This window comes from Camelus dromedarius, chromosome 16 (genome assembly GCF_036321535.1).
Source record: "Camelus dromedarius isolate mCamDro1 chromosome 16, mCamDro1.pat, whole genome shotgun sequence".
NCBI classification, from domain to species: Eukaryota; Metazoa; Chordata; class Mammalia; order Artiodactyla; family Camelidae; genus Camelus; species Camelus dromedarius.
The window spans coordinates 52430739-52573720 of record NC_087451.1 but is presented as its reverse complement, the minus strand read 5'-3'; the positions used below and the strand labels follow the sequence as shown (position 1 = coordinate 52573720).

Here is a 142982-nt window from a genome sequence, read left to right as displayed (position 1 = left end):
TGTCCATACTGACAGGGGCCAGCCCTCTCCTGAGGGCTGCCAGGCTGGGGCTGGCTCCTCAGTTTGGGGCTTCCCCAGGGCCAGCCAGACGTAGCCACACCATGCCAGGAAACTGGGAGAGTTCCTAGAGCAGTTCAGACCATCATTACTGTTCTCCTTCAAGATAAGTATAAGCAGCACTAATAATGTGGGAAAACAAGCTCTTCTGTAAAGACTGGTTCCGTGTGCTTCAGTAGGATAAAGACTGAAATTCTTACCTGGCCTGCAGTGTCCCTCATGGTCTTCCCTCTAGTTAATTCTCCAGGCCATCCACAACCTCATTCTCTGTGCTGCAGCCTCACTGGCCTTTCTGCAATTCTCCAGAGTGCTCTGTTTCCTTCCACCTCAGGACCTTTGCACATACTCTTTACTCTGCCTGGAATGGTCTTTCCCCATACTCTTCTTCACCTATTTCCACTAATCCTTCAGATCTCAGGTCAAATGTCATTTCCTCAGAGAACTATTTCCCAAAGCTTCCCGACTAGACCAGGTCCCTCATTTCTATACTGTTATAGCACGCTGGTGTTTTCGTCATAGCATTTGTCTCAGTTTGTAATTATACATTTATTTGTGTGACTATTTGGATTCTTTAGATTCTACCCACCCCAACACCTACCCCAGACTGTAGGTTCTGAGGGAGCAGTGTCCATTTTACTCACCATTGCATTCTCAGCACCTAGCACAGTGCAGAGTGCTTAATAGGCAGGAACTATTGGATGTGTGAAAGAACGGCAATGGACCAACAAAAGAAGCTGGAAAACATGGTGTTAGTCTTGTACACACATTCATATAGCATTTATATTTGAAATATAGTGCCTAATTCTGGTCACTCAGTTCCTAAGGCAGATAGATCAGAATCCAAAGAAAGTTATCTAAATTGGTCAAGGACAAAGTGGAGGTTACCATATGAGGCAAAATTTAAAAGATTGTTGGAAAGTTGGAGGCTAAGGATATGATCCAGGCGTATGAAAATATAAAGAGGGTAGAGCAGATCTTTTACCCAGTCCCAAAAGTCAGTGCAAAGGAAAATCTTTTGAAAACTAGACTGTGGACTCCCCAGAGAAGAGACCATATGTTATTTACCTCTATATCCCCAGCACGCAGCATTATGCCTGGCACGTAGTAGGAATTCAAGAAAGGTATGTTGAACTATTTTGTTGTTGAAGCTTAAAATAGGTAGACTTGGGTCTGGGGATAAGGTAGTGTGCAGTTGTTCACTTGGCAAATCCCAGAAGCAGAAAAAGAAAAGTATGAATAGCATCGAGATGGGTTCCTTTACATGTGTGGACAATAGCTATACAATAGACTGTTTCAGGGACACTAGGGCTATTCAAGGCCCATCCCTTGACCTTTCGAGATCATCCTTATGAAGGGCAATTACCATGCACTCTCACAAAATGCATCTTCTCTCCACCAGCGGGGACCAAACTCTAAACTATATAAAGCACTGGTCTCCCCCTGTATCACATCATCTCCAGCGCCCTCCAGACCCTTGGGCACATGCCCTATTGGTTCCCTGGGCATATTCTACTCTGGTTTTCACCAGAAAAGGGGAAAATCCCAGAAGGTGGTGCCCTGCAATCAGAAGTAAAAGTGGCTGCATCTCTCAGGGCAACCAGAGCCTGAGCCTGGTATTCCTGAGCCCACAGCAGGGAGGCCATTAGCCTGGGTCCCAAGAATCCCTGCAACCAGCATCCCTGGCATTCAGCCTTCCATCCCTGGCACTTAACCCCCGGCCCTTGAAGCAGGGACATTTCAAATAGTTTTTCTTGGAGTCATGGAGGGTTCAAAAGAATTCTTGTACATTAAGAAAATAAATCCTCCAAAAACAGCTATTGAGCTGCTCAACCTCAGTTGTTCCTTCCTTCTCCCAGCAGCGCAGGGCTTAAAGTAAAGGCTGACGATTTGCTTGTATGTCCACTAGCCTCATTCCAGCCAGCCCTGGGTCTCATCCTACATGACACCAGAGTCCTGGGCCCCAGAAGTGGTAAGGGCTATATCTTGTCTCAAACATGGGCCTGAAGGCACAGGCATCAGGAAAATACTTTGACTCTTGTCAATGGTGTGCTGATGTGTCATGGAAACTAGTCCCGGGGGCTTCCCCTCTCTGGCTTCCCCCCTCCCCTTCCAGCAGCCTATAAATCACTGGGTATTAAATACTGTCTTGAGGACCCTTCCTTCCCCACCCCTACTTTGGGGCTCCCTGCCAGGCAGAAGGCTACAAGCTGAGCAGGGAGAAGAGAAGAGAATGGGCAGCAGACAGGGGTGTCCATCATTTATCAACCCAACTCAGCAGTCAGTGGCTCTTTCCAGCAGTGCTCTGGCAGGCAGTGCAGCCAGTGTTTTCTGCCAGTGGAGAACACAGTCCGGCAAAGTTCCCCTTATTTGGCTGCCCCACCTCAGAGGTGGGGAGTTGAGGGGTGAGTCCTTTGCTTTTTTTGCTTTTGGTGGTTTCAGAATTGAAACACACTTTGGTCCTGGATAGATTCTTACCCCCTTCCCACCCTGTTCTGCTAAGTCTCCCCTAGGGCCGCCTCTTGTAGCTTCTCTTCTGACCCCATGAAGAGCTTTCTCACTTTAATTGGCACATTACAGAAGTTTCTTAAGAGTTCCAGAGCTCTGGCAGGCTTTCTTAAAGGGCGGCACCACCCCTCTACCTCCTTTCATCGTCTCTGGTTTCTCCTTAATGGAAATCCCCCAGCTTCCCCATCTCCCTGTCCTCCCCCAAGGTAGGAAGCTTGGAGAAAGGAAATGGATTTGGTCCTAGCCTAGTCCACTGAAGAAGAGATGTACTTTTGCCAAGGAAAAGTTCCAAAAAATGTTCAACTTCCATACCAGGGACAGCTGGAACCTGCCAGACTCACCTCCATAATTCCTGAGCACTGCTTCCCTGCGATATATACAAAGAGTTCTAGAGTAGTTTAGGGCTCGGAGAGGGACAGGGAGGCAGGGGAGTAGGTCATGGAATGACTGGGTCTGGTCTGTAATCTGAACTCTGATTAGACGTGGACCTCTAGGTCTGCATCCCTCTGACCTAGTCCACTGAACCCCTCAGTCTTTGAAAAATGTACCCATCACCTCTAGCTATATAACCTTCAACACGTTTCCCAAGCTCTCTGAGCCTCGGTTTCCTCACCAGTGAACTGGGGATACGTATACCTACTGTATAGGATGTAATAACTATGACTGAGGGTTAACAAGATTATGTGTGCAAATAGCTTAGCCTAAAGGAAGCTCCCAGAAAGTAGAAATTTTCTTCTATGCTTGTAGCAGGGGTATATGGCCTGTAGCATCCTGATTATATTACTTCCTTCCTGGGGTCCTCATATTACTGTCTGTATAAGTGGCACAGGCTTCTTGGGCACTCTGAGAAATGCAGACCCATCCCTGGTTCAGAGATCCCAGGATTTCTTATCTACCTTGGGAAGAATTCAGAACTGGGTGTATAGGCCGAAAAATTGACAGAGTTGATATTTAAACCCTGGCTTGACATTCTGGGCAAACAGGAGGTCAAAGACTTGAATGGAGCTTCCAGGTGGGACTTCCAGGGAAGGTACCAACTTGTGTGATATTATCAGAGTGACATGGAAGAAGCAAGACCAAGCTGCTTCCTACCCTAGCAGGATACATGCTACTTTGTAGACTACTAGGCCTTTGCCCAAGTTGAATGGAAACAGGGGTCACAGAGGCCACTGGTGGAATGTAGTGGAACATTCCAGGCCCTCCTGCTATACAACAGCACAATTCCTCCAAGCTTCGAGCCATCAGGGACTTCCAGGAAGAACTGGGTGCAAAGTCCTCACCCTCCACCGTGCACAGCAAGAAACCACCTGCCCTGAAAGGAGCATTGCTCCAAGTGTCACCAAGTTACTAAGTGGGAGGATTGTCCGTTTAGCCCTTTAAGACTTTTCCATTAGGTAGACTTGGCTGCCAAGGCCATTTTGTTGACCTAGAGCCATGTTGTGGAATAGATGTGTTAGGTACAGGATATCCACAGGAAAAACCAGAAATAGGCACCTAATGCAGTCAGGGCTGACGAAAGGATGGGTTGTAATCAGGCTTCATTTTCTCAGTCAGCAGAAGATTTACAGTGAAGCTAATGAAACTTAAGAGTCAGAGCCCCTCACTTGCAGAGAATCCTTCAAGTCCTTGTACCAAACTCTATAATTGTTTTACTATTTAACTTAAAGAGGAACCCCCAAATGGTATAAGCATGAGGCCTCACAAAACCTGGAGCCTTCCCTACTTTCAGTCTGTGGGGCTTTTAGCCTCCACTTTCAGGAGTGATCAGAAATATCAGTTGGAAAAACAAATACTTAAATAACCACCATTGCGTCAACATTGCTGGATACGGTGCCTTGCGCTAGTTGCTGACAAGAAATACCAGAGCAGATGGGTCCCTTTGCTCAGAACTGGGGAGAAAGGACAAGTACATATAATGTGGTTCGGGAGGAATTATGAAGCTGCACATTAGCTGATACATGGGCTAAAAACGGGACACCTAAGTCCTGAGGGAATCATTTTAGTGTCTCACAGGCTCAGTTGAGGAACACTTGAAAGCAGTGAGGTCTCTCTGGAAGCTGAAGCAGATGATGATGAAGATGATACAATTGTGTGATGAGGAGGGGACATCATATACCAAAGGCACAGAAGATAAAACTGAGGGAGCATCTGTGGCGATATTTTGCAGTTACCTATTACAAAAGCCCTTTAGAGATAAGATTCTTGGCTCTGAAGATAAGTTCTGAGCCTATGCCCTAGGTCAGAAGGAAATCAAACTACAGACCAATTTTCACATCACGGGTCCCATCTGTTATAGTATCTTTGAATTGGATTTCATGGTACTTGATGCCTGATTTGGTGTGTGGTGTGAAGGGAAGGGAGAAGGATGGGATGTGCAATCAGATGGACAATGTTTCAAGTGTTGTAGCTTATTTGCCCCAGGGGTCATTGCATTGTTGAGGCCAACGTGGAGGAGGTAAATAGGAACAATAGTGGAGAGGAGAGAAGTCTAAAGGAGGTGAAATGAATAGGCCTTTTGGTTTATACAGAGTCTTCTGGGAACATACGCAACCAGCATCTCCTCTCCAGGGACTTGGATCTCTTAGGGAAAGTAATTTGGGGGGGATGCAAACTCTTCCCACTGAGGTGCTGCTCTAGAAACCACATGATCCCTCAAGGTATCTATAACCACACGACACAGCAGAACTAAAGTTTATGTTAATTTTTTTTTGGTGAAGCACCATCCACATGCTGATCACAGCACTCTAGGTGTAGTAATTAGAGTGAGGACCAAGAGGAGAGAGTGCCAAGACGGTGGAGCAGTGTGACTCATAGCTAGCTGGTGGTCTCCCACAAATACACCAAGCATTACATCTACAGACCCACTGAACTGCACAGAACACCTACTGAACTTTGGTAGAGTGTCTCTCACTTCAAAATACAAGAGGATTCCTCAAAAAAAAAATGGATAAATAGCAAGTTTATACTGTACAGCACAGGGTACTATATTCAATATCTTGTAGTAAGCTATAATGAAAAAGAATATGAAAAGGAATATATGTGTGTGTATGTATGACTGAACTACTATGCTGTATATCAGAAATTGATGCAACATTGTAAACTGGCTATATTTCAATTTAAAAAAGAGAGAGCGAGCGAGCTAGAATGAGGACCAAGACATGCCTGCTCTCCTTAGGAACCTTACAAATTTTAGTGAGGAGGATACTTTTTATTTAAAACGAAGAATGCCATCCTGGGTATTTCATAGGCCAAAGAACCAAATCTTAAGTCTTTCACAGTGACCTTTTAAGGGTATCATGGGGGTAGGTATTTTTTTTCATGAGATGTTCCCTTAAAAGATTAACAGGGTATGACACACATCATAAATCTCATCCATAAACATGTCTAAGTCCTTTTTTTAACAGTTTGTTTGAGGCATAAACTATATACTGTAAAAGTCACTTATATGTATATTATATGTATATAATTCTATGATTTTTAGTAAGTTTATAGAGTAGTGCAACCATCACCACATGCTCGTTTTAGATCATTTACATCACCCCAAAAAGTTGCATTGTGCCTGTTTGCAGATATAATCCCTGCTTCTACTCCCAGCCCTAGGCAACCACTGATCTGCTTTTTTTCCCTATAAGTTTGCCCTTTCTGGATATTTTATATAAATGGAATCATACAACATGTAGTCTTTTGCATGTGGCTTCTTTCAGTTAGTGTACGGTTTTTAAGGTCAGTTAGCATACAGTTTTTAAGGTCCATCCATGTTGTAGCATGTAACAGTAGTTTATTCCCTTTTATTGCTGAATAGTATTCCATGTAAATCCTTTTGGAAGTTATTCATGTTTTGAGGCAACGCTGAACAGTATGCAGGAGCCCTGGTCTCCTGCCCTGCCTCTGATTTGCCAAGTGGCCTCTGGCACATCCTTCCCTTGTCTGGGCATCCACTTCTCCATTTGTGAAACGAGGAGATTGGATCATATACAGTGCCTATTGTCTCTTCCAATTCTTAAAAAAAAAATCTACCTTGTATTTTTCATGGAGTGTCACTAGGTCTGGTATTCCAAATTTTGATGTCTCTGATCCCACATTTACCCTTTACCTGTTTTATAACATCCAGTGTATCTTTTATTGTTAAGGATGAGGAATCTTCAGCTTAAAAAGGCTGCAGTTTAGCAAGAAAATTTGATTCCCACCAAGAGGAAAAGAAGAGTTAAGGAGTGAATGTCACCCAGCCTGAAAGAAGGAAAATGAACAGTGAGATAACTAAGCAGAGGATGGAAAGTGGTGGGTCACAGCAAGGGACAAAGTGTGTCAGACAAGTACCAAGGTCAAAATCCAGGCCACGGTTACCTCGGGAGTAACAGGGAAGGGCTATAAGGAGGGGGAGGCCACCAGAGTGAGAGAGATGTTGACGCCTAGGACCCCTCCCTACTCTGTTCCCATAACCTCATTCATTCCCTCCACACTCATTCCCAGCCCCTCTCAGGCTGCTCTGCTCCTCCTTCAGTTCTGACCCCATTTCCTCAGGATCTCGTTCCCTGAGGAGCTGGGCCTGACATTTCAGACAGAGGCTGAGGGAAGGAGGTAGGTCAGAAAGAGACACTGTGTGTCTGCGTCATTTTATTTTCCATTTTTATTATTTTGGAACCTGGGGGCCAAAGACGTAAGCACTTAGACATTTACCAGGAAGTTCAGAGACAGTCCCCCAGGTACCAAAGACTATCAAGACTTCTCTATTCTCTGCTGAATGGTGGCTACTGAGTATCAGATTTTGGAGGGTAAAAACAGTCATTTGGAATTTCCATTCCTGTTGGATATTGTGGCCTAAAATATTGTGCAAAAGGTGAGGGTCAAGGTGCCCTGGGAGTAGGGCTGGACGGTGCCTTCAGAACTGGAAAGCTTCTCTTGGCTATGACAACACCAGCCTCCTCTTAATTCAGTAGCCAGCAGATAAGGCCTGAATCTGATCTTCCAGAATTCCCCAAAACCTCTCGTCAGACTTCTGCAGTTCTTAAGACCCTATGCCTTACAGGGACTGCTTGGGGAGGGGCTGCACCTCTGATTCAACACCAGTAGGAAAAATAACTCCAGTTCCTTGAGTCCTCACTTACTTGTGACAGCTGTGGACACCCTAAGAGCAGGCTGGGATCTAGGGACTGAGCATTTGCTGTTGGAGGCAAGTAATTCTCCTATAGATGAAAAACAATTTATTGAGATACTTGGTGTACATAATCTCCACTTTTGATGCTTTTGAGTGCCTACCTCTGACGTCCCTGAAAGCAGGGGCCAGGTCATGTCTTGATTGGAATAGCATCTAGCCCAGTGCCACTTCTGCTTACAGGCTTCAAGGCCTGCTGGGCTGTGAACTCCAGCGAAGGAATCATGTTTCTGAACATCATTGTCATTCCTTATTGCCTAGCTCTGTGTCTGGCACATAGGGGTCATTTCAACAAATTTGTGAGAAGTGAATTAGTGATAAAGATGGCAGGGGGACAGTAACCAAGGTTTCCATGCAAGCTAGAAGATGCTCTGTATGGCAAGACATCTCCCCTTAGCAGCATACAGCCTCCCCAAAGCCATGGCTTTTTTAATTGGAGGAAATAGACACGGGTTGATCTTCAGATGAGGTCTTTATCCTTTGATCATGCCCACGCCAGGAGAAGCTATCAGTGATAGAGAAGGGAATAAGAGACAGCTGGTTGGGTGTGATACCTGGGTGAAGAGAGGACAGAGATCGCCTATGCATGCCTGCCTTCACATTCCTCCAGCTGGGTCAGCTTAGTGTCTTTTGCCAGCTTATCAAGAAGGACCATGACTTTCTGGACTCAGAAGATCCAATTCTTCAGCTGTGCTACCTCCATCAACTCTTCTTCCACTGTCCAGGCTCTCAATTTCCGGTACTTTGGCTTTAGAACAAAATTTAAACCCCGTGTCCTTCTTGAGACTACCCACATTACCCTTCTCTCCAAGGGAAGAATGTGCATCTGTCCAATAACATGACATTTTCTCTTTAGAACATCTCTGTGAGGTTCATGGAGCTGAGTTGATTCCTTTTTCATGTTTTCCTGTAGAGTGTCCTGTTAAAGGAGAGAAAAATTTAATCTCAAGAGTTAAGCTTGGTTATTTTTCTCTAAAATAAACTTTTTTTTTTGCAATATCATTTTTATCAAGTACATGTCTGATCACAGATTGAATCCATCAAAGGTAAGTGCTGTTAGCATCATAACTTGCACCCACAACAAACTCTCTTCTCTCACAGGTTGGATCTGGCAATCTTTGAACATACTTGCATATGTTCAGTACAAATGTAGTCCCGTCTTTCCTAACGATGTATTTCTCAATTCCAAAATGTCATAAACCCATACATTTATTAAAAAGGCACAAAATTACAAGCAGGAATATTTTCTTTTGGTGGAATTTAACTTTCCTACACTAAATTGATCAAGTCTCATGCACGATAAGTGTACTTTCCTTTCTATTATGCAATCTGAATTGAACGTCTTTCAATAATCAAAAGAAACTTATGAAAAATGAAGAAGGAAGTGGACTTTTCTATCATGTAAGGAAATATGCTTTGATAATTTTGGACCAGATTAAATATATTCTTTTTATGGGGGTGGGTGGCTGGTTTTGTTTAAAGATTTAGGCTTCTTCTATAGTCAAACTTTTATTTTATTATTTATTTAGGAAGCCATTTGCTCAAAGTATTTCAAGATTCCTCATTCCAGGGCTTTTACCTCTAACACACACCGTATGGCTCAACCAGTAAAAATCACTCATCATCTCCAAAGATTGCCTGAGAATCTACATGTTGAGGGTCCTAAAATGGAAAAAGCTGTCAGGCAAGAACAGGTTTCAAGAAACCAACCAGCCCACACTTTGGCTCTCAGGCAGGCTAATGGTCTAGAAATTAAGTGTTTGTTGGGGAAGTACCTGAATCTGGAGTCAAAAGACCTAAGATGTTAGTCCTGGGTTTGCCATTTACTAAGTGAACAATCTTGGGCAAGTCATCTAGCCTCTGTGACATAGCCTTCTGTAAAATAAGGACGATAATATCTGCATTTTCTACCTATTGTACATGTAATATTCTACCTATTATATGCCTATAGTGAAAATTAAATTAGATGATGTATGTGAAAGCTATAAAGTACTAGAAAAGTGTTAATTTTAACATCTCAGTCAAATTTGCATCTCTGGAGGCTCTGTATGTAAAATACAAATAGCAATCCTGTATTCATAAGAAAGTTTCACATGGGGAGAGGGTATAGTGCAAGTGGTAAATAAATAAATAAGTAAACCTAATTAAATCCTCCTTCAAAAAATAAATAAATAAAAAAGAAGAAGGTTTTTACAAGAATAGAGATTAGGAGCTCATCTCTGGAGTCAGGCTGCCTGCATAACCTTGGGCAGTAAGTAATCTTACTCTTTTCTGAAGCCTCAGTGAAGAGGAGGTAATACCCATCCCATAGGTGTGGTCATGAGATGTATGCACAGTGCTTAACATGTACCTGGAACGGAGAATGGAACTCACTGAATGTTAGCAGCTACCATTACTGATTTTATTAATGAAGATGTGAAGCAGGGTGGTCCAATAAGATCTGATAGAGATCTGAGCTAGGAATCAAAAGGACTCAACTTTGGGGGCCTCAGTTACGCTACTTGCACTGCAATGAGAGTCCATAGTTTTTTCTTTCCAGATTGTCATGCAGATTAAAAAAAAAAAGTATGTGAAGACTTTCAACTAATTGTAATTAAGAAGCATTATAAATTGCAAGTTTAAAAAAATACTGAGTTAATTTTATAAAGACTGAATATTTATCAGTTCATCAGTTTGTGTTCATTCCCATATGCCTTTGTTAAAGTTGTCCTCTCCATGGAAAAAGAGAACAGCATCTCTGCTTCAGTAAAAAAGATTTCAAATGTCAGATCTTGAAGTAAATGCTTCAAAACTGCAACAGTACAATCTTTGCAAAGAAAACCTTTCTTCAGGATGTTCCATTGCCTCAATTTGTTCTCTGTATGTAGGCTGATCTTAATATTCATCCAACTCTTGTATTTCCAATTTGGGTATTATCTGCTTTCATAATATTTAATCCCAAGAATGACCTCTCCTTGCCTTGTAGCATGCTCCCAGATTACCTCCTTTTCTCTGATTAGTTAGTATGGCTTCAGGGAATACCTTCATTTTAACATTAAACTGGGCAAAAACAGAAATAGAAAGATAAATCTGTAGCACGATCAAAAATAGATATCATAGCTAAATATAAATCTGGAGGGAATTATCTAATTATTTGGATAGTCCCTTATCACAGACAATCCAGGGTTGATTGCCTTTCACTTTTTCCATATATAGAACAAAATAGTTAATGAATACCCAGAGTAATAATTTTTCTTTTGAAGAATAATAATTCTAATAGTAACTTAAATGCTCTTTTCTTTTCCGGATGTCTTCATATATATATATATTATAGCATGTGATTTTTCGCAGCCGCATGCATTCTCTGTGGGAACCATCCAGTCTCATTTTGACTTGTAGGTCAGAAATCATTGAACTGGGAAGACCAGGATTTGCTAATGGAGTCACACTGCAAATTTGGTCAATTTTCTCAGTCACTTTGTTCTCCCACTCTGCTGCGCTAGACTTGGAATGGACGACTCTGAAGGGAAATTCCCTGCTCCTTTTCAGTCTCAATTTAATTTACAGGCTAGCAGCTGGGTTTTTTTTGTTTTTGTTTTTTTTTCAGATTGGACCAACACCAAGTGGGGACTTGGAAACGTGAAGAGAGACAAATGTGGTGTCACATGAGGCACAGTAGCCATTAAGTGCGCGGATATAATGCAAATTGCATGCAAATATATGCAAACTTTATATTAATTTGTAGAATCTTGCTTTGGAGCTTGTAAAAGTAGTGTTTTTAGGTTAAACCAAAACTAATGCGTTTTGAAGTTACTGCTTTCTCGGTACTTACCAGGACTCAATTGCTGAAAGTTTGACACCTCCCTAATCCCCTCATAAGGATTTCACTAGTGCTTGATTCCATCTTACACCCGGCCCCGCCCCCGCCCCCGCCCCCGCCCTCGCCCCCGCCCCCGCGCTGCCTGACGTCACGTGACACCGTATTTGCATACTACCTGGGACTGGGTGTGACGCTCCCCTTTTCTGCGTCTTCTCATTGGCATCGCCAGAGAACCAGCCCCCTTCCGTACAGACCAATCAGCGGACCCTCGGACATAGGGCAGCAGGAGGGGGTGGAATCGGGGTGGGGTCTTGGGGTGGATCGCTAGGCATATCGACCAATCATCCTTTGGAAAGGGAAGCTCAAGTCAAGGGTTGGTTGGGAGGAGGGGTCTGGGGATTCGTAGGCCAATGAGAGCTCTGGGCTGAGGGGGCCGGTCTCCGCCCCGTAGGGCAGATAAGCAGCCGCAGCGGGGGTTGGGGGGCCGTGTGGGGCTCGCTGTGGGGCCGAGGCAGCGGGGCAGCAGCCGGGCAGTCGGGCGGGCGGGTGATGGCGGGGGCCGCAGCAGGCGGCAGAGGCGGAGGTGCCTGGGGGCCGGGGCGCGGAGGGACTGGGGGGCTCCGGCGGGGCTGCTCTCCCCCAGCTCCCGCCGGCTCCCCCCGGGCTGGGCTGCAGCCGCTCAGGGCCACCGTCCCCTTCCAGCTGCAGCAACCGCACCAGCGCCGGGACGGGGGTGGCCGCGCAGGTGAGCCGGGCCTGGAGCGGGTGCCGGGGAGGGAGCCGTTGGGGGAGGGGGGAACGCGTGATTGGGGGGAGGGATATAGGGAGAAGTGTGAGGGGGAAGTGGATGGGGTGAAGGAAGAGAAAGGGGGTCGCGCAAAGTCTGCGAGGACGGAGCGAGCGAGAGCCAGGAGCGGTGAACGCGGGGTGCATCGACGGGACAGAGTGTGCAGGGGAGTCCGGGCTGGGAGGTGAGGGGAGGGACCTGGCAGATGGAGGCTGGCTTTGGGGGCGTAACCGAAAAGTGGGTAGAGGTGTCGTATGGAGGTGAGTGGAGGATGCAAGGGTGGCAGCGAGGTGTGAGGAAGGAGTGAGTGGCGCGTGACGGGGGCGCCTTATGCAGGGCTGGCCCTGGAGCGAGGGACCGGTGGGCGCTGGACGTCTGCACGCGGAGGGGGAGGGGCATGGAGGAGAGTCCCGTGGAGCCATGTGTTACTTCTCCAACTTGAGTTTGGCCCCAGCATCCCGCTCTGTAGCCCTGACGTTCCTTTCCCCATCACTTCACCGTACGCTTCCCTTTATGCCACCTCCTGGAGCTGATTTCATCTGAATCGTTGGAGTAAGTTCGTTTAACGGCTTTTACTACTGTACAAACGCTCCGCTTCTATTCCCTACAATCCTCTTGATGTGGCTCAGAAGTTGTATATCCCCAGATCATTGACCTGCTTAATATGGCTGTCTCATTCCAACCATCGTGCGTGCGTGCGTGCGTGTGTGTGTGTGTGTGTGTGTGTGTGTGTGTAGGACCTGGGCAGTTTGCCCCTTGCCTTTCCCCCCTCCCCCCACCAAGGCTGTTTTGTTAGTCAACGTGGCAGTGGGGTGAGGGCTACAATCAAATATAGTGTGGCAAATACCCCACTTTATGAATAGCACCAAAAAGGTGTCTTAATAGCAGCTTGATGTGGTGGGTGTAGGGAAACCAGGGAGGAGCTGCTTAACCTTGTAATGGGTCCCCTACAAATACCGGCAGTTAAGAATGGGAGAAGGAACCTACTTGCATGAGGAGGTTGGCAATAAGTTGAAAATGAGGCTTGTATTTGATTCACACCAGATGTGAAAAGATCATTGCACACTTCTAAAGCCTCAGGGTCCACCAAATGTACAAAAGTCTTGGTCCCTGCCATCTGATGATTAATGACATTCTCTAAACCAGGGTTTCTTGACCTTTTTGTGATTGCCAAGCTTAGTTGCTGCACATCCCTCTCCTAAAAGTTTAGCTGTTACCTTGCCTTCCTAGGTAGAAATGCAATTAAGAGAGTCTCTGAAGTAAAAATTCCAAGTCTGTCTGGACTTCATTGTAAATGTTAGTATTGCACCTTTTAGTGCAGGAACAGTCAAATTTGGTAGCAAGATGGTAACCATCTAGTAAACAGATACCTAGAATCTGTCGGTGTAGAGCAAGGTAATGCCCAGACAAACTTATGCCTATCATGAGCTATAAAGCAAACCACAAGACTACAAACCTGTTGGTTTTGTTTGGGCTTCCTTGGAGTCCAGGGAAATTAGTAGAACAGTAAACGCCAGAACCTGAGTCACTTTTAGTAGAAATCAACAGAAAGCCTGCCTGTGTAGTAGCTGGAAATCTATTAGCAATCATATTTTAAGAGCAGGTATTTTGTGTCTACTATAAAACTAATATTAAAAAGATGAACACTGGTGGATGCTGTGGAAAGACGAGTATAGTTTTGGATTACTGGGTTCTTCACATGGCCTGTTCCTTTTTTAGGGCCAGGGGCCCTAAGATACTGGTAAAAACCTAGGAAGTTAGAACTCTGTATAATATGTTGACTGCTCTAGGGCAGATTGGTGGCCTGTTTATGGACTGGGCTGATGGATTGTTTCTCTACCTATTAGTATCCCAGAGGCACTAATAAGGCACTTACCTGATCTGTAGTGGGATTATTTGTAGGTTTTCAGTGAGGCAAGAGAGAGGAAAGAAAGGAGGAGGAAAGAGTGGCCTTAGCCTGTGGACTTCTTTGTGGCCAGACATTAAGGGCATGTCCCTGGCCTTTGGTTTGGGAGCACATCAGGTCTTCTACATGTTAACTTTTACCCTTTTGTGTGTCCAGATGGTTTCCATTCTTCGGTCTTAAGAAGTGGCAGAAGTGGTTTCCTCTGGGCCCGTAGGGTATATGTGATAGAAGAAAATGCCTTGCAGTCATAAACCCTTAAGAGAATGGCTTTGGATGCTAGCGTGCCTGGGTTTCAAATCCAGGTTCTACCTTTCACTGGCTGTGTGGTCTGGAGGAAGTTAACTTCTGTGCCTCAATTTCCTCATCTGTAAAATGTGAATAATAATATCTACGTCATACGAATCAAATGAGTTAATAGCTATAAAGTGCTTAGAACAGTACCTGGCAAACAGAAAGTGCTATGAAGTGTTTGCTGCTCTTGTATTATTATTCTCTCCACCCAGCCAAGGTGAGAGCACTGTTGGCCAGAGCCCATTGCCTTTTCAGGCTTCAAAGAGCAAACCCATATTGGTCTGAAACCAGTACTGCAGGTTTCAGAATTTCAGGGCCTCCCCTTTGCACTTTTATTTGCTCATCTTTTAAAAGGAGCTTTCTAAACAGGGCTCTGAAACCCAACTGTTTAAAAAAGCATGTGAGCTGGGACTGGGTTTCAGGAACAATTAAGTGTCATCACTGTTTCTGTTTCCCATCTCAAAGTGATGCAGTGCTCAGGGCTGTGCAGTTATCTCTCACCGCACACCCTGTTGTGTTCTTGACAAGATATATTAGATGTTGTTTTTTAAAAAATGGGGGAGGGTGATGGTCTAAAGAGCAGGATTTACTTCTGTGGCTATTCCTCCATAAGGGATGTCTTCCTAAACTGAGGACCAGCTTCATTTTTATGAGCCTCAGCTAGGGGTGTAGAAGGCAAAAGACAGTGGAGAGAAAAAGGAAGGTTAACTCTAAGAAGCGAAGAACCATGAACTGGTAATAGAAATCCAGGGTAAATTTCTCACTGCAATTCCCCCTTTAATTGAATTCTCATTTGTGTCTCATGTCAGCTGGAGGCTGCTAACTTTTATGTTCTTCCAGGACCTCTGATGAGGGACAAAATGGGGCCAGGAGGCGAAGTGTTCTGGGTTCCAGTCTTACCTATCCTGTTTAGTGTCTTTGTCTCCGTGTCCCTAGAATGAAGATAATGTTCGGTTCAGCTTTGCAAATTCTTCTCTAGTGGACCAGCCCCACTGGCCAGCTGGGTGCTAGGGGAGTACCTCCTCTACTCACCAGGCCCTTCTTAAACTAGGGGTTGGTAATTACAGCCTGCAAAACAAATCCAGGCCTCTGCCTGTTATTGTAAATAAAGTTTTATTGGAACACAGCCATGCTCCTTCACTTAGGTATTGTCTGGTTGCTTTTGCACTACAGTGACAGAGTTGAGTAGTTGCGATAGAGATACTGTAGCCCACAAAGGCTGGAATATTTACTACATGGCACTTTAGAGAAAAAGTTGGCCTAGCCTTGTCTTCAACAATGTTCCTGACCGGTATTCCTGTATAAAGATGAGTTTCAAATGTGTGTAGTATACACCTCAGAAAGTCCTCAGGGGCCAAAGAAAACTAACAAGCCTGTATCCCTACTCATATTTTAGGGGAAAAGAAAGGGGTGGGGGTCATAAGTTTCCAGTTAGTTCTCAATCTTTATGGAAGATCAACACGTGTGAATCCAGGCTGCCCACCCCCACCCTTGTCAGGTGACTTGCATTTGGTAGATATGAACTAATTTGGATTTACATAAAAGCTTAACTGTTAGGCAAATTTGCATCCCCTCCCCTCTTACCCTCCTTCCAAACCTAACAACCCGCAACTGCAGTGAACACATTTCAAAATCAGATGGAAATTATTTTAGGCTTATCTCTTGTTTTGAATTTTTCTCATTACCTTTTATTTTCCTGAACAGATCAGTGAGATCATGGCTGCCTTAAAAGAATGACTTCCCCACAGGGACATAGGAAAGGTTTTTCAAATGTCGATTAGGATAGCCTTCAGGATGGTCGTTTCAATGAATGTAAGGCAGCATCATTATTTGCAGTGCTTTGAAAACTTAGTCCTTGGGGGATGGATGTGTAGACAGGTGTGGAACCGCATAAAGGAGGTTGCTTATTAGAGACACTAAGAGAAAGCCCTCATTAAACCATGGTCCTGGATTTTGGTGCCCAAAACAGCCTGGAGATTGGAATAGAATGCCACTTTTCTATGCCAAGGAGCCATCTTGCTATAATGAAACTTGGGGTACAGTTAAATCCTTTAAGAGCTATAGTTGTTCTTCAAAAATCTGTGATTGAGGCAGTGTCTAACTTACTTCTGATAGCTTTGCTAACACCAGGCACATGGTCAGCAAAATGCATTACTGAAGTATCTGACTTTTAAATATTATCACCAGTGATGGCATCCTTGAAATTGAGGGCCACAGTGCCTGACTTCTTTATCCTTTGGTACCCAAAGATCCATGCGTTCTTCACTATTTTGGACAGCAAAGGATATGGGAAGCTGTCCACTTCCATAACATTGAGCAGAGATGTTTTAAACTATTTGAGGTCAGTGGAGGGGGCCTGAGAAGAGCAGTGGGGTGTGGTGGTAAGAGGACATCATTCTCTCCGGTTCCAGATATAGATAGATCAAGAAAATTTGAGGCAAGAATGCAAAATTTTCATAGTTATGGTGGCAATATGAGTGTTGCCGAAGTGGCTGGTGGACTTAAATAGCCAGAAAACACTTCACCTGCATGTTCTGCTAGTTTCTACTGAATGGTGTGATGGGTACCAGGCCACCTATTCCTTGATCTTCATGGAACTGTTAGAAATCAAGCATCCTCCTCCAGATTCTTAAATTCTCATGTAGCGCCTTTGTGCCAAAGGATCAGGCTTTAAGGTGTGACCTATTTTGGGGGCAGGTGTGGTTTTTGAGTTCTTATTGACACTATCATATATAGCAAGTGCTATATGACACTAGTGCAAATGCTGTACTAGACTTACCTGGGCGTACGTACACCTAATCCACAGGCAGCTCAGAAGGGAAAGCCCTGTTTCCTTCCCAGTTCCCAGCAAGTTAGTTTAGTGAGACTGGACTGTTTCTTCATGGATTGGTAAGTTAGACCCCCCTCTGAGATGGACAGAAGAGGAAACAGGGAAGAGTAGAAACAAAAGATGAGTGGGGCATCTGGTCAACTCTCCACCTCTGCCTAAGTGGAGGCTTCACAGAGGGCTCCATTATTTGGTTTGCAGGGTTATGAATTAACCAAACATTAGCCAGATCTATTCACATTGTTAGGTCCAAAGCAAGTCCTGATCTCAGAGAGAGAAGAGTTTTGGATTATTCTTGAAGTTATGAATGATCTGTGCTCCAGTTCCTCTCCAGTTGTGTGGAGCTGTGAAGGGCCAGTTGTTCTTGGGAACAGCTGTACAGTGGGAGGCTCTGGACAGCTGGCTGCTCTCACTCGCTCCCCACTGAACCTCCTGGTTTTGAAAACTCTTTCTGGCACTTGGCCTTCTCCTGCACACTTTTCCTCGGGGTCACTACAAAGCTGAATGCCCAACTTGAAGTCATTTAAATGTTTATCCTTAGGCTCGAATAAGCCTCAGTTGACTTTTACTGTGTGGGAGCAGCACAGCCAATCAAGGGTGGCTTTAATGAACTTAAAAGAATGCTATCAAAGTATTTCATAATAGGAAAACTTTTAACTCCAGCCCCTGGGGAACCTGGAATTGAAGTCTGGGCTGTGCACAGACACTTACCCTGCCCTGCCCTACCCATGAGCCTCAGACAGCTGACACTGGGGGTGGCAGAGCGCCTTGGGCTCAGCTCTGCCTGCACTTTATAAAAGGGGTGGAGGTTGGGGGAGGCCTGGGAAGACTCCCCCGAGGGCTTCAGTTGATCTGAGCAGTAGTAATAGGCTTCAAGGTGGGGGAGTTTCTCCCAGAAGCTGCCTGAGTGTGGCTTCTTAGAGTTGGGCAGTATTTGTCAGGCAGCGTGGGAAGTTTGGGGTGCTTCTTCTCTGACCCCGTTCTCCCTGTCTTGCAAATGGTTGGTGGCTCTTCGGGGCAACTACATTAACGAGCATAGGTCTAGTCTGCCACCAGCTCTGCTACCTGGATCCCTCATCATCTGATCCTAACTGAAAACATGCAGGAGAGCACTGAGGTCTAACCTCCTTAAGAGGCAAAGGTTCGAATTAAACATACAACTCCAAAAGCAAATTACTAACATGTGCACCAATGAATAAAATATAAATTCAAGCTGGAGGAGGTAAAGAATGAAGGAATATTCAATGTTAGGTAGGGTTAATTAGAGAATTACTGGGGTGTCTTGAATAGGCTTTTTTTTTTTTTAAATTGACCAGTCTATTCTCCCTAAGGTTAAATTAAATTTTTACTCTCTCCTCTCCCTTCCCTTTTGAAAGTGGCTTTGGTGTGTCCTTGTTTGGTCAGCTGTGTTCCTTAACTTTCTCAAATCTCTTTAGTCCCTTCTGCCCCATGCTGGAAATTGTGTGCCTGCCTTTTTAAAAGGTAGGCACCTCATGTTTCAAGTTCAAGTGCAATGGAACTCACCCTGCAGCTTGAACAGATTTGAGTGTTTTTGCAGAGGGAGGGCCAGGGCAGATGGGGAGTGTTGTGCTCAATAAATACTTGTTGGATGGAGTTGCTGGAAAGGCAGCAGGGGTGGGGAGAAGTAAGCCACGCTTCCCCAGGCTCACTTGAAATGGTTTTTCCCACTTCTGGTCCCCACACACGGTGCCCCCTTTAAAATACCTCTCTTACAAGGCACCCCCACCCTTCCCCCTGCAAGTGTTAGTGTTCTGTCTCTTCAAATCCCTGGTCTCCCATTCATCCTGGTCATTGGGCTGGAAGCCCAGCTGGTGGCAGAGACGTGGCATTTCCATGGATGTCTTTGCTAGGCCTGTAGGTTCTCTTCCCTGCACACTTGAAGCCAGAGGGTGAGCTTGGGCAGTTAGTTACCAGGTTGATCCATGGAAACAGCCAATGTTTAGGATTTTGTTATGATTTTGTAAAAAAGCCAGATGACCTGGCTTTAGGCTGAGACATGGATATGGGTGAGAGGCCAAGGAGACTGAGAGGAATGCTGGAAGTCCTTTCACTCCAGGTAGATTTGCACCAAATTCCTAGAAGTGCAATAATATTTAGCAGAGGAAAGCAGAAAAACAAAATCTGAACCAGCGACTTTTCTGGGCTAGGGAGCGGAATTATCTGTTGGCCCTAGGGTGGCTTCGAAGGTATGACCAGGCTGGAATCTCCCCCTCCCAAGCCAGGCACCATCCTTTACGTGAAGCACTGCTGTATCTGCTTCTCTTTTTACCACCAAATGGGGGAAATGCTGGAGATTCTCACTATCATTCCCCAAGCCCTCATCCTCATCCGTGGAGTCTGCCTCTAACCACCGGCTTCGTGACTTAGTCAAAATGATTTTGTAAACCAGCCTAGCTGGGGATAACTTGGAACAGAGTAGAAATGTGATTGGGAGGAAAGAAAGGCAGCTTCTCTTCCTCCTCCCGCTCTGTCCCCACCCACCACACCGCATTCCCTTTAAGAGTGCTTTGTGTTCTGCGCGTGCTTGATCGCCCACACGGCTTTGAGAACCGCCGCTGATAACACTTGCGCTCCCTGCCGCACACCTGCGAGCTGGCTGACAACCTGACGCCTGGCCCCTGTTTGGGGTTTGTCTTTGTCACTCGTGCCCATCAGATATGACACACAAACTGGAGTTGAGGGTGAAGTGGATCGCATTGGGCATGACAGAGGGGCTGCAACCAGGGAGTTTTCACAATAGTCCGTTGTCTGGATGGCTAGGTTGGGGAGAGAAGGCCAGTGAGAGGCATGGCCACATGGCCCGTGCACATCTTAACGCACCTGGACTCTTTCTCATTAGAACCATAATCCTGGGTAGTTTTGTGTTCACAGGAGACTAAAGCAGCTGCTTCTGTGGAAAGAAAGGGTCTGTGAATCCCAACTCAGGAAGGCCCCAAAACTCATCTGCGTTTCTCAGGGAAGCTGAGAGTGTCAACAGTGTTAGTTTTGACAGTGTGTTCCGCGTGTTTAGCTTTTTGTTGCTCCTAGTCAGTACCCTCGAGGTTTCTCATTCATCCTCGCAACAGTCCTGTACATGCAGGTGGCTTTTGCTTGTCTTTGCACATAAGGAAACTGAGGGTCCGTAAGGAAGTGGCTTGCCCAAGCCTGTGTGACTAATAAAGCCCTTTTTGCCCCTGATCCAGGGCTCTGCACGGTGAATTTCCTCCCAGGCTGGCATCCTCTGCAGTCTGCCCAGCGTACGCCCAGCCTGTTTCCCTTCTGCTTTTATACCTGTGTTCCAGGAGTGAAAATTCATTTGTTTAATTGACCAAAAGAGAGTTAAAAAGGAAAATGGGCTGCAAAGAAGTCCTTCAGTGCCCCTTAAGTAACTATCCACTTGGTGTGGCTGACTGGTTGGTGATGCTTATTATATTATATGTGTAATGTGGTGACTGACAGCTTTTGAGTTTTCCAGCTGGTTTGAGGTATGCAATTTCCATGTGGGAAGAACCCTCCCTGGTGGTCTAGTGGTTAGGATTCGGTGCTCTCTCTCCATGTGGAAAGAGAGGCTAACCAGGGACAGGTAGGGCCCAGGAGGTAGGTGGGGTTTTCCTGCCTCTGTGGGGTCACAGTCCTGATTACTGAGCTTGGGCTGATAGGAAAGGGTGTCTTTCTTATATGGAACCCCCCAAAAGCACCCAGTAATGAATGTGGGTGGTACATTTCTATGGTGGGGGTAGGTGCAGGTGGCATTGTGTCACAGATGACAACTTAGCTTCCATGTCAGGAACCCCTGGCTTCCCGACCCTCTACCGTGCTCTACCTGAGGATGTCTTCCTTGCAGGGACTTGAACTCAGGTGAAAACTCCATCTAGGGACTTGGTATCATGGAGAATTACCAGGCCTGCTTCGTAGAGAGGGATGTAAGCAGCTTTTACCTCCTCAGCTCTCTTGCAAAACCAGATTTCATATAGAATTCTTGAATGTTCTAGTAACCATATGCTTATGTGGAACCATCAAGTCCCATTATAAAAATGATTCTATATAATAAAGCTATTTCCATGGTTCATATAAATACTTTTGTTGTTGTCTTTTGTGGTTTTTCTTGTTTAAAGAAAATGAAAAGTGTAACCAACTATCTTATGTAACAAGTACTTTTTTCTGGTCCCTGTCCATGTGATAGTTCATCTCTAAACGAGAACACCTGAGTGCTTGCTGTATGCATTGGAAGCAGGGAGCGGGCAGCGGGGCTGTGGAACCATCACCCAATAACACATCCCCTTTGCTTTCTCTTCACCTTGAACCTCCCACCCTTCTGTCCCTCCTGGTTGTTTTCAGACAGACCACCACACAGAACCCAAAAAAGGACAGTACATGTATGTATCTGAATGTGAGCATGTACGTATGTGTGCGTCTTGAGTATGAACATGCGGATGCCAGGTGTGAGTGTGGGAGAGTGTGTGTATGAGTGCTTATGTGAGAAAAGGCGCATGTGAAAGGAAGTGAATGATAAACCCCCTGGGGCAAATGTTTAACGATAGGCGAGCCTGGGTCAAAGCGATAATGGGTGTTCTGTGTACTATTCTTGTTCTTGCATCTGTATATCTGAAATTATTTACAAATAAAAAGTTTAAAAAATGACTATATGCGAGACCAATTTGACTGTACCGGGAGTTCTTTAGAATGGAAGTTTTCTTCTGTCATCCTTATAGGATCTCTTATTGTCCCCATTTAACAGTCAGAACAACTGAAGCCCAGAGAAGTTGTGACTCGTCTTGAGTTCGTGTAGCACAGTGAGGTGGAGGCAGGCTTTGGGCACAGGTCTTGACCATTCTGTGGGAGACTGGAGCTTGTCCCTGCTACTCGAGCTGGACAAGGTTGGCATCATGTTCTGAGAACCAGTGGGTGCCGCTGCCGTGTGTCTAAGCCCAGACTGCGCCCCGCAGTGACCCAGCAGAGGGGTCGGCAGGGCAGCAGGAGGCTGCTGGCCCCCGCTGAGCACATTCGGGATGTTCAGGTACCTTCTAGGGAAAAGTGCTTCCTTATTCTGAGAAACGCTCTCACTCTGCTGTTCACTAAACTCTTGATTTCTTGAAATACATGAAATCGGAAGGCTCTCTTGTGCCAAGCCATGGAGTAATACAATTTGTATTTTTATAGCAGAGATCCGAGGGGCAGAGGAGTTGAGTTTTCTATTGAAAGCGATGCCAGTTTATGGGCCGGGCCAGACAGCTTTCTCGCTGTGAACCAGTCGGTGTGTTGTGCCCACTGCCTTGTGAATGTACAGGAGACTGAGGGAGGGCATGGGGCACGTCTCACCGAGAGGGCAGGAGTGACAACTTCATACACAAAGTGGGGGTTTCACTCTTAGTCCACAAAAGCCTTCCACTAACCGCAGGGCCCCAGGAGGGGTGCATCTGGTAATCACTACTGGACAGATTTAGAGGTTCCAACACTACTGTTTGTTCCCAGCCCCCTTTTCTCTCACACCAAACCATGTGCTATACATCTGTCTGCTCCTTGAAGGCACTTAAATTATTCCTGACATTGTTACTACTGACACTTACCCCCAGCTTCCAGACCTGGGGTAAATGAGTGAGTCTTACTTTACTTCTTAACATAGAAAAGACAAGTTTTTGAAAATCTTTAATTTTAGTATGTGTCCTTTATCTAAACTGTCTCCCCCAGCCGCCCCAGGGTGTGAGACTGTGGTTAAGTTGGCATCAAAGGATTTTTTTCATGGACTCCAGCCAGTTACATGAAATCAACCCAAGAGCATTTACTGTGTTATCATGCCAGTTTATATACTTTGATTGTTTGTCCTTAGGCAGTTATGAAGTTATAGAGGCTGTCCCCACTATTCTCTTGTCTCTGTCCTACCCTAAAATCATCTGCAGATGGATGGCATTCGGAATCAGGACAAGACACAGGAGGATGAGAAAAGGCTGCCCCCGAATTCCTGTTGGGTTGCCTGCAGCTTAGAGGTCTGCATTGGAGCTGCTGTGTAAATGGCCAGAGCCGTCTGCTCAGAGGGGACTGTGACCACTGAGCCTTTCCCTTCCAGTTCTTAGAGGCCTGGATAGGACGTCTTGGTAATTAACAAACCAGGCTGTTTCCTGGAATCAAATTCTCCTTTTGCTTCAGGAGGAGAATTTTTCTTTCTCTGATTTACAAAAGAAGGTGATACTGCTGTTAAGCAGCTCTTGATTTAAGAGTTGAGAGAAAGCCCATCATATGTGGGGAAGATGGTGTAACTTACCTTCCAGTGATATGTGTTGCAGTGTCCTCCTCTGCCGCTGGAAGCGCACGTGGAAAGGTGACCTGACAAGCATTCTTCTGCTATGAAGTCATCAGTGGTCTCAGTCATACACTGAGGGTAGGAAAAATCTTCCCAAGGTCATACCTTTCAAGACTCTTCCTGGAGGGGCCATTTAATCTTGCTTTTCAGACAAGGTTTACCCTGGAGGCACTATATAACCTTTGAGCCTCCCTTAGGAGACCTGGGCAACCAGCAAGACCAGGGCTTCAGAGCAGGGGCTGCCCTGGAATGTTGCTCAGCACACTTTGGGGTTTTTCCACCAGGCACAGCCTGGGAATTCGCCTAGGATTTTAAATCAGGCTGGATCAGTTCCAGACTGTCAGAGGCCAGGCAGGGAATCACTAGGTGGGACATAGTGGTCTTTGGAGTATTTCCTTTTTGAAGCTGGAGACACATAGTAGAACCTGAGTAAGGAGACAGAGCTAACCAGAGAAGACTTTCTACAAAGGGGACAAAATGGTCCACGCAGGTTTTCAAGGCTTTGAGGATTGGGCAGAGTAACCCTAATACGATTTTAGACCCTGAAGGCAAAGCAAGTTCTGTGACTTAATGGCCTTGACGAATTTAACTGAGCAATTGCTCTTTAGAAGCCCCCTCCCTGCCCACCAGCCCGAGCAAAATGACCCAGAGCAGAGGTCCGGACAGACCTACTGAGGTGTAGCAAGTGAGCAAACCTGCCCTCTGAGCTTCAGTCCCGCCCAGCTTACCCAGGCATGTGGCCAGCCCCAGGTACACTGAGCACTGTTTATACTCTCCTGCTTGGAGGAGGAGGTGAGAGAGATGATCTGGGGCCCATAGCACGGCTGTCTGATCAGCCTAGGTAAGGCACATCTCCCTTTGATTTTGTACCTTTTTCCCCCTTTAACTTATTTTGCCCCAGCTAACAGCATGAGCTCTGGGGCCTTCAATTTAGCTGAGTTGGTCAGTAACCGTCTCTTCCTTACCCTTTAACAGTTGGGGAATTCTAAAACTAGAGGAGGCTCAAACTCTTCTGGTACAAACCCCTGCCTTCTGTCAGGTGGGTATGGAGAACTCTGGGGGCATGAAATGATCTCTCCCTGGAGCTTTTTGGGGACGGACTCTACAGTCTCCCTCGTTCAATTCTGAGTTGAGGAAAAGAAGTCTTTTTCTGCCTGTCATTTTTGTACTCACACAGAAGAGGAGATTTCACCTTCCTCCTGGAATCTAGCTGCCTTCCCTTTAGCTATTTTCACCCATCCTCCCTGGGATCTCACTGGTTTCCCCATTCCTGGTGAAGAGCAAGAATGGCAAATAGCTAACTTGGCTGGGCTTCTCTGAGGTTCTGTCCGACTCCAACTGTGTTTCTGGACCTGTAGAAACCGCTTAATTCTGCCCGCAGTCTGGGTCTTACTCCTTAGGTGACATGCCACTTAATTTAAAGTCTCCTTTCCTTAGTATCTTTATTCTAACGCGTACTGGTTTACATCTGCCAATTCCTTGCCTCCTGTGAAGCCTCATTCACTGTTTCATTTCTTCTCGCCTACCTTCTCTGTCCCCAAATTAGAAGACCAGAGCAGTGACCTAACTGAATTTGACTTCAGCCTGCCAAGATTGAACTGCTAAGTGGTTTAGATCCTTGTTAAGGAGTGAATTTAATTTCTGTCTTCTCAAATTAAGCCAGTTTTTTTTTCCCCCTCACAGCTTTATTTTGGAAAAATTGTAGAGCTGCAGAAAGGTTATAAGCACAGTGCACACCCATTTACCTTTCACCTTAAACTCATTGATAACTTTTTGCCACAGTTGTCTAAACTCTCTTTTCTCTTTGTGTATATTATGTATGTGTGTCTGAGCCTCCACAGATGCTTTTTTGGTGAACTGTTTGAAAATAAGTTGCAAATATCATCATATTTCTCCAGTTAACTTCAGTGACATCTGAGAATAAGAACAATCTTCTACATAATCACAATGTCATTATCACATCTTAAGGAAACTATAATTCCATATTATCCAATATCCAGTTCATTTTCAGATTTCCCCTTTGATGGCTCTTTTGTTTGTATTATTGAACCAGGATCCAGTTTGGTTACATTTTTGAAAAAATCTCTCTATTTAAAATTCCCCTCCCACCTCTGTTTTTTTGTTTGTTTTTAGGTTTTTGGTATTTTAATGACTGACTTTTTGAAAGTGTGGACCAGTTGCCTTCTCGCTGTGCCACATTCTGGATTTTTCTGACTGTTCCCTCATGATGGCATTTAACTTGTTCCTCTGTCCTCTCCATTTCCTGCAGGTGGGAAGTTAGGTCTGGGGCCCAAATCGATTCAGGTAAAACATTTTTGGCAAGAGCATTTCATGGAGGAAGTTATGTACTTCGTGTTTATCACTTTTGGATGCAGGGGCAGGGGATGTCAGGATGACCATTCCTAGTGATGCTAAATTTGATCACTTGACCACCAAATTTCCCATTGTAAAGTACATTATTCTCTTGTAAGTGGTTTACAGGGAGGTACTTTGGAATTAAAAAAAAATTTTTTTTTACTCTGAACTCTACCTACTCATCCCTGCCTCCCTCCCAACCCCTGGAAACCACTGATACTTTAACTTTCTCCATAGTTTTGCCTTTTCCAGAATGTCATACAGTTGGACTCATACAGTTTATGGCCTTTTCAGACTGGCTTCTTTTACTTCACAATATATGTTTAAGTTTCCTCTATATCTTTTTGTGGCTTCATAGGTAATTTCTGTATCATATAGAACTCCTTAATCATAACAATTAGGGGCAAATGAGAAAAAAATTACCAGTTGTAAAAAACCCTCAAGAATAAAGTAAAAAATATTAATATCATAAAAGACAAGAAAAAAATTTTAATTTATTTTTTATTATTATTTGGGTGGTGGAGGGGAGGTATTTAGGCTTATTTGTTTTTTTAATAGAGGTACTGGGGATTGAACCCATGACCTTGTGCATTCTAAGCACAGTGCTCTACCACTTAGCTATACCCTCCCCTTGATACTTTGGCATTATTTAAATACTCTGTTCCCCACAATGTTTTGCTCAGAACTGTTGATATCCATTGATGACTCTTCCTGATTGAGCTGTTATTTTGGGAGTTGCATAAAGTTGGTTCTAAATTAACACTGATGGACGTGAATATTGCTGTGAGCTATTCTAAAGAGGAGTAAAAATTTTTCTTTTGGGTTTTGGAGTCGTTGAGGGGAAGGGGACAAAATGAGGCCATCAAATTCTGTCGAAGTCCAGATATTTTGTTTGTTTTGAGCTGATAGTAAACTGAGTATCAGCTGCTTACACATATGTTGCTGTCTGGTAGTTTTTCTTGAGGTCAGGGAGAAGGCAGGCTGGATGAAGCTAAAAATAAGTCATGGTTTGTTCACAAAGCAGAAATTATTTTGACTATTTGAACATTATCTGTAATTCTATTCTTATTTCGTTTTCTTTCTCTTACTTGCTTCTTACTTTCCTCATGGGAAAAGGGATTGCTCCTTTTAATTTTTTTACTTTTTACTTTTTCTGGCACTTTTTTTTTTGAAGTTTAATATTACAAAATTTATTTTAAAAATTATTAAAGTCACAGATGTACAATGTAGTGTTTCACAAGTTTTAAAGGGTATACTCCATTTATAATTATTATAAAGTATTTGCTATATTCCCCATGTTGTACAGTATATCTTTGTAGTTTATTTTGTACCTGATTATACTTCTTTTTTTTATTGAGTTATAGTCAGTTTATAATGTGTCAATTTCTGGTGTACAGCACAGTTTTTCAGTCATACATGAATATACATATATGCATTTTCATATTCTGTTTCACCATGAGCTACTACAAGATCTTGAGTATCTTTCCCTGTGCTATACATTATAAACTTGTTTATCTATGGGATCGCTCCTTTTAAAATTGTCTTCTTCCTCCTGCTGCCTGTCCTACATGCTCAGTGGGTAAAACAGTGTTCCTGAGACCCAGGTGTGAGTGAGCTGGCTCCTAGCAAGGGAAAGGAATAGAACTCTTCCAGTCCATGCGGGGGTTCCTGAACCCGGTGGCCGGGATTGTGACGGTTGAGTCTGACAATGAAACACAAGGGTGGGAAATGTCCTTTGAAAAGTCATCTGTGGGGGCAGAAGGCCTGAGTCTCAAGTTGCTCTGTGGCACTGGAGAAACCAATTCACCTCTCTACATGAGGGTGTTCACAGGCCCCACCTGGAACACATTGGAAGCTCTGCCCCCTCTTAATGTAGGAGACTCCCTGAGAGTGTGTGGGGCACACACATTCAGAACAAAAATCAGGGCAGAGTTGTCCTCTCATAGGATTTACTGTAGATGAACCTTCCCAGTCTCTGGTGCTTCCTCCACTTCATTTACGTTTAAAGAGCTGACTGGACATCACGATTTCTTCTCTGCTTGATAAGGATCAGATTGTTGTCTGAAGTGAAGATAGTGAAGGGCCTATTCCTGTCCTTGGAGTTTATAGCCATCCAGAAATCCATCCCCAAATAACCAGGGGGTGAGGATTGCTTTTAGGGGGAGAAGACTAGGCTATGGCTGCTTCTGCTGTTCTTGCAAAGGCCAGATAGATCCCGAAGGAAAGCATGCTCCAATCAGTAACTGCTCATATTTTGTCTTGTCCTATGAATGTTGAAATCCTTCAGAACTCCTCTTCAGAGAATTCAGATAAAAGGTGAAAAGTTCACACCACTTCCTTTTCTTCTAACTGCAGCTTCTTGGGGATTGAACAAATGTCTAAGTCACTGCTGTCTACCCTACACACACACACACAAACACATACACACACACAAACACATACACACACACACTTTAGGGTCACCTTTTTCCCTCCTTGCTGACACAAAGAGTTAGCGTCTTCCTGATTTTTTTGCCCATGGTGACATATCCAAATGGGTTTCTCCTGGCCCTTCTCTCCATCTGCTGATGGATGTGGTCTGCATCCTGGGGAGTCAGACACACAGCTGGAAATGCTTTCACTTGAGCTACACACTGAAATATGGAGTTAGTAATTAACTGAGGTCCTGGCTGAGAAGTTTAACGTGTGTACAAATAGCACTCTTTTTCTCTTTAGGTGAGCCTTGGTGGTAAGAGAAGTGTGCTGTTACTCTTTTTTTCTAGTTTAATCTAATTTTCTTTAGTTTCTTCTCTTTGTTATGGTTGAAATGAGCTACTGCTTGGTGTTGAAAGAAGTGTTTAAAGTCCCAGGTTTAATCTTCCCAGCCGGGATGGATGGGGTCTCCTTGGGCTTTCCAGCGAAGGCTTCTAACTTTTGTACAGTCATATTGGGGATTTCGGTTTGACCACAACTTCCCTCCAAAACCCACATGTCCCTGAGTTAAGCAGTTAAGCGGTGCCGGACCATAAGCAGCTAAGACGACCGCCTGTACCGTTTAATCCCAACACACGTACTGAAATGGAAAAGTAATCCCTGTGAAGCTGCAAGGAGGAACTTCCCCCACTTACTGCAAATCTGGTATTGGGGAAATGTTTAGAAATTCTGAATCTCTGTTTTACTTTGCTCCTGTCCAGATTAGCATCCTCCCTACTGCCCGTTCCCCATAAAAGTGCTGCATCACAGCCAGGAGACGGGACAGGACAGGACCTGCTCCCTCAGTGTCCAATCATCTGCCCTGCCTCAGCCTCCTGGGCAGCCCTGCCCCTGCCTGCTTCTCCTTCTGAGGGCAAGATCAGTGACTGAAAAAAGCATATGGTTAGAAAAACATGTGTAATAAGACCTCATTTTATTAAAAATATATATGCAAACATGTGCACAGAAAGGATGTGCATAGTGGTGATTTCTGAGTAGGGGCACGTGTAGTTTTTATTTTTCAGTTTTTGCTAATCTGCATTTTTGAAATTTCCTCTAACATGTACAGCTTCTGTTATAATGAGAGTTAGTTTGTCTTCAAGAGGGGAGGTGAGAAGATTAGTGCTCATAATGGTTCAAAGCCTGATGACATGAGAAAGTGACTAATAACTTATTTGTTGAACCTGCTAGTTGCTTAGTTTTGCCATGTGTGAAGTCTCGTTGGCTGGCTCTCTTTTCTTCCTTTTGGAGGCCTGGTTGGATATTTTGGGATCCCTAGACCTCATGCTAATAGAGACTGGTGGGTGGAAAGAAGCCTTGTCTTGTTTCTCAGATTTCTCTCCCCTGCATTGCCCTGAAGATAGTAAAATAAGCGAAGTAGCCCCTCTAGATGCCCAGCCAGGACGCTCTGGTCAAGGGCTGGACCCCACTTGTAAGCTGCTGAGTCTTCACCCGCTGGTCCATCTCCCGCCAAGTTGAGAAGGGCAGCTCAGTTCCTCACTTCCTGTGTCGTCTGCTGCCTTCCTTCTTCCCCTGACCCCTCCTTCTAAGAGCTGTCGCCCTCCTCCTTGGGGTTCCTGGGGTGGAGGTTTGCTGGTGTGGTGAGGCCTGAGGTGATCTCCAGCCAGGGATATGAGGGAAAAGCAGAGACAAACTGGTGGTCCTTCTGAAGAGGCTTCGGCTGTGGGAACCCCCAGAGCTTTTGCTGGAGCCTAGCACCGGGCTTGTGTCAGCCATCCCCACCACAACCTGGTCAACAGCTTCCTGTCTGACGTCCCCTGTATCCCCAGTGTTACTGGAGGGCTGGCTCGAGGTGGGCGCTCATGATCTGCCGCTGAAGGAATCAGCCTACTGTGATGTGCCAGGCCCCTTGGCCACCCTGGGTTGTGTCTTGTCAGCCCTATTTTGTGTGCTTCTCGCCCTGTTCCCTGTCCCCTAACATGCAAACGCTTGACCGCTGGTCCTCTGCACTCAGAGCCCCCTCTCTCTGAAGCCATGCAAATGCAGCAGTTGGGAGGTAGGGCCAAGTGGCTCTGGAAGATAGCGCCTAAAGCTTCTTATCTCCGGTGTGCGCTGCTTTGTTTTGTTTTTTCCATTTGCCGTTGCCCAAGAACCAAAGCATCCGCTGCTGCTGGGCTGCATGGTGACATGGCCTGGCCCGGTGCCAGGGTGCTTCGCCAGGTGGCCGGACTGTGGAGGCTGCTGCTTGCGATGGGCCGATAATACCCCACAGCACTGTAAACAGGACACTCCACCCTCCTGCAGCCACCCAGCCGGTGCCCAGGCAGCCCGCCGCTTTGTCACAGCCTGTCCTGACAGGGGCGTCTCCTCTCACACAGGACGGCCAGTTGTCCCGTTTCCCTCCGTCTGTTTCCCAAATCTGAGAGAGGTACTTTCCAGAAATGAAACCAGTTCATCTTCCAACCACAAGCAGCCGTTGTGACTTCTCAACACTTCTCCTTTAACCATAATCACACAGTTGCAGGGCAGAACCCCCATACCCAGATCTTTCCGGTGTGCACACGGCGGGGGGTAAGCGCAGGACCCCCTATCTCAACTACACTCACATGTGAGATTTCTAAGAACGTTGCAGGGAGGTCTCAGTGCCTGGCACAACTCGAGTGCTGACCGCAGCTGCAGATGCCCGCACCTACCAGTGACTTTATTATCCCTGCACCATTTACTCCGAGTGCTGTCTGTGCTGGATTAGACCATCACTAGGAAAGAAAGGGGCTCTGGCACTAAGCTGTGTGCCTTCCCAGGGGACTGTGGTGGCTGGAACTCACCCTGCACGTCTCCTCTTCCTAGGCTCCCTCACCCCCACCTTCTATCCTAAAAGATTGTGGCGGGGGAAGTGGTTAACTGACAGTAATTTGGTTTAACATAATTTACCTAATGAAGACATAAGAGTGTTTTTGCATCTCATCTTCTGTTCTGTACAGCGTCCCTAAGAGGGGACTTGGGCTGGGACTGAGCTCCTGCTGGCCAGATGGGAGAGCAGGCCCAGTGAGGGCACAGTGTGGAGTAGTCACACTGCATTGAGGGCAGACCCATGGTCAGAACTGAATCTCTCACATCTGAGCCCCTGCCAGATACCCGGGGACCACACTGCTCTGGCCTGCGGCCCCTTGGAGGATGACACAAGACATGTCAGTGTCTGATTTGGGCTTTGGTCGCGTTTTGAGGGGGAAACTGACACCTTGGTTTTGCCCTTAATCGGTTGTGGTGCCCAAGTTAGCAGGTGCTCACCAGACCATTTGGGATGTGGTTTTTAAAATAAGTGGTAGATTTGTTTTCCTGTAAAACCTAATCTTTTTTTTTTAAGTGCCCCCCTCCCTTATTTCCTGGGCGTGAAGGAAACAGAGCATGTTAGTCTCCTCAAAGGGACTAAGAATGTAGGGGTTTGGGAGGGGAGATGGGGCCTTGCTGAGGGCTTTGAGACAGACGGTGATTCTGTCACCTTGTGTCTGGTGAGGCGCGGGCCAGCCCCCTCACTACAATGTGGTTGCCGTAGAAATAAGGCTGAGGCCCAGCTGTCTCATTTAGGGAAAAGAAACTGAAGCAAGTCCTCCAGTTGGACTTAGATGCAGTGATATCCTTGCCAGCCTAGCACAGAGCGGGGGCTTGGTCAGAGGCTGTTGGTTCTGTATTGAGGTGCTTGGTTTCTCCCCAGACACCCTCCTTTCTTTTGTGTGTGTGTGTGTGTGTTAATTTTTTGTATATGTTGGAGCAAGTCAGAATCGATGAAGCCCTCAGAGTCCTGGAGAATAACTGTGGTCAGAGGTGGCCAGAGAGCACGTAGTGTTCACCAAAATGGGTGGTTGGAGTCTTACACCAAATTCCAGGATCCTGGGTCCTCCCTAGCCCTGGAAGAGAGTGCCATCTCTGCTTACTGCCCTTGAGACTGGACTCCTCCAACAGGATGGGACATGAAGGGTATCAATGGGAACGATGTAAAAGGGGTGTGGCTTCAATTGTCCTGAGGGGCTACTAGATTCTTCTCCCCTTGGTTTCAAAGACTTCTCCAGAAAACAGACCCACCGCCAAACAAAAAATCACTGTGGTCACCTGGCCTGCCTTCCATACTCCTCCCTCCCCACCCCCCACCACCCCAAAGGAGCTAAAGGGCAGTCCTTCATCCTGGTTATAGGCGGGCATCCCTGCACCCTCAAGGGGCATTCCCGATGCAGAAGGGCTGTGAGCCCTGTGAACTGATTCAGGAGGAAGGAGGCTTGGATTTAGATGTAGGACTGCTGCTGACTTACTGCACAGCCAAGTCCAATCTGAGACTGGACTTCTCTGTCCCTTGGTTTCCTTATCAGTCTTTCCTGAGCCCCTTTTAGGGCTATCAGGAGAGCAAAGGAGTATACACACACAAGGACTTTGTAGGGAGGGGGCAGAACTTGAAAGTATTATGTAAACTGAAGAGAGTACATAGGGTCTCAGGATGGAAAAATATCTAAAGATTTTTGCAGCAATTTCTGCCGAGGAGCTGAAAGAGGTGGCTCTGAGAAATCTTTCTCCCTGCCACTTCTTTCTCAGCCCGAGTCACAGCCCTCTTCCTTTCGACAGCGATGAAGCAGCTAAGAGCCACTATCTGGTAATAGAAACCCAGGATACATTTCTCACTGCAATTCCCCCTTAAATTAAGTTCTCATCTGTGTCTCATGTCAGTCGGAGTTTGCTTACTTTTATGTTCTTCCAGGACCTCTGATGAGGGACAAAACAGGGCCAGGAGGCGAATTGTGCTGGGTTCCAGTCTTACCTGTCCTGTTCAGTGGCTTTGTCTCCATGTCCCTAGAATGAAGATAATGGTATTCTGGTCTTTACGCCAGTCTCTTACTCATCTGCTTCCCATCTGCCTGTTATCTCCTCTGTCATGGAATCTTGTACACTTGCTTTCCGGGGCCCCTGCCTCAATGGTGGGCTCTTAGAGACAGTTTGGGAGAAACACAGGACAGCATTTTGGCATTTGGCCAGGCTGCCGCATGGGTCAGAAGTTCCCAGAAATATCTGGATTGCCACCTTTTGATCTTAAACCCAGGGCAGGACAGTGAGTGGTTGAAATGCCAGTGTAGGGCGATATGAAGTTGGAGCTTGAACCCAGCATGCCTGTCACTGCTTACTGGGTGACAGGTGCAAGGAGGGCAGCAAGGAGGTTGGGCCTTGCTGGGCCTCAGAGAGAGGAAAAGGGACCGGCCACTCAGGAGGCTTTACCCACAGGGAGCCAGGTGAGCATGGATGTGCGGGGCAGACAAACTTATAAACCAGGTTTAATTAGAGCAGGCTCACCTTGTAGTCACAGGTTTTTGATTTTATGCAAGTACTTAGGTGCCTGCACAGCTCCAGCGCTATGCTCTATGCGCTGTGGGGTACAGAGATAAATTAGACACAGCCCTTGGCTACAGGCTGTTTGTTATCTGGGAGTTACAAATGCTTGTAATCTGAGAGAAAGGCTGGGAAGTACTAAAAGAGTACAAAGTCTGGGGAAAATCAGAAAGTCCTGAGATACTCTCCAGGGGATCCAGGAGGCTCTGTGGAGGTGGAGATGGTTAGGCCGGCCCTGATGGGTGGATCAGAGTTCAGCCCTAGGCACGTGTGCAAAACCTCAGAAGGGGGAAGGCCTGAGAGGAGGGTGGGAAATGATGCGTAGTGTAGTTTGTCCAGGACAAAGAGATCTTGAAGAGGAGCGAAGTGTAAAGGAAAGGTTAAGTGGGACCAGAACATGAGGCCTTTGAGTACCATCTTTGAAAGAGAGCCTTTGAAGAGTTTTAAGGGTGTTAAGATTTAAAAGGATGTATTGTAGGTCAACATATATTGATTTGGAAAGGTGTTTATGATATAAGGTGAAAACTCATTGCAAAATGGTATGTACCGTATGATCCCACTTTTTAAATTTTAAAGCATACACATGCACACACGCAGAAGACGAGGCCCACCAGGATATCTCGCAGTATTACCGATGATTATCTCTGGGTGTTGAGATTTAAAGTTTCTTTTTGCTGTTGTTTTTGTATTTCTTGACTTTTCCACAATTCACACTTACTACTTTTGTAATTATGTCATTTTTAATTTGTATTATGTGAGCACATATTATGTGATGGCTGAGGGAAATGACTTACAGATATGTTAGGAACTAGATAAAAACCAAGACTAAAAGTTGTCCATGCAGTAAAATTTATGATACCAAACTGTGAGGGGAGAACCTCTCAAATGTCCAATAATATGGGAGTGGATAAGCAAACTCCTGTGTATCAACCTGGTGGAATATTATGTAGTCTGTAAAAATGACACATGTAGATTGTTGACACTTGGAAATGGGTAGAACAAAGCAGAACATCATGTACATTTCATGTTGATTACAATTATGTCAAAATTGTGTGTAAAAATTTAAATGAATTTGGAGAATGTAAGTCCATATTGTTGGTGTTTCTTTTTTGTTAATCATGGTAAATACACATAACGTAAAACTGACCATTTAACCATTTTAAGTTTATGATTCAGTGGCATTAAGTATATTGTCACGATGCTTTGTAGCCATCACCACCATCCATTTCCAGAACATTTTCCTCATCCCAAGCGGAAAGTCTGTGTCCATTAAATAGTAACTCCCCATTCCCTTCTCCCCCTAAGCTCCTAGTAACCTCTGCTCTACTTCTTGTCCCTATGAATTTGGCTATTCCAGGTACTTCATGTAAGTGGAATCATACAATATTTGTTCTTTTGTGTCAGTTTTATTTCACATAATGTTTTGAAGTTTCATCCATGTTGTAGCATGTATCAGAATTTCATTCCTTTTTGGGACTAATACTCCATTGTATGTATAGACCACATTTTCTTTATCCGTTTCATTCATCTATCGATGAACACTTGGATTGTTTCTACCTCTTGGCTATTGTGAATAGTGCTGCTGTGAACGTGGGTGTACGAATAATCCCTTTTCGAGACCCTCCTTTCACTTCTTTTGTACATATACCTAGAAGCGGAATTGCTGGATTGTATGGTCATTCTATATTTAACTTTTTGAGGAACTGCCAACCTGTTAGTGTCTTTTTAATATAAAGCTCTTCAAGTTTATTTATATCTACCGTCCTCAGTTCCTTTTGCTGTGCTTAATGCACCATGAATTATCAAGAGATTAGTACAGATGTGAAGGCGTTTTGCTGTGTTTAAAGGAACAAGCCTTATAGAGCTTAAGATAGTAGAGTGTTTTGAACGTGGCCGTGGAAAACATGGTCAACGCAGACGATTGAAACTTACAGATGATTCCAGAACCCTTACATTTTATCAGGGGTTTCAACTTTTACCTTCTCCCAGAAAGCTTTAACCAAAATAAAGACAAAATGAGTGGATTTATAATTGCTTTATTTTTGTCAGAGACAGAACCAAAGACTTGGGTGTTTTCCTCCATCTTGAATAGCTGAAATTAGTTCCATCATTCTTTCTGTCTCAGTCACCTTGGTTCCCTAAAGTTAACCTGTCTTGGAGGAAGTTTAAAGAGTCCTTCAGTTAGTTGGGTTGAATTTATGCAGTGCAGTGAATTTGTGTTCTGCTGGACAGAGGAAGAAGGGCAAGAGATAAAAGATGGAGGAAAAGTTGGTTTTTGTCCACTTCAAGTGACCTCTTTAATGATGGGAAACAGTCCTAGTCTCAGGAAACTTAATTCAGAGACCTAGGAGTTCACAGTTGGTCATCCATTAGGAACAAGACAAAGAGGACGTGTAAAGTCACTCTTGTCCAAAGTAAAATGGTGTAAATTGTTTCCCGTGACAAAGACCAGCTGGTTAAGTCACGGAAGCTTTCATCAGAGTGTATGTGCTTTCATGGGCTGCTTCCGATTCTTTTAGGAGAGAGGTAGATAGAAGTGAAGACGTGGCAGTCCGGCAAGACTTCTACGAGAGAAGGTTGGTTACCACATCTCCTTCCTCTGTGCTGATGTCCAGGTGTGCGGGCTGTGCTCTCTTCCAGCCAGCGTCCCATGTTCCGTGGCCCCAGAAAAGCCAGTGTGTAGGCCTCAGCCACCCCAGGTCCGACGTACATTCTCCCTGGACACCATCCTCAGCTCCTACCTTCTGGGCCAGTGGCCACGAGATGCTGATGGGACCTTCACCTGCTGTACCAATGACAAGGCCACCCAGGTAATGAAGCTCTCCGCTAATGGGATCAGGGGTAAGGCTGGGGCAGTGGGCTGGCTGAGGAGGCCTTTGGTCTACTCACCAACTCGCAGTCATGGACATGACTTTTCCGGGTTTTGGCTGTCCATACTCACCATGTAACTTTTCATCATCTCACGTTTACCAGCTTGGTTCTCTTTGTAAACTTCCCTGAAAATGAGTTTGCATTCCACCTGGGTTTGTCAGTTTGCCTTCAAGTAATATGTGTGGGTAAGCAAGAGTTGACTTTAGAATTTATTCTAGGTTTTAAAAATGAGATTTACCTTGCTAAAATTAAATGGGCCAACATTCAGTGGAGTTTGTATTGCCCCAGACAACTGGAAGAGGTGGCCAGAAAGTGTGTTGAGTCAGGATAGAGCCCACTGGAGCAATAGAGTGGAAGGTTCTAGATAATGGAGCATTGATCCCTGGTCAGCAGCCCAGTCAGGGATTTCAGTGAACCCGTCTGAGCCCCCTGGTGCCCAGGCTCCCTCTTTCAGTATTTTTCTTCACAGCAGTCTTTTCATTAAGAATCCTAAAGTTGCACAGAATCTCCGCAGATCATCCAGGCCATTGGTCAGTTTTGGAATGAGGTAGTGCTAGCCTGAGCAAGAAGTCATCTCCTATGTGAAATTATACAAAGATATTTCTTACTCTGATTCAGGACTTCAACATTAGTAGCAGTTAAGTTTTTAAGAGTCAAATCTTCTCCCTTTTGATGTAGTTTAAACCCATTCCTGTTCAACCTCAGAACAAATGAGTTGTTCTCAGGAAAGAGGAAACAGGGTGGGGAGAACACGGGCTCAGAGGCAGGCCTGCATCCTGGAGGATGCTGGGCCCTGCACTCTTCCTTTGCACGCCGCTGGAGCAAGCCCGCCCCGCCTGATGGGAGGGGGCCGGCCAAATAGGAATGGGTTTTGTGCGCTCACTTCCCCCACCTTCCTGTGCTGAGCACATCGCATCGGTCCCTTTCTTTTATTTATTTTAAAAATGAGATCCCTTTTCGAATGTTATTAGTGAATGTTTGAGTGCCCAGTACTGTTCTTGGCATGTTGGAGTGAAGAACCAGGAAATGAGAACAAGATTTGGCCTTGGTGAGTCTGGATGCCAGTTCTGTGAAGGCCAGCAAGCGGAGAGCCAAGGGATAAGATGGGGCCAAACGTCCGGCCCAGTTTCCAGGAGGGGAATTCTCAGAAGAATACACCACCTTGGACCAGCAGGAGTTTGCTGCAGTTAAAGCTGACAGCACTCTAGATCTATGAGCAGATGGTGAAGGGAGAGCAGAGTCCAGGGAGCAGAGTAGGCCTGCTTCCTGGGAGCCATGGACACTGTTGTTCCCTGTATCCTCTGCAAAGGGCAAGTAGGATAGGTTATGTTTCTCCCTCCCAGGCCTGGAGCACATACCCCTTTCTCTTTGGAAAGGAATATTTAGTTCAAATAATGTATCTAGTCACAGAGGGCTTCCTGGAGGAGTAGGACTTGAGGTTGCTTTGAGTGTGTAAGCTCATGATTGCACCCTCCTTTGTCAGACAGCTGGCTTCCATGCAGCCCACCTAGCCCCGTCTCTGTCATTTCCTGCTCCCAGCCTTCTAGGAAGCCTCCATCCCACTCCTCAGATAGCATTCTTTGTCAACTCAAGGCAGAGTTGGCCTCAGATGTTCCCTGGCCGGATTTAGAGGCACGGGCTCTAGGCTGTGTGTTTTTGCTCAGGCTCCAGCTGCAGGCCAGATCTTTTATATAACAAGTCTGGGCTTCTTGCCACAGCAAGACAGAGGTCAGCGATGCGCCTCTGTGGGTCTGGCAAGGCCGAGCTGTGCAGCTTTCCTCTTTTCCCTGGGATGGGCTCCAGCCCTCGAGGAACTCTTAGCAACCTGTCAATATTGTGGCCGCAGTCAGGAGGTGGGAGCATTCTGATCAACGTAGGCATCCAAACCCAAGTATGTACCCTGCCCATCTTTCATTCCTGGCCTCCTGGGAATTTTCTGCTTCTAGGTTTTGGGCTTCATTCAAATTCCTGCTTGAGCACCCTGGCCGGGCACAAGCAACCTTCTTCAGCACTGGGATTACGCCAGGAGGACCTGAGGCTCTCCTGACATTTCCCTAAGTAATTGGTGCTCCTTCCCTACTGAGCATGGCCACATCACCCAGAAAGGACTGGAGATGAGGGAGAGGTTTTACTGGGGAGATACCAAGAAGTGTGGAGAAGGTTAGAGGGAAGGTAGGGAGGTGGGATCTACCAGAGTCCTTGAAAGCTTTTAAGTTGCTAAAAATAGATGATGCCGGCACCTTTCCCTAATTCCTTTGAGCTTGAGGGAGCTGTTCTCATCCCTACCTTCCCTTTTGCGCTTTCTCTTCTAGCCACACCAGTGTAGTCAGTCTGTCCACCACATCTGGCAGGCCCTCACTCCCACTCTCTTAATTGTGCCCCCAGCCCCCAACCCCCACCCCAAGCCAGCACCAGAGTGTGTCTGGGGGCCTCATCAGCCCTGGCACTCCTGGGGACAGGACTTGCACTGAGGATGGCCACCAGAGTTATGATGTAGGCTGAGCAGCTCAGCTCCCCTCTCCGAACCCTGTAGAGCCAGCCAGAGCCTGGCAAGTTCATGTCAGAACATCTGCCTTTCAGACAGCCAGGCATGCTGCCTCCTTAAGACTTCTCACAAGGCAGAAGATGGAGGTTGAAGCTCTACATTCTTAAATATAGCAGGTTGCCAGCAGTCCCAGTATTCCCTCCCTGGGCTTAGCTGTGTCTCAAGCTCTTAGGTGGGCACAGAGGAGAGCACAGGTATTTCCTAGGCAACTGAAGCAGTCTGACGTGGAGAGCTGGCTCACCCAAATATTTGAGGCAGGTGAGGAAGAGAGGTGGATGGATCTTACTTGGGAAATAGGTTTTTCTGAGGGGGGTGTGTGTGAATGTGGTAACTGGGGAAGGGGTTCCTTGGAGCTGCTGCGTGTTCTGAGCCAGGATGCACAATGGGAGAGGGATGACCAGGTCTCCCAGGGGTCAGCTGGGTGGAGGTGAGGAAGGGTGTGGGTGCAGCGGGAGCTGGATGCCAAGGGGTCGGTCAGGGAGGACCAGGAGGGCTCTTGCGTGGAGTCTGCATCATCTAGGGGTTTCTTTGTGGGTCGGAGGACTTTGTCAGGACTGTATGGGTCAGTCGGAATGTGCTTTACCTTCTCTGGACTGCCTTCCCCCAAGGTCAGCTAGTCAGTCAGCTGGCCATCAAGTGCTTTGGGCTGGCCCCTCCTGGTGCTGGGCCTGGGCCTGGGCCAGGGCGGGTGATGGCAGCACACACAAGGGTGCGGTCACCCCCACCCCCCTTCTTGCTGGGAGTCTTCTCGCACTCTGCTGGAGGGAGGAAGTGGTCTCACCACATCTGGAATGACTGTTGGAGCCAAGATCCCCCGCTCATGTTCTCATCCTGCAGACAGATGGGACCCTGTGTACTGGCTCTGCCTGGGCCCCCAATCTGCTCATCTCTACCCCGGGTCCTCTATGTGCCCCAGGTGAGGTGGGGATGCTTTTATGATTGACTGTCTTTTGCTAGCTTACTCTTCAGAAAAAAAATTAGTTTAAATTCTTGACAAACCTTAGGGAGTACCCTGAAGGCCAGAGGCAGAGGTGGCATGGTTTTTTTGGGAAGATTTCCCTTTCTGTGACTTTCCCTGCCTGTACACCATCCTCCTCCTTTTCCCAGTCCAGTGTCTCCACATTTGGTGATGACACACGACTCAGTCTGCCCACCTTTCTTTGTAGGCATGGGGGCCTGGGCTCAGTGCCTATTTTCCAAATGGGTGAGCAGGGCTAGTTGTTCAGTATATGGTTTGACAACAGCACAGACTATTTAAAAATGGGTCCGTGATGGGAAATCTGAGGGTTGCACAGTCACCGTAGGGCCAGAGATGGTGGCCTTGGCCACCTGCAGCCAGAGTCCTCGGCGCTGGCCGGCAGACCACCCTCAGAGCCTTTCCTGCCTCTTTGTCTGGCTGGGTCCCAAGGGGCTGATTCCCTGATGAATTTCAGTTCAACACGTAGTTATTGGCCATCTGCACTAGGCCAGGCACCATGCTGCTCTGCATGTCTGTGTAGGTACACTGGGTTATGTTCCCAGGGCCCAGCCAAGGTCACTGGAGACAGCATGGACCAGGACTCTTCCCACCTCAGAATCCGGATAGAAACATAGTTGGGTGGAGGGAGTGGGGCAGAGAAGCAGGTTCCAGTTTGGAGGGGTTTTGGCTCTATCTCACCCCTGCCTTCTTCTATCAGGCTGCTCTTTGGAAAGCAGTCCTCTGCCCCCACCCAGTTATCCCACATGTTGCTCTGGGATTTCAGAATCCCAGGCAAAGCTTCCTTGGTCTAACCTACATCCAGTTTTGTATAATCCCAGCATCATCTGCTTAGTTGGCCGACACCACTCATGGCTAGTAAGTAGCCCTGCTTCTCCCTCAGCTACTCCCCCTGGTCCAGGGTGTTAAAATAAATCTGTTCCAGTATGTGGGTCCCTTTGACAAACATGACTGGCCCACAGAGCTCAAGCTTTATCCTGCTTCCAGGGGACCTTCTGGAACGACTACTTACGGTGCTGTCATGTGGCATGGCTTGACCTCTGTTATGCCATGAAGAATCACTCTTTGAAGAGTGGCCTTTCTTAGCTGTAACTTTTCTGTGCTCCAAGTAGACCTTGGTCCAGACCTCCAGGAGGAGGGACCTGCTACCCAGGGGCACTGGAAGTAAGGGGCAGTGCATGGTCCCCACCCTTGATGCTCCCAGTTCAGCTGGAGGGGCTAGAGCCCACACATGTGCACGTGCCTGCCTGAAGGATGCTCAAGGCCAGCATGGAAACAGGTGCAGACACAGGATAACCTACTGTATTAGGTTCCTGAGGCTGATACAACAAATTACCTCAAACTTAGTGGCTTAAAACAACAGAAATTTTTTCTGTCATAGTTCTGGAGGCCAGAAGTCTGAATTCCATTTCACTGGGCCAAGATCAAGGTGTTGGCAGGGCTGTCATCTCTCTGGAGGCTCTCTGGGAGACCCATTCCTTACAGCTTCCAGCTTCTCGTGGCTGCCAGCATTCCTTGGCTTGTGGCCACATCACCCCAATCTCCGCCTCTGTGGTCACACAGCCTTATCTTCTGTGAGTGTCTAATCTGTCCCTCTCTCATAAGGACACTTGTAATGACATTTAGGGTCTATCAGGATAATCCAGGATAATCTTCCCATCTCAAGATCCTTAACTTAATCTCATCTGCAAAAACTTTACCACATAAGGTAACATTGACAGGGTCCAGGGACTAGGACCTGATTTCTTTAGGGGGCCATTTTCAATCTATCACACCTACTGAGCTCTGCTCCTACTACTCTGCCTCTTGCTCACTCTGGCCCAGCAGCACTGGCCTCCTTATCCTCAGACACACCAGACTTGCTCCTGCCTCAGGGCCTTTGCACTTGCTATTCCTTCCATCTGGGTCACTCTTATTTCCAGTATCACCATGGCTCACTCTTCATCACCTTTGTGTTTTTATCAGAAGTTACCTTTTCTCTGAGGACTTCCCTGACATTCAAAATCATGTTCCCTGGTCCAGCATTCCTGTTCCCCTTTATGGCTGTATTTTTCTCTTAGTGCTTACCACTCTTTAAACTGTGTCTCCATTAGAATGTAAACTCCAAAGGGGATGAAGATTTTTGCCATTTTTATGCACTACTGTGTCCCCGCCACCTGAACAGTGCCTGACACCTAGCTTGCACTCAGTAACTCTCTGCTGAGCGCATAAATGATATATATATATCCTGAATCCCTCTGAACAGAGATGCAGAGTGAAGCAGCAGGCTGCCAGAGGTGGACTGGTTAGGAAGGGCTCCCTGATGGGAAGGGTGGGAAAAGCTGGTGGGGCAAGCCATCTTGGATGAGGAGACCAGGCTTTGAGGCCAAGGGATAAGGAAAGAAAAAGGAGAGGGCGCTAGATTTACCTGTAAGACTGAGAGCCAAGGATGGAGAGCCCAGGGGATGGGGGGAAAAATGGTGATGTCTGTGGCCAGGGCCAGGTGTTGAGGCACGGCCTTAGTAGCACAGTTTACAGAGTAGGCAGTAGCTGCTAGGAGGTGCCACCGAGCAGACTGAGGTGAGGTAAGTTGGCCTGAGAGAGGAGATGATTCTCGCTGCCATAAACTGTCACATCCTTCTAACCTCCAGCGCTAGCCTCCATTTCTCCTTCTGCTCCCTCACATATCTCAGAAGAAAGAAGGCAGTTGAAGAGTTTGCAAGAGATGTCAGTTGAAGCGGTGGCAGCTTGAATGTGGCTACTTCCCCCTAGCCACCTGTGAGTGTGGGGTCTTTCCAGAGGAGGGGAAGCGGGCATCAAGACCTTCGCCTTTATCATCCCTCCTCTGCAGCCTCTGCCACCTTTCCAGGGACAACAAGCTTGTGTGGGACTCAGAGCTTTGATGAGCAGACCCTAGAAATCTACAGGTTTGGCTTTGGAGCCCTGGGAGGAGAGGAGCGTTTGTGCATCTGCTGGGCTGGGGGAGCGATGGGAGAGGTAAACTTTCTCCTCTCTCTTCAGTAGCTGCAGCAGCCTTCTCGAAGGCTCGGTCTGCCAACACCCTGGTTTAGAGAGATGTGGACATTAGGAAGTAGACCAACTGCGTGGTTCCAAGGACTGTTAGAGCCAGCTCCACCTCGAGGGCTTTGAGGTGGGGGCCTGAGGATGTGTTGTCCGCCTTTTTCCTAAAGAAAGAATAGTAGGGGACACATCACTGGAGGGTCTCCCTTGGGGTGCTGGCCCTAGGGAAGAGGCCATTGTCTCACCCTGGCTGGTTGCACAGCCCAGTAGAAGGTCCTGATGGGTGGGCAGCTGGGAGAAGGAAGAGGCAGGGAGGCTCGGCCCCCGTAGCCTCTCTGCACAGCAGCTGTCACACAGGGCAGCCTGCTCCCACAGCCCCACTTGGACTGCCCCCACCACACTCTTCTTAACAGCTGTTGGGTGGTGAGTTGTTGGGCTTTTTCCCTCCTCTCCTCCCCCTTTTCTGTTTGCAACAACCTCTCGGGGGAGGTCAGCAGATTTGTTGGAGGAGATGGTTCCCAGGCCCTCATGGTTTTGGCAGCTTGTGCAGGGAAGTTAGAGGGGAACTGGTTCCACTGGAGCCTTCCCCCTTGGGCCCCTCCCTTGGAATGGAAGTAGGGAAGGTTGTTGGGGGAGCGGAATCTTGTCCTCCTCTGCCTCATGCCTAGAGCCAACAGCTTCCTCCGTCCAGTGGGGGCTCAGGAAGTGGGTCTACAACTCCCCCTGCCTCCATCTTGGATCGTTTGTCTTCTGTGCAGCAAGGGAGGGAGGTTGGCTGACCGAGAGGCTTATTCTCACAAGGGGTCAGAGCAGGGCCCAGGAGAAAGAGCTGCGATAAAGCCAAGAGGGGTCAGGAGTCAAGGCTGAGTTTAGAATTCTGGCTCCCTCCTTTCTGAAAATGTCCCCTCTCTATATTCAGGGGGACTTCAGGAGGCCCCCACACTTACATACAGAGGAAAATGGTGGAACAAGCTTGAGACACTGCCCCACACAGAAGCCTCCTGCTGTGGGGCAGGATGGAGAGCGGGGATCTCTGTGGAGCTTTTTCCTGTTTTATCAGTTAATGATTCCCGAAGGGAGTCCCGTCTGGTAACTTGCTTTTGTTAGGCTCCCAGGAACCTGGGCCTGTGCTGGGCATTTAGATGAGGAGAGAATCGAGGATGCAGCTGGTTCCCTGAGCCTGTGTTCTTTTGGAGCCAGTTGGTATAGGGAGGGACAATGACACTACTAATCCTCACTACTGGGGAGAAGCACTTGGAATAGCTGGGGCTGCAATCCGTGTGTGAAAGTCGGAAGAGAGGAAAGAGCAGGTCGGCCTGATTGGCTCATCAGGGAAAGTTCCCTGGAGGGTGTGGATTAGGACGGAGGCAGTGCAGGTAGAGAAGCCTGAAAGAATAAAGGATGCTGGCAGGGTCCGGGCAGTTGATGAGCAGGTGAGAGAAGACATCAGAGAGCCGCCACCTCTGTTCAGGAAATGGTGCGTCTGCTTCCCCACGGCCTTCCCGAGAAGCTTCTCTGTCTCACGGGGTTTCTCTCTCTGCAGACCCCCCTGTCCTGGCAAGAGCTTGAAGGCGAGCGGGCCAGCTCCGGTACACACAAGCGCTCAGCGTCCTGGGGCAGCACAGACCACCGAAAAGAGGTAACTGCCCCCTTTGACTCACTGGCCAGGGTAGCTGCCTCTTGTCTGCCCCCAGCACCATGGATGCGTCTACTCCAAAGTGGACTCATATCTCCAGTCTACCCGCCTCGATCTAGCCTCTTCCTAATGACATGGCACCTTCGTAGCTGCCTCCCAGCCTCCTGGTGCTCTGTCCTTAGGAGCCCAGACCCTCCTGCAGGCAGGGTTCAACTAGCGACTGCTGGTGCCCTCCAGCAGCCAAGCACAGGGTGGGAGCGGCCATTGTTCTCATGTCACTTTGAGGTTGGATCCAGATAAGCGGTTCAGAGACTGGAGAAGGACAGAGAGTGAGTTTCTGGGAATTGGAAGCCCCCAACCTCACTTACTACTTAAGTATTCATCCAGTCTTATTTTTTTGGGTGGTGGTGGTGGGGTAAGTAGGTTAATTTATTTATTTAAAAAAATTTTCTTTAAATGGAAGTACTGGGGATTGAACCCAGGACCTCGTGCACGCTCAGCACGTATTCTACCACTGAGCTATACCCTCCCCCCGCATCCAACCTTATTTTTAAAAGAAAAGAAAATAGTGATGTGTTCCCAAACACTTTTTTCCCAGCCCTCCCTCCCTCTCACGAGGGCTCCAGTGGTTGGGGGTGAGTAGAGAAAGCCATAGACTGGATTCCAGGGCTCCCAACCCTTCTTTGCCTGGCATGCTGTGTGGCAGCCCAGGGGAGGGCCAGCTCTCTGGGAGTTACCCTTTACAGGGGAGTAGCTCCTGCCCTCTTGGTTGCAAGAACAGAGAGAGAATGTGAAATAGTTAATGCTAGTGGTACATACAAAGTGTTTAAAATTTGTGATGATCAGAGTGAGCAAGTTATTTACACTAAGGGCATGTAGGTCCAGAATTCCAAATGTGACAGGGAGAACATTCACAATTGTTGATGATAATCCCTAATTGTTTCAGGATGTGAAGTTGGGACCAAATCTGATGTTCCTTCTCGAGAGGCTGCTCCCTGCCCACTGCCGTCTACTTTAAAATGGGGGGAAATCCTTCCATCCTTCCTGGTCCCAGGGCCTTTGAGATAGCTGTGAATGTGTTTTGAGGAGTGAACTCAAACACATCATTTCCCATTTCTATTAATAGAGGAGTAGTCCATGCCTTTGGAATCTGTGAAAGACAGAAATGATTTCAGTGTTGCGTATTTTTAATTTTTTGGAACCTGAGCCATCTGTGGACTACATGGTGATTCCAAAAAAAATCAAATCATCTAGCTAATATGGTATCCAGCTTGCCTGATGAACCTGTCATCACAGTTTTGAACACCACTGAGGCATTTTGAGGTGGAAGATGAACTTCCATCTAACTTTTATTTCTCATTTTTAAAATTTGTTTTGTTTTTTGTGGGGAGATAATTAGGTTTATTTATTTATTTATTTATTTATTTATTTATTTATTTATTTATTTATTTATTTATTTATTTAATTTATTATTTTCTTTTATTTTATTTAATGAAGGTGCTGGGGATGAACCCAGGACCTTGTGCATGCTAAGCATGCTCTCTACCACTAAGTTATTCCCTCCCCTACATCTTCCTTTTATGTATGGGCTTCTGGCTACGCCTGGGAGAGGAGACCCAGTGTCCTTCCTTTGCTTCACCCACCTGTCCTCTTCCCCTCTCCTGGCCACCAGATTACCAAGTTGAAGCAGCAGCTGCAGAGGACAAAGCTGAACCGCAGTGGGAAAGAGAAGGAGCGGGGCTCCCCAGTGCAAGGGGACCATGCTGTGCGGGGAGCACTGAGGGTACGTTTTCTCCCCCAGCCTTCTCCCCTTTGTCATCCTCCAGGGTGTGTCCTCTGAGCCCTACCACACTGCATGCCCAGTGGCCACGTGGTTCCAGGTGAAGTTTTAGTGCAAACTTGGACTTGCTGAGTGACATTGGGAAGGGCTCCTTGCTGTTCTGAAGTTCTCTCTCCTCCATCCCCACCCTCTGTATAATTCAGGCAGTGGTGCAGACTCTAAAAGCACACTGTAGGCCTCTCAAAGGTCTACCATATGGAGAAAACCCCATGAACGGACCTATTGCAATCGGTAACAGTCCCCAAATTCTCCTTTACTCACGTGGTTCTGCTGGGTAGACGTGACTGCTACCCACCTACTTCCTCCTGACCCCGTCAGAACTGGTAACTGTAGGGGAACTTGGGGGGTTCAGTGATGGCTTCATTTGCCTCCTCTTCAGGCATCCCCGCCCAGCTTCCCCTCAGGGTCCCCTGTCCTGCGACTTAGCCCCTGCCTGCACCGGAGCCTGGAAGGGCTCAACCAAGAGCTGGAGGAGGTGTTTGTGAAGGAGCAGGGTGAAGAGGAGCTGCTGCGGGTGAGTGGGGGCTGCACCCTGCATGCATGGACCGGCAGCATCCTGCTGAGTCTGGACACGGGGAGGTGGGACTCTGGCTGCCTGGGGGCTCATGGGCTGTGCAGACATCAACAGAGCAGCATGCGACCAGCACCCTGTGGGAGGAACACAACTTCAAACGGACTGAACCACAAGAACAGCAGAGATGGGGGCCTAGTTGGGGAAGGCTTTGCGGTGGTGAGAAGATGCAGAGGCCTGCAGAGAGGAGGGCTCCAGCTGGGAGGAAGGGACTGGCATCACGCTTCAGCCAGAGCACCAGCTCAGCCGTCCCAGTGTACTTGTCACTGTCACTGTCACCCAGCTGAGCCTGTGTCACCACTTCCTTTCCCATCTCTACCTGGTGACACTCGTTCACCCTTCACGCCCAGTTGCCTGTGTGCGGCCTTCTCCCCGACCCCACTCTCAGGCGGAATTATTCGTTCCCCTTTCTGCAGTCTCAGGCACATTGCCGTACTGACACAGGACAATCGGGGAATGCCATTTGGGCAGTATTAATATAATTCTAATGGACACACTCCTCAGTTTATGATTTACTTGCTAGTTGATTTTTGATATGTGTATATGTAGGATTTTACATGCGCACACAGGTTGGTGAGCTGTGGATACAAGTACCACTGAATGTTAAAAAGGAGAGGGGTGTGTTTAATACAGAATAAGAGTCTGCATGCCCATCCTGCAGGAGCCTGTAGCCGCTGCAGTGTCCTGGTGGTTTGCCCCCTCATGCCCCTATGTGTCACTCACCTTTGTGTTCCCAAAGCCTGACACACAGGAGGTCCCTGCACTTGTGGGGCCTAGAGCCTGGTGGGGGTGACACATTGATGAAACCATAAAATTAATATGTCATAAAGTCAAAAGAACGAAGTGCTCCAGGAGAAACAGGAGGAGGTGTCTCCAAGATTGAGGGTCGTGGGGGAAATCAGTGACGTGAGGAAATGGTGTCCTGCTGTCATGTGTGTTGTGAATAGAGGACCCTGAGGGTCACCACAGCCCTGCCGGCCTGAAGGGACAGGCTTGAGAGCTGAGACCCACATTCTTCCCCGGCAGATCCTTGAGATCCCAGACGGGCACCGCGCCCCAGCTCCCCCCCAGAGCAGCAGCTGTGATCACCCCCTCCTCCTCCTGGAGCCTGGAAACCTTGCCAGCTCTCCCTCCATGCCCCTGGCATCCCCCCAGCCTTCTGGCCAGACCAGCCATGAGGAGCAGCGGGGCACAGCTGAGGAACTGGCATCCATCCCCACCGACAAAGGTAAGCTGGGAGACTGAGGCACAGGGCCGTCTCCGGGCCCTTCTCTACCTCGCATCAGTTTCTGGCTGGGCATTTTTACTTACTAACCAACTAGAATATCTTTATGAGTCATCTTTATTCTATACATTATTCTAGTCCTTGATATAGATTCTGATTTATAATTTATAGAGTTTCTGCACTTAGAGTTTTATTTAATCCTCGCCATAATACAGAGAAGCAATCCCTCCCATCCCATTCTTCGGCTGTGGTTTAGCATGCCATAGTGTGGAGCCCATGTACCTGTTCAGGGGTCCACTGTCCCCATTACCAGCAGTACATTTCAAGGGGATTATATCTATCAATAAAAGAATGTGGTCCCTTGCCCAGGGTCACAGTCTGACCCAGATCAAAACCCAAACTTTCTGACTCCAAACCTTCACTTTTGACTGTGCCCTGGAGTAGACAGTCCCTTCTCCCAGTAATAATGATCCTTAGATTCTAATGCACTGTTGCCTGTGTCACCTAACTTGATCCCCATGGCAACCCCACGAGGTAGGCTGGTCAAGGGCATGATCTAACAATACAGAGGTAAACAGAGCTTAGAATAATAAAGAGTAAATGTGAGATAAATAACAGATAAAGTCAATATTTGCAGCCTAGGCAAAGTACATTCACTGTGTGGAAAGCAAGAGGAATTTTATCCCACAAGTGGGGCTGAGTAAAGATTGCTTCTCTGAGTCAGTACAAGAGCTCTTCCTGGAAGAAGGGATAGACTTTCAAGGCTGTGGAAAGGAAGAAGCTGTGGTATGTTGGCAGGCAGGGCGGTGCCTGTTGGAAGGAGGCAGAGACACAGACGTTAGGATTCCTTTAACTCTGAGACTAGGAGTTTCAATCGTAAACTACGTAAACTACGATTGAAACTGGGAAGATTGATTTTTTCCATCAGTTCAACTGTATTTTTTATCCTGAATGACAAGATCTGTATTTTTGAAAGCTACCTCAAAGATGTCTTCAGGTAAAGTGCAGACAAACAACCCAGATTAGCTTAACCGCTGCCCAGCACATCGCGTCCCCCGGTCTCACCCCTTTACACAAAGGCCTGAGCTGGGCAAGGCAGAGACCTTCCTTCAGCTCCGCTGGACTCAGCCTTGCTCTGTTTGCAGCTTCCTCTCCAGGCCACCCAACTTTCCTTGAAGATGGCAGTCCATCTCCAGTCCTTGCCTTTGCCGCCTCCCCTCGGCCCAATCACAGCTATGTCTTCAAACGGGAGCCCCCAGAAGGCTGTGAGAGAGTGCGTGTGTTTGAAGAGGCCACGTGAGTACCTCAGACGGACGGGGCATGCGACAGAGGGATAGGGATGCGGGCTGAGCCCTGTGTCGTCCCATCCAATGGGCCCCTCCGCAGTCTTGGACTCTCTCTTCCTGGAGATGTTGTCACCTGTAGATTATCGGTATTGCAGTCTTTCCATGATCAAACTTGTTGACATTACCTCCTCTGAGCACCTAAATCTCTGCTTATCATTATCTCCATAGAAACCTGCTCTCTGCCCACATGCCAGCCACAAACGCAGCAGCAGCTGGAAAGGAAAGAGATCTGAAACCTAAACCCTTTGTTTCTTCTATTTTTTCCAACCCCAGGGAAGGTGTGAGAATTTGCTAGACCATAATCAGAGAGAGAGAACATACCAGTGATTCTCTTCAGGCAGAGCTTAGGAGGGTCTCATGCCCACCGGAGTGGCCGGGGGAGCCTGAACAGCTTTCTCACTGCTTCTGAGACAGATCTCCTCACCCTGCAGCTGTAGTGGTTCAAATGTCATGAACTCCCAGACAGAAATTTCCAGTCCTTGCAAGTAGGGACTATGGAATATTCCCAAACCAGTCTGGACAATTCAGAAGTCATTGTGAAGTTGATATCTTTACTACAGTTGCCTCCCATTAGCAGGGAGAATTAAGAGCCAAAACTTTCCAAGTGCCCCACAGTCCCCTGAGCAGGAGCTGAGAATAGAGCACATTGGGTTCCCCCCACTAACTTCTTATTCGTTGGGGCAGATTCACAGTGGAAGCTGTGGTTTTGGTGGCAGTCAGAAGGTTTAGTTACGGAGTGTGAGTGGGGTTCTAGTTGGACAGGGTTTGGGGCCTTGCTGGCTCCACCTGTGTCTCAGGTAAGGGAGAGGACAACCCATGGTAGTAGCAGGAGGTACATCCATAGCCCAGAGAGGGACTTAGGAGAAAACCATGGGCGCTAGGGTGTTGCTCCCATCAGTGTTGCCTGGCAACTCTCCAGGAACCCTTGGTCCTCTGGGTGGTGTGGAGGGAAGAGGCCAGATCTGGTACCTTAAGCAGACTCTGGGCTCTTGTACCATCCCTAGTCCACATTATGGTTGAGTAATTACAACCTGGAATTGCTTGAAATTAGGCTGTTGCTTGTCTTGATTCTTTTGTAGACTCATCAGGCCAGAAGAGGTTTCAAGTCATCTCATCTAGCTTCCTGCCCCTATGTTAACCCTTTAAGAGAGGTGCTGAGCCATCAGTTACTTTCTAAGATATCCTAGGGTAGGAATTCTCAGCTCCTTGGGGTCTCTTCATTGTACGAACTTTCCTCCTGAGAAGTTCACGTGCTAAGTGGTTCTTCTGCCACATTTTCCCCTTACTGGCTGCCAATCCTGGAAGAGAGCCTGGATATGCCAGGGAGGGAATCAAGCCATTCAGGGTCATGCTGGTTGCCCTCATGTCCTTCGAGCGTTACTTGGTCTCCTCAGGGTCACCTTCCCCACACGTGCATGCACACACTGAGAGTGCTCCCTCTTCTGGCCATTCCCCACCCCTTCCTAAAGGCGGATGCTTTCAAGCCCTTCTCAGTCAGGGGCCACCTTGCCACTGCGGAGCCCTCTGGGACCCAGGCTACCAAGTACACCCACACATGGGCCCTCACCTTCCTCCCCCTCTTCTACGTCTCATGCTGTGCCAGGCTCAGCCCTCCTCTGCATGCCTCGCGCTTCTTCCTGGGTTTGGAATGATTAGAATTCTACAATTAAAATGCAATCGATTTATCAAGCTGTACACAAAGAGCATTCTTCTCTACGTACATCTGACCGTCTTCCTGCACGTGTGTCTTCTCACCCGCAATCCTCACAAGCAGCAGCTTCTCAGGACCGTTTCACCCCAAAGCACAGCCAGACAGTCTTCTTCCTTTTTTTTATCACAAGGATTCCTTACTCTAGAACACTCTGACCTGACCTCCTTTAATCCTTCCATTTTCCCTACATGATTGGAAAGGCAGGGATTCTTTCCACATTAAAGGTGAGGCAGGTCAGGCCAAGACCACATTGTGAGTTAGCACCCAGATCTCCTGATAAGGTCTAGCTGCTGTCCTTTCCTCTCACCAAGGGTTTTGAAAATCACACCTTTCAAATCTGCTCAAGAATTAGATTCTTGAGGCCAGTAGATTTCATTGGGGGACAGTTTCCCCCCAAGGGACATTTGGCAATGTCAGAAGACATCTTTGGTTTTCGCAACTTGAGAGGGTTTGTGCTACTGGCGTACAGTGGGTGGGGGTCAGGGATGCTGTTAAACATCCTACGTTGGACGGGATAGCCCCTGTGAGATAACCAAGAATTATCGAGCCCAAAATGCCAGTGGTGCTAAGGCTGAGACTCCCTGCTTTAAGCTATGCAACGTCTAAGAAAGTCACTTTTGCCTGGATCTCTGCTGTCAGGCAGGTGGTCTACCCCTCAAACACTGTTCACTGATAAAATCTCTCAAATTAAAAGATCTCTCAGTCTCCTCTTCTAGAATCACGTCAGGAAGTTCTTCTTCCTGTCTAGCTTTAATTCCTCCTGTTTCTAGCGAAAGTAGATTTCCTGTTGTTTAGCCATATTTCTGAAACATGGAGAGCTGAGGGGCCTAAACACTGGTTGTTGCTCAGCAGCCTGTCAGTTTTTGGTCAAGCGATCAGCTTGTTTGAACAGAGACCCAGCTGCCCTGCCCCCCTGACGCGGTGACACCTCTCGTTCCTCCTCACTAGCTGTTTCTCTCTGTGTGTATGTGCGTGTGCACATGTGTATGTCTCTGTTTCTCTCTCCATCCTCCAGGTCCCCAGGTCCTGACCGGGCCTTCCTGACTTCCTGTCCTGACAAGAACAAAGTCCATTTCAACCCGACCGGCTCGGCCTTCTGCCCCGTCAGCTTGATGAAGCCCCTCTTCCCCAGCATGGGCTTCATCTTCCGTAACTGCCCCTCAAGTCCGGGGTCCCCGCTCCCCCCGGCCAGCCCCAGGCCGCCGCCTCGGAAGGACCCAGAGGCCTCCAAGGCCTCCTCACTGCCATTCGAGCCCTGGCAGCGCACCCCGCCGTCAGAAGAGCCCGTGCTTTTCCAGAGCTCCCTGGTGGTCTGAGGGCCCCACCCCCACCACTTCACCACGGAGACCAGTGCCTTGGTGGCAGGCCCCTCCCTAGCTCCCCTGAGGTGGGGGATGAAGGAGCCCTTCCCTCTCGGCCTTCGAGCACTTTCATTTATTGTGTCAAAGCCCTGGGTCCTCTTTCTCATGGACACTGGCCCCTCCAAATGTGAGGGGACCCGCCTTCTCCACTAGCAGCTGGGCAGCTCACAAGCCACCCCTGTGTTCTTGCCACCTCCCTCACTTGGTGGAAAACTCACCCGGAAGGTCTGGGGTCCCCCACCCCTGGGTGTGAATCCAGAGGACTGGGTACAGGGCCCTTGGGTTTATCATGGAGCAAGCTGGCCGTGATTGAAGGAGAGGGGACACCGCAGATTGCCTTCCCTCTCCTCCGCATTCACAGAAGAAGAGACCCCCAACCCTCTCAGCCCCAGTCCCCGTGCCTCCCTCTCACTGGAGGAGCTGACCAAAGCAGCCCTGAAGGGCCATAACACTTGACCAATCCAGCTGCTGGCAGAGGGGGAACCAAGCGTTTTCCCAAGTGGCATTCTCATCTCGCTTTCACCCTAAGATTGTCTTAAGCAGCAACCCAGGCTGCCCAGCCCCAGGTGGGTAGTGGGGGAGAGGGAGAGCTGCCATTCCTCCAGGTGACAAATGGCAGCTTCTCACCCTCCACTTGCCCCAGGACTGGGTTGGATTAGAAAAATGCCTATTTTTCTTGTATCAGTGTAGAAACTCTATTTTCTCCCAAAGACACTATTTTTGCAGCTGTTTGAAGTTTGTATATTTTCCGTACTGCAGAGCTTACACAAAACTGAAGAAGAATGTTAATGTTCAAGTTTTATTATCCTGTGTTTAGAAGTTGTTTTTTTGGCAGATCTTGGTGTTAATAGGCCAAATAAATAAGTATTCCCAGCAGCTTCAGGTTCTGTTACATATTTTGTGGAGGGAGGGCCCAAGCTAGAGATTGAAGGGCTCACATTAGTCACTTCATCCTTGTCTTCAAGAGGAGCCTATACTTAACACCTAAGGTGGATGTGGGTGGATACAGAGGCTCTGTCCTCAGGCCACCACCAGGCTTGTATTCTTTACATGGGCATATAAACAGGATCCAGAGAAATGCTGTCCAGAGTGAAGAGTGTGGTGCAGGTGGGGTGAAGCAGTTGGTGGGGAAGTCATCCATTCTTAGGTGAGTCTGGAAAAGCGCCCTAGGGAGAGTAGTTTTCAGTGGGGAAATGAGGGTGACCAAGGGGAGACAGTTTGACATTGTGGGTGCTCCTTGCACCAACCAGCAAGGGGAAATAAGACTAGGGAATGGCATTCAGGTTGAATCTCTTGGCACAGTTTTAAGGAAGCTTTAGCTCCTTTTGAGTATTCCTTGCATATTAGTAGCCACAACACAGAGGGGAGAAGAAACTTCCTGTCCTTTTGTATCCTCTCAGCTTTACAGTGCCACACCAGTTAAGAGCTCTTAGGTTTTTGGGTAAATGAGAATAGCCATCCCAACATTCTGATGGTACTTTGCAATTTACAAAGCATTTTCACAAAAGAGGAGTTATCACCATTGTACGGGTGAATAGTGGACTACCCCAAGGGCAGTCATAATAACTACAACTGTATCTCATAAAATCTCAAACTCCTAAACCAGGCTCTCCCAACAGCCATTCATTGGTTAGGTAAGCACCAGATACACTGTAAAATGCTTTATATAAAATAACACAAATATCACAACAACCCAATGTGATAAATCCCACTGTACTAATGAGTGAAAGAAAAATATGGAATAACTACCAAAAAAACAGATACAAAGTTGGGGAGCTCGGATTGGGAACGAGATCATTTGAATCCAGTGCCCATGCTTCTAACTACAGTGCCCTCCTGCTTGTTATTCTATTTCCATTCATTTCAGATGAGGAAACTTGACTCAGAGGTCAAGTGAATTGTTTGAAGTCTCAGCGGGTAAAGAGGCAGAGCTGGGACTGGAAACCCAGCTCGGTGCCCTGGAATCTTGGGCTAATACAGTAGAGTAAGCCACTGGGCAAGGGAGCAGATGTGTGGGGGTCCCCCTCCCTAACTAATACAAAGAAGATAGGGGTTTGAGGCCAGACCCTATCTTCTACTTCTTACCCCTCCCCTGAAAGATGTTTGGCCTACCCCCAAAGTCTTAGTGAGTCAGGCCCAGAGCGATGGGTGTGGTGCTGCCCCGAGTTTCCTTCCCTTGCCTGAGGCTGTGCCAAAGGGGCAGGCTGCTAGAAGGGGAGAAGGAGCCTCTACCCAGATAGCTGCCCAGAGTCCAAGGATTAAGGTAGGGCGTGAGTGGTAGTGGAAAGCCCTGGGGTCAGTCTGGCCCTGTTTTTAGCGTCAGCAAGTGGAAGCCCAACACTTGGATCAGGGAGGAGTCCAACAAGGAGCTCATTAATGCCGGAGGGTTTGCTCCATTGTTGGTGAGCTGTAAGACCCTGCAGAAAAGACAATTCGGCAAGCTTCCATTTCCACCTCCAGGATGTGAGGAAATAAGATCAGAGCTGAGAAAGAGTAATGACTAATAAACACCTTAAACTTGCACGGCACAATTTACAGTTTACAAAACACTTTCACAAACCTCAGCTTATCTGATCCTCAGAAGAGTCAAGAGGCGACAAGATGGCTATTATTAATTATCCCTAAAGACTACCCACAGACTAGGAAAACTGTGGCCCAGAATTTAGGTGACAAGGGTAGGTTATCCTGCCTTTAAGTGACAGAGCTGAGAGAAGATCCCTGCCGCCCTTGGAAGGCTAGAGATATGCCGAGGAGGAGGACGGCTCCCCTAAACCAGGCCTTGAACTCTCTTCGGGTTGAGCGGGTAGAGTCGGGAACGCTGCGCAGCAGCTAGGGGGCGCTGGCGTTCCATTGAGAGTTTTCAGGCGTTAGGACCCAGCAGAGAAACCCGACAGCCGACCGGGAAAAAGACTATTCGATTTGCCCAGCCGGCGTACTCCTCCTTCCCGCCCACCTGTCTGTCCGAGTACGGCGCAGCCAATTGGCCACCTCCACATCCTCAAACGTCATCATTCCACGCCCGCGTATCTCCTAGGCCATCCCGCCTCGCTCAGGGTCGCAGTTGTCTTCGGAGTTGCCTGATCGGAAAGTCTCGACGGCAAGGCGTTACCTTCGGGGCTCCTAGCTCCCCTGGCCATCAGGGATGAAGGCAAGGCCCCGGGGCGGGTCTTCTTTCCTTGGAAGTGGGTACTCAGTTCTGAAGCGTTTCCCCCTCGGCGGCCCTGAGCTGGCAGTTCTGGCGGTGGCTGCTGGGCCCTGCGGTGCGCCGGTCGCATGCAGCTCCTATGAGGCCCCTGTCGCCAGTCGGCGATGTCCGGCTGGACCTGTCGCCGCCGCCGCCGCTGCCGGCTGTGAGCGGGTCTCCGGTCGTGTCGTCCGGGCGTCTCATGGCCGCTAGCAGCTCTCTGGTGCCTGACCGGCTGCGCCTGCCGCTCTGCTTCCTCGGCGTCTTTGTCTGCTATTTCTACTATGGGATCCTGCAGGAAAAGATGTGAGCGGATCTCCGGGGTCGAAATGCAGACACCTCCCGCACCCCAATCCCGCCTTGTCTCCGGGTTCGCGGTCCTCCCGCCCCTGGCCCCGGTGTTCCCCCTTGCGCCTCGCCCTCCCAGCACCCCGACACCTTTGCAGCCGCGGCTGAACCTCCCCAGATTTCCAAAACGTGAAAGCTAGTCTCTGGATTCTCGTGACCTGGTTATTTTTCTTCCCTTAATTGCTTTTTTTTTTTTTTTCCTTTCTCTTGTTGGTCCTAAGGGGCTGAGTTTTGCAGGCTGAGGTTTCCATGACCTGTGCCGGCCCCTCTTTGGAACTCCCAGATGCCTGCTGACAGTTGATTCTTTTGCCCTCGGCCCTGCTGATGTAGCCTAGATCCTTTCTTTTGCTGCGTGGGATACCTTGTTTCACCAACTAATTTTCCACGTTTCCTCTAGCTCCATCCTTTACGGATATACTTTCCCTAGGCTATGGCATCAGCGGCCTGCGATGTCTAGCTGATCCAATAAAATCAGCTCCTGTTGTAAATGAACCCAGTGATCCTTACCAAACTCTCCCTACATCTAGAGAAGCAAGATAATTTCAAGGCTTTCAGTGGCTCTGGATTACTAGATGATACGGAGGGAAATGAACTAATTCCTTCCCATTTTCTCATACATTTCATTCTTAGAACAAGAGGAAAGTATGGGGAGGGAGCCAAGCAGGAGACGTTCACTTTTGCCTTAACTTTGGTCTTCATCCAGTGTGTGATCAATGCTGTGTTTGCCAAGATCTGTGAGTACCTAGATAGTAATCTGTTGTGTCCTCTGCCCCTGCTTTTGTATCCTAGGCATTAGGCAGTGATCTAACCTTCAGGTCTAACTCTGAAGACCCCCAACCGTTTTAGCGCTTACAACAGCCTCTGTTCAATCTATAAAACTAATGGCTTTGGAAAAGGGTGAAATCCTATTTCCTTAAATTAGGTCAACTTCTTAGTCAGAAGGGTGCAAAGAATGGATCTTCTGTGTTCCAGATCCTCATGAGAATACTTCAGACTTTTTTCTTTGTCCTTTTGATTTTCCTTTATGTGTCAGTGTCGAGCATGTTTTGAGCTTTCTCTCTTTTTACCCTGGGGGCTAGCAGCAGGCCTGACTAGTCCCTTGAACTGAATGAGCAGCCCCCTACTCCAGCTCTGCATGTGGTCTGGGGTAGGCTTAGGTGGGATTGGAGAATTAGAGAATCTTGAGAGATTTTCCCAGTCTAAGAGGACAGAAATAGTTTGTGCTTCTCCTGTAATTTGACAGACAAGTTCCCTTCATGTGGCTTCGACTTTTGCTCAGTGGTCCGTCCTTGGCCCACCAGGATGTATGTTTCTTTTGTCTTCTCCCAGTGATCCAGTTTTTTGACACTGCCAGGGTGGATCGTACTCGGAGCTGGCTCTATGCTGCCTGTTCTGTCTCCTATTTGGGTGCCATGGTCTCCAGCAACTCAGCACTACAGTTTGTCAACTACCCAACCCAGGTGACACCTTAGAGTGGGATGAGGGTTGGCTCAGAAATTGTTTGAAAAGGATGAAGGAATCTCCCTTGGGTCTGTGACTTCAATAAAAAGAGAATGTGTCTGAGAAATTAAGAGTACGAAGAACCGTAGATCTGAGGTTTGGTGGTGGTGGGTTGGATGTGATAGGGCTGCTTTCTCTGGTGCAGGCCCCGCACTTACTCATCTTAACACAGCACCTAGCACAGTACCTGGCACATCACAGATGCTCACAAATTATTTACTGAATTTAATTTCAGGTCCTTGGTAAATCCTGCAAGCCAATCCCAGGTAAGCAGAAGAAAATGGTCCTCATCTTCCATCCTCACTCTTCCTACAGTAAACTCTCTCCTCCTCTGCTGGAGCTTTCTATTCCTCTGGACTTTGTCATCCCACCATAGCTATCTCTAGGGACTTCATTCCATCCCTTCCCCTTGCCCATCCTGTCAGCCGAATCACTTCCTGTGGTGTTGGGTGTGCGTAAGGTTGCATTCCTCATTGTGAGCTAGAGGCTGACCTAAGCTTCACATGGTGAGACATTTTGGTGTCCCATGTGTTTACATTGTCGTTAGATACCCTAAATCCCATGTGATGGTCAGTTTCTTTTTCTCAACCTCTCACTCCTCCCCACTGCCGCACCCTTGCCCTGTTCCTTCCCGGTCCCTTAACCTTTGTTCTCTACCTTTTCCCTGCCTTACACTATTTGTTCAACTTTGTTGCTCTATCTAGGTGCCAGCCTTGCCCTCTCCTTTGATCCTTTCTAGGCTTTCTCTCTCAGACATTCTTTTTTCCCATAGTCTTTGGCTCCTAGGAGGAGAGTGTTGGGCTCATCACTGCCTATGGGTGCCTGAATTTTCCATTCTCTTTCTTTCCTGTAGTCATGCTCCTTGGAGTGACCCTTTTGAGGAAGAAGTACCCAATGGCCAAGTACCTGTGTGTGTTGCTAATTGTGGCCGGAGTGGCCCTTTTCATGTACAAACCCAAGAAAGTAGTTGGGACAGAAGAACACACAGTTGGCCATGGAGAGCTGCTCCTGGTACGTGATCCTGGTGGGAAAGGAAGCCTTTTCCAGTGATCTTAACAAAGGAATCTCCCCACCTACTCAGGCAGAAGGCCAGTTCGATGTCTTGAAACAGGCTGTGATGTCTCTTGCCTCCCATTTCTGGTCTTTGTCTCTTACTGCATGGCCCCTGGCTCTGCTCAGGTGGTAGTGAGGAGCCTAAAATATTTCACTACTGTTTAGATCTCCTCCTGGGGAAGGGATGACTGTAAGGCCTGTGTCTAAATGCTGGTATGAGGTCCCAGAGACCTGAGAGCAAAAAGTCTTTCAGTGTGGCTTTCCAAGAAACCTGGAAGCCAGAGTTAAAAATAGTACTATAGTAGCTATTGCTTACTATGGAGTAGGCATTGTTCCAAGTGTTCTACATATTAATTCATCAATTTTTACAACAATAACAGTAATAGATAGCATTATCTCCATTTTACAGATAAAGAAACTGAGGCAAAGAAAAGTTAAATCACTTGCCTATGGTTGCATGGCTGTTAATTGGCAGAGTTAGTGGCTAACATAGCCCAGTATTCTAATCCAGGCAATGTGACCACAGAATCCAGTCTCGGGAGCACTGTGCTCCGAGCCAGGAGGCTAGCGTACTGGGACTAGGTTTCCTCTCTCCAGCTTCAGTGGAAGAATGTGTGTCATTATGTTGGGAAGTGGTAGGCTTCCTGCCCTACTCTGATTACATTACATCTGTGTGGCTCAGATAACCTGTCATTCCAGTGCCTGGGGGGAGGAGGGCAGCTGGCATGGTCTCTCCCCACCCTCTGCCTGTGACTGAATGGCAGCATTTTGTTCTGAGGACTCTGTCTTAGGCAGCAGCTTTCTGGGGCATCTCAGAAAGGTGAGTCCTGCATCCCATGTTAGGGAGGGGTCCGGTAGCCTTCTCACTGCAGGCCGCACTCTTTTTCAGCTCTTATCTCTCACCCTGGATGGACTGACAGGCGTTTCCCAGGACCACATGCGGGCTCACTACCAAACAGGCTCCAACCACATGATGTTGAACATCAACCTTTGGTCGACCTTGATGCTGGGAGCTGGTGAGGAGCAGTTCTGCCGTTCTCCCCATGCATCAGCAGAGGGCAGACTGCCTGCATCTGCTTAATCTCTAGCTCCCCTGCCAGATGCTAACTTTGCCCAGGCCGAAGGTCAGCCTCACTTCTCAGATGCCCTTATGTCCAAACCCCTGAGAAGCCTCCTTAGAGAAACCTTCACCAGCAGGCTCTGCTTGCTACTCGTTACTGGCACGTCAGGGGCAGACCTGTACCACAAGACGACACAGTAGTAAAACACTGGGGTGCCCTGGGAACTTGTCTTCTTCTGAGGGGGATGAGACACTGGTATGGGGTGAATACTGAATATAGTTCAAACATGAATGAGTTTGCTTTTAAATCAGTGCTTCCTAACTTTTTTCAAATCTGGGCACACATAGGAAGCATTTTTCATACAGAACACTGGGGTTAACAGAGGGGGCTGCTGCTGGCTAGAATCGACCGGGTTTGCGGGTACCTTGAGCTAGGGGTGTGTGGATCAGTATCGTCACAACTTCTGAGGATCGCTGCTTTCAATCACTTTGCCAGAAGTAATTCAACTTCCAGGCCTTTCTCGGAAGAGTCTAGCTTCTCTAATCAGAAAAACAGAAGGGAGATGCCTGATGAGATGATACAAACTATTCCATACATCTTCCCATGCCCCACGCTCCTTCAGAGTGCTTTAGCGGACCATAGGCAGGTGTACTCATGCGAGTGTGGGCACACAAGATGCACCATTCATCTTTTAACATTTCTTCCTAGGAATCCTATTCACTGGGGAGCTCTGGGAGTTCTTGAGCTTTGCCGAAAGGTACCCTACCGTCATCTATAACATCCTGCTCTTTGGCCTGACCAGTGCCCTGGGCCAGGTGAGTGCCTTGAGTACCAAGACAGACTGATCTGGCTGGGAGAAGAGGGGTGGCAAGGTTAGCCCTGATGTCCTGCTAACAGACTTTAGACATCTTAGCAGGTACCCAAGAACCAGCCTGACCTTGTCTTTCGCTGTCTTCCTCTAGAGCTTCATCTTCATGACAGTTGTGTATTTTGGTCCCCTGACCTGCTCCATCATCACCACAACTCGAAAGTTCTTCACCATTTTGGCCTCTGTGATCCTCTTCGCCAACCCTATCAGCCCCATGCAGTGGGTGGGCACTGTGCTCGTGTTCTTGGGTAAGTTCCATCCAGAGCAGACATCTCTGGGCCACACAAAGGGACAGTGACAGAGCTTTATCCCCCCCCCCTAAAATTTACTTGTATATTTATGAAATTTAGTTATTTTAGAGAAAACATCTTTACAATTCAAGTTTTGTTTTGTTTTGTTTTTTACTGTATTCACTATATATGCAACCATCGCTACAGTCAATTTTAGAACATTTTTGAGGGGAGGAGGTAATTAGATTTCTTTATTCTTTGATGGAGCTACTGGGGATTGAACGCAGGACCGCGTGCATGGTAGGCACGTGCTCTACCACTGAGCTACACCCTCCCCCTAGAGAAAACATTTTTAAAAGAAAAGGAAGCATTACCTCTAATCCCGTCTTCCTGAGGAGCGTTTCACCGTAGTGATTTCCTTCCAGTCATTCTGCTTTCCCCAGATACTGAGCAGGGTAAAATTATTACTTATTCCCCATCAATTTATGCTGCTGTGGATGAACTGAGAGAACTAGCTTAGAAGTTTGACTCTTAAGTTTCTTTCAGTCTTGGCTGTAGTTTATGTACATACGTAATTACCAGCATCTTGGTGATTTTGTTTATTTGATGCCAATCTCTTTTCTTGGAGGAGGTTTTATAAAATCAATGTTTAGAAACTAGTTACATTTATTTTGGAGAACCAAGGCTAACCACCTCCCCCTGCCACATCTTTTGTAGGTTTCATTTCTCTCTGGGAAGTTAAGCCCTTTTTCTCTCTTTCCATAGGTCTAGGTCTCGATGCCAAGTTTGGGAAAGGAGCCAAGAAGACATCCCACTAGGAAGAGGGACTACCTCCACTCCAAGGATATTTAAGTTATTATCGTGAACAGTGACATCTCTTGGGAACATGGACACGCTAGAGATACAGGACTAGGTTTCAGTCTGGGGTTTTTGTTTGTTTGTTTTTTGTTTTTTAAAGGAAACAGAATCCCATATTCTAAAAAAATGCATTTGGATTTTGATAAGACAGAGTTGGCAGCTTCTGTTCTTGATGACCTGGAGCACAGCCTGGGGCAAATAAAGAGAAAAAGGGAGAAGGAAGAGGCGGGGCTTGGTGCTCACTGCCCAGGCTGCTCCCCCGTGTGTGTGGTTAACCTGGCCGGGTGGCCAGTTCCCCCAGAAGCCTAAGCATAGGGAGGAACTTTTACAGATTGTATAGTTGTGCTTGTGGCCTCTGTTCCTGCAGACAAAGGTCTAAATATGCCCGGACAGGTAGCTGTCTGGTAGAGCCAGAGAATGTAAAAATCAGTTTATCTCTTAAAGCTCTGGTGGGCAGATACTTCTTTTAAAAACTACAGATACTTTCTGTCCTCAAGAAACTTCTCTTGAGGTTGGGATAAAATGAGCCCAGAGCCTCAGAGTCTGCTGCATCTCACATTTCTCCGCTGCCTTCCCTTCAGCCAAAGCTCAACCAAGACCAGAGCAGAGACCCAGTGTGTAGGCCATGAACAGCTTTGGAAGGTCTGATTCCCTTCCTCCATCTCCGCGTCTGTCCTGTGTCCTACCAGTCCCCTCCTGGGGCAGCTGGGTTAATCCTTCCTATTCCCTTGCCCCTTTCAGCTGCTAAAACATTGCAGACCGCCGCCATCCTGGCTGTGCCAAGGTGTCACCATGCCAGCTTCTGCCTGTTGAAAGGGATGCTGCTGGCGGAAGGCACAGTGGCTGAGTCCTGGCAGACAGTCGCTGTCGAGTTTTCTGGGTGGCAACGGGGGGAGAAGGCGGAGCATGGAGCTGAGCCACCTGCCCACTGCTGCCTTCAGAGCTGGAAATCACAATCCTCTATGGACCAAACTTTACACATGAAAGTGCATTTCCACCAGCTGCAACTTTCACTCCATCTGTTCAGCAGCCCCAGCCCCTTGGCTCTCCAGATGGGAGCCCAGCCTCCTTCCTGCGCGGCTGCCCTCCCACCCCCCGCCCATCCTTTCAAGCCCTGCCTCACTCGCACTCATCTCAGTCCCTAGGGGCCCGGGTGTCCCTGCAGCTCTGCCCCCGAAGGCCCCCCTCATTTTGAACTCCTCCTTGAGAGAAGAGGTTTGAACTACATCTGGCTGAACTTCCTTCCTTTCTCCACCTCTTTTCCCTCTCTGTTTTTCTCCTCCTGAAGGTTGTATCAGTTAGTCCTTCCCTACTGGACTGATAGTTCTTCCAAACTGTCTTCTGGGGATTGGTTAGGTGGTCAGAGCGTGTTACTGGGACCGGGGGTCCACAAGCAGTCCTCACCTGGACCAGTTGTTTTAACAAGAGACATTTCCCTGGCCAGTCCTCTCCCCCTCTCCCCTCTACCATTCCCAACGCGGAATCTCAGGCGTGCCTCATACTAATCCAGTGCAAGAAGGATTTCCAACAGCTCAGCATGGCTCTCACCTGACACCAGAGCAGGCCTGTCCTATCCTTGCTGAGCCAGGAGCCCCAGTTCTGGTATATTCACCCAGTCCCTTGTCCGTTCATCAAACACTTCCTTCTGTGTGCCACATCCTGTGAACACACTGGGAGTTTAGAATGGAGTAGGACCACCACTCACTCTCTCGGGGCTTCATAATCTAATAGGGAGATGGGGAGATAAATCATTGCATCTCAGAAATGCAGGGCTAACTACGAAGGAAGGTGTCTGGGCAAGGCGAGGCTTGAGCTGGGGAGTGTGGGGAGATGAAAGGAAGAGGAAATGGAGCTTTGGCTCCAGTGCCAAGTGGGAAGTGGGGTTTAAAACCGCCTGGCTTCTCCCTGTGCTCCTGCCTCTAATCAGTTCAAGTGAGAGCACAGGGGCAGGTGAGCGGCTCTGCAGTGAGGTGTCGTTCAGCTCAATTGGAAGATATTTTAAAACGTTGTGTAAGCTGCCAGCCCGTGCGGGGTGGCGTGCTTACCGACAGGATCACAGGAACTGAGAGAGCCAAGTTAGACTGAAGTCGGTAACACGCCGCTAGGTTATAATGGTACCGATAAACGTGAAATACCAGACAAGTTCAAGCAGAAGTCTTGTTGATCACTAACCCTGGGCGGCCTCAGGTTTCTCGCGATCAAAGGACTTTCATCTGCAGTTAATTCTCAGTTATGTGTGGAGGAGAGGGAACCAAGCACGGTGTTTTTAGTTTGGGGTGTATCATACTTAACATCTATTTTGGTCAGACTGTCAGGTTCAACTCCTGAGCTGTTTGTGCTCAGGCTCATGGTAAAAGTGGTTTTTCCCATTCCTGTACACCTCTTAGCCCAGGGCAAGGGGAGTGATGTACAAATGTGATCTGGGGTAAAACCATACGAAAAGCTGCTCTGGAATTAACCATTATAAGGAAGAAAAGTTATATGTCATTTTTCAAAGGATTTAAAGGGGCAGGAATTAAACATTCACTGTGGCTAGATCATCTTTCAAGTGAGTTACTTGGGATTGGGTGATGTGTTTTCTCCCAGCCCAGTGAGACCCTTGTGAAGAGGACTGAGTGGGCATCTGCACCTTTTAGAAACGGAAAAACAAGTTAGGGGAGGTGGGACAAGCTGCAGTAGGCCCCTGGGCATGTCCCTGAGAGATTAACTAGAACTCACGGTTCTCCGAGATCTGGTTGCATCTTGGACCTGTGCCCTCAGAGGGGGAGAAGCCAAGCTCCTCAGGAGGCCCATTGCGTCTCCCGTCTGGTCCCACTTGTCAGTGGAACAGTTTGCACACTTTATGAGTGGTGCCGGTCACTTTCCTCAGATGTCCTGGCAGAGAAATTGTCCTGGGTCTCTGCAGGATCGTTCAGCCCTTCCTGCTGGAAACATACCAGCTGTCTTTAGGAACAGCATCTCATATTTACTGAGCGCCTCCTTTCCCAAAGCTCTTTAGTTCATGACATTTTATCATTACAGCACTCCTGGGGAGAGCTGAGGCCAGAAACAAGTGTCCCCATATTTGGACTAGGAAGCCTGAAATCCACCTAAGCGCATCAGCTGAAGGTCACATGACTTCGTGGGAGGGCAGGGCCCAAGGTGAGTGACACCACATGTCACAGGTCAGCAAGCTAAGCCAGTGAATCCCAGCCTTTTGGATTTCACGATCCATTAGAATTTCCAAATAATTTGGGGGCTGACGTAGATACGCTGGCTTTTTATTTTTTAAAGTAAGGACATTTTAAAAAAATCTAATATTATGGCTTACAAAAGGAGATTTTAACTCCCAAAATTTTAGGAGAAGCTATCCACCTCAAAATAAAGAATCCTTTCAATGAAATGGTAGTTGGAAATCATACCACTATATAGGTCATAAAAAACTGATTAATTGCAGAAAATGTTCAACATAAAATGTTATCCTGTGGTAATACATTGCAGGTATATCATTACGATTGTTTGCCTGAAACCACTTGGTCAATCTGGGGCCTGCATTCCCTAAAGCAATCTGCTGGAGCTGAATGTCACATAAGCATGCTGACAAAGATGGCAGCAACATGCAATGAGGTTTGACACCATTTAGAACATCCTGAGAGAGTCTGAAAACAACATCCGCCTGACCTGGGCCGCTTCTGCCTTCCCTCTGCAGGGCCAGGAGGGGAGCAGGCTGTGGGGGCCAGAAGGCTTTCCATTAAGGGCTGTGGGAGGGAGACTCCACACCTCTGCTCCAAGGTCTGCTCCTGGGGTGTTCAGCCCTGGCTTTGGTCACCCAGCTCAGAGCGCCCAGAAACTGTTCCAGGAGATTTCCCCCTACTGGTGAAAGCTCATTTCTGACAGGCGCAGTCAGACTAGGAGCCAGGGGGCTATGCGGGCCACGGCAGGAAGGCTGGAAAGCAGAACAAAGGTCTTGGACTGAGGAGTGGTTTCATTCAGAGTCATCCACTCAGCTCAGGCACAAGTCCACGAAGGCCGGTGGGTTTTCTGTCCAAAGATGCTTGACTCCTATCATTTCTGGGAGAGGCGGAGGAAGGAAGCGGTTCAGGGCATTCTCCAAGGGGAGGGACAGGATAGTTCCTCCTGCCCACTTGTGTGTTTTGCCATGGTGTGTGGGTGGCCAGAGCTAGCAGAAGCATCAGGTTTCAGCTTAGGGGCTGGCTAGACACCATTTCCTCCTACTCAAGACCCTGGAACTGCACATTCAGACCAGAACCCTAGAGCGAACACTCAGAACTCCTGCAATATTATGTAAAAGTGTGTGTGTGTGTGTGTGTAACACAAGTGTTCACACGTATGTCAAGCTAGTAGGTTTATTTTTCTGTAAAAAGGGTCCAGGGATCTCTTTAGAGTCTCATAGGGGTCCATATACAGGATCACGATAGTCATGGGCTCATTTAATTAAAAGTGATTTCCCAAATAGAGCTGTTGTGTGACTAGGAACCTCTGAAAATATGATCATTTCCACTTATGTTTAGATAGAGAGATGACACTGAATTTGCAGAGAAACCCAAGAGGAGTAACACATCCAATTTCATTCCTAGTTGTCTCCTGGCCTCTCTAACACACTTTATCTAGGGTTGTCAGATTTAGCAAATAAAAATACAAGATGCCCAGCTAAATTGGAATTTCAGATAAACAGCACATACTTTTTTAGTATAAGTATGTCCCATGCAATATTTGAGACATAATTATACCAAACAATTAGTTCTTGTTTATCTGAAATTCAGGTTTAGCTGGTGTTCTGTATTTATCCGGCAGCACTGTTTGTGGAATTAGTCATTGTCACCCATTCTCATGGGCTCCTCTTTTCCTTGGAAAGGAAGGCACTCTCAGATACATCACCACTTGCAATTCTGTGCACAAGTTTTCCAGGTACTTTTGTTCAGGGCCAAACATTTTATAATTTCCCTTTCGGCCAAGCAGAGATGCAAGCCCAGACTTAGTCAGCAGGGGGCACCATTTTCTTAAAATAGATCCCCAGTGATGGTTCCAGGGGTAGAAAGGGGAAGGGAAACATTGAAGTTTGTACTTGCTGCTTCTGTCTTACTTCTGGAACGTCCCACTTCTCCCCACCCTACCACCCCGCCAGAATTCTCTCTGGGAAACAAGAATCTGATCCTGTGACTTCATTCCTTCAATCACTTCCAAGGTCCCATCGTCACTTTCTTAATTCGCTGTAAAAAAATCCTTCAGGATCCCACTGGAGTCTGTGTTCCCTTCTTCAGTCCCTGCCACTTCCACCCTACCTGACCCCACCCTCCTTGCCCTTCTGGCACTCCCTGTTCGCCACGAACTGTTTGCAGCTTCTCACTCCACTACTTACTGTCATGCCTTTGCTCCTGTAGTTCCCTTTGCTTGGAATTCCATCTTCCATCCGATGCTTCTAGCGACTCCATTTATTCAGTAAATTTCACAAGTATGCACTCAGCTGTGGGCTGGGGATGCTTGGAGGAGGCAGCTGCCGAAAGCCTTTCCCTGATGCATCTCACGGTGGGGGCAGGGAAGAAACAATAAACAAGTAATCAAATCAACAAGGTACTTGAACTCAGTTCAAGGGATAACTCTGATCTGACTCCCTTGAGCAGAATTGATCGTTCCCTCCTTTGGGTCCTCTGATGGCTTTTCACTGTAAAGATCCCAAATTCTAACACCTGCACAATCGTTGTAGAGAATATGGGGGAACTAAACGAGCAAGTTTAACTCAACAGGGAGAGGGGTGAGATTGGGGGTGTATGTAGCCTATGACAAACCAAGAGGGCATGTCCCATCTACAGGGGACAGAGACTTTTCACCTCCTTTGGACTGCTGCCAGATCTGTTAATTCAAAAAAAGATGGAAATATTGATTTTTACATGAACCCTGTCAATTTTAAAAATTCTTTACCAGCTAAGTTAAACATGTCTACAGGTCCGATTTGGCTCATAGTCACCGGTTTGCCACCTACCATATTGCAGCACTATATCACTGTCTTGTATCTGATTAGTATTTATACTTTCTCCCTGAAGACTGTCCTTGCGTCTTTAGCCCCTATAACACAGCAACTGGCACAGGGTAGGTGCCAGTCAAACATCAATAAATGTTTGTGGAAGGGTGGAAAGAAGGGAGGGAGAAGGATACAGCCTGGGAACAACAGTTTGTTGATGGAAGTTATTACTACTGCTTTGGGCGTGGGACAGATGGAACAAGAAAGCTCAAAACAATTTATTGCTGAGTGTACGTGTGCCCGTGAGTGTGAGTTCCCATGTTAGCAGGTGTGACAGCTGGAAAATGTGTCTAAGAACCATCGGCTCCTTTCTCAGTGAGCTCCCAAGCCATTCCTCCTCATTCTTGGTGGATGAGGGGGTGGAGAAGAATGCAGGGCTCAGGGTGGACTTCTGGCTTCCTTCCAGAACCTGGAGTCACTGGCACAGAGATCAGAAAGAGCTTATATAGGCTTTTGGCACCAACTGATACATCCTCGGGGGAAGGTGTCTGGCAGCTGCTGCCACCTACTGCCTACCCGCTAGAGTGCCCCCTGCATAGCAAGCAGTTGTGGGGGTCAAAGTAAAAGACTTTCTCTTCTCACTTGTCCAAAGTGAGATAATCAAAATGATCCTTCACCCTGCACTGGGGGAATCAAAACTCACAAGTTAAAGAGAAGAGTGGGGATGGCTTAGACTCTCCTCTCTATCACAGCCCCCCAGAGACAGAGCAGGAGACTGACCACTGGAGCAGTCTGCTGACTTCTGTTAATGGTATGCTGTCCTATTTATCAAGAGAGGATGCTACATCGCACCCACACGGAGCACCCCATATGAATTCTTGCTGCCCCAATGGATAAGGACGTATCTTTGGAAAATAGACGTCTGAGGCTCAGAAAGTATATTGTGTCTAATTTCCAAGGAGAAGAACTAGATCAATCAGGAGTCAGAACTTCCATCTTGGTCCTGAAATCTTTTCAGGCTTGGAAAATGTGATTCATGAATCAAAGAGGGTGGAGGGTGCCACGGCAGCCTGAACTACATTGGAGTGACTCTTTAAGCTGGACTATGGAAATTTCTGTCCCATGATTGTCTCTCTGGTGAGAGGTATCTTGAAAGCCAAAGATGCTGCCAGCCTCCAGCGTGCCTCTTCCTTCCTCCCAGTGCTCAGTCATCCAGAAGCTTTGAAGCAAGACTTTCCAGGAAGCAATCTCTCCTGCAGGCAGTGCTGACTCAGCCCAGACCTCAAGTGCCCAGTGTGGTCCCTGTCCAAGAGCAGCCAGCAGAGGCAGAGGCTCACAGGGGGCTGTGATCCTGGGCTGTGTGTGTGCTGCTGGGAAGGGGAAATTGGGGTGTGAGACAGTGGGGCATGGACCCTGAATTGTTTAGGTTTTTGCTAAGAGAACAGGGCTCAAATAGTTGCTTGAGTTCTTCCGGTCCCAGCATTCTTTGACAAAACCTATCTTTCCTACATTTCCAGAGGCAGGGATGGTGGTAAATTCGGTAACTTGAATCTGGGAGTGAGACTATTCCTTGACTTGGTCCCAGCTCTCACTTCTAATCTGCTGCGGCAGGCGTGACCATCTCTCTGGGGCCTCCACCTGACTCTCCAACATCCTCTTTTCCCAAATTACCCAACCCGGATTAAAGGGAAATTCATGCTCCCTCTCTCCTCTTTACATTCTCTACAAACTGCCTGTGATTCTTCCCGTCTCTGCTGCTTCCTGCTGCCTTGCTGCCCTCCTCCCTCCCTCCAGTCCATGTCATTTTCCTTTCTCCATACTCCTCCCTTCTCTCTCTCCCTCTCTCCCTCTCTCTCTCCCCCTCCTGTTCTGACAGTGAAATCTTTCCCTGGCACAGGCCCCCAACTTGCTTGCCAGCCCTGCTGGGTTACTCTCCTCATTTCTGTAGCTTCTGTCCAATTATCTCTCTGGCCAAGCTCATTGGGAGCCCTCTCCTCTGGCCATACTGCCTTGTTCCTTCCTGCTGCTAGCAATGCTATCACCCACGATTTCATTTCCATTTGGGGATGGGGATAGAAAGCTGGTTTGAATCAACTGGGAGGTGTTTGGCAATCCATTCTGTGTTATGCTCTGAGGGCCCCAGCAGAGTTAAGAGAATCTTAAGGAAGAGACACCATTTCCTAAACCATTAAGGGCTGCACGATCTAGTTGTAATGAATGTGGGATCAAAAAGCTTTTTAGAGTCAGCCAGTCCTTAAGAACAAGGGCCCAGTGACTGGGAGGACTGGAAGCCTTGCCACAGAAAACAAAGCTGTGACTCAAGGCATCACGTAGATGCTTTCTGGCTCATCCACGTTCCTGAGTTTAATGTCTTTGGCTTGGGAATTAACTTTGAGACTCTTCCAACATAGATAAAAATAGAGCTCATAAATGCCATCACAGGCACTTTCCGATAAGGTGGCCTTTTTAGGGAAGACTGGGCTCCCAGCGGATGGTGTGAGTCAAGGAGCCTCTCAGGCGGATGTTCACGGTTCTCACAGGCTGCTGACCAGCCTGTGGCCAAGCAGTGAATGCAGGAAGAGGAAGCTGCTGGTGGCTTCTGTGCCTGGAACTACAGGATCCAAGTTCCTGAAAGGAATGTTTGTTTCACGAATTCATTCACTTATTCAACACACGAACATTTATCTGAATACCTATTACATGCTAGGAATGCTGCTCTGTGCTGGAAACACAGTAGAGAGAAAAAAAAGGAACTCCCTTCCCCCAGGGATCTTACCATCCTAGTGAGGGACACAAAGAGGGAGTCAGGCAACCATGATACAGGGGGATAATGCGATGGCAGGAGAAACATGGGAAGACCTAACTCAGGGTTTGGGAATGTGCACAGCTTCCTGTAGGAACAGATGGATAAACTGAACCCCGGAGAATCAGCAGAGAATTAACCAGAGGGAGGTGGGGGAAGGAGAGGGAAAGATGGGGAGAAGACTGTTCTGGGAAGAGGTAACAGTATATGAAAAAAGAGAGAACTTGGTTTACTCAGGGAATTGAATGTGGCTCTTCATATGACAGGAAATGTTATTGCAAGGTGCAACGGGAAGTGTAAAAGATGCCCGGGGACAAAGGCACGGGTCACTGGTAAAGAGCCTTTCACCCCTATTAAGGAGTATGGTTTTCATATTGAGGGCAATGAAGGATGGAGTGCAAAGAAATGATTCAATCAGATTGACATTTTAGAAATCTTACTCTGGAGGCAGAGCAGAGAATGAGCTGGAAGGGGGAAGATCAGTGGCTGGGAGGCCGGGGGGCAGGCTGCTGTGATCTAGGGAAGGATCGGGGAAGTGTCAGTGAAGGTAGAAGGAAGAAGGCAGAATTGGGAGATAGCTACAGCATGGAATTGGCTTGAGAAGTCAAGGATACTTTTCAGTTCTCAGGCTTGAGCTGCTTAGTGAGCTAAGAGAATACTAGAGGAGAAGTAAGTTTTACATCTGCTCGGTATTACATGCCTGTGGTCCATCCAACTGAAGATACCAGGTTGATAGTTGGATGTGGAAGTCAGGAGCTCAAGAGAAAGGCCTGGCTCAAGATATATTTGGAATATTCTTTCGCAGATGGATGGCAGTGGAGCTGTGAGAGTAAAGGAACCATCTCAAGGCAAGTGAGGACAGCGTGAAGAGCAGAGGAACTGAACACAATCCAAGGAGAGCCAATATTCAAAGGATGGCCAAAGGAAGAGCCTGTAAAGGAGACTGAGGAGTGCCAGCAGTAATGAATGGTCTTCTGTTGTTGACCTCCAGCATTCATTTCCCCCTTCTGCCAAGAGGGCCCTGACTTTTGTTTCGGGAATTCACTCCTTTCCCGTTGTCAGTCCTGTGGTTTGGGTCACAGGAGAGAGATACTGGCTGGTTCTACCTAACCCTTCTGACCCACCTCCCACAGCCCTCACACTTGCTCTCTGTACTCCAGCCACACTGATTTTCCTTGAGCTTCTCAAAAACTCCATGCTCTCTCTGGCCTTAGGATCTTTATCTATCTGGCCGGCTTTCCTTTCCTCATTCCCCTTCTCCATACTCTTTACCTAACCTTCCTTTCACGCTTCCAAACTTCTTTAACATTCCAGACAAGTCCAGGGCTTTCTGTGATACATCCATTCATTCAGTATGTACTAAGCAACTTCTGTCCATGTATCAGCACTGTGCTGAATGCTGGAACATTATGGAGAGCAAAATAGACAGGTTGGAGCCAACAACTGATTAGGAGAGGCTAATAATACACAAGTAAACACACAGAACAATTACAAATTATTGTTAGTGTTGTAAAGGACGTAAACAGAGTACCATGATACCAAGAATGTCCTTATTTTGGATAAGGTGAGTGGTCAGAGGAGGTTCTCTGAGGATGTGAAAATTAAACTGAGACCTGAAATAGGAGGCAGAACCAGCCATGTGAAGAGCTAGAGGGGAAGTGTTCCAGGTGGGGGAATAGTAACCACAAACGCCTGTGAAGGGAAAGAGTGTGATGGGTCCTAGGAATTGATAGATGGCCAGTGTGGCTGAAATGAAGATGAGAAAAAAAAAAAAGTGACATGAGACATAGTTGAATGTGAGACTCTTCAAGGCAGAGGACAGAGTTTGGATTTTATTCTTGGTACAGTGGAAGCTATTCAAAGGTTTTAAGCAAGGGTGCAGCATGATCTGACTTAAGTTTTCATTAGATAGCCCTGGTTGCTGAGTGAAGACCGAATTGAGGGACAAGTGAAGAGTTAGACCAATTAGGACCGTCTCGGTGTGGTTCAGGCAAAAGGAGCTGTTGGCTAGAACTTGAATGGAACTGGAGAGATGGAGAGAAGGGGAAGGATTCAAGGGACATTTTGAAACTAGAATTTATGGGCATTCCTGATGGATTAGATGTGAGGTATCCAGGGGAAGACGACCCAAGGATGATGCCTAATTTCTGGTCTGAATGAGTGGAAGGAGAACCAGGCGGGCTTGGCTTGGACTGCCCCAGCCCCCTTTGCTGCTCTCCCCTTCCTTGGAGTCCCTGGGGCAGATCTTCAGAAGCCCAGAGCTTGAGAAGCAAGCACAGTTCAAAAACCACTGGTTTTGAAATTTAAAAATTCTAAGCTGAAAACTTTCTGTGAATAGGGATGATATTTCTATTTCTTCTTTCTAATTCTTTTGCCTTATCCTTTTCCCTACCTTTTTAGAGCTCTGTACCCAGCGAGCGTTCAGTAAGTGCTAGTTGACTATTCATTTGTGCACAGACCTTCCATAATTGCATTTTAGATTAAATTCTTTTTTAAAAGTAGGATTCTAATGTAGAATAAACTTTCAATTGCAATCAATTCACCTTCATAAAGCAGGGCCATGGCAAGGATAATCTAAAATTGTAAAATCCAAAGTAATTTCTGTTTGAGTTGAGGCAGAGGAAACAAATGTGGTTTTTGCTAAACAAATTATCTACATTTTGTAAATGTTATTTTAGGGCAAATACTAACAGGTAGTGGATCAAGTCCATTTAGAATAGAACCAAGAAACCACTGAAAATAATTCATAACAGTGAATATAATCCATATTTTGGTAATATATTCTTGTTGAAAGCAAATATTGACCCTCTAAAACTTATTTTGAAACAATGACTTCAAGTAATTCTTAGACCTGTCTTAAAGATGAATGAGATGGAGCTGTGTGGCCAGTCCAAGAAAAAAAATCAAACACAAGCTGGACTCAAACTTGCTGTTTTTCCTTTCCCTCTTTCCTATGCTTCTCTTCTGTCTGGTACTCCACTCGTCAAACATCATCTTTCCCAGCCATTTCTCCAGGTGAAAAGCTCAGAATTTCAAGATCTATAAGCACATTGATCAAATCCTCATATATGTACACCATTCCAAGCCTTTTGTTTCATAAAAAAGGGAAGTGAAGTAACAGAATGTCTTTCATATGCACTTTAAAAATTTATGTATTTATATCAAATTATAGTTGATTTACAATGTTGTGTTAGTTTCAGTTGTACAGCAAAGTGATTCAGCTATACATATATATATATATATGTTTTTTTTAGATTATTTTCCATTATAGGTTATTACAAGATATTGAATATAGTTCCCTGTGTTATACAGTAGGGCTTATTGTTTATCTTTTAAAAAATTCTTTGTGGTATTTTAATAACTTGAATCCTTATTTTCTATTTTAAAAAATTTTATTTTTTTATTGAAGTGTAGTTGATTTACAATGTTAGTTTCAGTTGATTTACAATGATAGTTTCAGGTATCAGCAAAGCGATTTGGTTATACATATAAATACATTTTTTTCAGATTCAAGAAACTGAATATAGTTCCCTGTGCTATACAGTAAGTCTTTGTTGTCTTTTTTTAACTTTTTTTTATTGAGTTACAGTCATTTTATAATGTTGTGTCAAATTCAGTAGGTCTTTGTCGTTTATCTATTTTATATATAGTAGTGTGTATACGTTAATCCCAGACTCCTAATTTATCCTTCCCCCTCATCTCCTTCCCCTTTGGTAACCATAGTTTGTTTTCTATGTCTGTGAGCCTATTGCAGTTTGTAAATAAGTTCATTTGTATCATTTCTTTTTAGGTTCCACATGTAAGTGATATCATATGATATTTGTCTTTCTCTCTATGACTTACTTCACTTGATAATAATCTCTAGGTTCATCTGTAATGCTGCAAATGGCATTATTTCATTCTTTTTTATGGCCGAGTAACATTCCATTATATATATATAATTCATTTGTCAATGGACATTTAGGTTGCTTCCATGTCTTGTATGCCAAGCACTTTTGAACAAATATGTCATTAAATGCTGCTTATTACTCTATGGTGAATGCCCCTTTTCACAATGGAAGTGTTTGCCATCCAGCATCTGATCTGCTTCCTGATTGGGATGAGTATTCTGCTGCAGATAGTGCCAGTGAGAGGAGTGCCGACCGTCACATGGTGGACACCATGGCAGTGAGACCTTTATTCATTGCCCCTGCCCCTTACACCACCCCTGCCTCCCATGATGGTCAGGGCCCAGGATGTAGTCTAGGATTGGTCAACAGGGTGCTGCTGCTTGGACTTTGGGTTTCCAGCATGAAGCACAAAGATGGGTGGAAGGTTAGATGTCCTTTGCATTGGCAGCAGCAGGGACCATGCATCTACTGGTAGTACTTCAAAGCGGTGCCCAGCAATTAGGCTTCCCAGCCAGAAGGTCCTGCTAAAGAAGATTGTCATTCTTCCTTCATTAGCTCTTGGTTTCTGCTGAATTTCCAAGTCTGATTCTTCAACTCCTGTCAATTCTAGGAACCAGAAATATTTCTTCAGTAAATTCCAGTTTGGGCTGATATAGCCAGCTTTGGGGCAGTTCTTGCAAACAGAAATCTGACCGATCTGTGGGGAAACAGACTCTGAGATCAGAGAGCTTGTTCAGGGACTCTGGCTAGCAAGTGTCAGTCTTCTGGCTGAGAAATCTGTGCTGTTGCCTTGATTCCATGCTTCTTGAAGAATTCTAAAGAAAGGCATAGAGCAAAGGAGCAAGGATGGCACACAGATTAGAGCAGGGCTTGAAGAGCAGCAGGAATATGAACACTTACCCCCAAATCCAAGTTCAGAAACACATCCACAAATAAGTGGAGTCTACTCTCCTCTATGTAGAGGGACTGTGCTATGTTCAAATACTATTTCAATTAATCCTCACAGTAATATGCTATGGTGGGCATTATTTTCTCCATTGCTTGTATGGAAAAACTGAGCCTGGGTGCGGTTGGCCCACGTTTATACTGTAGTTAAATGTTAGTGCTGGGTTTGAACTTGAGTCTCCAGACAAGGAGGCTGGAGCTCATTCATTAAGCCACAGCTGCTTCACTACGAAATTTAATCAGTCAATAAATATTCTTCACTGCCAATTTTCTATTAACCCCATCGCAGCCCTAGCATAACCTGAGCAGCATGTTCTTGTTGGCATGCTTCCTTGTGTATGGTCTTACACCTGTGTCCCAGGCTGTGTCATCTCTCCCCGTTCCTCTAGACAGGACTGTGCCCCTACTAAGGACCTTCCTTCTTGCATATCCATCTCCCATCCATATATCCATCATCTGTTTATTCCTGCCTGCCTCTACCTCCCCTACTCTTTCAAGGGAAACTATGCCTTTGCCCATCGGACTATAACATGGAGCTGAAGATCCTCGTTGGCAGAATAAATACCAGACGTCCAGGGGCCTTTTGGGACAGATTCCTTGCCCAGACCTGGCTCATGATGGCCAATGAACACTTAGTCATTTGTATTTTGGATTAAGAAAATGAGTTCTGAATGTTTCCTACCATCACAAAGAGCAGTGAATTGAATTGGTGCCATTGTAAGCTTGACTGTTGTTGCATAGATAAAAGCCTCATTAATTCTCTCATGAGGGGAGGGAAGAATTTTATTTTGAGGACAGAAGAATGAGGGGGGCTTCTTGCTTATTGTGATTAAAACAACAAAGCAGTAAATGGAGGAAATAATTAAATAACTGCACTTTTCCCCCCAAACCTCGTCAAGAGGCTGGGTGAGTTTTTAATTAGTGCTGCATTTTCAATAAATCCATATCTGTACATGGTGCTGATTCTTTCCTGGATAAGGGAAGGATAATAATGAGAATCCTATTTTTCAGGCCCACACTAAAGGGATGCCTAGTATATTTAATCATGCTGTAGAAATCCTGGCAGCTTTCGCTGAGCCTAGCCTCTGCTCTAATTACATTTCTAGATTTTAGTAAATTGAAAGGGAAAATGTAGGAACAAAATAATTAAAACCAAAGAGGAAGTGCATATTAAAAAGGAGAAGCTGTTTAAAATTCTTCCACACAGTGCTTCCAAGGACATCTACAGTCATTTAATCAGATCCACATCAAATCAAAGTCCTTTGTACAGAGGCTGGTGGGATCACATCTCAGGTGGGCGGTATGGTCCCCACAGTAGACCAGGCTATCTATCACACCAGGCTACAGATGGGGATAGAACTCTTATATCCTTCCAGATCTCTGGAGAGTCAGGGCCAGCATGGAGGAGCCGCTGGCACAGATTCAGTAGCTCCAAGGAGTCACTTCCTAGGTCGCAGTCAGAATCTGACTAAACTGTAATGATTAGTCCCGATTGTGAGGTTCCTAAAGTGTGTTGTTCATGCCTCTAATTTCCTCCTTCTGTTCCCCTTCCCCACCTCCATGCTCCTTCCTCCTAAGGGTACCCCTTTTCTTTCTTCCCTGCTATCCTGTGAAATCTGAAGTCAAGAGAATGGGAACTGAACAGCCTCAGTGACACTAACAATCAGTGACTTGTAACTGGTTACTGGGTTACCTGTGGGGCACTCTGAATTTCCCCAAGGACAAAAACCTTGCTGGCTGTAGCTAAAGGAATGAATGTTTGTTGATGATTTGAGTGAAATCTAATTGGAAAGTTTCAAGCATCAGCCCAATAGGTGACAAAAACACTTTTTGTTTCAAGTGGGGCAGGCACAGGAGCCACGATGCTGTTGAGTTTAGGATCTCCATTTCTTGATCATTTTGGCTGAAATATCGGCTGGGTAAGCTTTAGGAGCTTGGAGTGTTTTGTCTGTGATTCCTAGGACATTTAACGCTGTGAGATTATAGGGTCTGCATGTGTATTTGAAAGTGGAAGGCAGCCTGACACTGTCATAGCCTCCCCTATGGCTTTGCTCATGGGCTTCCAGACTTCCCTGCTGAACAGACTCACCAGCCACCTGGCGCCAGGACGCATGTGGCAGGAGACAGTGAGCACTGTCTCCTGGAGACAGTCCCACAGAAGCAGAGCTTCCGGTAGCTGTCCCCAAGGCAGGGTCCATACTTTGTCACCCCATGATCCACAGGTTCATCTGGTTGCCCTTTTGGATGCAACGCCTCCTCTCGGATTTGTGTGCGTGTCTACGTAACGATACAATCTCAGTGTGGAAAAGAGACAATGCCTGCTCGGGATTATTTTGCTTGGTTCAGTAAGAATCATTTTTTTTTTAAAGTCTAAGCCAAAGGAAAGAATTGTAGCAATAACAAATGTCCCATCACTGACGTTATTACTCCTATGTGGAGATGGCTTTTTTCTCCCAAGACGAAGATGCTCTGAGACATTTTTCTTTTACTCAACTCAGGAACCAGTGATAGCCCTTGGAAGCTAGGATGTGAGGCTGACTGGGAACCAGGTGTCCAAAACAAATTGTCGCTGAATCAGCTTCCTTTCAATTAAGCCGCCCATATCCTCGCCTTCCCTCAGGATGGTCCGTCTTGTCTTGTTTGTTTCCAAATGTTAAATTTTAAAAGTTTCTTAAGAGTCTCTAACATTATCGTAAGACGCCCAAGATATTTTACTGACAGAGTGGGTTAGAAAAATAAGGTAATATATATAAAAGTTGTTAGTAATCCATATACTGCTTGCAAATTTAAGTTGCTGTTGTTAAATGCCTTTATTGTTACGCCCACCAAGACTCCCCCAGCCCCTTGGCGTGTCTCTATTTGGTCCTCGCACCTCAACGCAGCCTATCGCGCCCTACACGCGACCCCCTCCGAGTTCCCGCCTCTTTCCTCTCAGGCCCCTCCTTCCACCCAAATCTCCGGGCCCAGGCTAGACGCCGGGACGCATGCGCACTAGGGGAGGTAGGCGGAGTCTTGAGGAAGAGGGAGGAGGGGCAGGAGAAACCAGAGAGGGGAGGGGAGGGGAGTAGAGGGGGGCGGAGGCCGCGCGGGGTGGAGCCCGACGGGTACGCGCTGGCTGCGTCGGCGTGCTGACGCCATGACGCCCCGGCCGGTGTGTTTCGGTGTGTGTGTGTATGTGTGAGTGTGCGCGCTCCGAGTGTGTGTGTGTATTTGTGTATCGGCGGTCCCGCAGGTCCCGGATGTTGCGGACAGTATGAGGCGAGCGCAGGGGGACGGGGACCAGCAGCTGTCGCCGCCGCTCTCAGGTGAGTGGGGGGAGGAGAGTCGAGGGAGAGGGTTGTCCTGTCGGAGTGGGGGAGCGTCTCCCTTAGAGGTGACTGACCCCCCCCAGTCCTCCCCTCCTCCCCTCCGCGCCACACATATACTCTTCTCTGCCCCATTTCCCACATCCCGGGTTACGTGGCCTGCGAATGCCAGAGCCTAATCAACCGTTCCTTCTCCTAATCCGAAGCATTCAGGAGACACAAACGCGCCCCCTGCCTTCCGCACCCCCATAATTTTCCCAGCCCCATCCCCCTTGCCAAATAGTGAGCTGTCGCCTGCGGCGAGATGGGTGACTGCGCATGCGCGAGTGTGAACGCGCTAGGGGTGCTTGTTCGCTGCCCTCGGGGCGCATGCGCATCGCTATGTTGCAGGGACCTGCGGGATAAAGAGCCCCTTGACCACGCGCCCTCCTTCTTCCTAGGCAGTAAGCTAGACTTGCTGCCATGTAGTGAGCCTGGTTCTCCTTCCCCAAAGGGAGAATTTAAGTTTTTGAGTGCGTTATTGACAAAGCACTGTTCGCATCTGATGTTGTCCTAGAGACTCCTAGGCTACAGACGCCTCCCAGAGCTTACATGCCCCATGCTGACCCTTCTTTTGAAACTGTCACTGCAACTTCTTGTTCTAGCATTACTTTTTTTTTTCCTCGAGTACTCCCACCGTCATGCTGTATCTTTAATGCAAACCTCCCTGATATAGGAGTAGGTGCCCCAACCCATTCAGTTATTCTGGCAGGGGATTTTGGTAGCCTTTCTAAAGAGAACTGGGGTCATAAAAAAGAAAGTAAGGGGAGTTTCCTATTAGTAAAATTATTAATGATCCTCACAGGACTAGCTAAGGTAAAGATAAAGAGCAAAGAGTATAAGACTTAGAGTAGTAACTGTAAATCAAGACATCAGAGTTCTCTCATCTCCAGCCCTCCTACTTTGTGACCTATTTGCCTCTTTTTTTTTTTTTTTTGTAAAAAGAACTTCCTTAGCACTTCTGTTTTAGCTGTACATTATATGCTCAGCACATGAAAACAGAAGCAGTCTGAAACTATTGGTGGACAGTAACTTACCCAGTGGAAGTTTTAATTTTAAGTAACAAGAGTGATGTTTGTTTCACATTTGCAAAGAGCAATTTTAAAAGAGGAACTTAAGGTACAGTGGTATTTCACTAATCTACAACCTGGGTTTTCAGTTGGCAGATTATATGTGGTCCCTTAGTTTGCTCCTGTGTTGCCACTCTTTTGGATACTTGCTGCTGCTTCTGCCATCAGAAAAGGGTGCAGAAATGATAAACTCTTACAAGCAAAAGGTTTGCTGAATAGCATTGAAATGAATAGCTGAATTGTTGGGGGTAGAGGCACATTTTCTGTTTTTCAGTTATGTTTGCCAACCTTGTCTCCTATCTGGATAATTAGGGATGGGAAACATTATTAGTAAGCCTTATTTTCTCTTCCCTTTCCTTTGTATTCTTTCTTTGATATTCTTCTCTCAATTTTTTTTTTTTTTTGGTCTCATTCTTAACTCTAGGACCTTATGTTCTTAGGCCTTAAAGTATATATATTTTTCACTTCCCCATTTTACTCTGGTCTTTGCATGGTTCAGCTGTCTTTTGTGCTGTTTTATGTTGCCATGGTTACAGTTGGAGCCAAGAGATGACACAGAGGAAGCACAGGAATTTGGAGGGCATATATCTTCTTGTATCTTGGAAAAGAGCTGGAGACTCATCTTTTTTTTCTTTTTTCCCTGTGTGAAGACTGAGTATAAGTTATTGTGACAACCCGACACTTAGGGTGGGAGTGATTGATGTCCATTTGGTACTCTGGGACCTCTCCTTGTAGAGGTCTTCAGAGTAGTTGCTTTGGTGCTTGGAGATGTTTAATGTTGCCTGTATCCACACTCCCATCAGGTTCTGATAAAACCTTGAAGTAAAACTATGGAGGTAATAAATGTCCGTTTCTCTTCTCAGTAGGCTTCTGTCATCTCAGATGCTTTTGTTTTTATCTGGAAACTTCATCTGGTTGAATTTACTGGTTTTATTTAAAATTTTTATGGTATGAAGGCATGAGATGCTTTTGGGATTAAGATAAGTATTCATTAAATAATTCGAGTTGATGTAGAGCCATGTTTAAAAAATAACTCTGGGTAACGCATGTACATACATATGAAATAAAATTAAAAAGTTACACAGAAAGGGAAAAATTTTTCTAATACTGTCCTCCTTTCGTCCATCTAGTTACCTCCCTCAAAGGAAACTATTGTTACCTGTATCTTGTTTACCTTTCCAGAGATAGTGCTTCAACAAGCATATACACTATGCTTTGGTATTTTTGTTTTTATTTGTTGTTTATACAAATGGTAAGATACTATATCTGTTATTCTGCACTTTGCTTTTTTCACTTAATATATCTTGGCTATCATTCCATATAGTATGTAGAGTACCTCTCCCTTTTTGAAAGATGGCAGGTATTCCACTGTATAGATGTGCTATCTTTCAACCAGCTCCTATTATTGGATATTTAGGTTGTTTCCAGTGCTACAATTAATTCCTTCTTTGTACTTTTTATGCACATGGGTGTCTGTTGGATAAATTCCTAGTGGAAGGATATATGCATTTTTTTGATATATGCATTTTTAATGTTGTTAGATACTGCTAAATTGCTTTCCTTGGAGGTTGTACTAATTTACATTCTTGCCAGCAGTGTATGAGTCTTCCTATTTCTTCACCAACATTGTATTATCAGATTTTTAAAATCTTTGTGCATTCTTTTATCTAAGATTTTAAAGTTCATTTTGTAGCTTATAAAGCTTCATTACACCCAGGGGTTATGGATAAATACTGTCACTGATTTTCAGATGAAGGTGGTGGTGGAAGATATTGTAGTACTGAAGAATAATATCATGAGAATAAAGTCGTATGCCTAGATAACTCGGCAAATCCATTAGCAGTGCTAGGAAGACATGTAAAACCTATTTTCTAATTTTTTCAACTCTTGATACTAATTTCTCTGTATGAAATTCTGTAAGCCCATAAGTGATGTTTGATGATATCCTTTTGATAGCTGTGACTCAGAATTGTTTATACAAGTGAACTGCCATTCTGTTGAGGAATTGAAAAGCTAATCCAGTTAGTTAAGGTGCTTACTGAGTGCCTGCACAGAATATTGCTACTGGTACTTTAAAAAAAAGTCTGCTAGTTGCAAAATGGATACTTCACTATAAGCTGTGAGAAAGTTGAAAAGAATTAAAAGATGTCTGTGCTGGAAGGAGCTTACAGTTTTGTTGGAAAACCAAGTCTATTGAATATATGAAATAATAAGAGAACAAATAGTAAACAGAATAAGAACAGTAATATACTGTGTTCTATGCTGAGAGGACTTTGTAAAGAGATGAATAATGTTAGAGGAGAGTTCATCTTGGAGGCCTTCCTGGAGGAAGTGCCTTTTGAGCCCTCCCACCCCCTTTTCTTAGAACTGTTTAAGTGAAAAATTTTAAACATACAGAAAAATTGAAAGAATAGTGCAGTTATCACCTTTATACCAGTTATCCCCTAGATTCAACAGTTGTTTTGCTATATTTGCTTTATATGTGTGTTTGTATATAATATATGTTTATGTTGTAGACATCATGACACCTTAATACTTTAATACTTTAAATATTTTAGATGCATCTTCTTTGTTTTAATTTTTTTATTTCAGTTTAGTTAATTTGGGGGTGTTCTAGCCCAGGTGTACTTAAATTTCCTTTTAGTTGCATCTTCCATGAGGTAGATGCATCTTCTTAAAATAAAGACATTGTTTTACTTAATTATTCTTACAATGCATTATCATAGCTAAGGCAATTAACAATACTTTACTAACCCTAATATCCAGTTCGGATTTTCCTAGTTGTCTCTAGGATAACACTTGTTAGCTATTGGTTTTGTTTGTTTTTTTTTTTTTTTCCCCTCCGAACGTGTCTCTTTAGTCTCTTTTTAAATCTAGAACACTTTATTTAGGAGCCACATGATAATTGCCTTTTTGAAGAGACCAGGCCATTTGTCTTGTAGAATATGCCACTTCTGGAATTTCTAACTGTTTCCTCACAGTTTCATTTAATTTGTTCCATATCCCTGTATTTCCTACAAACTGGCAGTGAAGTCTAAAGGCTTGGTTAGATTCAGGTTAAACATTTTTGGTAATAATACTTCATAGGTTATGCTCTGTATTCCAGGTCGCATCACAATAAGAGAAACGTAATGTCATAATGTAATGATGATGAGTTTGTTTGATCATTTGTTCAAAATGATAAATATCAGATCTCTCCACTTTAAAGACGTTTTTCCCTTTTGTAATTTGCAAGTAATCTGTAGAGTGGCTTGTTAAACTTCTCCAGCAGCCTTTCACCTGATGACCATCCTTGTGTGGATGGTTATTTCTTTGGTTATTACAAAATGGTAATTTTCTAATTCTGCTTTTTTTTTTTTTTACATTGATTAGCCTTTAATCTTCTGTTAAGGTTTTCCTCATCAATCAGGAATAAATTATAATTTCTTCCCAAAAGTTAAGGTAAATTCTTAATTTTCCCTTCAGTAATTTTTCTGAATAAGGATATGTAATAAACACCTCTAATGATAGGAAATGAATTGTTTCTTTTTCTTGCTCTCTTTGTTTTAGTAGCATTATAAAATCATGGATTTTAATTTAGTCTGTTTTTGGGTTGGTTTTTTTTTGCTAACAGTTACGGACCTTTTTGTTGATGCTCAAAATGTCCTATATTTGACCTGTGGGAGCCCTTTAAGCTTGGTGTATGAGTGCTTCTGGTACAAGAAGTCCCTGGATCACTTTGTATTTTTCTTGTCCCAGATGTCCCCTCATGTCTGTACCTTTATATATATCACATTTTCTTCCCTTTTAATAAATTATGTTGTTCATCTCCCTGCAGAGCTTCTGGAACCAAATTCTAAAAACTAAAGATGCCTTTCTTTGAACACAGTGCACCTAGTGTTTGACATTTCTGTGCCATTGCTGGATTCTGGATCTTAGATCTCACAGATTCCTTACCTTGAATACTCTTTGTGAAATACAGGTAGTATTTCTGAAGAGAGCATTGCTTCCCACACCCCCACCATGTCCAACCCCACACATCCCCGACGTCCAACCCCACACCCTTAGTGTAAGGTTAATTATAGAAGAGACTGGGGGATTTCTTCTCTCATGAGCAACCTTGCTTTTTTTCTGAGATGAAAGGTACAGAAAATAAAACTTAGAGACTGATAATTTGTATATATTATCTTGGAGATGTGAGGTTTTGATTGTTATGTAAAAACGTCTTTGTGTATATACGCACAAGGATGTGTTTGTCTTTCCTCCCTTTTCCTCATTTACACAAATTTCTCCAACAGATTTGGAGTGTTACATAAGATTATGCTGTAATAACATGTTTTTTTCATTATCACTAGATTTTCATCACAAAAAAGAGACAAATTGTTCTTAATTAGGGAAAAATTTCAGACAGGCCATGAACTCTGATATCTAGCTGTCTTAACACAGGGTCTCGAACAGTGCTGAATCTTGTGGATTTCTGTCATGTACTGTAGACTCAAAAATGTCGGTACATCCACAGTGTTTTTTGAAAATCCGTCACACTAATGAAGGTTAATATAAATGAAAGATACAGTGCAACTGCATTCTAAAGCTGTTTTAGGGACTGGACTAATTCCTACCTTAGCAGAAAATGTTTTCTAGGACTCTTACCATTGAGTGGTATTTTGAGTAATTTACTGATTTCAGGTTACTCAAAGCCTGACGGTAACAGTATTCTGATATTCATCTGAAATTCACTTTACTTTTTACCATCTTGTCAATATTTACATCCAGATTTTTATAAAAGTTATTCTCAACCTGATTTCATAACAATGCTGACTCCATATTAAATTCTGGTTGTGTATTCAGGGAAGCACACCTGTTTCTTGTGTTTGTTTTTAGTCACAGTGAATCACTCTGAAAGGCTATGCTGACACATTTGCTACTAAGATCCAGTAGCTTCTTTTACTTTTGTTTTTGACAAGCCCCCATTATAGGAAAAAAGATTCTAAAGTTTAGCTTTTTTAGGAAACACTGGGGCCTTCATTCTTACAACTATGGTCATGTTTTAATAGAACTGGCAGGAGTCATCTAGTTGCTCTGTGTGGCAGAGTTGGTCATGCTGCTTTGGGAGAGCTGGATGCAGACCTCAGAGTAAGAAACATTCAGACAGTAACTCTTACTTGACCGTGAAGACCTTTATTCCTCTCTTTATTCCAAAAGCATTTAATTGAATTTCTCAATGTTTTTCAAAATCAAAAAGATTCAAATCGGAGGTAAAAAAGAACATGAAAAATTTAACACAGATGGTGTCACAATCTTGGAAGGGGGTCATGCTCCAGGCATGGCAGAACCCAAGAAGGTGGAATACCCACTCTGGGCCCAGCTTAAACCTGCTGGCGTCCGCAACCTATTGACCATAGCCAGGGCTACACCTGTCAAACACCCCAGAAGTGGGAGCCTGAGCAGGTAAAAGGCAGACATGACCCTGATTTGGCCTCGGCCTGTCTGCTGGCCTTCAGTGCCACCCCACCTTTGGGCAAGGCAGGCTTAGCTAAGGGAGGCTAGGGGTCATAAGGCTGTGCAGCATGAGGCTGAGACCCCGGGCCACTTTGACAAGTGAGTTGCATGGCTTGGCCTGCAGGAACTAGAAGAACTTCTGGCACACCTGGGCCATGGTGGAGCCCGTGTGGTCTGAGTGATGGGGTCACTGTAAGACCTTTATTCTTTTTTTTTTTAAATTGAGTTATAGTCAGTTTACAATGTTGTGTCAATTTCTGGTGTACAGCACAATTCCTCAGTCACACATATATTCACTTTTTCACCATGAGCTACTATAAGATACTGAATCTTTTTCCTTGTGCCATACAGTATAAACTTGTTCATCTGTTTTATATATACCAGTCAGTATCTGCAGATCTCGAACTCCCAGTTTATCCCTTCCCACCCTCCTCCCCCCTGGCAGTCACAAGTCTGTATTCTATGTCTGTGAGTCTGTTTCTGTTTTATATGTAAGTTCACTTGTCTTTTTTTTTAGATTCCACATATGAGTGATATCATATGGTATTTTTCTTTCTCTTTCTGGCTTACTTCACTTAGAATGACATTCTCCAGGGACATCCATGTTGCTGGAAATGGCATTATTTTTATCATTTTTGTGGCTGAGTAGTATTCCATTGTATAAATATACCACAACTTCTTTATCCAGTCATCTGTCGATGGACATTTAGGTAAGACCTTTATTCTTGACTGTTGCTTTCTAAGAAGGTGTTGGCATAAATCTTCCTGCTGTGGCACCAGCAATGTCAAAGAAGGTCTTGCAATAGTTCTCTGAAAGCCTCTAATTCCTCCTATCAATCTACTTATTTGTAGGGGGAATAAAAGATATATATATGTAATCATTCATCTCCTTAATTTGATTTACATAATCTTTTTCTTGACATTTAGAAATAGGTAATTCTGTTTCTATGATTTTGACTACTTTAGATACCTCATTGAATGGAATCATGTAGTATTTATCCTTTTGTATCTGGCTTATTTCACTTAACATAATGTCCATGAGGTTCATCCAGATTGTAGCATGTCAGAATTTCTTTCCTTTCCAAGGCTGAATAATGCTCCATTGTATGTATATACAACATTTTGTTTATCAATTCATCCACTGATGGACACTTGGGTTACTTCCACATTTTGGCTATTGTGAATAATGCTGCTATGACCATGGGTAGACCATGGGTAGACAAATATCTATTTGAGACCCTGCTTTCAGTTTTTTGGGGTATATACCCAGAAGTGGAATTGCTGAATTATATGGTAATTCTATTTTTTTGAGGAACCTCCATACTGTTTAACATAGTAGCTGCACCAACAGTGAACAAAGGTTCCAGTTTTTCTACATCCTTACCAACATATGTTATTTACTGTTTTTTTTTTCAATAGTAGCCATCCTAATGGGTGTGTTTAAATTTGTTTTTTAACTTTGTCTTTTATTGAAACTAAGTTTTAAACTTTGACAGAGTAAGATTTATTATGTTTTTCCTTTATGGTGTATATTTTTTTTTGAGGTAGTAGTTACATCCTGAATTTTCTTCTACAAGTTTTACAGTTATGCTTTCCACGTTTAGGTCTCTAATCCACCTAGAATTTATTTGACGTTTGGTGTTAAGTAGGGATCTAATTTTTTTCATAAGTATAACCTCAAAGTAGGGATTGAATTTTCTTTCCATAAGGTTAGCTGGGTATCCCACCATCATTTATTGAAAAGTTAAGTCTGCCCCTTCCTACTTTATATTACCACTTACATGTTTGTAAATATATGAGGGTTTGTATCTGTATTCTCTATATTCTGTACCATCACTCTGTTTGCACATCTTGTGCTGGTACTGCACTGCCGTAATTATCATAGCTTTATAATAATTGTTCATACCTGGTAGGGCAGGTCTCACTACCTTGTTCTTTTTCAGTTCATCATCCTCCCTGAAAAACCCTGTCAGATTGGTATATTTTAATGAAGCCATTTGCTATCTAAATTATATTTACGTGATATATAATGGCCTTCTCCAAAAGTGAGTTAGAAAAAATCCAGCCTCCCTTATCTTAGCAGCTGGTCATTAGGTTTGTCTCTTGTTCTGAATAAGCCCACAGTTTCCATTCAGTTCTTAGTTTTGTTGGAGCGATACTTATTTTTATATAGGGATATGGTATTCAAATGGAAGAGAACCTTGTTGTATTTTGGTGTCTCAGATAAGGACATCAAATAAAATACTTTTGGTAATGGCATTGAGGTTTTATGGTGTCAAGGATTTCTGATCATAAGGAAAAGAAGCCTATTTAGAATAGCTCATATAAAAGATTTATATGTCATAGAATCTAAGGAAAAGCTGGACAACCAGGCTTCAGAAAGGGCTGGCACCAAAATAGTTCCAAGGGCTCCAGCAGTTAGAGTTAATAATGCACTCTAGTGTTCCACCTTCAGCGGACCTCAGTATCCATGAAGGTTAATTCAGATTCCTGAGCAATATCTGATTTGGTCAGTCTAAGGCTTGGTTTCCCCCGGACAAGATGTCTGCCCCAGTTTCAACTCTGGTTGAGGTTAGCAGAGGGAGGGTTTGGTACAAACCGCAATTGTGGGGGTGGCTGGAGCCAGAGGCAGATTCTCTTAAGCAGTGGTTCTCAAACTTTTTGGTCTCAGGACTGTTTACACTCTTAAAAAAATTACTGATCTTTTTTTTGTGTGGTGTATGTCTATCGATAGTTACCAAATTAGAAATTAAAACAGAAAACATTTTAAAAAATATTAGTTACTCTAAAAAAGATCTCATGTTAACATAAATAATATATTTATATGAAAAATAACTTTTCAGAAAATTAGTGAGAGGAGTGGCATTTTTTACGTTTTTGCAAATCTCTTAGGCATCCAGCTTAATAGAAGACAGCTAGATTCTCATATCTGCTTCCAAATTCAATCTGATGTGATAGATTTTTTTTTTTAACTTTTTATTTTGAAATAATTACAGATTCACAGGCAGTTGTAAAGACAGGTCAGAGAGATCTCGTGTACCCTTCACCCAGTTTCCCCCAGTGGTAAAATCTTACATAATTATAGAACAATATCAAAATGCAGAATTTAACATGGATGAAATGTGTACATACTCCTGTGTCCTTTTGGTGTGATAGATTGTTTTGATTGAAATGTATGAAGAAAATATGGCCTCTGTGGTCATGTAATTAGAAAAAGGAGTATTTTCAGACAATTGTGCATATTATTCTCTCATACTACACCAAAATTTGACAATTAGTAGTTTATAAGTTAGGTTGCAGTGTGGAATCTGAAATCATATTGATGTCACTGTTACATTAAAATCCTTCTGTCTTTCTTGTCCTTTAAATAGACCTTTTACCAATACATGATTTTATGTTATACATTGGTTGTTTGGGCAATGTTGGTTCATTCTTCCAAATGACACATTTCATAATGCACTATCAAAATAACCACATTAAGTTATTATCACCATCCTTATCAGAAAAATCTGTAAGTATTGGGAATCAAACAGCTACAAGATTTCCAAAATTTTAGTTTTTTATTAAAACCTCGGATTTTATCATTGGCAACAAACACTGTCACTTACTTTTCTTGAAGTGAGAGAAATCACTTCATTTTCAAGAAAATGTCTGCTGAATATTCATGTCTGAATAACCACAGTTTGCCCTTTGTTCCAAGTAAAAGTAGGATTCCATGAAAAAAGCAGTTAGTTTAGCTCGCAACTCAAATAGTCACAAGTGCTTTTCCTGCAGACAGCCATTGTAGTTGAGTGTCCTGTAGAAGTGCTTTTTACATACTTCCCATTTCATCACACAGAATACTTAAAAGACCTGTATGAGGGTTCAGATTTAATGAAATTAATAATTTTTATTGCTTCATCAAAAACATTAAGTGAAGTTGACTTAAAAAAAAATCGCCAGTACATAGTGGTGAAAGACGTGTAGCTCTAGCACAGTTTGATGCTTTTACCTTGATTTATGCTAAGGCAGCAACAGTTATACCTATTACTGATTTTGTACCACCAGTGCAAATGTCAACACAGCAAAAGAGGCAAACAATATCTTACTGTTATGAAAATAGTTTCAACTTAGACTCATTCAAAGGGACCTCCAGGGATCTGTGAACTACATTTTGGGAACCACAACCTTATAAGAGGATGTAGGTAGGGAAACAAAGGTCTGTTACTTGAGGTACGACAAGTGTTTCATGATGGAACTTTACTGGATTGCTGGTACCATTACTTAATATCACTTAACATGATGTAGATATGAATGGGATACTTAAAAGATCATAGAAAGTTTCAGATTTCTTGTTGAACAGAAGTATTTTCTTAGTATTGTTTTCAAACAACAGGATTTAAGGTATTCAGATTTTCAACGAGGTAGTCTTTCAAATATGTCATAATCTTAGGGGAACCCATTTTAAGATAGCTTATGGAATTTATGTCATCATAGTAGCACATGCAGCTTAACTTTTTTCTCCAAGCAGTTGAATTCATTAAAAAATCTGAGCTCCAAAAATTGTATTTGGGAAGGTCTTACCTTTTCAGAAAAGGCATAGAAGGGAAAGTTAAGGCTGGAAATCTGCTATTTCGGCTTTCATCTTTTGGTCATTAAAGAGTCTTGTTGAAGAGAATAGTGCCCCCAGCCCCCAATTTAAATATGTTTTATGACAGAGAAGGAAGTAGTGGTGTTAACCAACTTCATTTCAAGAAGTATCTATTGAGTGACTATAAACAAAAGGTTTTGTAAAAGTTGAGGAGGGGTATGTTCTGAAATGAGTGCGGAATTACACCAGTATTATATATTTTGGTGTTTAAAAGGGGAAGAGATCATTCAACTGGGAAAGTTAGAGTTGAGGGACTTTCTGTGAAGGTTACATTTGAGCTGGGTTTTGAAGAGTAGGTATTTTATAAAGACTGGAATTTTGATAGGCAGAAGTAGGAAGGAAAATCAGACAGAAAGAATGTCATGAGCAAAAATGTGGAGGTGGGGAAGTGCAGAGTTAGTATAGGGTGTGTACTGGAAATAATGAATAGTGTAGTGTAGTGTAGCTGATGCAGAAGACAAATGGGATAATGGGAGATAAGGCAGGAAAGTAAATTGGCCCAGAACAGGTCTTATACGAAGGCCAGGCAGGGTTTAATGTGTTAGGTGATGCAGAGACTTTGAAAGATTTGGACTGAAAAAATAACATCAGAGTGTGCTTTCAGAAAATTTATTTGACCTCATTCACTTATTAATTCATTCATCAACTGTTTTTTAAATAGTTGCTCTGTGCCACTTACGCATGAGGAATGCTGTATATAATGATGAGCCAAACAGAAAATCCCTATTCTCATGGAATTTACATTCTAGGAGAGGAGCTTCAATGAATAAGTGAAATATAGTTACAAGTTACTGTAAATATTATGAAGGAAAGGAATAAGTTACTATTGGGGGATAATGGGGAGCTTAAATTTAATTGGGGGAGTCTGGGAAGGCCTTGCTGAGAGTTAAATACTAATTAGGTGCCTACTTTGTGCCAGATGATATTCTAGGCGCTAGGGATATAGTTAACAAACAAAACCAGCAAAAATCCCTGCTTTCTTGAAGTGCATATTCAGGCAGTAAACAGGATAAATAAAATATATGGTATGGTAGAAAGTGATAAGTCCCAAGGAGAAAAACAAAGCTGGAGAAAGAGATACTGAGTGTTGGGGTGGAGGTGGGTGTTGCAATTTTAGATAGAATGGCCAGGGAATGTCTCACTAAATCACTACAAGGGTAGTATTTGAGTAAATATCTGTAGAAGTAGAAGGTGAAGGCATAAACCAGAACTCCAGACAGAGAGAGTAACAAGGGCAAAAGCTAGGAGGAATGTATGTGCCTGGCATGTTCAAGGAACCAGCAAGGAGGCCAAGGTGATTGGAGTTAGGTGAGCAAGGGAGAAAGTAGTAGAAATAAGCTCAGAGAGGTTCATAGGAGTCCAGGACCTTAGCCGCATGTTAGAATCACCTGGGGAGCTGGTAAAACAACGGACGCCTGGGCTGCATTTGTACCACTTAAATAAGAATCTTTGCAGGTGGGCCTCCGTGGCACAGGTGATGGAGAGAGGTAGATTATTTGAGAAGTATGTTAAAGAATCTAATTATAGATTGAATATGGGGGTTTAGGGAGAAGAAAGTGTCAGGGATGACTCCTAGATTTCTGGCTCAAGCAATTGGATGGGTAGAGGTGCCACCTACTGAGATGGGAATGGGAGATAGAAATGGGAGGAGTAAGTGTGGGATTGGGAGGGAAGATCAAATCAGAAGTTCAATTTTAGACATGTTAAATTTGAGGTATGCGTGAGGCTAAGTATAAATATGTTAAGGAGGCAGGTATATGAGTGGAGCTTGAAGTAAAGTTAGAACTTGAGATAATAAATTTGTATATTATCTGCTTATTGATGGTCTTAGAAGTATCTAAATGACATCATATAGGATACATTTGTTGGAGAAAGAACTGAAAGTCTGGGAACTGGTTAGTCTGTTCCAGTAATCTGAACAAGAATTGGTGCTAGTGTGAACTGGGATAGTGGCACTGGGACTAGGGAAAAAAGATAGGTTGAGATTTGAGGACCTGTGCAGATGAACAGTAGATAAGGAATGAAAGATAGCTTTGAGATGTGAAGCCTAGGTGAATGATCAGTCTGTTAGCAGAAATAAATTGGTCAGGAGGAGCTGGTTTGGGGAAAAGATAGTGTTTGGCTTTGTATGTATTGACATTTAGGAGAGGCTGCCTTGCAGGCAGGCAGTTAAATCTATTGCATTGGGTTTTGGAAGAGCAGGTGAGGTTTGAAACGTAGATCTAGGTTTTATTCATATAAAATTGATTCACCATGGGAGTGGAAAAATTTATGAAAATAACAACATTCAAAGTTGTTTGTTTGTTTTTTTTGGCAGGTGGGTGGGGAGATAATTAGGTTGATTTGTTTGTTTTTTAATTGGCAGAACTGGGAATTGAACCCAGCAAAGCATGCACTCTACCACTGAGCTATACCCTCCCCCAGCATCCAAAGTCTTTATCATGACCTGTTAGGCTCTCTGTGATGTGGTACCTGCCTATTTCTTGTACAGTGTTTTCCTTTGTGCACTATATTCGAGCTGCACTGGCTTTTCTTACGTACCTAGCTAGATCCTCCTTCAGGGCTTTTGCACTTTTTTTTCGTGTTTTCTCATCTTGAGTCTTCCCTTCCTCTTGGTAGAGGGAATAGAAGTTCAGAGAGAAAAACTCAGAAATTCACATCTGGGAAGTAAAGAGAATTCCAAGAGACCCTTACTAAGGTATGAGACCGTGGATCAGCATCTGAAGTAGAACGGCCATGGGAGCCATTGAAGTTGAAATCCTGTTAACAAAAAGATACAGTAGCATCTTGATCTTCATTTACTCAAATCTGTTGACCAGAGATAATAAATCAGTGGATTTCCCCTCTGCCTTGTTGGTTTGATGATGGGATGGTGGTGGTGGTCATGGTCGTTAATCTTTAGAATATAACTTGACTTGATGATGACTTGACTCATTTTTGCCATTCTGTCACCGCTTATGGAAATGTCCTACGAATAAGTGAAAATTTCCTTCAGTGAAAGTTATTGGTAAATTATTTCAGAAACTTCTGGCGTGAAGAAACAACATGACAACAACAGGGAAGTTGTACTTCTCTTCATGAGCTAGTGTGTCACTTCTTAAGTGATAAAGAGTGTATTATTTCAAATCTACACTAATTTTTCAGAAAAAATATTTGGTTTTTCTGATTATTAAATCATGGAGAAATGGAAAAATAGAAAAAACTTAAAGTTTTTCATGTCATTAAAAATAATCTTTTAAAGTAACTACATAGAACTATTGTATGGGTGTGTATTTTATTTGGCGAATTCTCTACTAATGAACTGCCTTTTTCTGTTTTTTCTTATACATTATGCTGTGATAAATATCTTTATACATAAATCTTTATACACTGATCAGATTGATTCCTTAGGATATAGAATTGCTGTCTTAAAGGGTATGCAATGTTCCATTTCTCCTAATTATTCTTTTAGTATCTTTATAGTTGAAAAGATATTTAAACAACATTAAAGGATATTTTAATAAAGAAAAAATCAATTTTATTCTTCTATCAGCCATTTTCCTCTTCTCATCTAAGTATTTTTGTTTTTGTTTTTAAAGTACCTATTCCTAGGTCTCACTGGACCTACCAAAAGAGAGTTTGAGGGGTAGGGAAAAACATATGCAGAGAACAATTACAATTCTGGGCATCCTATATTAATTACTAGGTAAGGAATTCTGAGTAACATTTATTAACTGCCAAGAAAGTGACAATAAGTATGATGGGAATTCAGAGTAGACTAGGGTGATTAGGAAACGCTTCAAGGCAAGGTGGAACTTGACCTGGATCCAGAAGAGTAGTATTCAAATAGGAGGTAGGAGAACGTCTATGGCCTTCAGAATGGTATGAACACATTTGAAGAAGGCACATGATCTGTGTGTATGAGCTGACAAATAGGTTAGAGTATGCGGCAAGACTAATTGGAAAGGAGAGTTCTTGTTGTGGTATAGTGGAGAGGCTTGTTATGGGAGTTAAGTTATGTTCCAGAGGACTGATTTTATTTTTGGTACATCTTAAGTTGTGCAGTAGGGAACTATAAGGTAAAGCAAATTTGTGGCCCAGTTTAAGCAAACAATACATTAAAGTCTCTTTTTTGTTGGAAATACAGGTTATTTATTGATATAAGTTAATTATTTAATAATGAACTTCCTGTAGATCTTAAAAGTTCTCATAAGAAAAAAAATTTTTTTAGTAACTGTGCATGATGATGGTTGTTAACTAAACTTATTGTGGTAATTATTTCACAATATATATGTATATCAACTCCTTGTGTTGTATGTCAGTTATATCTCAATGAAAATATTAAAAAATGAATTTCCTAACCCTTAGATATTCATTTTATTATATAAGTTAACTTATAAAAGCTGACATGTTGCAGCTTTTTTGGATCTCAGTTTCTTCTGTAAAATCAAAGGGTTTAGACAGGGTGGTTGCTGAAGTCCTTCCTGGCACTTGAGATTGTTACATAACCTTTCAAGATACCTTGATTTTATGAAATAAATTGGCCTGTGGTTAGTCTGATACCCACCTCTAGCTTCTTAGGCACCCCCGTATCTGTGGGAGCAAAAATCTCCAATTGGATGATTCATTGCTTCCCAGGTCTAGATTGATTCACTTTTGGAAACTCATTTGTACTCACCTTTTATTTCTAAATGACATTTAGAAATTTTCATTTGAAAGAATTTTGTGGCTAAGATTGAGCCTCACGAGGATACTGTGAGGTTGAGAGGAACTAGTACATAATAATAGTCAGTTTTAAATTATCCTCATATAAATTATCTGTAGGAATTCATCTCATGCTGGCTTCCTTCTTTTATTTTGAATTCACTCCCATGATGTCTTTTAATATATAGCCAGACTGTGTAAATATATGTTATTATTAGTTCAGCCCAGATATAATTTTGGATATAAATCTATAGGAAAAATTACATAATACATTCCAAAGTAAAATGTTTTCACCTCCTTTAGTATGGATAATTGAGAAATGACTAGTATTTTTTTAAACTCAGATTTTCTCTTTAAAGTACGCAATCATGTTCAAAGCTAATCTGTGGTATACTTGAAGTATCTCCCTCCTAGTATCACATTCTTTTCACCTAAAGTATACTACCTTTGACCAGTGTTACCTTTAGAGGGAACCAAGGTTGTAAGGTGACTGACTAGCTCTTATGACAGGCCTTCTCAGGATGCTGTTAACTTGTTGGGGTCTTCACTGTTTAGAGTCCATTCCTCAGTTTCGCCACTAAAGTTGTTTCTTTAGTGCACCAGAGTTGATTGGTCTCAGAGAAAAGTGGTTAGCCAAACTCATACTGGGCTGACAGATGAAAATCAGAATGCCATTTTACTAAGATACATTGAGGGACAATCTTTTCCATGACCTAGAAAACATGTACCTACTCAGTCCATTCCCCTCCTAGTGTCAGTATTATTAAAGAAATAATAGTAATGGCTAATGTTTACTGAGCACTTGCTATGTGTCAGGCTCTGCTCTAAGCATTATACATTTATTTAACTCATTTAATCTTCACAATAACCTATGAGAAAGGCATCCTTATCTGTATTTTACAGGTGAGGAGTCTGCGGCACAGAGTTTTTTTTAATAACTTGGCTGAGACAACTAGTAATTATTGTGTTGTACTAAGTAAAAGATCACTTGGTAAGCATGAATCTTAACAAAGGAAAGTAAAAGTATTTGAGGCCATTTTATCTGGATCATGATCTGTTCATTCATTCGTTTTTCAAACATTTGTTAAGCACCTACTATTTGCTAGGCATTTCCTAGACACTAGGCTTACCAAGGTGAATATAACACAGTTAAGTGCCCTCCTGGGACTCTCAGTCTAGTGGGAAAGACAAATAATTATAACAGCAAGAGATCTACACATTGAGAATGAAGAGGAAGGAAGTATTTAATTCTACTTGACGAGATTAGAGTAGATGAAGGAAACATGCAAAGATGCCATGGCATAAAAACAGCTTACTCTGCAGCAATGAAACAAGAAAGTATTGCAATTAAGATAATATTGCAGTATACTAATGTCCTGAGCGAATTAAGCTGGTGGTTGTCCTGAGTGAATTAAGCTGGTCCCGGGGATGAAGAGAGACAAGTTTGGGTTGTATTTCTGAGGTAAAATTGATATGATGGTTGACTAAATTGGGAGTGGATGGGAAGTGGAGGTGGGGTAACTGAGGGAGAATGAGAAGTTAAGGCTAACTCCTAAGTTTCTAGTTTGAATATTTGGATGAATGGTAGGATCACTGGAAGACAATTAGGTTTTTGGAGAAAGATCGACTTCCATTTTGGACTTGCTCCATTTTAGATGCCAACGTCCATAGCAGGAAGTTGGTTTGCAGTTCAGAGGAGATAGGCAGCCAGCCATGTATATGGTAACTGAAGCCATGTAAATTAATGAAATGGGAGTGACTGTAGTGATTTGGATTGGCTAGTAGGCAGGAGCAAAAAGAGAGGGGCCAGTATTCCTCTGTTTTCAGTAAATCCTTGTTTAAATTTTGGGGTTTTTGTTCTTTTGTTTTTTTGTTTTGCCTGCTTTTGACTTGTTAGAAATCTTGTCTTTTGAAATTAAGTGCTTTAGTAACTTACTTGTGGTAATTAGGCTTTCATTTATTTATCTTTACTGGAGGCACTGGGGATTGAACCCAGGACCTTGTGCATGCTAGGTACACTACCACTGAGCTATACCCTTCCTCCAATCCAGTCTGTTTTCTACCAGTAAATTATGATGATTTTTCACTATAGGTATCTATGGTATTAAAATTTTTTCTTAAATTTCTTTTTAATGTTTTCATCTCTTTCAAGTAAGGTAGGAATTGAAGTAAAGGTTGTAATTTTATTCTAGAATAAAGAATGAGGATAACAGTATTTTTATTGCCAACTATAATATAAAGATATTTTGAATTAGCTCATTAACTTTGTTGAAGTCTAAGTTTATAGACATGAGATATTTATAGGAGTGATTGGGTTAATTATAAATTATGTGGAAGTCTTAAAGACATTGGACATCAGTTTTGGGTACTTTGTTATTCAGCAATAGAAAACCAAGAAATTTCCTCCACTGGACTGTGCCTGACTTCTGTGCCTTGTATAGAGTGCATGCTCATTAAAAGCACATACAATGGGAAAAAACCCAAACTACTCCTTACCTTTGGAAGTATTCACATTGCATGATCTGATTGGATAAACTTTTCTGTCAAGAATGGGCAGTAACCGATAAATACTCACTTTGGTTATCAGAATGTCTGCAGCCAGTTATAACCCATTGTTTTCTTTTATGTCATAGTAGTTTGCCATTTCGCATAGCAACCCAACTAAATAATGCTTTAGTTCTTGAAAGTATGTGCAAGCTCGGTGTTAAATTGAGTGTCTTTGGATTTGATATTTGGATTAATTTCAAGTAGTCATTTACTTTTCTCTGCTTGATCCATTGCCGCTTAACTACCAATCTCAAGTCCAAAAAACAGATTCTAGTGTGTCTTGGAAACAGAAGACTGTATTGAAGGGCATGATTGTTTCATCTCAGTCTGAGACCCATCTCTTTGATTTTGTGATTGTAACCTTTGTTATTTCTGAGATAATAATTTTTATTTGAAAACTGTTAACCTAAAAATTTTATCTGCTCATCTGCGGATTGTAGTCTGGTAGACAGGACATTGAACTCCATTAGATAGAATGTGCCAGCACCTAGTTTTTCTTCAGCTGCAAGCAGTCTTAAAGGGCTTGCAGGTAAGGGTTTTTTAATTAGTGGTAGAATTGGGGGACTTCCCACATGATTTTTTGGTATCATGGGCAGGACCCTTGTCAAGTAACCATTATATTTAACTTTGTGTCCCATTTAGTTCAGCTCCCCCTCCCTTTCCCAGTTGATGCCTTGTTGGATACCTGGACTATCTGCTCTGAGCCCAATGTCTGGAGTTGGGCCCTACTGATAATTTTAGTTTGGTCAGAGAAGTTCTTATTTTGAGAGATGCTTCTGGCCCTTAGAATAGGACTTGCTGTGTTTGGTTAGTTTTACGTGTAGGTGTATGTAAGGTTGGCCTTGATTTGAGTGCTTCCTGTTGCTTAAAATTGTAAGGCTTTTTATTTTTTAGTGATTCCCCTGATAATAGAAGAAACTGGGGGCAATTTTCTTAAGCGATTTATTGTTCCATGTGGAGAGGAAAGAATGTGTTGGGAATAATCTCATAGGGGATGTACCTAAATTATATTTTCCTACTTTTCTTGTAAAATTAGAGGGAGCTTCTGCTGAAAACAAACATACTGATGTAGATGTACCTCATTCCCCTGGTTCTAATGTTTAAAAAAACATTTTTTTCCACATTTCAGTGTAAGACCAAAGTAATCTCCACCCCTCCCTCATCCCTGCCACAATGTGATGGCATACTAACACTGAAGATGTAATAAATATTTATAATAGCAAATTATAGAAAAATAAAATGAGAGCTTTGGTATAGGTTTATTTTGTTTTTAGAAACCCATATGTTCCCCTCTCCATGCACATCCCACCCATGTACACACATATGCATGCTCTTGAAGTTGCCTGATGTTTACATGGTCCTCTACAAATACTTCCTACTAAACTAAGATGACCGTTTTCAAAGTGGATGACACATATTAATTTAATTAAGTTACTTATTGAGTATCTACTCCATGCTAGACATTATGCCAATTATTTTTTTTAATAAAAACACTTTAAAAATACACCAAGAGTTGCTTCCTATGGGCTCTGTAAACACCTTTTTTAATCAACTCTGAGATCATGCACTATCCCATTTAATTTGGGGATAAACAGCTGATCCCTATTAAAGGGTCCTTTGCCAGTGACAAAGATAAGAAACTTGATTTTTCAATATGCTGATAACCATCTCTGGGTGAAAGTGGCCAGATTATATGTGGAGGAATTTAGCCGTACGTGCTGTTAAATCTACATCCTGATCTAGGGCAGAACTGAGTTTCCTTGGGATTCATAGACTCTTCAGTACAAGTTGCTCACTTACTCTCACCTACTCTTTATGCGCTCTTGTACTCAGAGGTATGGGAGAATAGAGCAGTCAGTCACCTGGTGAGTATATATTGGAACAACATTTTGTTGAGTAATTTTTGGCATTATCTGTCAAAATAAACAATGGGTAGGCTCTTGGGCTTGCTTGCACTAGCATGCAGATACACCTGTTTGCTACATTATCTGCAGTAGCAGAAACCCAGAAACCACACATCAGGGTACAGTGGAATTCTTTGCAACCCTTAGAAAGAATATATGTGTGCCTCCAGGGAATATGAGAGAGAGAGAGAGAGAGAGAGAGAGAGTGTGTGTGTGTGTGTGTGTGTGTGTGTGTGTGTGAGTGTTTGCTAGTACATACATTTTTGTGTGTTTTTTGTTTGTTTGTTTTGCTTGTTTCTGAGGATACAAAAGAAAACAGCAGTGATTGTGGGGGCAGGAGGGTACAGTTCAGTGGTAGAGTGCATGCTCTACCGACAATAATAATGATTATTAAATAAATAAATAAATAAATAAACCTAATCTCTCCTCCCCCCTAAAAAGGAGAAGAAAACAGGAATTGTCTTTAGGCTTAGGAAGAGGGATTTGGGTGTCTGGAAGGTAATGTTTACTTTTCAGTTATAGCTTCCTGTAACTTTTGAATTATTTATGCTGAATATGTATTGCTTTTAGTTTTAAAAAGCATATACGAAGAAAGGCAGATATAATTTTAAAAGTTTTTCCAAAGGGGCATAAACTTTAGCTCTACAAGGGACCTTAGAGATCCTTGGACAGTTTCCCTCAATTTAAAGATGAGAAGACTTAGATTTGAGAAAGTATCTGCAAAGTCTACACTGGAATTCAGGTCCTGAGGACAGCAAAAGCTTATGAATATATTGACTTGTTCTGTTCTTATTCTAACAATTTATTTAACTGTTGTTCATCCTCATTCTGAAGAATTGATTTTAGAAGACCCAATAAAATGTTGACCTTTGTAAGACAGTTCTTAATGTAAGACAGTTCACCTCCGGCAGTAAAAGTGAAATGGTAGTGTTAACTCTTACCCACATTTTGTAACTTTGGAGACTCAGTTCTTTAAAAGTGAATCTATTTGTGAGTTCTGTAAGTTTTTAATATTTGAAATGAGTTTGTGTCTAGAATCCAAAGCTTCCTTTTTTGATTTGAATGCTAGCTGACTCTTCTAGATTTTTAAAACTGATTGTACTGAGTTTTTATTCCATCTAGTTTCCAGGGATGAATAGATGGAGAAATACTTTTTGTTACTTATAAATGGCTTGCTGTTTAAAGACCAAGTATACTGTAAAAGATGATAGGAAAATTGTTTGAAGGAGGAAAATTTATATATTGAGGAGGAACTTTCAGTTGTTGAAAATATGAGCAGTTCTTTATAAGGTGAATCTTTTCCTGGCTCTTCAAGGCCAGAAATATTTTCTCTTAATTGAAACCAAGCAAAGAAATTGGTAGTAGTGAGGCTGGTTGTTTAACATGGGACTGGATGTCCACACTGCATTCAATGAGTAGTTTTTATGGTTGATTGACTTTAGGGCTCAAGAATGAAAACACATTTATTAATGCTAGGAGTAGTTGTTGGACTTAGGGCAAAAACCTATCTTTGCTATGATTCTACTATTTGTATAAGTGGGGAAACTCTTCCAAAATTTAAATAATCCAAAGGCCTTTCTCAAAATGGGCACTCTATTTGATAATATTTTTTTCTTTTTTCTCTTTTTAAAAAAATGTTTTTTTTGGCAGGTGGAGATAATTAGGTTTGTTTGTTTGTTTGTTTTAATGGATTTACTGGGGATTGAATCCAGGACCTTGTACATGCTAAGCATGCACTGTACCACTGAGCTGTATCTCCCCCCTGCCACCATGTGATAGTAAGTAGATTTGGCTGATAAGATGACTCTTCCAAGGACAGGGTTTTCAGGAAATAGAGTAAAGGAGCCTTTTTACATCTTGAGAATCAGAGTCAAATTATGGCTGTGCTGTTTTAATCAGTTAAGATTTGGTTTAATTGAAAGGAAGAAAAGGTTATAGAGGGCCAGGAACAAATAGAGTTGCAAATTTGTCTTTGTAACCCCACATCCTTCGGGAGGAATCCCGTTTCTATAGCTACTTTAATTCTGGTGTGAAGGTATCCTGAGCAATGGAATCGTAGCCTGACAGTTGACTTAATTTGAGCAGCTGCATTAGGTAAGACTGGAAAGCTAGATTGGGGGATGTCAATGTGGCATGTGTTTTCTGGTTTGTTTCCAACATCCTTTATGAAAATGAATGGAATTTGGTTGGTCCAGTTGCACTCTACATAATGGGTAACTATAGTGCTTCGTCAAGGTCTTTTTTGCATTCTAAATCATTAGTGAACTCAACGTCCGTGATTATCGTTTGACTGTTTTCACCAGTACATTATCTTCCATTTACCCGCAATGAAATTCTTGAGCCCACCATATACTTTTTCCAACATAACTATAAGGAGGTACTGTAATAGTCTGGATTCTGGTTTTAGCCCTGCTCCTGTCTGCCTATGTGTAATATATCACATTGGGCAAGCCATTAAGTTGCTTTGGGGTTCAATTTCCTTATCTGTAAAACAAAATCATTTTACTGGGTGTTCATTAAGTCCTTTTATATGTCTAGAACATTTTGCTAATGCCTTTATTCACTGGGTGTTTATGAAGCACTTTCTGTGTGCTAGGCACAACATAGGATGCTCTGGGTATAAGTCCTTTGCTGTCAAAGAGTATTCAGGCTAACATCAAAGAACTCCCTTCACTTTACTCAGATCACCTCAGTCTTTTACTCCTGAAGAATTAAGTAGTATTAGCAAATTTTCTTGCTTTTTACTATCACTCTATAAGGCATTTGTTACCACTTTTGGTTTATTTACATCTCCATCTCCAAAGTGCTCTTATGTCTACCTTTTATTTTTCTATTTGTAAGTCAATTTCCCATCTCAGAAAACGGATTAGCTCCCCGGTCCCATTATGATCACTTGTTTTCTTTAATTGATAGAAAATAAACTGTGTACCAGAGAGTAAGGCTTAGTGGTCAGAAAAACTAGTGATTTCTTTCAGGCAAATAAAAAATACAGAGTCTGCAGGCTTGATACTATAATTTTTAAAAAGAGAAGCCTAAATGGATACAATAAGAAAAATTTCAAAGATTAAGGATGGCTTTGTTAAAAATTTTTATACCCAAAAGAAAAAGAAAGTTTATTAATAGAGTTTCTGTTGGATGCAAAGACCAGGGGACTGCTTCTGACTTTGAACTGGGCATTATCTCAGCAGAGCCCCCACTGTCTAGGTTCTGGTTTTCAGATTTGCAAGACCAGAATGTCAATACTATACGTGCATTCAGAAGGTGATCAGTCTATATAAACTAGAGACAGTGTAGAAGATTAATTCACACAAAACAAATTCATGGAAGGGATAGGAATGGGCCTGCTACTTTTGACTGTGATCATAGAAGGCCTTTTTCTAAAGAGGTGACTTTTGAGCTAAAATGTAAAGAAGAAGAAGCAAGCAAAGTGAATATCTACAAGAAGGGTCTTCCAGGCTGAGGGAAGACAGTACAAAGGTCCTGAGATGGATACAGGCTTTGGGTCATTTACAGAAAGGTCAGTGTGTTTGCAGTGAGGTTAGTGATGTGGGAGAGGAGTAGGTGATGAATTTGGCATAATGAACCAGCTTTTATAGGACCGTATAGAGTCAGATAAAAGAGACTGAATTTTATTTCTAAGTGTGGTTAAATGGAAGAGTGACATAATCTGATTTACTTTTTTAAAGTTCATTTTGGCTGCTATGTGGTGAATAAATTGTGCTACAGAGGAAGCTGGGTGAGATCAATTAGAAACCAGTTAACACTGGTTCAGGTGAGAGAAAACTGCACAGAAATGGATAAAATTAGAAATGGATAAATATGGAATATATTAGGAAGCAGGACAGCTGACAGGACTTGCTGATAGATAGGATATGAAAAGAGAAGGTTTTGGCTTGAGCAGCTGGGTAGAAGATGGTGCCATTTAGTATTTTAGTCATGTTAGACATCTCGAATATAATTAAGGAATGATAGAAATTGTGCTTTTTAATTCTATAAGCTTGTGGCAAAAGGAGAAAGGGAGAGATTTCCTGAGGAAAGACACTGGTTTCTTGTGAACTCAGACCAGAAAATTACTCTGGCATGTCAAAACAGTAGACGTTTTATTTTAATAAATTACTGATGATGAGGTGTTAAAATATGGAAAGTCACTTAAAAAGTATTAGGACATATGATTTGTTCCTAGGGTCCAGTGTTGAAAGTAGGAGTGAGTTTATCAACAGTTTGCCCAGATCTCATTAATAATGGTGCTCAGATTTTGTTAGAACAGTAGAGCATACTTTTCAATAGAGTTGCCACTTGAAAATGAAATCAAATTGAAAACTAGGGTATACAGATATATCCTCAGATATTTTTCCAGTTCCTCGATGTTGAATAGAAGACCATATCTGATCTAAGAATCACTTAGTCGCAGGAATTAAAGTATTGGATTAGAAGTTGAAACACTTGAGTTCTGAACCCAGCCCCCTTAATAGTCCTGTGACCATGATAGATTGTAACCTCTGAGCTTCTGTTTTCCTTATTTGTAAAATACTTGCCCTGCATGCCTCACAGAGCTGTTAAAAATCCCAAATAAGATCATGAATGTCAAAGCACTTTGAAGACTTTGAAGAATTGAATACTGGAATGGTTATATAGCTGAAAGCATTTACCACAAAAGGACCTTACAAGTCCTTTTAAAGAAGACAAGGAAAACCGGGGTGGGAGTGCTCCAGTTGTATCTCCACTGTGAAACTTGAGGTTATGGCTTCCATTAGGCTATATACTCAACTCTACAGAACTTTTCTAAGTGCCTTATAATTTAAAAATTTTTTTTCAGTTTTATTAGGTAGAATTGTTACAATTTGACTGCACATATACAATATATTGCATGTAAATACATATATACAATATACTGCACATATTTCTATAATTTACATATATGTATGGTTCATTGTTACTAAGAACGTTTAGAGCTTTAGCTTTTTATGAACTTCCATAGTTATCAAAGGAATAAAGCCAACCACAAAATAGGAATTAATTCAGAAAGATACATATACCCTACCATTAACAGCAACATTATTTATAATTGCCAAGATATGGAAGCATCCTAAGTGCACATCAGTAGATGAATGGATAAAGAAGATGCAGTGTATGTAATGGAATACAACTCATCCATAAGAAAGAAAGATATTTTGCCATTTGCGGCCCTTCATTTACTTTTTTTTTTTTTTCACTTCAAAAACCAGGATATTATAACTGGCGTAAACATTTCCATTGCATCAAAAGCCTAGAAATAAACTTAACCAAGTAGGTTACCTATACTCTGAAAACTGTAAAACACTGATGAAGAAAATCAAAGATGATACAAAGAAATGGAAAGATATCTTGTGCTCTTGGATTGGAAGAATCAACATTGTCAAAGTGGCTGTACTACCCAAAGCAATCTACAGATCCAGTGCAACCCCTGTCAAAATACTCACGATATTTTTCACAGAACTAGAACAAACAATTCCGAAATTTGTATGGAACCATAAAAGACCCCGAACTACCAAAGCAATCTTTTGTAGGTCTTTTTTTTTTTCTCTCCTCTTTCTTTTTGTTCTCTTTTCTTAATGGTTTGATGACTAGAGAAGTTCCTTTAACATTTGTTGTAAAGCTGGTTTGGTGATGCTGAATTCTTTTAGCTTTTATCTGTAAAGCTTTTGATTTCTCCTTCAAATCTGAGTAAGAGACTTGCTGTATAGAGTATTCTTGGTTGTAAGTTTTTCTTTTTCATCATTTTAAGTATCTATCACAGTGACCTTATAATTCTTAACCAAAGCCACTTGTAAAACAGAGGACCCCAGATAAATGTAAATGCCATAAGGATAAGAAAATGTACAAGTAAGTTTGGCTTTGTGCTCTTATTTGGTAGTTAGAACTTTATTCCTAGCCATAATGCCAAAATGAAAAGCAGCAAAATATGGTTAGTATTTTTTACTTTAAAGTTTTTTTCCTTTTATTTGATCTTTGGGCCTTGGAGTGAGATTTTGTTTGGCTTACTTGGAGTATCTTTCCCTTAAGAAAGGAAAAGTGTAAACATGCCAGAGGCTTGCTAGCAGTTGTCAGCAAGAAAATGGGAGGGAAAAAACAGGTTGGGGTTGGAAAATGTAAAGCAAGAGGGAGGAAAAACAGATTTGAAAGAGGAGAAAAAGCGTTTAAATTGTTTCCAAGTCTCAAGTTTTTTGGACTTGAGTTCCAAAAAAGAACCCTGTCTTTGAGTTAGGTACTATAATTTGAGGTGATTGAAGAGGTCCTTGGAGGGGAATGAGTAAAATTAGGGAAAGATGGAGGACAAGTTTTCGGGAGGTTAGAAGGTGGATGGTGGTGCAGAAAGAGAAGGTGCTCTGTGGAAACATGGTTCCTTTCGAGGATTTATAGTCTCCCTGAAGATAAGCTGGGTTACAAGAATTATTTTTATTTAAAATGTGCTTTCTTACTGAAGTATACAAAGTCTGTCTCTTTACTCCTTCTGCTTAAGTAACCCCTGTGCTAAGCACCCATCAACTGGGGAAAATATTTCACCAAGAGCTAGATTTTTTGTTACTGAGAAGATCTGGACTGATTTCATTGGCTTTTTTTGGTTTAATTCAGGCTACATTATTGTATTTAAAATGTTGCTCTTATGTCTTTTCGAGCTTTTCTAGTGTACTTTTCCCTCTGAATTCAGGTTTTTGAAAATTTAAAAAAAAGAAAGAAAGAAAGAAAGCCAAACAAAAAGTAGAGATTGTGACACTTTTAGCTGAAGTCCTCTCCATTCACTTTCTCAGTTCTTTTTCCCACCTCCGCTCCCCAGAGACACCCTACTGCTGTGAATTTAGTGTGCATCCAGTGCAGAGTGTGAGTATGGATATATTAAATAAATTCTATGGCAGTCACTTTTTTCATTCATTTTCATTTTTCAGGATCTGTCCATTTGGATACACATAGATCTAGGTCCGTCATTTTAGCTGTTTTATTTTTTATTTCTCTGTATAAATATTTCAGTCTTCCCAAATTCCTTTGATGGATATTTACATTGTTCCCCTTTTTTTTGCCATTACAGACAAAACTTCAGTGACCAGCCACCTTACAGATATCCCTTATAGTTTACTCCTCCTCCTTCTTATTCCTTGTTTTTGCTTTGGTGGTTTGATTTTGTCCTAAATATCTTATTTGAATTCTCCCATTTGGTTCACTACTTTGGTATTCACAATCATCATTTGAGGGAGAGGGAGGGCTGAGGAAAACCTTGCATAACTTGGAACGCCAGTTTTCTTTTACTAAGGTCAGAGGCTCTGAAATTTTCTTTTCTAGTGGATTCTTTTTTGGGCTCTGATAAATTTGGCAACCTTTGTGTTTAGTATTTTATATTTTTATTGTCTCATATTCAATAGCTGTTTTTTATAAACGTCAGTAACTACTCACCTTTTTCCTTTCTTCCTTATAAGTTATCTTCTATTACTTTTTTCAGGGAGAGGGGAAGGGAGATAATTTGGTTTTTTGTTTGTTTGTTTGTTTATATGGAGGTACTGGGGATTGAACCCAGGACCTTGTGCATGCTAAACATGTGTTCTGCCACTGAGCTATACCCTCCCCCTTTTATTACTTTTTAACTCCTAGAATACTTCCTCCCATTAAATGTAAGATTAGTATTTAGTGACCAATCCAGTTCATGCAGTTCTTGTATTACCTTATAAATTCAGCATGATCCAAACAGCTGATATTTATAAAAGAATTTCTTGCAGCATTTTTAGCCAAATTAAACATTTTAAAAGTATAGGCCTTTACCTTAGATTAGAATTATTGCACATAAATTTTGTTCAAGGACCATATGTTTCAATGACCAATGGTTTTCATTTATGATTTTTTTTCTGGAATCTTTAATCCACTATACTTTAGTCATTATTGTGAGGTTGAGTGTATTTTTAAGTTTTATGTTCCAGGGATATTTTTTTTCCCCTTTAAAGGTGGATCCTATTCAGAGCTTTGAGCACTTGGAATGCTGAAGTGTTAAAAAGGAAAACTGTTACTCTTCTCTAATAATACACCCACCTGCTGAAGTGTCTGAGTAGAACGTCCTTTCTTGAGTGTATCAACTATCTTTAAGAATTTATGTTCTAAGTATTTTTAAAAACAATTGATAAGACCTTAAAATGGAAATCTTGGTAATAAATATAACTGTAGAATATCATATGCTTGTATATTTTCTCTCAGATTTGTTTGTCTTAGGTTATAGTTCAGATCACAAGTTATTGTGGTTGGCAAGTAACCAGACTTTGGATATAGGCTTATTCTGGCTTTAACGTAGGTGAATTGTCCACCAAAAGTATAAGCTCTATCTGTTTGCTCAGAAGTACCTGTCAGATCACCTGGTAGGCAGGTTTGTTCAGTGAATTATCTTCCTTGCGTTGTAATCACTAAGTTTGAATGGAGTTCATTACCTGCTCTTTATCACATCAAGCCCATGTTTTATGCTGTGGAGAAATGTTCCTATTTTAAATCTTCCTTTAGAATAAAATTATGTTCTTATATAGAACACTAATACCATGGAGTTTTGTTTTCCCTTCCACTCTGGAAACTCTGCTATAAAAAATGTTAATTCCTAAGTCAAAAATAATTTTTTCTTCTAACTGTAGTTACCTTCTTGGGATATTTCATCTGGATTTGTACCAGAAGACTTTATTGTTTCTGTGGGAGTCAGAGTATAATATAAAGAACTTTCTTAAAATTATATTTTGTTTGCATAATTCTTTATTTAAAACACCCATTTACCTGACTTTAAAGTAAAACATGCTTATTCTTAAAAACTTTAAAATAATGATAAGTATAGCTAAAGGAAGCAGTCAGTCAGTCTCCCTGCTGCATCTTGTCGGGTCATTCTCCCAGTGGTCATGGCATACTCGCATGAGCACTACAGGAGAGTTCTTGTCTCTCTGGAATGTCTCTCTGGGCTCTCCCAGCATTGTCATCATTAAAACAGGCACTGCACATTTGTTAGGGGGAAAGATAATTTATTTTGTACCAATTTTTATAAGTCTTACCTGTGACTCATTACTAATAAGAGCATAAATCTGAAACTTGTTAGTAAACAAACTTTGTTAATAAATTTGATGTCAGAGAAGGGAAACCTTGTGTTTTTCAATTGTGTAGAATTATTGTCTAATCTTTCAAGGACAGAAATCCAAAAGGAGATTAATTCAATCATTTATTAAATAGGTATTTATTTCTGGCCTTCCGTGTGGCAGACACTGTCTGGGTCTAGCAACAAAACAGACAAGAATCTGCCTGCTTATATTTCAAATAAAGTATGGTCGATGACTTTATGTACTATAGAAAAAAATGAAGTAATGAAGGAGGAATAGGTTTGTGGCTATGGCGGGAGAGGATGACATGTTTAAGGGTGTCAGGAAAGGCCTCACAGAGATGATGACTGTTAGGGAGAGCCCAGCAGCAGGAGGGAGTGCGCCAAGAGAGTATCCGGGGGAGAGTTACCCCGGTAGGGAAAAGGGTGAGTGCGAGCCCTGAGGCAGGAATGAGCCTGTTCTGCCTGAGGAACAACAGCAAAGAAGGGCAGTGTGGCTGGCACATGGTGAGCTCAGGAGAACCTAATTGGAGATGAGAGCGAGAGAGGTAATGAGGTCCAGATTGTTCAGGGCCTTTTCAGTTATTGTAAGGACTTTGGCTTTTACTCTGAGTGAGATGGAAAATCATTGGAGGTTCCATCAGAGGCTATGATTAAACTAAAAAGGTAATACCCCAAAATACTTGTATTTTGGCTTTGCTTTTTCAGGAGCTTTTGTTTGCTTCTAATAGTAATTTGAGTATTAACAAATGGTTCCTGGTGAATAGTCATACATAGATTTAAACATTTGTGTCAGCACTGAAAACTTCCCGGAAATACACATCTTAGGTATTGCATTTAAATTCAGAGAAAGGAAGTATAATAAGAAAGCCTATCTATAGGTATTTATTCCTGGGTGGCTCTGCTTTATTACTGAGTTCTCATCCTGAATTGTCTTGGAAGAAAAACCAGCAGTGCATTCTGTGCAGGACACTGTATTCTTCCTTAGGCGCTGGAGGAGATACATACATACACATACACACATCCTCTGTTGGGTTATTTCACTGGATATTATATGCATTTTATTGTGGTATTATTTTAATGCATTTTTATTATGAAATATAACCTATAGAAAGATACACAAAACATACCTATATAGTTTAAAGATTAATTATAAAAAGCAAGTACTTTGATAACCACCACTGAGACCTAGAAATGTATCATTGCCAGCACCCAGAAACAGCATGCTGTGTTGGCTGTCTCTTCTAGATCTTGACCCACACTGTAGCTCAGAGGTATCACTAATCTGACATTTCTGATCATTGTTTCCTTTCCTTTGTGGTTTTACCACCTAGGATTCATTGCACACTAATATAACTAACTTTTGTCTTTTTTTGTATTTTATATACATTAAATGGAATGATACTGTATGTGTTCTTTTATGTCTTCTTTCAGAACCTAACCATATGTTTGTAAAGTTCATCTGTGTTAATAGGACTGTAGTTTAATTTTGTTGCCATGTAGCATCCTATCATGAGTATACCACAGTTTGTGCATCCATTCTACTGTCGATGATGTTTTTGGCTGTTAGGAGCAGTGCTGCTCTGAATGTTCTCGTTTATGTGCTAATGGATGTGGGCAGGAGTTTCCCTGGGCCATATTTGGGGGTGAAATTGCTGGATCTTTACCTTCATTAGATGATAAACTGTTTTCCAAAGTGGCTGTACTAATTTGTCCTCCTACCGACAGTATGAAAGTGTCCCTGTTCCTCCCAGTCCTTATCAGTATTGTCAGACTCTTTAAATTTTGCCAATCCACTAGGTCTACAAGTGTTCATTCTAACAAATTAACCGAGATACCAAAACCTTAAACACAGTTGCTGTTCAGTAAATATTTGTTAAATGAATTCAACCTGACTCTTGTCACTCTAAGTCTTCTGATCAAGACTTTGTCCTGTTTTAGAGTCGGTGGTTGTAGTACAGTTTTTGGCGAGGGCTCATTCCATTACTGATAGTAACTAGACTTGGTTAACCAAAATAAGAGAACCAGTGTACCAGTTAAAGATAGCATTTACAATTTCAGGAAAAGCTTAACTCATTTTTCCACAGAGGGGAAGATAGCACCAGTTTTCTGCCTAGGTTATGCTCCTAGAAGCTATGCAACCACTCCTGTCCCTTTTCTGTTTTGAGTCGCTTTGTAGGTTACGGTAGATTATTTAGGGTGGTGGTGGTAGCTAAAATATCTCACCAGTTTTCAACAGCAATCTCAGTGCAGCAGCTGTTTATTAAAACCATAGGATACATGGCTTTGTTTAAATGTGTCTTGCTTTGGTGTAACTGATCCACAGAGCACTTTTTATAAAGGGTATTTTACATAAAATTTTTATAGTAATTCTTTCAACATTTTGTGAATTAGCTGGCAAAAGTGATCACTCCCCTCTTGTAAATGTTGATACAGGGCAGGCCACTTATTTCATTTTTGCTGTACTCATAGGTCAGTTAATTAGAGGAATTAGCTTGAATTTTTCTGACTTTAATTTCTAAATACAGTCTTTTTGAGAGATGACTAAAAAATAGAGCACCCAGAACTAGACATGAGATATAAGAATGGTAATTTTGACTAGTAAATCCTAGTAAATGTATCACCTGCTTTAGTAAGATTTTCCCTTTTTCAGAAATGGCCAAAGTAAGTAACGATTTGTATGAGATTCAGAATCTAGTTAAGTCTGATTCACCATCTCTATTTCCAACAGAGATTTCCTGTTAGACAAGACAAATTAGAGTCTTCCTACTGACTTGGTGAGTTTTTACATAGTTTTATTTTAAACATAGTTTAAGATCATAAGGACGGAAGTGGAATGAAATGCATAGAAATATTTACCATGACTTTAAAAAATGCACATCTTGAGTGCAATCTACTGTTCCGTTTCAGTGCAAATAGTATGTAAAGTTAGAAGTCTTATAAGGTAAGCATATAAGTTGTTTTTTCAAATTTTTTTAAAGTAATGAGCATTACAGTCAGTGTTAAAGAAACATTCTTCATAAATGATTTCAAAACAGGTTTTATTCTAAATATTCTGTCCTGGAGCAGACCATAATTATTTATTCAGATCTTCTCTGGTGGCTACTGTACATAGGATAAGGCTTTCCACTAATGAAGGAGAGGAGAAAAGTTGTTGAGATTTAAATTTTAAGCAGTGGTTGTTAATGCATGATCTGGAGACCTTAGATTAGAGTAAGATTATTTTTCTCCCTAGAAATCAGGGAAATCAAAATTATAGTTTATTGAAGGAGATGCCTTAAAGCAACTCCTGGGCTTCATTTTACTTTATATAAAAGAAGTTTGATTCTGAGTAGATTACCTTTGTGTATGTACCTTGAGCTCATCTGTCTATGGGTAACTTAGGTAAATCTTTCTATCATTCTGTCTAGCATCTTAGAAGTTTTGCTTTGTGGTATGAGATTCTTGCCTCAAATGCTTATGTATGTTTTTACACAGTTTTATTGGGTAAAACAGGTGTTATTGCATTTTAATCTTTTATATCCTGACACAAATCATGAGGAGCCAGGAAGTTGTGTTAAGACAGACATTCTTGGCTAACTTTCCCCTGTTTTGTCTGCCTGTGTGGTTTTACTTTTTCCTTGCGTCATGAATTTTGGAATGAACACTTAAAACTAAGAACTTCCGGCCCATCCTTTGTTCCATTTAGTATAGTTGGAACCTTAATATTAACATAGAAATTAGCTTATTTTTAATAATTTTAAAAGAAGGGAGAATTTATTTTCTGCAGGTGGTTTCTAGGTAAGGAATATGGGTCCATGTAAACAGTCATCAGATTTCTCTACACCATACCTAAAGGAGAAGATTAAAGCATACATGTGCCTTGATCTCTCTTTCATAGTTAGCGGGAAGTCTAGGTGTCTCTCAAAAGGTGTCTCCAGAGAACACTGAATTCTACGTGCTGCTAGATAGTACATGGTAGTTAATGCCGAAGAGAATTGGCTACCCTTGTTGTGGGCCAAATCCCCTGGAGGAGGTGGGTCTTTTCAGCTTCTAAGTTAATGAACTTATTCCAACTTGTATACCCTAAGGCCAATTTAAAATTTCTTCTTTGATACATTTTCTGGCCCTTTCTGTAGCCAGATTGTATAAACAAGAAATATTTTTACATGATTTGACTAAAGCATCGATGACCAAAGAGAACTGTGTGCTGAGTTTGGCTCCTGTAAAGGCCAGAGGACCCTGTGGGGTTATGCAACTTCTCCCTATTTGTTTCATGAAATGACTCTTCTGTTTTTGAATTCCTTGCAAATTGGACATGCTTAAATTGTATTATGGCCAAGCTTTTCATCTGTTTACTGTTCAGATTTTATAAGATTCTTCATAGTTGTAGTTGAGGGGAGAAGGTGAAAAACTATAACCTCTCAAATCTCAAAACAGCTTTGGGAATATAATTATATAATAAATAGGATCTTCGTAGCCATAAGGTTTTTTCCCCTCTTCCTCCTCCTCTTCCTTCTTCTTTTTTAAAATTCTGTTCCAGCTCTTGTTTTAGAATAAATTTTCTCACCCTAGAGGAGAAATCTTTGATAACATGTGGGATGTGCTAAAATCTTCATCTTTCCTAAGTTTGCTCTTTGTGGCCCTAGAGATTTTTGCTCAAGCCATTCAGTGGAGTCAACACATTATTATAATTTGTGAAAAGAGAGAAGTTGCTGATTTTTTGGTTCTGCCTATCTAACTTCATTTCTGAAGGTGTTTTCCTTTGGAACTGAGATCCACTTTGAAGTGAAATAGCCCCTTTATAATCAGGTTTGTTTGCTGATTTGGATTCATGTCGTTCCATTTGAGACTTCCCCCAATGATGGATTTTGAAAGTGATGTGTGGAGAAGCTTAACCTGATGAACCCTATCTGCCTTTTTTTTTTTTTAAAGCGGTTGGAGGAGTTTGGTTGTTTCTTTGTTTGGTTGATTTATTTTTTTCCTAGCAGGGGATTAGTAATTAACAACAGCAGCCCATCACCTGATGAAAATAACCCAGACCTTGTGAGAGCTGTGCTTGTTGCAGCCATGGTTTATTCTGCAGGATCTTTCATCCAAGTGGAGACAGGAATTTTTTCCTTCGATGTTATGTCATTTGTGCCTAAATTGAGAAGCAAAACAAAAGCTCAATAAGTCTTTTTAAGGTCTAAGGAGATTTAGTCCTTCAAGGCTGTTGAGTGACACCTACCCTTTTCCAGGACAGACTACGTTTGGAGCAGAGTGTGTTCTTCCTGGATATATTTTGGGGGTAGAGAATTATGCTAATATGTCCATATCAACAACTCTTACATAATGGCTAGTTTTTAGGGGGAGGGAATGATGCCCTAGCCCTTAACTTAAATTGGCATGGAGTTTTTCTGCTCTTTGGTATTTTGTTGTTGTTAATTAGAAAAGTTCCATCCAGAATGAGAACTATTCCATATTTTAACCTTTGAGCTGGCTGCTAAGGTCTCCCTGGGGACAAGGACACTTTGAAGTTATTTATAACCTATAGAGAAGGGCAGTAAGGCTGTCAACAGCCAGCACACGCTGAGTTTTGGGAGTCAGTGGGAGCATTCTGTTGTTTATTCCTCTACTTTCCACAACTTGAGATTCTTTCATGTGCCTTCTTGTTCATCTGCATTTTGACTTTGGCTTACTAGCCAGCCTATTTCTATAAAACTCTGTTATAACACTTAGATTGAGGAGGAGGAAAAAATAGCCTTTTTATGTACAAAAGCGTATCTAATCCTTACAATCATTTCAGAGTCTGTGCTGCCTAAGAAATCTGTAAACTGGGAAAATCTTAAAGGTACTGATGTGCATATGTAATACTGTACTTGTTTCTGAGTTTTCCTTTTATGTAGTAGTTTCTTCTAAGTTTTCCTTACATACAACAGTAGTAGGAACAATTGAACTCTTAATTAGATAAACATTCAGCTATGGCAGAAAATTTGTTCTACATCTTCGCTTGGTATAGAAAAAACTTGGTTATGTGTCTAGACATGTTTTAAAGGTATGTCTGTCTCTCTGTCTCTATATCTGTATCTGTACACATGTTTACATGTGTATCTATTTAATGTTAATTATCTTTTCTCTACGTGTCAATTTTAAGGGAATCAAACCTTGTGTCAAATATGAAAATTATAGGTCAAATCTAAGTAAATGCTAAGGATCTGCCTCATTTTTATCAATGTATGAGAATTTTATTATATAGCATTCGACTTGAAATAACTTAGAGGTCTAGCCTCTCTAATGGTACTTCCAGGATGTGCTTGTATTACTGTTGTCTTGTGGGTTCAGGAACTTCCCATTTAGCCCTGTAGGTTTCTCTTTTCTCCCAGCTTTTCTTGGATTTTTTTTTTCTTTAAATCAAAAAAGGAATGTAGTTTTGGAATGTATTAAATGAGTTCTTTAAAATTGGAGATGAACTGATAGTTCTCTTTTTAAAATATTTTATTGTTTTGAAAATATGCCTGAATTTCCTATAGCTGTTATTCATTCAGCAACTCCCAAACTTTAACCTTTTAACTGGAGCTCATTAAAGGAAAAATACGATCCCCAAAGACAGTGAGTCTGGTTAGTCAACAGCAATTTCATTGAACAAATATTTACTGAGTGCCTATTATGATGCCATTTTAGGCACAGGGGGATGCTGTTTTCCCATTGTGCTTAACTTCTAGTGGGGAAGACAGTAGACAAGTGAAAATATAAAAACAAGATAATTTCACTAGTGGTGATAAAAAAGAAATTAAAATAGAGTAATGAGATAAAAGAGTCAGGCTAAAAGTGGAGACTACTTCAGATCAGGTGGTCAGGGAGGACCTCTCTGAGGAAATTACACTTGATAGGACACCTAAATGACAAGAAGGAGCCAGCTATGAAAATATCTGAGAGAAAAAGGAGCTTTCCAGGCTGAGGAAAGAGCCTGATGTGTTTAACAGATAGAATTAAAGGCTGAGTGACTAACACGTGGTGATTGAGCAGGGTGTTAGATGAGGTCAGTGAGGTGCACTGAGGCTTTCTTTGGCAGTCATGACAAAAGTTGATTTTATTTGGATAGCAGTAGAAGCCACTGAAGAATTCCTGTCTGGCTTCTCATAGGGGTCTGATTTATAAGCCATCTCATAACTTAGAAAAATTAATTGTGAAGGCTGCTAATTCCTTTTAAAATATTTTAACTTATTATTTGAAAAGGTAATATATTCATGTGGTTCAAAATTCAGTAAGTACAAAAGGGAACACAATGGAAATTCTCTTTCCCACCCAAGTACCCGGTTTCCTTCCTTGGAAGTAACCAGTGTCCCTAGAGTCTTGTGTAACTTTACAGAGATATTTTAGACATGCACATATACATAGAAATAAATATTTTTGCCTCTTCCACTTTCCTTTTTTATAGATTCTTATTATTGTCTGTACCATAATTTACTCTGTTGATGGACTTTTAGGTTATTTCCATTGTTTTTTCCTGATTACAAATAGTGCCACAGTGAAAACCTCTTATATTTGTCATATTAAATGTATCCATAGGGTAAATTTCTAGACGTGGAATTGTTGGCTCAAAGGGTGTATGCATTTCTTATTCATTCTGATATGCATTTCCCTTCATGGAGTTTATAACAATTTATACTCTAATCAGAAATGTTCTCCTTACCCTAGGTAAGTGTTATCAAACATTTTAATCTTTGCCAATTCACTGGATGAATTAATATGTGGTTTAATTTGCATTTGTCTTATTATGAATGAGAGTTGAACTTGTTTTCACATATTTAAGAACAATTACTACTTCTATGTCTGTAAACCATTGACTGTCCTTTGCCTATTTTTCTGTTTGGCTGTTGATTTTGTTCTTCTTAATCTTTAGATTCACTCAATTCTAAATTCCTCTGTTAAAGAATTTTTAAAAAAAAATAACAGTGTTACATGTCAGTTATATCTCAATTTTTTAAAAAAGCAGTCATCTTTAGCTTGTAAATTTTACCAAACATGAACCTGACAAGGGACATGAGATACCCCAATCTTTCCTTTGCTCATTGAGGTTGCTCTTGATTGCCCTTAGTTTCATTTTCAGAAGTGTCTCTAAATTAAAAAAAAAAAAAATACACTTAGTGTTTTGTTAGACTGGAACTGCAAAAAATTTACCCATAACAAATATTCAAAAGTCATTCAAACCTAGCAACAGAGGAAGTCAGTATGACCTGTAATAATCTGTCCTTGGGATAATGAGAAATAAGTTGTTACCTCTTGGGCTGTATATGATTAAGGACACTGTAACAGGAGAAATACAAACGCTCTTTTGAAGTCACGGAAGTTTCTCAGAAGTGGATATACCTAAGTCTTTCTATAGGTTTTTTTTTTTTTTTTTTTTTTTTTTTTGTCTTTTGTCAACAGCCTTTTTGGCATCTCCTGTTTTGGAAAATGCAGACGTCTCTCAGGTTTAAAATAGTTACAACATTGGGATTTTTCCTTACTTGGAAACTGTACAAGGCTTTAAACCAAGAGAAAAAAATGTTATAGGCTTTTAAAAAGTCCCTAGCAAACCATTCTTTGGCAAGAAGCCATGTTCCCAGCCATAGCTCGTATATGTGTGTGTACTATGTTAAACCACATAAATTGCCTATTTTCGACTGTCTTTGGCCTACAAGACAATTTCATGGTTCAATGTGATATGTCCACAGTTTTATCCTGTAATTTAAAGACTTGATGGATATAAGGCTGACTTGTTGATATCATATATGTGATATGACTGTGTCAGTTGTTGATTTTTTATTTTAATTCTCTGTATGAACAGATTAGATTAAAGATGGAGGAATGCTTATAAGGAATAAAAGAAAGATTAAAGAAATGCACAAGCTGTCTATATGACCCTTTCCAGAGAGTGTTCTAGCCTGTCTGCATATACAGCAGTTTAAAATATCGGGACATTTCTCTCTATTATACAGGGAATTCATCTTCTATCCTGAAAGTATCTTGATTATGTAAGAGGTTAGTTCAAATTACTGATTTATGTTTTCAGAATGAAAGAAGTAATAACCAGTCTTTCTCCCCTTGTAGAATGAAGATATACTTGATAACTGGATGAAAAATTCACTTTTACCAGAGCTGATACTTGAGAGTGCCAGGCTAGGAGTTTTGGGCTTTGTGTGTAACTCATCCAAAAGAACAAATGAATGATTTTCATTACATTTGCAAATCTAATACATTTAGCACTTGAATGCAACTGGATAAATGTTTCAGTCATCAAAGTATTTTTGCTGAATGCCCTGTTCTAGGCAGCCTGTGCTAGGTGGTAAGGGAGTACAAGGAAGAATAGTTGAAGCTCCTTAAAGTCTACTGGAGTCAATGGAAGTGTTCCTAAGTGTAAAATAAGGTAGAAAAGAAGTACATTCTGTAGCTTCAATTGGAAGCATTATCTTTGCATCATGGCAGTATTAGTACATTCTCTTTCTTACTTCTGTCTATTTTCCAAAGTTTAATATTCTACTTAGAAATCATATTGATGGACTTGAATCTCTTGTCAGAAATGATTAACAGCTTCATGGTCCCATAGTATCTACTGTGAAGCTTTCTGTTAGAGATTACTATTAGTTGATAACTGATACTACTATCTTCGCTGGAAATTGAGCAGTATTACAGTTGACATATACTTTGAAGTATATTTCTTGGTGTGACTCAGAGGAGATATAGCCTCACAGGTCAGGGTTTAAAAGAGTGACTAGGGAAATAAATGGTGGTATGTAACAGATATGTTCAGCCTCACAGTTGTCAGCAGACTGGGAAGTTTGCTAAGCTTTGGAAAATAAATTTCTCATTAGAGAATTTGGATGATCTTGTTTGAAGCCAGGAACAGTATATTTTGGTGCTACTTGTCTCCTACAAAGTTCTCAAGTCATGACCCTAAAATAGACCTCTTCTTTTCTGAAATTGTTTTTCTGCTGGGCATCTGTGGCATTTCGCATGAAGTGCTGGAGAGTTCATGTAACACCAGGCTACCTTGCTGATGAACACTTTGCCCATGGTGCCTGCTATGAGTGAAATTAATTAGACTTGTGCTATCCTACTCAATTTCCCTCTCAGCAGGTTGTGTGGTTAGAGCTCCTCAGAGTCTAAAGCTGATTCTCCAGTTCTACTGGCTGCTGGGTTGGACATTTTTAAAAAATTGAAAGGTGGGTGATACTATTAAAAAAAAAAAAAAAAGACTTGGCTACAAAATAAGTAAGAAGCAAAAAAGATAGGGGAGAATGACTAAGACCAAAGTTATATCTTAGGCCTAGAGAATTCTTAAATTGTTAATTGTGGGGTAAATTTGAAGTATTTTTTTAAACTTCAAAATAAACTCAAATTAGTATTTTAAGATCGATCAGTGTAGAGCTGAGCCTGCACCTCACACCTGCAGAGTCAAGTTTTATGCTCCTAACTAACATGCAAAATTTACATCTTCATTGCCAACCTGCCCAAAAGGAAGTTTTAATTAGGAATTTTGAAATTTCATTCTGGCGCCTCCTGGCAGTAATGGTAACTGGGATTTGTAAAACTGCCTAAGCTACATTTACTCACTACTAGACAAATAAACAGTTCTGTGAGAATGTGTTTTCCATCAAATGCAAGCCCACCTCAGTCACAGGGCTCTTTTCTTGATATTATCGTGGAATCCTGAATTGCACAAACCAGGGAGGCCTAAATGCTGTTACAGTGCTTAGTTTGCTAGCTTAAGTGAAATAGCACATCATATTTATAAGATTGTTAACTTCATCTGTGATTGCACGGGATGCTTTAATTATAAATGCATGTAGGGTAATGTTTAAAACCAATGGGGGCTCTGGTAATACCCATGGTATTACTCTGTGAGGGTGCAACTATATCCTTAATCTTCCTCCATGCTTATGACTTAAGTGGCCAGTGAATGTGTGAGTTGAGTGATTTTTGTTGTTGTTTTTATTTATTTTTACCTCTTTCTACAAAGGATTTGAGGCACTTCCCAGAAATACTTAACATATCAAAAAGTAAAATAAACAATTGAGGGAATTAAAACAGTGAATAACAATGTTAAGAAAATAATAAAACCATAATAGAATGATCATATGAGTCTGTATAGAATATTTGCATATAGAATGAGTATATGAGCCTATAGTTTCAAGAGTTGGGTCACAGATTTGCCTCCAAGTAGCCAAGCAGAGAGGGCAACATGATCAATTACAAGATTCATATTGTCTGTCCATAGCTGAAAGCAAACCAGGTGTTCAGGAAAGAATTTCTCCCTTGTATACTATAAACCAGACAATGTGTGATAGAATGGAATAAGTACATCCTTACACTTTTCCTACAATTAGTAAAATATATTTTAAAAATAAAGTAGAACAGTACAAAGGATAGTATACACTAACATAGTTGTCATTTCAAACTAATAGATATTTATATTGTCATACTGGCTTCAGGTCATCCTAATTTTAAAACAAATATGAGGTCAACTTGAAATGTCTCATGTTCTTTTCCCAGCTTTATTCTTTCTTGCTCTCCGGTCATGAATCTGATACATAGCTTGTCAGTGATTTTTTTCACTTAGTACTCTATGCATTTATCTGTAAATAATATATAAACCTTAAATTTACGTAAATGATGTACTGCACATGACATTCCAAAACTTTTTTTTCATTAGCATTGTGTTTGATCTCATCTCCTTGGTGCTGTAGATCTAGTTCATTAATTTTAAATCCTGAAATGTTTTTCATTATATGGAAATAACCCAATTTAGTTACCTATTTCCCTCCTAATGGCATTTTTTGTTTGTAACAATGCCACATTGAACGACCTTGCCTGTGTCTGCTTGTGCCCATGTAGTTTTTCTAGGGCAATGGTTTCAAAATGTTCCAGGACCAGCACATCAGAGTCACCTGGGAACTTGTTAGAAATGCAAATTTGGGGGCCCATTCCAAACCTCTGAATCAAAAACTCTGGGGCCCCAGCAGTCTGTTTAACAGGTGATCCTGCTGCACCTGAAGTTTGAGAACTGCTGTTCTAGTGCATGTGTAGTTACAAGTAGGATTACTGAGTCTTGCGTATACATATGTTCAACTTTATTAGATGTGGCAAACTCCTATCCAAAATATACTTACTAACTTACAGTCTTACCAGCAGTATATGGAGTTCCTACATCCACATAATGGTATGGTTGATTTTTTTTCTTGCTCGTCTCGCAGGTGTAAAATGTTTTAGAGCTATTTTATTTCCTTATTTATGACTAATATTTTTATAGGGTAGTTCACCTTTTTCTTATTTATTTTATAGAAACAATTTATATGTCAATTCATGTATTAATAAAATTATCTCTGCCATACATTGCATGCTTTTTTTTTTTTTCAGTTTGTTTCTTACTTTGTTCATGGTACTTAAAAGTTGTAACCAAATTCACCAATATTTTGAATGGCTTTTATGCTTAGAAAGGCCTTGGAGGGGAGAATTTTGAGTTGGATTTGATTTGCTACTGGGACACCCTGTTGAGATGTATAGCAGTTATTTGAAAATGGTCTGAGGCTTATGAGAGAAGTCAAAGTTAGAGATTTGGGGAACGTGTATAGCAGCAGAAATTTGATGCTATTGTGGATAAAATTACCGCAAAAGAGAATGTAGATTGAGAAAATGATTGAAGATTAAACCATGGGAACAACAATGAAAGAAGAGAATCCAGTAAAAGAGATTGAGGAATGATCAGAAAACAGAGAAAGCAAGGCGAAGAATCTGGAAAATCAGATACTGACGAAGTGTAAATGGGGAGAGATCTTTAATGCTACATCTAAGAAAGGGGTAAGTGTTGCCCTTCCAGAGAGCAGCTACCAGTGGGTTGAGGAATAGAAGACTACTCTTAATAATAAGTTTGCACTGAAGTGTAGGAGAAGATGAGACAGTAGTTGGAAAGGTAACAAGGTCATTTGCCTTTCGGAGTGAAGTATTTGTACCCCAAGGAAAGAAGCCAGTGGTGAAGTCGTATGTGATATTCACCATGCTGTCTCCTCTTTAGGAAGCCTTTTCATGGATTTACTTTAAGTACCCTTTGAGTAAATTCACTTGGTAAGATAATATTAACTAGTATTATGCAGATTAAAATAGGGTGATATTGTGAGGAGGAAACAGCTTTAGGTTAGGTTATCCACTCTGAGGTGAACATTGAATACTGAGGAGCCATTTGAATGATAAGAGTAGAGCATTCCATGCTGGAGACAGTTTCCAGTCTCTGGAAGGTCAAATGGAAGTAGCAGGATAGTATACCATTAATCTAATAAAATCCTCTTGCTTCTTGGGTCAACCAGGGTGAAGAGAGAACAGAAGTCTTTGTCCCCTGACTTTGGAAATCTTGTTTAACCTTCAAACTGGCGATGTCAAGGGTTCCAAGTCCTCCACCTCCGGCAGAAATGTCGAGTGGCCCTGTAGCTGAGAGTTGGTGCTACACACAGGTAGGTGTATCCTGGGAGGATTTTGGTAGATGAAAGGAATCAGATTTCTTTTCTACACTGGGTTTCCTTCTTTCTCTGGGATATGCTTGACAAAGAGATAAAGTACTAGTCAGCTTTCCATTCCTTGGGTATCCACAAAGAATCTGAGTGCCCTCGGCTGCTGTTTTTCACTAGAGGTTGAAAGGGGGGAGTCTTTGAAACTAGATCCACCTACATCCCCCTTGTTGGAAGTGTGTTCCTCTGCTGGGAAACTCCAGGGGAAACCAAGTCTGAGATTTCCAACCCTAGGCTGTGGCATCAACATCTAAATCATCAAACATTACTCTGAACAGAGATTCATTTTAGGTATGGCTTAGTCATCTGCTTTGCCAACCTTGTCCATGTTTTCTCACTTTTCATCCAGTGTTGCTCAGAAGTTGAGAAAAGTTATAAAATCAGTTGGTCACTGTGAGATTTCTTAAAATGTGGATGAAGGACAGAAAAGGCTGGGCCTTCATGCTGGCCAAGTAGTGCTGTCTCCCTGTGAGATCATGCAGAGAGAGGGAGGGATTTTCTGAACTCCAGCCTGTTTTCCAGGTTCCCCACTTCCTATTTAATTGCTTCCTGGTTTTCTATCAACAGATCAAGGTAGTGAAATTCTCCTACATGTGGACCATCAATAACTTTAGCTTTTGCCGGGAGGAAATGGGTGAAGTCATTAAAAGTTCAACCTTTTCGTCAGGAGCCAATGATAAACTGAAATGGTGAGGAAGAAAACATCTAGCTCTAAACATTTTTCTGAAAGTTGCCTGTTGTTCTTGGTTTCCCAGGAGACTGACTAGAATGTAAGCTCATTGATGGCAGGGACTTTGTTTTGTTCTTAATGTACTCCTCAGTGTCTGATACGTAATAGATAAACTTACTGCATATTTGTTGAATTTGATGAGTATATCAGGGATCAGCAAACTCAAATGGCTGTAGGGTAATGTAAACAAGTGAAGAGGGCCAGTGTTGTAAATAATACCCACACCTGGTGTGAGTGTTGACCACTTGGCAAAATGGAACTAGTGAGCATCCTTCTAAAAGATGTGGTGTCTGCTCAGCTCCAGCTGACTTTAGCTATGTGTAAATAAATGCTAACCATTGCCAGATTTTCTCATTTTTCAAGAAAAGCAAGAAATCTAGATTTTAATGTAAAAATCTCTTGACTTTTAGGTTATCTGTTTTTAAACAATGAAGGAGATTTATTTACTTATGTAACTGGAGCGCCCAGGGTGTGGCTAGGTTTGGAGAGAATTTGATCCAGTAGTCCAGTGGTTAGATTGAGGACCCCATCTGTCTGTGCTCTGCTCGGCTTTCCACACTGTTTGACATCTCAAGTCTAGCTTCTCTTGTGATTGAAGAATGACTGTCAATAGCAATGGGCATAACCCACTACCATCCAACAAAAGTGTCTGAACTTTCTTTGAACTAATTGTGTGGCCAAGAGTATGTCATACATGCCCTGATTGGTTTAGGTATAGGTTCCCTCAGTTGATCCCTGTGGCAAGGGGAATAGGATCTGGTAGTAGGTGTCAACCCCATCCAAACCATGTGATCTCCTGAGGAGAGCAGGCAGTTAAGAATACAACCATGTGCTCACTGCAAAGACCAGAATGTGTGTCTGTGAACCACTGTTTTTGACCTTTGATGACCCACTGAAGAGTTTAGCAATTCTCCAGTCATTTAGTATTTCTTGGCCACGTACATTAAGCAGTGTACCACTAGGTTCTGAGAGGAGGCTTATTCTTAGGCATTGTTTTTAAATCCATATCTTCAGCACAACATACAGTGAGGTATGTGGCATATGCACTTCCTAAAGAAGCACTGAATTGGGCCACCTGTTTGAGAGAGGTGCCGTAACACTGTCAAGGCCTAAGGATACATACAGCCTATGTATTATATGTGGTAGAAGCAGTGTCTGAATCACATGCAGTTCAGCTAATGACATTTACAACTTAACTCAGTTGAACCTATTCTGTCTGAATTTTGTTTTGATCCATTGGTAACAGATTGGCATCTCTGCCTCTATTTAGAAGTCTAGCTTGGAACTCTACCCTGTGTAATGGGGGTTTACTTTTGTCTCTGCTTCCTCCATACTGCCTCCTTTATTTTAATCTTAGTATATTATTGCCAGATTGATAACATATCTATAAAAGATTATTTACTGTTCACATATTTCTCTAGAACTCTTTTTCTCTCCCCAAGTGGTATTGAAAGGCTCATTGACTTTTTTTTCCTTCTGCTACAGTCCTAGCAAAATAAGGGGCTGCCTTTCCTGAGACTGAGGATTAGAGTAGACTGAGTCTAGGCTGAATGGTAAAGTATTTTAGGGGGAAAAAGAGTGATTTGGGAGATTATGAGGAAAGAGGCAGAGATACAAGGGATGTGTTGTCAGATTCTAGGATAACCCTTTTTGTTGTTTACTCTTTAAAAGGTGCCTCGGTTTGCTCTAGAACTGTGATTTCCAGAGTAGTCATTTACTGAATCAGAATCTCCTGGTATGGGGCCTGGGTTTTTGTTTTTCGTAAACATCTCCCTCTCTTGATGCTGATGTTCTAGTTCCCACCTGTCACTTCTCAAGCCTACAAACATGGATGCTTTCGACATTTTTTCCCCTGTTTTGGGTAGGTGTTTGCGGGTAAACCCAAAAGGGCTAGATGAAGAAAGCAAAGATTACCTGTCACTTTACCTGTTACTGGTCAGCTGTCCAAAGAGTGAAGTTCGAGCAAAGTTCAAATTCTCTATCCTGAATGCCAAGGGAGAAGAAACCAAAGCTATGGGTAAATGCTATCTTTGTTTGACTCTATTTTCACATCTAGCAACTTTATACATTGACACGTTGTAAATTTGATCTGGTTTTTTGAGTAACCCTAAATATAACTGTTTTTTTTTAACCCCAGAGAGTCAACGGGCATATAGGTTTGTGCAAGGCAAAGACTGGGGATTCAAGAAATTCATCCGTAGAGATTTTCTCTTAGACGAGGCCAACGGGCTTCTCCCTGATGACAAGCTTACCCTCTTCTGTGAGGTGAGTCCTTTTACCCTGCTGTGCAAGTGGCAGTTCCTAGACCTGATGGTATCCGTAGACTTAATTGTTTGGTATCAAGGACAGAGAGTGAGAAAGATCCCCAAGTGGAGTGCTGCTGCATGAATGTTATTTATGTGCCTGATTGAAAACTGTCTCATGATTTCAGGGTTGTTGGACATCTCAGCTTTCCACTTGTTGCTCTTAAAAGCAAAGATTGTGCATTGTCCTGGTTATGTGTGATGTTTTAGTTGTTTTGATCAGGCTTCTGGCTTTTTCATTGCAGAAATCTTTTCAGAAAGCATTTAGAAGGACTGTTACTTTAAGCTGAGGAGACTGGTCAGCAGCTAGATATGTATTTTTGTTCCTTAAGCTTTCTGGCTCCTCCTTGAGTTTGAAGTCCATGTGTGTTTGATAGATCACTTTCCTTTTCTGCTCTTTGAACTGGATGACTGTTACTAGGCGTTGAGTGTCTCCAGTTTGTCTTGCTGGAGTAATTGTGAAATAGGAGGGTGAGAAACATTTTTTCTAGACCGAAGGTTATGTAAAGCTCTCTAATTCATTGCTAGCTAAGAGAGTTATCTGTCAGGAGAGTCCTTCTCTCCCCAGTGAGAGGCTCCCTAAAGAGCCTTTTTCAGGTTTATAGGAGAAGCCTTGCAGTAAAATTCCCAAACTGAGAGTGAGTTAGAAAGTAGTTTCTTTAGTAAGTATATACTAATTAGTCATTTCATGCTGTTATCAGTACACTTATAACTACTCATAAGCTCACATTGTAAGAAATGAGTAAAACCTCCAGTCAGCCAGGATGTTGGTGTTCCTATACATTGCGTGGTCAAGGAGCCACTTCCTGAGCAGCATGACTTGATGAGAATGACTGCTGTGCTTTCATGGGGAGGGTGCAGGCAAGTTCCCCAACTGCCAGTGTCCTCTGTCAAATAATAGGGGTGCATCGTGAGTTAACAAGTTAACTCAATAACAGTTCCAAAGGCATGTCACCATCTAGACAGCAGGGAAGCTGCCCCTTAGGAATCTTGCCCTTTTGTGGAAGAGGCCTGGCAAGCAGTAGCTGGCTTCTTTTCCAAGTCACAGCTCGTTGAACATTTCCACAGGATAGTTGCTGGTGATTCGGAAACTTGGGAGGTCTAGTTTTATTAAACTATCACACTGAATACATAACATATAGTTTGCATAATAGCTACCTTCTCTCTTTTTTAATTGCTAAGTAAAAGAAGGAAATACTAGGGTGATAATGTCTATAAAATACATAAAAGGTTGCAGTTGTTTTTTTATCTAATGGACTTGGAATTTGAATTCTACATAAATCCAAGTAGATACAGATCACACTCAGTTGCTCAAGTGAAGAAATGAAAACAGGTGGTTTTGTGTGAGGTTAGATGTTATATAAACAAGCCATCAGTTTAATATTCACCCTTCTTAGAGATCCTATATTTCAGAAAAAATTTTTAAATAGAATTCTAGTTTCTGTTGGAAACGAAAGCCAGTCTTTGAACTATTCTCTAAAGGAGGCGAAATCGCCTCTAAATAATGCATTTGATGGTTTAGGCAATACCGTAGACTTTTTGCAGCATTTTCAGGTCTGCACTGGGTCCAGACTTTTCTTATATGCTTCCCCCCACCTCCAAATCCATTCCATCTGCCCCAACCCTTGTGTTGACATTCTTGATTTGGAAACCAATTGGCCTGCCCTCACTTGGCAACCTCTTATCCTGTGGTTAAGTCCGAGGCACTGTCTCCCTTCGCTTCCCCATATGAAATTCTCTTAGGAGAAATCCTGTGGTTAAGTTTAGAAATGCCTTAGTGACTTAGAAGGGAAGTGAGATGACACTTTGGAAATGAGGAGATGTTGAACAGGGAAACGTCTGCTGGGTTCTGCTGATGCCATCGGTTTCTTACCATCGGACCAGGTGTGCCATCTGTTCCTCTCACACTTCTCTGTTGGCCACAGGTGCTGAGTGTTGCTTCTCATTCTTGGGCTTGTGCCTAGTGAGACTCGTTTCTGTTCCAAGACTCTCTGTGGACTTAGTAGCATTCAGCATCGCAAGACAGTTGCGTGGGGGGGGGGGGTGTTGGATATGTGGGTTTTTAAAATGTCTGCAGCTCTTCTAAGTTCTTAGCACTTTTCAAAACTAGAGCATTCTTTAGTGCAAATTCTATCCCTTTGACCTTTGATCCCTCCTATCCGACGGGCTATTTATAAACAAGTTTATTTTGTTTATATTTGTATTTGATTCATTACTGGTTTAGTTAGCATTTTCTTATAATTTAGAGGCTTTTATGAAGTTGATATCCACATACAAGTTTAGGTTATGAGTACTCCACTGTTCTATTCCTTACTCAGCCTTCAGCTTGGGCACTTCTGTCCTGTCCTGATGTAATAAGTACAGTTGTTTTGTAGGTTTGGGGTGTTTTTGTTTTGCTGTTCCCAGAGGCCACAAGAGGGAATCCTAAGGTAAAGAACTGAGACTTACACATTTGTGCGTTAGGGCTTTATTTAAGTGGTATGTTTAGATCACAAACTCTGACAAATGCCAAATGGGTGGTCTTGTTAATACACCATTTTCAATTCTCAGTGATCTTTTTGTCTGCTAGGAAATGTGGCGAGTCCTCCAGGTTGATATTCCTTAGTTAACATATTTGGAGGCACTTTCAAAGCATTCCCTGAATTGTCTCTTAGCACAATCCTTTGAGCTAGGTTGGTTCTCTTCTCTTCATTTCACGTTACGGGGGAGAGAAGCAGTGCCTAGAGAGGTCAGGTAATTTTCCCTAACATTGTGCAGCAGATTAGTGTCAGGGCCATGCCAGCTCTCCGTTTTCCATCTCTAGTCTGCTGTGCTACCCTGAGTGGAGCTGAATGCCATTCACCCAAGGAAGCATGGGCTCTACCAAGTTTTCTTAACAGAGAGTTTACTTCGGTAATGAAACAGAGGCTCATGAAAGCTTTATACTTCTCACGTTCTCTTTAATAATTTGGACCACAGAAAATCTGCTTGAAATGTTTCAGCTTCTATTGATCTTCTCTCCGTTTATTTATATTGAAAACAAGTAGCAGTTAGCAGTGAAGATGTGTGCATTTCACCTTCAACGCATATGCCTCTGACAGGTAGTAGATTCCAGTGCCTCTTTGTAATGCTGCCCTTAAAGTTCAAATATGAAATACCAAATATGAACTACCTAGACACTAGTTAACTCTTAAAACATCTCTTTCCTTATCAAACATGGAATATCCCTTCATAGCCTGGGAATATATGTATTTTTGCCAAATTTTAAATATGTGTGTCTGTTAATTTTTTATCACTTTATTAATGGATTATTTGGATATCTTAGTTGAACTGTATGAAAATGCTAATGTTTGATTGTTCCTGACCTACAGAAAGGGTGGTTTAATATGTAACATCATTATAGGTTATAAAACACGATAATGTAGTAAACCTACCACCTAGCCCAGCATCACCAGTAACTTTGAACTGACCTGTATATGCTTGTCCCCTATCCCTTAGAGCTAATGTCTCCTTACTCAGGATGATAATAAATAGCTTTTTTGAATTGTTTGTTATCATTCCCTTATTTATTATCTGTGTGACTGAACAGTATATTGTTTAGGTTTGCTTGTTTTTGAGCTTTATGAAAATGGTGTGAAAATGAATGTAGTCATCCAGGACATGCTGTTTTCACCTTATGTTTCTAAAATTTATATTATGGATGTAACTATAGTTCACTGAATTTTAGTGCTGTGTGATGATGGTCTGTTGTATATTTACACAACAGGTTTTTGTTTTTGTTTTTTTAATTACTGAAGTACAGTCAGTTACAATGTGTCAATTTCTGGTGTACAGCACAGTGTCCCAGTCATGCATATACATACATATATTCAACAACAGTTGATCAGTTTATTCATTCCCTTGCTGATGGACGTTTAGATTGTTGCTAGTCTCTTGATTAGAAATAGTGCTGCTGCCATAGACAATCTGTATACAGTCTGTTTATCTTTTCTTGATTGTTTTAATTATATAGAATTTACAAATATATTTCCATTGGTCTTACCTTGACTTTTTATGTTTAGACAAAATATACAAGAAATGGCACAATCTTTTATGAAATTTTATGTCTTTTATGAAATTTTTTAAGAAAAGGAATTGAGTTTAAAAGTGAGGCCGTTTTACAACTTGAAATTTAGAGGGTTGTACTGCCTTCCTGAGACATTTTCATGCAGTCATTTCCAAGACGACATAAATGTCACAGTCACATCATCTTCACAGCTGCAATTCTGAATGAGTCTCTATAGTCAACTTGATAGGCATTAAAAAAATCTTTAGTTTTTCTCAAAATGGTATCGTCTTAGCATCATCATTTGCAGAGGAAAACAATCCCTTTCTAAGTTAAAAGTTTGGGCTCTGAAGACTCATTTGTGAATGCCATTTAAAATTTATTTTTAATTAAGCGTATTTAATGGTGGTAAGAGGTGCCAGACATTCAGAGCAGGCATCCATATATCTGCAGAACAAGCCTGGCTCAGACAGTAAAGGTACATTCTCCTTCCCGCTGTGTTCCTGTCTGTGCCTAGAGAGAGGAATTGCCCCAGTGAGAAGAGTCACAGTCTTTGGGCCTCACTTATTACCAAGTGCACATATAACTAGCACAGGGTTCACTAGTAACAACTGTTTGAATTTTAGCTTAGCTCTCGCCAGTTCATTTTACCTCATTTAGTTAATTGTCATCAAGTGTTAATGACTTTGGGCTCCTGTCAACCTGGTTTAATTCAAGCTTAGGAACCCAGTGCCAAAAGCTTTCTCCATTCCCTTCATTGGCCATCCCAAGAGGTTCCTGCCTTTCCCTATGAGGATGTTGGGTTTAATTGGTCTTTTCCTTGGTTGTTGTTTTTTTTTTTTTTTTAAATCTGCAATATTTTGAAGCTACAGCTGGAAATAGGCACCTTCTACTTTCGATATTAATATTATATCAAAGAAGTGAGGGTGTTAATATAAGAAAGTGACTGAACCAAATTAGAGATCTACACAGGACAGTCTCTGTGGGGTGGTTTGTGTTGGGTCCTGAGCTATTAAAATAATGTTATACTCTGGCTCTGATAAATGTGCTACTGATGCTAAGCACATTGATAATTGATTAACTTGGCTGCTTCATTGCTCAAGACCGTAACAGCTAGTTTTAAACAAATGAATAAACTTCTTGACCTGATAGTAAATATCTGACTCCTACGCAGAAGAGGCTGCAGGTCATTTGGATGGGGCTTTAACTTTCCCTCTGGGTTTATGACTGCATTTAAGGGATGACTTGCATCTTGAAGGTTAAAAGAGATTTGGGTCATTTAGGATGTTCCTAAGCTATCTTCTTCATCTAACTCATGGGAACAGCAAGAATAGGGAGCTGATTCTCAAGGTTTGTGAATTCTGCTTTGATTTTAATGCTTCAACCTAATATGATGTAGGAGAGGAAACAGCAAGGGTTGTTAAGCAGAAGACTGATCTGTTGGGTCTTTTCTTCAGTCTGGTGACTTACATTTATTTTATAATGTTGTATGGTTTATAAACGCTTTTATTTCATATCCTAGCATATTCATCTCAGTTTCACTAACCCACCCAAAAGTTACCTGGGTTTTTATCTAGATCAAACAGTTAATTCAACCAGCTAAAACATGCTGCTGCTTGAAGCCAAGTGGCAAGTTGAATTCCACTCTAAACCCTTTGTAATCATTCTGTTCCAAAGCTGTAATAAGTACATGTCTAGCTGGAGCCAGTCGTCTTGTATGTCATTGTCACAAATGACTGAGTAAGGATGTAAGTGTGTGAGATACCCACCCAGTAACCACTAGCCAAGATCTTCCAAGCCCAGTCCTGTTCATTAAACTAGCACTTGTGAGGACGTGCCAAATATTCACCAGGACCTATAGAAGCTGCATTTTATTCTTATGTTCCAGACTTAACTGAAATAAGTGAAGTGCTTTTAGCCTTATTAGATTCTTTTCTCTAGAGAGTTTAATTTAAGTGGTAGTTTCTATAGGAGTTCTTTGTAAATAACTTTTTGCTTAAGGCATATTCATAAGGTGAATACTTGAGGCTTAATATTTGTTTCTGTCTGTTTTTTCCCTCTGGTGGTTTGGCCTAGGTTTTCAGGGCAGAGGAGGCAGAGCTTATTAGAAGTTTGGAGGAGAAGGAGATTTGTGGGGCGCTCTCCTCATTGTCCTGAGATGGTGTAGAATAAGTGTGATTGTGATAATTTGGAAATTACTTGATCCGGAGGATAAAGCCTTGATTTGTGGAGGTGGTTTCAAGAGAATATGACTAACATCAGTATCTGAATGTATTGTAACAACAAGGTAAAAGTCATCTCTCCTCCTGCTGGGAAGAAAAATCCTGGTAACAAGAGCTTTGGATTGTGTTTTCTTGTCTTTCACAGGTGAGTGTGGTGCAAGATTCCGTCAACATTTCTGGCCAGAACACCATGAATATGGTGAAGGTTCCTGAGTGCCGGTTGGCAGATGAGTTAGGAGGACTGTGGGAGAATTCCCGGTTCACAGACTGTTGTTTGTGTGTTGCTGGCCAGGAATTCCAGGCTCACAAAGCCATCTTAGCAGGTTGGTATTTATTCCTGGGGAGCTTTAGTTTTGGTTAAACAAGGAAAAACAGTGGGTGCATAATCACCTTTTGAATTAACTTCAGCTTTTTGAACTAGTACAGAAAAACTACAACTAAACATTTTTATATTGTAGTGATATTAGTTATCATAACCAAAAATTCTACACTCCATAAAAGTGGTACTTCTGTTTTTTCTGTCTATAGTGGACTTAGACCACCACTTTCAAGGAGTGGATGATGACATGTATTTAATGCCTTTGCACCTAGAGATCAGAATTTAAAACCCTGATTAAGAGCAGGTTAACAGCCCCTAGACAGGGACTTAGAATGTAATGGAGAGGATTCCGGACTCAGGACTAAACCATCACGTAGCCAGGTCCCCAGCGCTGGAGGTCTTAGCCCTCTTTTCCATACAAATGTATTAGAAGATTGAAAATGTTGCCAGTAACATGGAAGATCACACCTTGTTCTAGTAATAGGCCCTTAGTCTTTAAGACCAGAGAGGTTGACACACAGGAGGAAGTGATAAGGCAGGACTAAGAGCCTTACCTCATGTGAAAGCATAGCATTCAGCCACACTCTTCTATTCAGGCCATGAGACGTAAGGGGAAACTGCATGAACCTTCAGGCAACAATACATTCCTTACCAAGACCCTCAGCTCCTTCATTCTAAAGTACTTACCTGGCAAAACCTCAGTCTGGCTCAGCCTAACCACCTTCCCGTTCCCTGTCTCATGTAGGTGTCACTGAGTATTGCTTAAGGAAGTCATTAACTCTTAGGTTAGTGTCTCCACGCCCAGCGAGGCCCTCAGCGCTGCTGAGAACTCTTTCTGCAGACATAGTCAGCTCCCTTTCTTTTTCTCAATAATAGATACTTCAAACCTTTGCCACTGTCCACCTCCCAAAAATGGCCCTGCTACTCTTCCACGAGAAAACCGAGGCCCTTCTTCAGCACCTGCCTCTCACCTCGCCTGCTTCTCCCCGCATTCTAGCGGAAGAGTTCTTCCTCGTGTCCAGATCAGACTGTGCTTTCTGCTTCTGTTTCACATCTCACGCTGCCTTCTCAGAAGTCTTACTCTGCCCATTACACCCTTGTCATCTCTCTTTCTCCTGTTGCCTGTTTACCCTCGGCCTGCAAGCTTTTCCCCCTGGTTATTGTCTCTTTTTTTTTCAGAACTAAATTTCTTGATTTGGCATATTCTCCCTCTCTATAACCTTTCCTCCCGCTTATCCTCAGTTTGCCTTCATGCTACAGAAGCAGTTTTCCAAAGTTATATGACCTGCTGGTTCCTAAATTTGAGGGACTCTTTAGATCATACGTTATTTGACTCCTTTCTTCTGGTCCTCTGGCTGCTTCTAGTGTGTGGCCTCCCTCTTCTTCTCCCATCCCTTTAAACACTGGTGTTCCCTGAGGGTCGCCTCTGTTCTCTTTTCACTCTGCTTATTATCCTAGGTGATTTTATTTATTTTCATAACATCAGCTTCTATCTGTGCACTGAACCCTCTAAGCATATTGCTACTTTAGACCCTTCCCTCTTTGTTAAAAACACCAGCCTTTTATTTTTATTTATTTTTTATTGACTTGTAGATACTGTACGATACTGTGTAAGTTGCAGGCATACAATATGCACCAGCCCTTTAGTCTTCAGCTTCTGTAATGTATTTATATAGTACCTTATAGTCTATAACCCTTCTGAGGGAAGAACAATGAGAATTGATATCCTTTTGGAATAGATGAAAATATTGAGGCTCAGAAGGTTAAGTGATTTACCCAAGATTATGTGGTTAGAAGATGGCAGATCTAAAATTAGTCTTTTCTTACATCAACTAGGTCAAAGTTCCAGTTACCTGTTGGCTCAAACTCCTACTATGTGTTCCATCTGTTCTCCCTCTCAGGTAGAGATTGGTAGTCTCAACTTTTACCAAAACCCCTGATTTGTTGGGCAGCATGATAAAATTTTAGTTCATAGCCATGTTATTAATTTCATGGTTGAAATTAAGTTTACTTATTTTTCATAGTGTTCGTTAGACTAGAATGGGCATGGCTTAGAAAAACGTCCTTTCATTAGTCCCACCCCAGGGAAAAAAGTTAAGAGATGTTAAATACTAAGGAACGAGAATTTGTCAGGTAGCATTGAGCTTTGAAGGGCCACAGATGATTAGGATATCTCACTGTGTTTCACCTCCTGGGGACGTTATCATCTCTGTTGATAATATGGGGCTTGGAGGAACGGAGAGCCTGCCGTAAACAACCCTGCACTTCATCTAGTTTAGTGGATGCCACTGAGCCCTGTTCTTGACCTCCTTGCTGTGTGGTCCCTGGAAGTGGAGAGAGTAGGTGTCATTGTTCTAGGCAAAAATGCGAATATTAGGACACCCTTCATAGACCATGAAGGACCTTTCATTCGAGCCCCCAGATCTACCCAGAGGATACCATTGTCATCTGACATAGGTACTTTGAGTAATTTTCTTGAAAGATGAATGCTTGGATTGGAACTAATATGAAATTATTTTGAAAGGAGTGATTTCTTTTTTCCCCCATATGTATTATAATTATTCACTTATCAGTAAATATAAAAAGAAAGGAATTTTCCAATTCTGGTATAATTTGATATAAAACACCATTTCTGTAGCAATGGGCCAGGAAAGAAAATGATCTCTTCTTCATAACAGAACCAAGAGATTTTGGTGTGATAACCCTGTCTGTCCTGTTTCCTTTTCACTTTGTAGCTCGTTCCCCAGTTTTTAGTGCCATGTTTGAACATGAAATGGAAGAGAGCAAAAAGGTATGTTAACAGAATGGAGATGTGTCTTTTTAGCTAAGTGACTGGAATCAGATGATTTCCCAATTTGGCAGCAAATTTATTTTCCTGACCATTTTTTTTCTTTATTGTACTATTAAAATGGAGTATAGTTCTCTGACAGACACTTCCTGAGAGCAGAGAGAAGTGGTCTGGAAGCCACCATTCTAGGTAAAGCAGACTCACTATTCTAGGCAGATCATCCATACAGTCTTGGGTGAGGATATTAGACATGTTTCTACTCAGGAAAAGAATGGTGAAAAATCAAAGTTATAGTTGTCTTGCTGTTGTACTAAAGAAAACAAAGGTGGTATGTAGGATGGGAGAAAAGGCTATTATAATCAAATAGGGCAAAGAGAAATTTTCCATTCATATTAGGTTTAAAATGATACAGGCTCCTCTTCACTAGAGCTTAAAATCACAAAAATCATTTAGGGATTTTGTTCTTTGGCATGTTTCTCATTTTTAATTTTTCTGGCATAGAATCGGGTTGAAATCAATGATGTGGAGCCTGAAGTTTTTAAGGAAATGATGTGCTTCATTTATACGGGGAAGGCTCCGAACCTCGACAAAATGGCTGATGATTTGCTGGCAGCTGCCGACAAGGTGAGATAAGAACAGAAAAATAACTACGAAACTATGGGGTTTTGTGACCTCTTGAGTTTCACGACAGGGTTTCTATGTTGCTTTGTGGGTAAGATGAACGTGTATCTTAGTTTGGCCAGAACAGTCCTGGTTAACACTTGTGTTCCAACACAGTTATTAATAGCACTCTTTGCATTTTCAAAAGTGTCCTGCTTTGAATGGTAAATTATATGGTCACCCTAAATATGAAAAAGAAGGGTAAGTTTGATGTTTACCTCTCTTCTCTTCACCATCTCAAATTTAACCACAGTTACATTAAAGATTTAGATAATACTAACATTTGGATTTATAATTTATAATTTGGCTTTATAATTTACAGAATGTTCTTGAGTTCATTAACTTTTTAAACTTTGTCAATAAGAGAATGACTTTTACCGAGTGTCCTGGTTATTAGCATTTTCAACTTTTACCTAAGAAGTTATTGAAATATGCCACATTCAAAATTGTAAGATGGTGACTAGCTCTCTGGGAAAGAGAGGTGCTGCTGCACTAAGTGTATACTTTGACTGAGACACTTTTCAACTTGAGAAATGTTAAAGCGTGAAAATAAAAATGTGGGTCTTAGACTCAAGGAAAAATGGTGATTACCTAAAACAACAGGCCAGGGATTCCCAAAATAAGGTTGAGGGGAAAAGGTTAATGAAACACTGAGTTTAGCCAAGTCAAATTGGGGTTTTTGTGTTGCTCTTTCACAGCAGGATTTCTCAGAACCATTAGTGTATCGGTGTGCACTGAGTTTCCTAAAAGAGAATGTGATAGACCAATTTCTCCTGTTTAAGTAACCCTGGAATCACTATTCTCAGGGATCACCTCCAGGGATTAGTGTTCCCCAAAACACACTTTAGGAAACTGACTTTCATTATGTGGATACACCAGAAGAGGTCAGTGACCTGTTCCTCCAAGGCCCTGTGATCTGAGGAGACACAGCTTGGGGGTGGGGAGGGTGAAAGGATTGCTATTTACGCCGTGGAATCTTTCTCATATTGGGGAGCAGTTGAGGCAAGGGGGTTAAAGGGCTTAAACCCAGTCAGCAATAGACCCTGTGAGGAAGAGGGTTCTCTGCTGGAGGTGCCTCCTCTTCCTGCCGTGAGGCTGCAGCCCCCATCTGCGGGTCAAAGCTGGCTCTGAACTAAGGGCACCAGAGCCTTCCTGAGATTCGCCCCCAGGAGTAGTCTCCTTCCTCCTCCCTTTGCACCCCTGAGGACGGGGAAAGTATCTGTGTTTACAGTGGAGGTTTTATCTTTATTGATCAGCTTTTTGGAGTGTTTGTAGAGGATGAGGCACATAAACCCAGTCAGTGCTACAGGTGAAAAGGATTGAATGATAGCTGTATCCTTTTTATCACCTTTCAGGACTTTATTAGTACAGTGAAGCAAAGCGAACATCCTACACGCTTCCAGTCTAGCTCAGTTCTGACAGAGTAAAGTTGGTTTCAGTGGAGACAGTAAGAAAAATCTCACTGTGAATTCCGAGGAAGTAGAAGACACAGCCCAATGCTTGCTTTTTATAAACATGAGTTTATAATGATTCTGCCTCATCCCGCTGTCTGATTTTCAGTGAAGCAGTCACTTGTAATTATGCATACCAAGCATTTATCCGCCTCGTCTTCTAGCTCCCATAAGGATGAGTAGTACCATAAGGTCCAGTTTTTAGACAGAAATAGAAAGGCTCAGAGTTGGGTCGTCTCAGAGCCAGGGCTAAACACTGCTCCTCAGAGAACCAGCTGAGAACCTACTGTACGTACACAGCATGGGGACCAGCCTGAACTGACATTCCAGGGATGGTATTTTTCAGTACAATGTCTTAACTTACTTTTTAAAAGATGTAGCATGTGAATCACAATAGTGCTTTAAATTTATGAATGAGAAGTAACTGAAGGGCGCATTATCAAATTCCATTCAGAATTTCCCGTTAGTCTTTGCTCTAAGCTTATTTGAAACATTTTTACCTTTACACCTTTTGGTGAGCTTCAGGAAAACAGAACAAGAAATTTTTCGTGGAAGGATCTAAACATCTAGAATTCACCCAAGAGGCTAAAACAGCTTCTTCTGAGCTTTTCCAGTCTCCTGGGGACATGCATAATTAGACCAAAAACAAAACAAAACACGTTGCCCAGGCCTGGGAGACACAGTTTCAACCTCTGGGGTAAGTACTGCCATTAGGCAGGTTTTTCAGAAGCATAATTAAGAAAAAAAACTTTCTCCCCAAGGGAGAAAAATGGCTACTTTTGTCTAATTATGCAGTAGGGATCGGAGCTATTCGCAGTAAAAGTCCTTTTAAAAGAATGAATTGAGAAAAGATAAGATGAATATTCTGTGCAGTGCTGGATAAAGACTGAACATTTACTCAACCTTTTCCAGCCTTTTAAAACAAAAACGGCAGCCTACTTTCTTGCTTGTCTACTGTCATTCCTGTTTTCCATGGAAACTATTTTCCAGTTACTCAAATGTAAAAAAATTAAAGCTGCACTGAAACCAATAAAACTCTTTTTCTGCTGCAGGAGATCGCGGTGCCAGCAGATATGCCTCCTCACCCAGAATTCATAAAAATAAAATTGTCCTGGTTTGAGTGTCATGATTCAGCCTGGAGGAGAATTGTGTCACTGAGTTCTGAGGCTCCCAGGATGGTACCTATACGGAGACTGTGGGCACCCTCAGAGCAGACCCTTCTCCTGTGAACTAATTATGACATTTTATTTTGAGCCTTCTTTTATCCCTTCTTCCTCCTTATCCCTAAAAAGTTCCTTAGTAAGTTCATAATATATCTGAGAGCAAGTAGTACAGTTGCGTCAAAACAAATCAGCTAGATCCAGTGTGCCCAGTATTAACCTGGACCTTTGTTTCCAGAGCATATAGAACCCTTTACTTGGAAAATAGGAAGTTTTTAGACTGAAACTGGATCCAGGGTCTCTGTTGCTTTGTTCTTTTACTCTAAGAATCCTAACCTCACGCCAATAAAATCAGTCTCTATTTATCCTTTTCTGTTGAAAAGGAGGCCTTTGGTTGACCCTCATTCAGGAACAACTAGTGGCAGAGATGCTGGTAAAAGTCGCCACGGGGCTCCCTTTTACAGCCTGATGGGCAGTTGGAATACCCTGCCGGGCTGGTGACACTAGACAATGCTTAAGTAGAAAGGACTGTGCTTCACCCTAGTCTGGCTCTAAATAAAAGGACTGCAGAAGTTTAGAATGTGATGTCCCTGTTGACTTGAAGCAGAGTGATGCCTCACTGTAAGGGTAGGTAGTGACGGTTTAAGAAAACACTTCCATCATAGTCAGGGTAGGTAAAACTTGAAGATGTGGATCTGTTCTGTAATTGCTATTTTTCTAATAGACTTTAGCACTTGAATGGCAGCTCTGCAGGTTATTTTAGGTGTCTTCATGTCGGCCTTCAGAGTATGGTTATGTTTTGTAATTGCAGCCGTAGCCTTTTCATGGTCTGTGCAGTTTTGTTCCAGTATCCAGTTACGTGACGGTGCAGCTGAAGAAAACAGCTTCAGTAGCAGTCAGCCCAGAGCCATTCCTGCGCTGACGACAGCAGTGCTTGTGTTTTACAGTATGCCTTGGAGCGTTTAAAGGTCATGTGTGAGGATGCCCTCTGCAGTAACCTCTCCGTGGAGAATGCCGCAGAAATTCTCATCCTGGCTGACCTCCACAGCGCAGATCAGTTGAAAACTCAGGCAGTGGATTTCATCAACTAGTGAGTTGGCATCTTCAAAGTTCTTTCAGTATTGTTGGGAGAGCTAGAAAAATAAATGAGAAAGACTTTGAATTAGTGAGTAAAACAGGCAAGCAGCTTCATTAACCTTTTAGAAATAAGTAGAGAGTTAATCATTTTTTCCCTTCGGCTTGACAATCTGGAAAATGGTTTTCCTTAACATCAGTCTAATCTGGTTGGTGGGTGAGGTGTTCTACTACCTTGTAGGGTTGGAATTGATGAAAATGATAACTTGCTGGCCTGAAAAAGCTGTGTACCCTAAGATGATAGCACCTTTACTTCACAGTCACTGGCTTAAAAAAAAGACATGTAGATGTCTGGGGAACAGAAGTATGATTGTTATGAGTTAATAAAATTGTCCAACAGCCGATTGCAGAATGGAGCAAAGAGAAGGCATAATAAGTCAGTCAATGAGGTCATTAAATACTGTTTTGAGAGAGAAATGTTCATTCCAGTAGATCTGTTCCTTCATCCTGATTGACAAGTGACCTGGCCATATCACTTTCTGAAATAATTCTCAGTGGGATGTGTTCTACTCCTTTGCCTGTTGGGGAGTGAAAGTTGGAAAAAGCCCCAGGAGGAGAGCAGGCCTTATGAAGCCCTCACAACAGCACTTCTGGGGTGAGACGGGTCTAAGAGGTTGCTTGGTAGATGAGTGAACATTATTCAACACCGAAAATGCCCTGAAACAGGAAACAGTGTCCTCTAAGTCCGTTTGTGAGATTGTTTCGAAGAAGTTACCAGTTGAGGCAAAATGTTTCTTTTTATTTGGGGGGGAGGTAATTAGGTGTTTTTTTGTTTATTTGGTTTAGTGGAGGTACTGGGGATTGAACCCAGGACCTTGTGCATGCTAGGCACGCACTCTACCACTGAGCTATATCCTCCCCCCCCCCACCAGGCATAATGTTCCTTGTAGTGAGTGTTCACTCAGTGCTGGACGCCTGCTTGGTGCTTTTTAGATGTTAACCATTCAGTGAGGTGTGGTTATTATCCTCTTTTTTGATAATCAAGCAGGCCCCAGGCTATGATCTGCTTTGTGGTTATGGGACTAGTAAATGGCAAAGCCGGACGGCAGCTCAGAGCTGTCTGACCCAGAGAACCCCTCTCTCTCTTCAGTGGTGTCACCAGTGCGTACGTATAAAGAGCACGGATGATGTACATGAGCCTGAGGAACATGTCATGTTTTGTATTTGAGACTGTAGTGGCTCAGAGTCCTGGTTTGCAGAGTTACGACAGCCATAACTTGGTCACCTGTCTGCACACTGTCCAACAAACAAATTCTCATGCGTATCAAGGGTTCTGTCTGAGTGTTTCTTGCACTGACACCCGTTACAGCAGACTCTGGGAAATGAGGCTGTTTAGTCCATCCTTCACTCCGCCTTTGGTAACCCGTCTCTCCACATTTCTCCCAGTCATGCTTCAGATGTCTTGGAGACCTCGGGGTGGAAGTCGATGGTGGTGTCGCACCCCCACTTGGTGGCGGAGGCATACCGCTCTCTGGCCTCGGCACAGTGCCCGTTTCTGGGACCCCCGCGCAAGCGCCTGAAGCAGTCCTAAGGTCCTGCCTGTTTTAAGACTCCGTTCGTTTTCCAGAAGCAGCAGCCACCGTTGCTGCACTGACCTGACCACCAGGTAGACAGCGCAATCTGTGGAGCTTTTACTCTGTTGTGGGGGGAAAAGACTGCATTGTAGCCCCAGACTTTTAAAACAGCACTAAATAAACTTGGGGGAAATGGGGGTGGGGGAAGGGAAGGGGCCGGGACTCGGGGCTGTTCAACCTAATGAAAACCCTGTTGCTGCGTCACTGTGTTCCTCTGGCCTGGCGGAGTTTGATACTGTGGGGATTCAGCTTAGGCGCTGGCCTTGAGGACATCCCCGCGGTGGTACTTTGGAGAAACCTGTCTGCATCTGACTGAGCAGAACAAATCATCAGGTGCCTGGAGCAAAAAGAAAATTTAAAAAGGACATTTAGTTTTAAGAGAAGGGAAAAGGAAAGAAGAAAGGATTTTTGCAGAATTTCTCAAAAATCAATTTGTGGATTCCAGTACCAGTAGTATTTATGTTGAGAGAAATTTTAGTCCATCCAGCTGTGCTAAAACTTGGATATTTGCGAAAACTCCTCACCACCATGCAAGTATCAGAAGAGCTCTCTTGTTAGCACTTATTGTTTGCAAGAACAGCATATGTCCTGTTATCCTTTTATGAAAAATGACAAGCGGAGGTGAAAGGGGAAGGAGGTTATTTGATCCAGAAGATGAATATTCTGATGTGGTCGCTTTTGCAAAAAAATCTTTATTGGTGTTGAAAACTGGAAAAAATAATTCATCAGAATTCATACTGTCTTGACAAGAACTATGATTCTCTGTTTTTAGATATTGTGGAAAATGTTTTTTGGCATTTTTCTCTGATTTTATTTCTTCTCCCCCCTCCTTTTCTAAAAAAAAAACAAAACAAAACACACACACACACACACACACAAAACAAAAACAGCAAAAAGAAGAGAAAAGGAAATTTTATTATTAATGCTGTATGAAAAAACTCCCAGCCCAGATTGCTCAGCTGTCCGTACCTGACTTGCCACCTGCATAGGAGCCAGTCCTGTTCCTTCCAATTTGCCCCCTTCCTGCAGGGGAGAACTTCCAAATGTTAATTTTTTTTCTTTTTGAAAATATAAATAATTACTATTTTGTACTGTGTGGTATCTCTGGTCTTTTGTTTCACTCACCTGTCTTGTCTTTTGGGTCTGAGTTCTTAAGGGATTTTGAAGGCCTCGTTTGATCCTTGATCTGGCAGAGATTATGCTCGAAATGTCTAGGCAGTAGGGATTTATTGCATCTCCCTAATCTCGAGTTTCCTTTGTGAGCTACCAGCGATCGCCAGTCCCTTGTCCTTCTTGAGGCTCTCACAGCCCACATCCTAATGAGGGGTCAGGCTCCTGATGCCAACACAGGTAATGGAAGTGGGCTTTGCTGCACCCTACGTGTTTTAAGACCTAACTCCTGATCTCCCTTCTCCTTAGCTAAATATAAAAATATCAAGGGGACATGAATGTGGAGATTCAATAAAGGGAAATTATTCTCTCTGACTGGTTCTATCACTGACTGGATGTGTTTTTAGAAGAATTAATGTCTGAATTCCCAGTGAGCTCGAAGAATGCTCCGGGGCTTCTCTGCCTTTCCTATAGCAGTGTGGGACAGGACCGTGGGGTACCCTGGCCATGAGGCCAAGGTGTGTGTTATTTGACACCTTAGATGGATACTCAAAGTATTTCACCTTCTATTTCCCTTCAGTGACTTTAGCCTTTGCCAGTTTTCCAGTTTTCATTTATCTTGCCATCCCTAGAATGGAGTAGATATGACCCATTATCAATATAATCAAAGACAGGGTTTCCTCATGAGAAGCCACTCCATTGCACTTCTCAGTTTCCTCCTAAGTGTCACCTATGTCAGCAAGTGCCCAGTTCTCCGAGTTCTGGCTGCTGTCCCGGGCCTCCTGAGTCCTCACTTTGCATATAAGCACGGGGACCAGGACGTACACAGGGTCTCCTCTGCCCGTATTGTCTCTTAGGTAACTGCATTGATTCTGCACGTCTGGGTTTTCGGCAAACCTTCATACGCAGTATCTCATTTGAACTTGCCAACACCTTGATGAGTTTGGTAGGACAAGTGATAGGTAGCTAGCGTCTTCCCATCTGATAGATGAGAGAAGTTGAAACTCAGAGGGACATGCATCAGGTCACACAACTTGAGCGACAGTTCTTCCAACGTGATACCCTGGAAAGATTATTTAAGTAACTGGAAAAAGTTCCATTTCTGAAGTGTCTAGGTAAGAAAAGGTAAAACTTTCTTCCTGTGGAAATAGCAAGAGCAAAGCTCTGGAAAGGTGCCTCTGCTGGACTGTTCTTCAGAGGGTGCAGGAGGACAAACCAGGCTTCAGGTTTGCTTTTCCTCATTCACAGAAAGCTGTGGGTCCAAGGAATTTATATCCTCAGGAGGGTAGCACTTCTGGCACCAAGCTTCTGACAAGATGAAGGTCTCTTGGAATTTTCCTCTACTTAAGAGATTTCCAACGTGGGCTTTCCTATGGGTACAAAGCTGTTAGGATTCCAGGTACAGGTGAAGCTGTTCGATGCTTCTCCTGTCATTACTATATTCTTTCTGGATGTGTTTGTTTTTGTCTAAATGATACATTTGAAGCCATCTGGTTATGACAACATCAGAGCCCCAGCATACTGTTCATAAACCTCCCACTGCCACCACCCCCTCCCTCAGCTCCCCCACATCTGAAATTTAATTCAAGTTAACCCCACAATCTGGGGCATGTGCTGTCACTGCAGAGATGTCCGTGCCAGTGGAACAGTTGGAGATTTCAATTCCACAAGGATATGGCTTATTTATCAAAACAATATTTCAGGCAAGTAGTTTCACAGAACCTTTGGAG

At 42.9% G+C, this 142982-nt stretch overlaps 3 protein-coding genes across 9 annotated transcripts; all 3 read left to right on the top strand.

Moving 5' to 3' along the window:
* Positions 1-12001: 12001 nt before the first annotated feature.
* FAM117A (family with sequence similarity 117 member A) lies at positions 12002-53714 on the top strand. 2 transcript variants are annotated; one of them, XM_031469678.2, is made up of 8 exons: positions 12002-12258; positions 36397-36566; positions 44692-44787; positions 46457-46567; positions 47004-47138; positions 48222-48423; positions 49566-49716; positions 52493-53714. In XM_031469678.2, the coding sequence occupies exons 1-8, from the start codon at positions 12063-12065 to the stop codon at positions 52791-52793; spliced, it is 1362 nt and encodes a 453-aa protein (XP_031325538.2). In that variant the 5' UTR covers positions 12002-12062; the 3' UTR covers positions 52794-53714. The 2 variants fall into 2 exon arrangements, with proteins under 2 accessions (XP_031325538.2, XP_064352019.1); XM_064495949.1 differs by lacking the exon at positions 36397-36566 and having other exon boundaries at positions 12065-12258.
* A 2159-nt stretch (positions 53715-55873) lies between these two features.
* SLC35B1 (solute carrier family 35 member B1) lies at positions 55874-62086 on the top strand. 2 transcript variants are annotated; one of them, XM_010998595.3, is made up of 9 exons: positions 55874-56328; positions 57001-57104; positions 57700-57830; positions 58106-58136; positions 58724-58881; positions 59813-59939; positions 60693-60799; positions 60947-61100; positions 61848-62086. In XM_010998595.3, exons 1-9 carry the CDS (start codon positions 56123-56125, stop codon positions 61898-61900), a joined length of 1071 nt encoding a protein of 356 aa, XP_010996897.1. In that variant the 5' UTR covers positions 55874-56122; the 3' UTR covers positions 61901-62086. The 2 variants fall into 2 exon arrangements, with proteins under 2 accessions (XP_010996897.1, XP_064352020.1); XM_064495950.1 differs by having other exon boundaries at positions 55879-55986; positions 57725-57830.
* Positions 62087-78649: 16563 nt separating this feature from the next.
* SPOP (speckle type BTB/POZ protein) lies at positions 78650-141233 on the top strand. Of its 5 annotated transcripts, XM_031469664.2 has the most exons (11): positions 78651-78842; positions 111007-111052; positions 121580-121723; positions 122345-122466; positions 124373-124524; positions 124645-124772; positions 131202-131379; positions 134111-134166; positions 134665-134787; positions 138382-138524; positions 139955-141233. In XM_031469664.2, exons 3-11 carry the CDS (start codon positions 121646-121648, stop codon positions 140097-140099), a joined length of 1125 nt encoding a protein of 374 aa, XP_031325524.1. In that variant the 5' UTR covers positions 78651-78842; positions 111007-111052; positions 121580-121645; the 3' UTR covers positions 140100-141233. The 5 variants fall into 5 exon arrangements, with proteins under 5 accessions (XP_031325526.1, XP_031325524.1, XP_031325525.1 ...); XM_031469666.2 differs by lacking the exon at positions 138382-138524 and having other exon boundaries at positions 78650-78842; XM_031469665.2 differs by lacking the exon at positions 111007-111052.
* Positions 141234-142982: the final 1749 nt, after the last annotated feature.

Coding starts and splice junctions, on each gene's coding strand:
- SPOP (XM_031469665.2), top strand. CDS start 121,646: ATGTCAAGGGTTCCAAGTCCTCCACCTCCGGCAGAAATGTCGAGTGGC. Junction 124,525..124,644: donor AGAAGAAACCAAAGCTATGG/GTAAATGCTATC, acceptor TTTTAACCCCAG/AGAGTCAACGGGCATATAGG. Junction 134,788..138,381: donor TGCTGGCAGCTGCCGACAAG/GTGAGATAAGAA, acceptor TGTGTTTTACAG/TATGCCTTGGAGCGTTTAAA.
- SLC35B1 (XM_010998595.3), top strand. CDS start 56,123: ATGAGGCCCCTGTCGCCAGTCGGCGATGTCCGGCTGGACCTGTCGCCG. Junction 57,831..58,105: donor TTGTCAACTACCCAACCCAG/GTGACACCTTAG, acceptor ATTTAATTTCAG/GTCCTTGGTAAATCCTGCAA. Junction 60,800..60,946: donor TGACCAGTGCCCTGGGCCAG/GTGAGTGCCTTG, acceptor GTCTTCCTCTAG/AGCTTCATCTTCATGACAGT.
- FAM117A (XM_031469678.2), top strand. CDS start 12,063: ATGGCGGGGGCCGCAGCAGGCGGCAGAGGCGGAGGTGCCTGGGGGCCG. Junction 12,259..36,396: donor GGACGGGGGTGGCCGCGCAG/GTGAGCCGGGCC, acceptor GCTCTCTTCCAG/CCAGCGTCCCATGTTCCGTG. Junction 36,567..44,691: donor CCAATGACAAGGCCACCCAG/GTAATGAAGCTC, acceptor CTCTCTCTGCAG/ACCCCCCTGTCCTGGCAAGA.